Source organism: Muscardinus avellanarius, assembly GCF_963383645.1.
Source record: "Muscardinus avellanarius genome assembly, chromosome: 9".
NCBI classification, from domain to species: Eukaryota; Metazoa; Chordata; class Mammalia; order Rodentia; family Gliridae; genus Muscardinus; species Muscardinus avellanarius.
Window position 1 is genome coordinate 28,354,147 of NC_137795.1, and position 144,179 is coordinate 28,498,325.

The 144,179-nt window shown below is 40.2% G+C and overlaps 2 protein-coding genes and 1 pseudogene across 4 annotated transcripts; 2 read left to right on the plus strand and 1 right to left on the minus strand.

Moving 5' to 3' along the window:
* Positions 1–638: 638 nt before the first annotated feature.
* On the plus strand, positions 639–60,621 carry HYCC1 (hyccin PI4KA lipid kinase complex subunit 1; the record flags this gene model as incomplete). 2 transcript variants are annotated; one of them, XM_080701540.1, is made up of 10 exons in its annotated part: positions 639–689; positions 10,437–10,538; positions 15,383–15,562; positions 16,791–16,871; positions 20,497–20,612; positions 21,243–21,338; positions 30,979–31,095; positions 41,861–41,948; positions 42,468–42,627; positions 60,047–60,621. In XM_080701540.1, 10 exons carry the CDS (start codon positions 639–641, stop codon positions 60,619–60,621), a joined length of 1,566 nt encoding a protein of 521 aa, XP_080557666.1. The 2 variants fall into 2 exon arrangements, with proteins under 2 accessions (XP_080557666.1, XP_080557667.1); XM_080701541.1 differs by lacking the exon at positions 60,047–60,621 and adding an exon at positions 59,003–59,271.
* Positions 60,622–68,551: 7,930 nt separating this feature from the next.
* LOC308267202 (pre-mRNA-splicing regulator WTAP-like) lies at positions 68,552–69,059 on the minus strand (annotated as a pseudogene). Its single transcript has one exon. The product of its transcript is annotated as a pre-mRNA-splicing regulator WTAP-like (transcript).
* Positions 69,060–111,248: 42,189 nt separating this feature from the next.
* LOC308266760 (ferroportin-like) lies at positions 111,249–131,050 on the plus strand (the record flags this gene model as incomplete). The annotated part of the gene is made up of 8 exons (XM_080701173.1): positions 111,249–111,372; positions 113,749–113,816; positions 117,293–117,452; positions 118,499–118,614; positions 118,965–119,091; positions 121,475–121,729; positions 124,354–125,046; positions 130,761–131,050. The coding sequence occupies 8 exons, from the start codon at positions 111,249–111,251 to the stop codon at positions 131,048–131,050; spliced, it is 1,833 nt and encodes a 610-aa protein (XP_080557299.1).
* Positions 131,051–144,179: the final 13,129 nt, after the last annotated feature.

Consider the following 144,179-nt stretch of genomic DNA (forward strand, 5'->3'; position numbering starts at 1 on the left):
TGTACCTTAACAAAAATTTTGCTAGTGATAAAAAATGTTTTACATTTTCTTTTGTATGCTTTTTTCTTATTTATACTTAAGCCCAATTTTTTGAATAACCTATTTTGAATAGGGTCATTATCTTGGATATAGTCGCTTCTACTTAAAATGGATATTAAGGTACCAAGAAACTGAGTGGCTTGCCTAGAGAGTTACTCTTGTAAACTACAACTGAAAAATAACCAAATTAAATTATTTTAATATTTTATAAGGTTAATCTTGGGTACATCTCTTTTTATATTTTTTCAGTTTAGATGTATTTTCTGTAATTTTAAGATAAAAGATTTTTTAAATTATTTTACTGAAATTATAGAAGAATTTTCAGTATGTTTTACAGCTGGCATTCCTGAAAGCTGAATGAAAATTGTATAGCCAATTTCATCATGTTATGATATTTATACTTTTGTCAAATGCTTGAATTTTAAGGCTTCTTTACTCACATTGGTGTTGAATGTGGTAATTTATATTTGAAAAAGGCTTTGATTTCACAAATTAACTTTATAGAATATCTTTGTGCCTCTGTAAAGAAAATTTATTCAACTTTTTAATATTTTTCTATGTTAACTTTCAGGTTGAAGATTTGAAACAGATGTGGAAAGATGTTCACTTCAGAGAAAGGGGTTGTGGAGGAATGGTTGTCAGAGTTTAAGGTAATACTTAAGTTTTAAAATATTAATTATATCCCAAAGAAAATTTGTCTGGACTTAAATTCCAGTGACCTTTTAAATATTATTTTACTGAAAAACTAAATAGGTGTTAAAGAAATATGTTCTAACATATCCTAATAGGGAACTATTTATACATAGTAACCTTTTGTTTAAAAAAATTAATTCATTTTTCTCCCAAGTGATGCAGTTTATCCATTTGTTTGCTTACTTTCTCCATTTCATGACAACACTGCCAAGAATGATTATGAATGTTGATGTCACTCTCCAGTGACCACCAGTGATTCACTGTCAGAATGTTTCTCTCCATTGTAAGGGAGGGCAATGAAGAGAGGATAGGAAGATATTTGCCCAACTTTTTACTAGTGGATTTTTCTCTAGTTGGCTAACCCAGTGGCTATCTAAGGAGTGACTTACTTTTAATTAGCTGATGAAGAAAATAAAACGTGTTTTCATGTCTCATGAACTCTTGTGTATGATAGCTAAAATTGTGTCCCTTAAATAGCTAAATCCTTTCTCCTGTCCTTATGTGACACACAATTATATGAGTTTCATGACTATAAACTGTAGAAGTGAAAGATTTTTTTTTTTTTCCGGTACTGAGAATGGAAACCAGGGACATTCTACCCTTAAGATGTAACCCAGCCCTATTTTTTATTCTTTATTTTGAAATAGGGTCTCACTGAGTTGCAAAGGGCTTCACTAAGTAGTAGCGGAGGCTGTCCGCAAACTGCAATCCTCCTGTCTCAGCCCCTCAAATGCTGGGATTGCAAGCGTGCACCCCCATGCCTTGCCTTAGAAGTGAAAGATTCGAGCTGAAACTGTTGCTTTGAATTTTCAGCCTAATCAGCTTAAGACCTTAGGGAGAAACTTGTAATCTGACAGTGTCAGTCTTATTTGTTTGTTGCAGTGAGGAAGACTGCACAACAGGTGCAATGGAGGCATCTCACCAAGCAGAGGGAACATAAAATTAGTATGGCGTTTGGAGGAAGGGTAGAATTTCGGTGAAATTTAAATGAAGTAGTATTTTGATAGATTCCAAACAAAGCAGGACTGTGTAATGGGGTTAACATCTGATCTGGACTTCAGAGTGGACCAAGAATCCTCTTGTTTTGAAAACTACAAAGTTAACATGGATCTGGAATGGTTGTTTTCAGAAACCTTTTATCTGATGCTCTGCACCTGTGCTGAAAATTAAGGCTACTTCTCTAGGTCAAAATGGTGTGGGTCCTCCAGGCAAGAATGAGATATTTCATTCTTACTGATATATATTCAAAAAATAATATATACAAAATTTTGATAATTTATAATTTTAAGACAAGGTTTCTCAGTGAGTAAGGATATAGTAATCATTTCTAAAAGAAGGTTATGATACTATTCAGTTGCGGTGTGACTTTGAGAGAACCACTCTTGCCTGTTAATTTTACAGCGGGCCTTATCTGTTTTTGTTATCTGATCCCAATGTATAACTGAGTAGGTTTTTACTTCCATAACTTTTATATTCATGAACCAAGCATCCTTCTGTGAAGTCCCTAAATCATCACGAAGTAGTATAGAATGTTATAAAAATGCATGGTATGTACTACTTCCTACATATTTTAACAGTTTGATTTAATTTTGTATGTGCTTTTCTCCTTGCATGTGTTATCTTTGTAAACGAGGCATTTTAAAATACTTTTTCTGCTTCAAAAGTATTGATTGTGGCCAGGCACAGTGGTGCATGCCTGTAATCCCAGTAGTTAGGAGGCAGACGCAGGAAGATCACAGGTTCAGGGACAGCTTCAGCAACTTGGTGAGACTTTCAGCAACCTAGCAAGACCCTGTTTCAAAACAAAAATGAAAAATGCTGTGGATATAGCTCAAAAGTGGACTGTCCTTGTGTTCAATATCTAGTACCATAAAACAAAACAAAAAAGTGTTGATTATGATTTGTTATGGTATATATTTTTTGTTGGAGGGGAAAGGTTAGTGGAAATTGTCAAGTTTAACAGTTGAATATGATGTCTTCTAGGACATTCTTATGTTAAATGGTGAAATCAAGCTTATAAAAACTTAATGTAGAGCTGGACATGGTGGCGCATACTTGTAATCCCACCATTTTGGAGGCTGATACAGGAGGATGATGGTTCAGGGACAGCCTCAACTACTTAGTGAGGCCCTTTACAACTCAGTGAGACCTTGTTTCAAAATAATGAATAAAAAATAGGGCTGGGGTGTATAGCTCGGAGGTAGAATGACCCTGGGTTTCATCTCCAGTACTGGAAAAAAAAAAAAAACTTAATGTAGCCTGTTATCCATTTTTTATTATGGCTGTAGGAATTGGACCCAGGAGTGTTCTATCTCTGAGCTATATTCCCAGTTCTTTTTTATTTTGAAACAAGGTCTCACTAAATTGCTGAGGGCTTCAGTAAATTGCTGAGGAATGCCTTGAACCTGCAGTCCTCCTGCTTCAGCCTCTCAAATGCTTGGATTATAGGTATGTGCCACCACATGCTGACAGTTACTCATTCTTTAAGATGGTAGTTGTGTAAAATTGACATGTTAGAGGGTGGGTCATAGGGAAGTATTAACTATTAAAGCAAATAAGGAAAATTATGACTGCTTCCCTTCCTCGCCTGTTTCGTTCAGCATTCTCACTGCTATGACTCAAAATACATGATGACAACTTAGAGGGAGGAAGATTTTTTTTTTGCTCATAGTTCTGGAGATTTCAGACGTTTAGTCCATGTTAGGCTGGATAAAGTTTGTGGAGCTTAGGGTATGGCATGGGAAGGAGAGAGAGAGAGAGAGAGAGAGAGAGAGAGAGAGAGAGAAGAGAAGAGAAGAGAAGAGAAGGGAAGGGAAGGGAAGGGAAGGGAAGGGAAGGGAAGGGAAGGGAAGGGAAGGGAAGGGAAGGGAAGAGAGACAAGAGGGAGCATGTGCGCAAAGGGAGGAGGGACCATATATAGTGCCCAAGGCCACACACCCAAAAAAACCTTCCCAGCAACTAAGCCTCACCTCTGACATGACTGTCTATGTGAAGTGTGAAGTTTGGACATTCTAAATTCAAACCATAACACTCTACCCCTGGCTCCCAAGACCTCATAGCCATCTCACAATGCAAAATGCACTTAGTTTATCTTCAAGAGTTCCCAAAGTATTAATAGTTTCCAGCATTGCTCAAAAGTCCAGTCTTCTCTGAGAAAGGTATTAGCTATGAGCTCCACTGTAAAAAAAAATAATAAATAAAATAAATTAAAAGCAAGCTACATGCACCTAATGTATAATGGTAAACATTTGACTTCCAAAAGGGAGGAATAAATATGTGGAGAGAAGGAATGGGATTAAAAGTGTATTGAAATCCAGGGCATGCATTTAATCCTGCCAGTGATTTCTAGCATCCAGGACACAGGGTGGTGAGGTGTGATCTCCAAGGGGCTTTGGCAGCCCTGCCTCTATGGCCTAGTTGGCTGCCATTGGTGGCATATTTACTGTCCTAGACTGGCTCCATGGCTTCCAGTTTGCAGCCTTTGCCAGTTGTCATTCTGCATGTCTGGCATTTCTTAATTTGGGGGCTTTCATGGCAATCTTGGATTCACCCTCATGGCTTCACAAATTGCCCTGCAACACATTGCTTGGCCTCCTGGGCTTTACTTTGAAATCTGGGGGTGGGGGTCCATAACTCCTTACTCCAACAAAGCCAGCATTATGTAGGTGCCACAATCAACTGCCAGCAAGAAGGATAGTTATACCCTCTTTAATTATGGCCACTTAGCCCTTTTCAGTCATTCATGGCCACCAGGCCCTTTTCAATCATGGCAATCAGGCTCTCCTCAGTCCTGGTCACTGGGCCCTCCTTCGTGATGACTGCTGCACCCTTGAATCTGTTACCATGGTTATACACTTAGGTTTGAATTTCCCCAACCACATTTTTTTCTTAATTCCTATGCAAAACATTTGATCACCATTCAGCCATCTTACTTTCTTTCACTCTATCATCTCTCTGGGCCCCAACTTTACATATGCCTTTTGGGCCAAACTGCAAATCTGTAAAGTCTCTTTGCTTTCCTTTTTACTCCCAATATTCACAGCTGTTTGTACACAGACATTAATATCTGTAATGCGAGAGCTGGGGTGTAGCTCAGTGGTAGAACAATTTCCTTGCATGTGCAAATCCTTGGTTTCATCCCCAGCAGAGAAAAACAAACAAATAAACAAACAAACAACAAAATCTATAATGTGGTCTGGATACTCTTTTGTTTTGAGATTTCTTCTGCTAGCTTAATCAGTTCCATCATCTATAAAGTCAGCCTCACACAAAGTTTCAGGACATGGGCAAATGCCATTAAGTACTTTGCCAGCATGAAACACATGCTGCCTCTACTTCATTTTGCTATGAAGTCCTTTTTGTCCTTCGAAATCTCCTGAGCACAGTCTCTAACATCCACCTTTCTATCAGGATTCTGGCCCTTCCAACATCCTCTCACAAACCAGATCCAAAGACTCAAAACACACGATCATGTTTAGATATAGCAGTGACCCCACTAGCCTTATACAGTTTTAATTTCAGTCAGCTTTCTCACTGCTGCAACCTAAAGACTACAACTTAGAGGGAGACTGATTTGCACATAGTTCTTAGAGATTTCAGGGGTTCAGTGCATGTTAGGCTGAAGGGGTCTCAGGATTGAGGAGCTCAGTGCTTAGAGTGGGAAGCAGAGAAAGAAGAGTGCAAGAGCTCTCCTCTCATATCACAGAGACTGGGAACAGAGTTCATGAAAGGGGTTCATGGGCATACTCTAGTCCCCAAGGCTATATGTGACCCATTCCCTCCAGTCACACTCTGCCTGCCTAGGTTACCACCCAATAAAATCCATTACAATGGCTCCATTGACTGATGAGTTTTATATATAACTGATGACTCAGTTATATCACCTTGAACATCAATACCTGAGCTCTTCAGTGGATTTTCTGTATCCAAACTTAATCTGCTTGTTTTATTTTTCCCCTCTCTGGCATGGTATGTAGACTGAGGAAGGACAGTAGGAGGACTAAGGGGCAGGGCAACAGTATGAGCAGTGGTGGTTGAGGTGAAGTGTGCCATGTACAAGAGCCAGTCAGAGAGGTTACATTGAATATTTGAAGCACATCACAAATGTTTTAAATTATCTTCATGTCTGTGTTTTTACAACTGGTTAAGAGAAGGTATTTCATATTCCTCAGTTAATTTGGTAGGCATTCCTGGAAATTATTTTGAGTGTTATTCTGAATTTTGTTAATATATGTTGAATTTAGTTCTGTGTTTGTTAACACAAAAGAGATTATGAGGCTAAACTAGCACATACCAGAAGTAAAAGAAGGTAGAAAGGTGTTTGGGAATAAACCTGTTAAGTACTTTTTTTTTTGGCAGCACTGGAGATGAAACCCAGGGGCATTCTACCCCTGAGCTACACCCCTCCAGCCCTATTTTTTATTTTGAAACAAGGTCTCACTGAGTTGCAAAGGGCCTAAGTAGCTGAGGCTGTTTGTGAACCACGATCCTCCTGTCTCAGCCTCCCAAGTACTGGAATTACAAGCGTGCACCACTACACCTAGTTTGTGTTAAGTACTTTTAAGACTGGCATAACTTGCCTTTTGAAGTGATTGGTGATATTAAATTACATGTTCTATTTAAGGTACTTAAGATTTCAGGTTTTGGGGTACACACTTAGGTTTTGAAAAGCCTTTGGTTGTTTAATAATAACCATGGTGCTAATAAGGCCAAAGTCACTATGACTAATTGGACTGAGAGTCATACACCCTTTGATTTATTTATTTATTTATTTATTTATTTATTTATTTATTTATTTATTTATTTATTTTTAGGTGGTACTGGGGTTCCTGGAAACCCTTCTACCTCCACGCTACCCTCACAGACCTATTGTATATTTTCATTTGGAAACAGGGTCTCTTAAGCCAGCGCGGCTGGCTTCTAACCTGCGCGATCCCCCTGTCTCTGCCTCTCAAGCACCGGGATTACAAGCGTGTGCCACCACGCCCAGCTTAATTTTAATTCTTCTAGATTGTTTTATGATATTGGGCAAACCATACAATCTCTCCAGGTCAGTGTCTTCAGAAAAATTGAAGAAAGTGGTCTGTGAAGATGATTTTAGCTCTACACTTTTCCATGGTCACAGTGTGATTCTTTACTTTATAACCTGACTCAACAGTTACTCAAATTGAGAGACAACACGGTTTACATTATGCAAATATTTTATTTAAGAATTTAAAAATTAAATAATATTTTTGCCTTTGGAAAAGTTATTCAGTCTTTGCTCTAGCTATGGTTTCTCATTAGTGTTTTCTTAAAATTATGAATCCAGGATTTTTATTTTAAAATTTCATGAATGGTTTAATCTTTTCAAAGATTTATTTGTACAGTATTATCTTTTAGTTTGTCTTGTGTTTTTCTCAATACTGTGTGTAGACTTTTTCAACTCCTGATTTTTTTCAATTTCCTATAGTCACCAAATCCCAATATATGACTCAGAATGCCATTTTAAGTATAATGTTGTTGAACAGAGTTTTCTATTTATTAGTTCTTTACCCATCTGTCCATCTTCACTAATTCTCTTCCACCCAACCCATATCACCTCCTTACATTTTGAAAGACCATCTGTCAAGTGATACTTTACTCTGAAGCATCTGTCGTCTTCAAATTTTGCCAAGAATAATTTTAACATAATTTCCCATTATTACTTTTTGTCTCTATTTCTTTCTCCTGAAACATGAGAAACCTTAGCTGGTATTTAATCTTTTTTTGTGTGTATGTGGTCCTGGGTATGGAACCCAGGGGCCTCTACCTCTGGGCTACACCCCTGACCTATTTTATATTTTGAAACAGGGCCTCACTAAATTGCTGAGAACCTCACTAAGTAGCTGAGGCTGGCTTCAAACCTGTGCGATCCTCCTGTCTCAGCCTCCCAAGTGCGGGGATTACAAGTGTGCGCCACCATGCCCAGCTCTTAGCTGGTATTTAAGAAAAGGCCAGTACCTTTCAACTAGTACACTGTAAGAACGTTTAAATGTTTTCTGTATCAGTACTTAAACTCATCTGGTCCTTCAGTTTTTCAAAGCATCATTCATAAACACAGCAGTTATATTATTCCCTGCTTCTACATTTCCCCATACTCATAACATAAAATAATGACAGAATTATGAATGAGGTGTAATTGTTACTGAACTATTTTCAAAATACTCTTCCTCTTATTTAGTAGTACTAGCCCCAGTTCAAGGTATATACAGAGCTTGGCTTTTCAGAAAAGAGTTGTCCTTTTCTGCTTTTGGCTGTTTCGCAGAAAATATTTTACTTTATGAAGCTTAATTGATACATACGCTGAGAATTACCACTTATGTTTTTAGTGAATATTCTATTTTTATAACCTGGACTCAACAGTCTAGATGGTATAGACACTTATGATAATAATCTTCATATTTACTATAAAATTTTAAAAGATTTATATTTAACTCACTTATTCTTAAATTTTAGATAGATGTAAACCTATATAATAACATATTTGTAGCTAGATATAAACATATATAATAACATTTAGAGCTAGATATACATAAACCTGAACCTATATAATACTAAACCTATATAATAATAACATTGTTACATATATATATATACTAGGCATTTGTATAATTTTATATAGACTATATATAGTATATTTTGTACATATAATTTATGCTTATTTCTGTTTAAAGGATTAGAAATCTGTTATTTGTTGGACTATTATTCCCTTTTATATAAATTTTCCCAGTATTAGGTTACTCTTGATCAAATGACGGAAATGGAATGTTGCCTAGAGATCTTTTGTTACTTGCTTTTGAAATATTGAAGAATGCCCTAATCTCTTCTTTATGTGAGCAGTGCAATGAAACTTCTTTTTTTCTCTGAAGAATGATAGAAAGTTCCCAAACAGTTCATGTTTACTTACCATTCTGGTAAATAAAACTCTGTTATTAAAAATCTATTCACTTATATTCCCTCTGGTGAAAAATGACCTGTTTCTAAAGAATTCTCTGAAGTATAAACAGGGACAGTTTTTATTTCTTCTTCTTCTGTCTTTTGTAATGCATTCCCTCAGCAAAAATTTGAGTATGCGGCTTAATGCTGAGTGATGTGTATGAAAAGATGATAAGACAGTTCTTTCCCTTAAGGATTTTGCATTAAGGAAAAAAATGAATCACGTATTCTTATTATAAAAATGTATGTAGTTTAATTTTCTATACCTCTTCATTCACACATATATCTGTATATACAAACCACAGCCCACATTTAATTATGAAATGCTAGGTTATGAGATATGTAATAAATAGTGTATACCTTGGAATGACTGTTAGGAATACCTTGAGACATGGCATCTACTGCAGGATTAGCACTGATTAAGTGATTGATTGAAGAAAATAATTAACTTGGATAGGAAAGAATAATCTTGGGTGAGAAATATTGCTACAGTAGGAGCAGGCCCTAGAAGGAAAGGATTTTACTCTCATTCTAATGAGCTTCCCCCCTAGTGTCTCCTACCCCCATAGCTATATGACTTTCCACGTGAGTTTTCTTTCTTCCATTCTTCCTTGGTCATGGTGTCCTGTTTGGATGGTGGTGCTGGCGAGCTGATTAGTTGTCCACATTTTCTTTTCCTTTCTTTTTTTTTTTTTTCAGTACTGGGGATTTTTTTTTCAGTACTGGGAGGGGCACTGTACCTCCGAGCTACACTCCCAGCCCTATGTTTTTAGTCTTTTTATTTTTTTTTGAAACAGGGTCTCACTGAGGTGCGAAGGGCCTTGCTAAGAAGCTAAGGCTGTCCGTGAACCATGATCCTCCGGTCTCCGCATCCTGAATGCTGGGATTACAAGCGTGTGCTATTTGTTGGAGTGTAGATATCTTTTGCTGCAGTTCTGAGAAGTCTAAGTTTTCACCCAATCTCTACAGCAGAGCAGCCTTACCAAACTCAACAGTCACAACATATAACCCAGGAGTTATTTAGATCAGGTACTTTCCTATGGCTTTTAGGTTAGAAAGGTTATCAAATCCTTATATAACATAAAACATGATTAATATAGCTAATGAGACTATACAATGCTATAAGAATATCTCTAGCTTTATACATGGTTTGTGTTCTCATTTCTAACCCCAAAATGTTATTAAAAATATAAAGCTTTTGTGCCCGGCGTGGTGGTACACGCTTGTAATCCCTGCGTTTGGAAGGCGGAGACAGGAGGATCGCGCAGGTTCAAAGCCAGCCTCGCTGGCTTAAGAGACCCTGTTTCCAAATAAAAATATAAAAAATAGGTGTCTGGGAGTGTAGCCCAGAGGTAGAAGGGTTTCCAGGAACCCCAGTACCACCTAAAACATAAAAAATAAAGCTTTTTGTTAACTTATGTCACTATTAATATGAAAATAAAATATATTTTTGTTTGATTTTGAATGTTTTTTTGTTGAGATATAATTCACATCACATAAAATTTGCTATTTTAAGATGAAAATACAGTGATTTTTAGTATATTCACCATGTTACAACCAATACCAGCATCTAATTCCAGGACATCTCCGTACCCCCCAAAGAAACTTCATGCCTGTTTGTTACTCCCAATCACACCTACCCAGCCCATCTAGTCTCTGGTAACAACTAATCTATTTTTTGTCTGTATAGATTTGCTTATTTCATAATTTTAGAGAAATAAAATATATTTTTTAAAAAATTTGTTTAGACACTGCCAGAAACGTCTTTACCAAATTATGCCACAAATTTGAAAGACAAGAGTTCTTTAGTTTCATCTCTCTACAAAGTTATACAGGAGCCACAAAGTGAGGTAAGTACTCTTACAGTTTATTGTGTTAGTTGTACTCATTTGATTGAGTTATAATTGTTTTTACTTTGAAATATCACATTTACATAGAAGGGTAAGAAATGCATTTATTTAAAAGCAATAGTAAAGTGAACTTTAGTATATGATTCCCCCAGGCCAACAAATAGAATTATTGCTATATTACACAAGCCACGTCTATGGGTAGTTTTAAAAAAAATCTCTCTCTCCCTCTCCCCCCCTCCCCCTCTCCCTCTCCCTCCCTCTCTCTCCTGAAAACTCTCTCTCTTCATAGACTTGAAAACTACATTTACTTTTATCCATTCAACAAATATCTGTGTGCTCCTTATGAGCCATCTGCTATGCTGGGCAATAGGGAATCAAAACACATGATCTCCATCCTGAAAAAGGAAAGGGAGAGAAGTAAGCATATCGTTTCAAGGCGATACTTAATTGAGTCAGTGGATGCAATGGTTTGCATGTTTGTCCTCTCCAAAAATTATGTCAAAACTTAAAATAATGAGGCCATGAGGGTGCCGTCCTTTGGGTGGGATTGATGCCATAAAAGGGTAAGTCCAACCCCCTCTTGCCCTTTGTCTTCTGCTGTGGATGATATAACAAAGATTTTCTTGGTCTTAGACTTCCCAGCCTGCAGAACTATGAGGGAATAAATTTCTGTTGTTTTGCTTTGGTACTAGGGATTGAACCCAAAGGCATTCTGCCTCTGAGCTATACTCCCAGCCCTACTTTAATTATTTATTTTTGAAATAGGGCCTCACTAAGTTGCGGAGGGCCTCACTAAGTAGCTGAGGCTGGCCGAGAACCTGTGATCCTCTTGTCCCAGTCTACCAAGTACTGGGGTTACAAGTGTACACCAGCACACTCAGCTTTAAAATTCTGTTCTTTATAAATTTCCCAGTCTGGGATGTCCTGTGACAGCAGTAGCACAAAACAAATTAAGACCAAGGATAGCAAATGTTTTTCAGGTGTTAGGGTAAACATCTGAAGCAGTGAGGATTGTATAAAAAGACTGATAAAGTACAAAGTATTTAAGGAATGGCAAATAGTTTGGTCTGGCTGGTGCCTTTTCCCTCCTTTTCTCAGAATGCCAATTTATTTGAAGGTGAATAAGATTATGGTTCTTTTAAGTTCTACCATTCATAGATGAAATAGAAAAGGATTGGAAATAGCATGAAAAATAAAAATGCATGGCGTTTGGAGAAAGGCAAATAGGCTAATGCAGTAGTTAACTGGTCAGAACTGAAGCTGGAAAGCTAGGTTTAGGGCCTAACCACACTTAAGTAGTATAGACTAGAGATGGCCTGATCTGATTATTGTTTTAGGAAGGTAGCTTGTGAAGGATAGGTTAAAAAATGGAAAAGGTAAAAACAAGGGGACTAGGAGGCCATCTGTGCCAATAGCCTGGCAGGAAGGTATTGAGAAGCTGGGTGTGGGTTGGTGGGAATGGAGAAAGGTGAGCTAGAGGGGGAAATGGGAGGTACATGCTTCCTTTCCTACTTGAGTTAGGTGGATAAAGTAATAGGCTCTAATACCAGTAATCCCATTATTCAGTGGTAAAGTAACACCCCAAATTCAGATCTTACATAGGGCCACGTACCATTGGAATGGAACTACCCAAACCAGCATCTTTTTTTACTTGCATAATTAATCTCATGGCTGTGGTGTAGAATAGCCACACTTCTACTTATTATACTATAAAGTGCATTATAAATGTTAAATGCTGAAGGGATTAGGAATTATATTTGCAAGGCAAAACACTTTAATTCATTGGAATAACTGAATTTAATAATCATATTTAGTTTTTCTCATCCCCTTCCCAGTGTGTGTATGTGTGTGTGTGTGTGTGTGTGTGTGTGTGTGTGTTACTGGAGATTGAATCTAGGAGCATTTTACCTCCATACTACACCCCCAGCTCTTTCCAACTTTTTTGTATGCTTTTTCTACCATGTTCATCAGTAACTATTTTTTTTTTTTGTGGGTCTGGGGATGGAACCCAGGGGCATTTGACCTCCAAGCTACACCCCCTACCCTAGTTTTTATTCTTTATTTTGAAACTGGGTCTCACTGAGTTGCAGAGGGCTTCACTGAGTATCTGAGGCTGTCCGCGAACCGTGATCCTCCAGGTCTCAGCCTCCCGAATGCTGGGATTACAAGCGTGCGCCACCACGCCCGGCTCATCAGTAACTATTTAATATAAAAAGAATTGATAACTCTTTGCTTGCTTATTTAAGATAATTTTCCCTGATTAGTGATTAAAGAACATTTTTTTTTTTTGCATCATGTTTCTACCACTAGAAATCTCTCTTAGGTTACAGGCTTCTTACCCATGAATGGATTGTTGTAAAAGTTCATTTGTAACTTAGTTGTTTTAAAACTCAGGATGCATGCTAAAATGGAGAGACAAGAAATGATGGGTGGTTAGGTTCTCATTAGACTTATAACCCCCCTTTTTAACATATGAAAATACATTTGAGGTACAGTTCTTTCTTAAAATTACTGTAAAAACCCAATCACCATTTATGATACTTTTTTCTCATTGGAAAATACATTAACAATTTTTTTTTTACCCAAGCCAGATGTGGTGGCACATGCTTGTAATCTCAGTATTTGGGAAGCTGAGACAGGAGGATTATAAATTCACAGCCAGCCTCAGCAACTTATTGAGACTTTGTTTTAAAATAAAAAGTAAACTAGGACTGGGGGTGTAGCTTAGAGGTAGAATGCCCCTGGGATAAATCCTCAGTACCACTACCACCACACACACACACACACACACACACACACACACACACACACACACAAACGTTAACCCAGAAACTAGGACCACAGTGTGTTCTCGTGCTCTACTGCATGCCTCAAATATGTTCTGGTTAGATATATCTAACACTGATTACATTTCCTTCAGTGTATATTATTTTATTCTTCTCTGGCATTTTTCAGGTATGTTTGTAAAGGAGTCAAAAGACTGACTCCTCTCTGACCCTTGTGAGCCATGTGATATTGGTCGTGGTGGATAGATAACCTCTATCTATCAATTTCCTTGTGTGGAAAGTGTAGATAATGATATTCTACCTCTAGTGTTGTGGGAAATGAACAGGTTTATATATGCACAGCTCTTCACAAGCTGTAAAACATTGAGCAGATGTTGGTATTTATCTGCATTGGTTTTAAATATGTAATTTCATTTAATTTTTTGCAACATAATTTGTATCTCCTTTTATTTGGTTCTGCCTTCATCCAGCAAATCCTCTTTATATTATGATTTGAAATGTGTTGTAAAACCTTTGAGTATATTTTGATTAAAATTGATTAGGTGCTCATGAAGACTGTCTTGAATAAATTTCTAATAAGAATTCATAATTTGCAAATACGTACTATACTTATCAAGTTCCATGAATTGATTCAATCAAAGCTTGCTTAGGGATTTAAAGGCAAAGGATATTATACCACAATACAAGATTATTGAAGCTAGGCCACAAAGAAATTTTTTTAAACTCTATTTCAAAGCTAGACATCCCTCTACCAGTCTTTTTTCCTGCCACCTTTAATCTTAATCCAATTCCTGTCCTAAAACATTTCATTGCCATCTGTGAATGGAGTTACTTTGCCTCCTGTCCTATAATTTTCCTTTTATCTTTCTGTGGTCACAGTGGATACCTGTTGCCCCCTAAAGATCTTTTCCCCCCCACTGTACTGGGGATTGAACCCAGGGCATTTTACCTCAAAGCTACACCCCCAGCCCTATTTTTTATTCTTTATTTTTGAAACAGGGTCTCACTAAGTTGCAGAGGGTCTCACTAGGTAGCTGAGGTAGGCCTCAAACCTGCAATCCTCCTGTCCCAGCCTCCCAAATACTGGGATTACAAGTACGCCACCATGCCCAGCTTCCTAAATACCATTTTGAGATTGAGTAAGTAGTCCTTATGGAAGAATAACTGTCAGAAGTTAGATAATTTTTCAGTGAGACACACTAGTTTGATTTAGTTAATGTTTATTGAAGAGTAACTTTAATTAAACTTTGTATAAATAATATTGACTTACTCCGTTTACATATTTAACTTATTTGAAATAAATTATTCACTTTAAATTGGTTTCTACTCATTCCAGTTATTAGAATTAGAAAATCTGTCTAGTAAGTTGACTTAAATCTGTTGCCTGTTAGTGAAGTATAGTTAATTGAAAACATAATAGCCAGCCAGGCGTGGTGGTGCATGCTTAAGCCCGTATGGTGGTACATACTCGTAATCACAGTACTTGGGAGGCTGAGACAGGAGGATCGAAGGTTCATAGCCAGCTTCAGCTACTTAGTGAGGCCTTCTACAACTCAGTGAGACCCTGTTTCAAAATAAAGAATAAAAAATAGGGCTGGGGGTGTAGCTCAGAAGTAGAATGCCCTGGATTCCATCCCCCATACTGAAGGAAAAAAATGAAACAAATAAAACATAATAGCCTAGTAGTTTCCTTGAAAAATCAGTAATTTTTTTACTTTCCTGATATATTGGCATATAATTTACCAGGAAGAAAAGACATTGAGAAAGAAACTCCCTGTAACTTAACTGTTTTAAGAAGTTAACATGGTTTTAGTAACAATACCTTAGAGTTATAGAGTATTTTAAAGCTTGTATGTGCTTCCATGTAATACTTTTTTACAATTTGATTTGTAAGATTTCAAAAGGTTATTAATTGCTTATCAGCTAATGGTTCTGCTTAAAAAAAACTCCATTTATGTATTTCAGTAGTTACTAATCTGAAAAAACTTTGATATTTCATATAACAGTGTCATTTAAATATTGTCCAGGTCTTGAACTAAAATACCATCTTTCTTCCAGTTGCTAGAACCTGTCTGTCACCAGCTCTTTGAATTCTATCGCAGTGGGGAGGAGCAGTTGCTTCGATTTACGTTGCAGTTTCTCCCTGAACTGATTTGGTGCTACCTTGCCATCTCAGCCAGCAGAAATGTGCACAGTAGTGGATGCATTGAAGCTCTTCTTCTAGGGGTTTACAATTTGGTTTGTATTTAATGTATTAACAAAATGCTTTTTTGGTAAAATCAAATGTGTAATTTTGCAGCTGCTTCTCATTTAGTTTGCTTTTTAATATATTCTCCACAAAATAACTTTATGGGTTGGGGGCCATACAGGTACACATATAATTATTTAAATTTTGAATTGATTAAAGTCTTAAAATTAGACCACTTAAAATCTTTTATAGAGGTTTCTGAAAAAATAACAGTTTTGTATTTTAAACTTAATATTAACTTAAACTAACCTCTAAGTTATCTGTTTCTAAATTTCAAAAAAGATTTAGGAGCCGGGCGTGGTAGCGCACGCTTGTAATACCCACGCTTGGGAGGCAGAGACAGGAGGATCGCGCAGGTTTGAAGCCAGCCGTGCGCTGGCTTAGGAGACCCTGTTTCCAAATAAAAATGTAAAAATAGGTCTGGGAGTGTAGCCCGGAGGTATAAGGGCTTCCAGGAACCCCAGTACCACCAAAAAAAAAAAAAAAAAAAAAAAAAAAAAAAAAAAAAAAAAGATTTAGGAGAAAAGATCTGGTCTAATATTTAAGTCAGAGTTTTAGAAGATCTGCACCATCTCCAGAATTTATGCCATTGTTTAACTTAGTTTGCATCACTAATAGTTTGTATACTGATCATGTTGATATTCTAGATACTTAAACTTTCTAATTTTTATAATGGAAAGAGGGCTGGGGGTGTAGCTCAGTGGTAAAATGTTTACCTAGCATGTGTGAGGCCATGGATTCAACTCCCACAACTACAAAAAAGGTCCTTTCTTGGACATATATTATGTTTAAATCATTAATTGCCTTAGAAATATAGTTTGTTACAAGAATATCAATTGTTATTAAGATATAAAATCTTAAAATCTGTATCCCAGCCATCCTGAAAACTATGTTACTTTTATTTTGGCCCTTTTTTTTTTTTTTTTTTTTTTTTTTGCAGTGCTGGGAATTGAAGACTTTGCTTGTGAGGCAAGCAAGCATCTACCACTGAGATACACCCCAGCTCTACTTTTATTTGAAAAATAGGAGAATGTACATTTTAACTATTTGTGTTTATGAATAATAAATAATGAATTATCATTGTTTGAATTTTAATTGACTTTAAAATTCTTTTCTATTCATGTCTTTTCAAAACAATTTGGCCTAACAATTTAAGTTTAGTGTAAAAAAGCAACTCTTTTAAACTACTTTTTTTTTTTTTTTTTTTTACTTTTGTAGGAAATAGTTGACAAACAGGGACACAGCAAAGTATTGAGTTTTACGATTCCATCTTTATCTAAACCATCTGTGTATCATGAAGTAAGTGTTATTTTAACTAAGTTCATTGGGTCTTAAGCTTTGATATTGCCAGAAACTAGAGTGTAATTACCTAGTCAAAAATATTAATAAATGTATTAGTATCTAAAAATAAAAAGAATTAAGGCACCATGCAAAGTGGTTACTATTTCCTAAACCTAAGTGGGACATCAAAATCATTAAGTTTGATCTATGACTTCTGGGAAGATGGCAACCGAGAAAAGCAGCATTTACGAGTCCTGCTAAAACTCGATCTCTATTGTCACAAAATCAGTGCTTTTCATAGCCAGAAAACACCATCAGCAGAGAAATAAAAAATGTAAACACAAGGGACAGAGAAAAAAAGACCAGAGACCAGAAATCAAGCCCGCAATGCGGCAGCGGAGCTGCGCCAGCACCATCTTCCCTCACAGCACCAGGCTCCAGAGAGGAAAGGTAAACAAGGAACTGAAGTGAGCAGCTGCAGATCATTCAGGTGTAATTCAGCAGTTCTTTCAGCGCAAAGAATGTCTAAAACTCCCAGTGGCCAAGCTCATTACCCCTTCCAGGGACTTAGAACAGAGCTCAAAACCAGAAAAGAAATACGCCAGCCTCATGGCTGAGGGGATGACAGCGGCGCCATATCGCCAGCAGCGACAGTGAGTTCACCGCACCCTGCAACAGCTCCTGATCAGCATGCACAATAACCGTGAGTGAAATTGCGGCCCCTAAAGGAGAAATTCCAGTACTGCACTCCCAGGGACTTGCGTAGCTTTGATAATCTCCCTGGGTCTGAGATTTTGCAGTCCAACCCAGTGAAGGAGTAGCAGTGGCAGAGATACCACACCTTAGTCACAGCTCCTTGTAGGAATACATCAAGCCTGGCACCCCCATGGTCTTGCGCAGCCTTGATTAACTTCCTGGGTCTAAGACTTTGCGATACAACCCAGTAAAGGAATAGTGGCGGCTGAGATTACCACAGACTTGAGATACAGAGCACCCTAAGTGAAGTCATAGTGACCCAGGGAAGGCACAGACTTCTGAAATCATGGGAAAGAGGAACAGCAATAGAGCAATGAATGCCCACAACCCCATATTATTAGAACCTGATAACAACAGAAATTCAGAGATCTCCAGAAAATCAAATCAGGAATATAACTGTAGAAATAATACAGGATCTTCGAAAAGAATTTAGAGAGAGTCTAAAAGAAATAAAGGCAATCATTGAAGTAAAGTCCTCAATTCAAAGTATAAACAATCGATTAGAACACATGGAAAATAGAATCACAGTCCTAGAAGTTGATCACTCCAAAAACGAATGCATAATTTATAACTTAGAAAAATAATTCAGACAGCAGGAATCTGACATTGAAGAATTATAGGCCCATTTTAAGAGAGCTAACCTAAGAATAATCGGAATAGAGGAGAGAAAAGAAGGTAAAACTAAAGGAATAAATAATCTCTTCAAAGAAATGATAGCAGAAAATTTTCCAAACATAGAGCAAGAGGTTGATACATAGGTCCAGGAAACTTATAGAACTCCCTTTAGACAGGATCAGAGAAGAGGTTCCCCACACCACATAATTGTCCAAATGACCAATGTGGAAGCCAAGCAGAGAATTTTTTTTTTTTTTTTTTTTTTGGTGGTACTGGGGTTCCTGGAAGCCCTTCTACCTCCGGGCTACACTCCCAGACCTATTTTTTACATTTTCATTTTGGAAACAGGGTCTCCTAAACCAGCGCGCGCGGCTGGCTTCGAACCTGCACGATCCTCCTGTCTCTGCCTCCCAAGCGCGGGGATTACAAGTGTGCGCCACCACCCCCGGCCCAAGCAGAGACTTTTAAAGGCAACAAAAACAAAAGGCCAAGTGACATTCAGAGGCAAACCGATTAGAATCACTCCAGACTTCCCAAATCAAGTCATGAAAGCCAGAAGGGCTTGAAGTAACATATTACAAACTCTGAAAGAAAACAACTTCCAGCCAAAAATTTCCTAACCAGCAAAACTATCTATCAAATTAGATGGGGAAATAAGAAGCTTCCATGACAAACAGAAACTGAAGGAATTTATGTCTTCAAAACCAGCACTAGAGAAAATACTCAAAGAGATTAACTACAAAAAAGAAATAGGTAACACACACCAGAGCCAGAGAAATAAGATTTTCCATTCACTTAGGTCTTTTATCTATTTTGAGTTAATATTTGTATGTGGTGTTAAGTAAGGGTACAATTTTATTCTTTTTCATGTAATTATTATTTTTCAACAATATTTAGTGAAAAGATTATTATTTCCTTCACCAAATGTTCTTGGAAACCTTTTCAAAAATAACTGGACCATATATGGAAGAATTTATTTCTAGGTTTTTTATTTTACTCCACTGGTTTATATATCTGCCTTTATAGCAGTACTACACTGTTTCAATTATTGTAGCTTTATAAGGTTTGAAATCAGAAAATGTTCTTTTTCGAGATTGTTTTGGGTATTTAGAGTCCATATTTCATGTTAGGATAGATTTTTTTCTGAAAAAAAAATGTATGATTGTTTCACCTTAAAAAAAAAAGAAAAAAAATCATCTGGTAAGAAAGAAAGCAAAAGGAAATATTGAAATGTTATCTCTAAGTAATCAAAAGTTTTATATCAGACAAATGAATCTATTATGTGAGATTATCATTGTTAATTTTGGATAAATTGCTATAATATTAGATGTCAACCACTAAGCCAAGCATTGGAAGGAGGGATGGGAAGGAAATGGTATGGGGATTGGGCAGGGGCTAACTGGGCGATGTGTGCATGTATGTCTACACAAGTTTTTTTTTTTTTATCCCATTATGATGTATGAATACAGTGCACCAATAAAAAAATAAAAATAATAAAAAGTTTGATCTAAAGTCTAATATTAAGAGAGATCTATAGAAAGTTTTTTTTTTTTTTTTTTTTTTTGGTGGTACTGGGGTTCCTGGAAACCCTTCTACCTCTGGGCTACACTCCCAGACCTATTTTTATACTTTTTTATTTGGAAACAGTGTCTCTTTAGCCAGAGCATCTGGCTTCGAACCTGCGTGATCCTCCTGTCTCCGCCTCCTAAGCACGGGGATTGCAAGTGTGCACCACCATGCCCAGCAGAAAGTATTTTTTGAACTATTATGTTCTCTTTCTGACAAATAAGACACGTGTGTGTGTGTGTGTGTGTGTGTGTGTGTGTGTGTGTGAATTGTATATTTTCCTTGGTAGAATTTTTCGGACTTAAACTATGTTTTATTTTTAGCATTTTTGTTTTTGTTTTTGCAGTAGCAAGGATGGAACGCAGGGGCATTCTACCTCTGAGCTACACCCCCAGTCCTGTTTTTTTATTCTTTTTTTTTTTTTAAACAGGGTCTCACTGAGCTTTGAAAGGCCTTGCTAAGTAGCTGAGGCTGTCCACTAACCGCCAGTCTCTGCCTCCCAAATGCTGGGATTACAAGCATGCACCACCCACCTTGTAGTTTGATTTTTAATGTTATTAAATCTTTGAGCAGTATATAGTCTGAATATTGTTAAGATATATGCTGTTCCTGGTAGCAATTCTTAGTGTGGTAAATAGTCTAAATACTACATTTTCAACAGAAGAGTTGTTTTTTCTTTGTTCAAATGTCTTTTTCTTTTTTTTAGCCTTCCAGCATCGGGTCCATGGCTCTGACAGAGAGTGCGCTATCCCAGCATGGTTTGTCAAAAGTTGTGTACAGTGGACCTCATCCTCAAAGAGAGATGCTGACAGCACAGAACAGGTACATTGTGAAGATTAAACTTCTTAGTCTACTATACTGATTCAAAAAATGAAAAGATTCAGAAGATTTATAAATGTTTAGTGAGTTATATGTAACAACTTATTTGAATATTGAGTCATTTTATGGAAGAGACAAACACATCTAGATTTGTCATTGAATTTGCTTCAGATGTTATCTGGAACATTGAGGGGTTTTTTTTTTGTTTCCATTTTTATTTTTACATATGGGTTTTTTTTTTGTTTTTTTTTTTTTGGTACTGGTGATTGAATCCAGAACAGTTCTATCTCATAATTACACCCCAGTCCTTTTAATTTTTTATTTTGAAACAGAGTCATACTAAGTCACTGAGGCTGGCCTTGAACCTGCAATCCTCCTGTCTTGGCCTCCCAAGTACTGGGATTACAGGCATGTGCCACCACACTCAGGTAACATTGAGATTTTAAGATGTTTTGTATGACTGTTACTTCTTGGAAAGTCTTTTTTTTTTCCTTTCAGTTTGTTTTGTTATTGATAAGCTTATATTGTACAAGTCTGTTTAACATAGTATTTCTCCTAAAACTGCCCTCTCCCATTTTATGGTTGGCTTCCTAGAATTCTAAGGATTTATTAATTCCTTTGGTTTGTGTTTAGGTTTGAAGTGTTGACATTCCTTATGTTGTGTTATAATGCTGCATTAACTTATATGCCCGGTGTTTCTCTTCAATCATTGTGTCAAATTTGTTCAAGGTAAGTTAAAGTTGAAATTTCTTTAATATTGAAATATATGAGTCTAAGATTGTTAATTTGTTACCTACCTCAGTTATCTTTTGGTGTGTAATGGTTTGTTTAAAACATTAAAGAGATAATATAAAAACTAGCCTACCCAACATATAGAAAGTTCCTTATATATGATAGCCACAAAGAAACATGAAGAATGACAATCTGAATGTATTTAACCAGAAAATGATTAGAGTCCATTTCCAAAAGAATAGAATGATGTGACCTTTCAACTTTTAGAATGTGGTTGACATTTGTTGCTGTTTGAGTGTATTTATTTATATATTTCTGTGGAAGGTATATATTTGAATTTCCACAAATGTTCTAATAAAACATCGTCATAAGAATCACTGTTGATGTTTCCCTGAAACCACTGAAGGAAAGTCAATAAATAACTAGTTTCCGTCCGCATAACTCTAATGCACTGCTTTTTAATATAATTACTTTTACATTATGGGTAGAAAACCCCTAATACACCAGTTTTACCAAACCAGGGATCCTAGTAATCCTTCAATAAAAAAAGTAAGTAAAAGCTGTTTTCAAAAAACAAAGAGAAACATAGATTATTTAAAAATTAGCCATAGGAATTTGACTAAGGAAGATTTTAGTAGAAATGTATTCGATTAATTCATGCTACAAGTAAATTGATTTTGTATGAATGTTTACCAGCTAGCTGTTAGGACTTGTGGGTGGGGAGAGAGATTTGAGCAATTCAAAAAACTTAAGCGGATTAAGTCAGGTTTACCTTACCATTATTTAAAAGAATCCCATCAAATTGTCATTCCTGTCCTATTTAATTGTTTAGGTTTTTAGTTTTTACTTTAGATTCCCTACCGATTTGTTCTCAAGGTACAATCCAGTTACTTATTCCTCTTAACTCTTAGCTCCCTTGATAATGTATCAAACATTCTAATTAGGAGGTTTCATTCCTTTTAAAGATGAATCAGGAAGAATTAGAAAACACTGTACCTAATCCCATATTTGTGGAAGGAGAGTTGAGGGCAGACTGTAGTGCCCAGTAAGTTATAAGTGATTTACAGAAGTTACATAAGCTTCCTGATGGTGATGGTAATAAGCATAGCATTCCTGAAGATGAAGAGAGCATATGGCTTGATGGCTAATCTAGTCCTCTGGCCATGTGATGCTTTAGATTTCTCAGTCTAAAGGGAGAGTATTTTAATATCAAAAAAGGAGAAAGGCGGAATTTGGTTGTTAATGATTATACCAAGTGATTTACTGGGTCCTCTAGAAGGAAGGATACATAAATAAGAAAAAATTCATATAATATCCAAAATAAATTCTTAACAAATGTGTTCCATTTTTTTATTAATCTTCTAATTGTAGTGAATTATGGTAATAATTCAAATAGTCTTGGACACTTCAAACCCTCCACTCATATATATACAAATCCATGCCATTGAGCAAATATCTGCTCAGCTTTTGTGAGCTTTGCCTTCTTGGCTTAAGCTGATGGCTAATGTGATAGCCATGTTTCTTCCTGTGCACTGTACACGGCCCACTGAAAGAGAGATCTGAAAGTGGGCAAGAACTAGACTGAATAAGTTATAGCCAACAAGTTTTTGATTTTCTGTTAGTATTAAATGTTATATATGGCACTACTAAAATGTATACTTATTAATATTACAAATAAGTTTTGCTAGTATATGCCAGAGTCCTCTAAGTTTGGGAAAATACTTTTACTGTCAAAACTTTTTTTTTTTTTTTTCAGTACTGGGGATTGAACCCAGAGGCATTCTACCTCTGAGTTACACCCCCAGCCCTATTTTTATTCTTTATTTTAAAACAGCACCTCACTAAGTTGTTGAGGCTGGCCACAAACCTGCAATCCTCCTGTCTCAGTCTCCTAAGTACTGGGATTATAGGCGTGCACCACCACGCCCAGATCCAGATTACTGTCAGATATTTTTATTAATACAAGGCTATTTAACAGATGTCTTGCTTTTCAGTGTGGCATGAGTATTTAATGAAACTTACTTAGCTATTAAGTTTAGTTCTCTCCCATTATCTAAGGGAATCCCCTGATTTCGTTCAGCTGCTGAGTTATCTACTTGACTGACTTGGATATGAACTGCTATGAATTCCTGGTCAGTGTGTTTATTCCTGTATACCTAGAAACCTGCTCCCCTCCTCACTTTTTGGTCAATCTTCTTGATGACCTGACCAATTTCTGATTGTTTTATGTCTATTAAGGTCACCTTTTGTCAAGTAACCCATTTTGTGGATTGATTTCCCTGACTAATAAAATTTGATGTACACATATATTACACGTGTATCTTAACACAGTCAGCACTTTGTGGTCATTCAGTCAATGGCAGCTCTCACGTCACGTGCTCCAGTGATGCGAACACACGTTGACTACGGCTGTATGGTATTGCTTCCTTTTTTTCTCATTTGTTTGTCATGACCACACATTCAGCTTTAGAACATATCCAATATTAGGTTGTTCCTTGTGGAAAGAACCCATGGCTAGTTTTTCAATGCTTATTATTTTATTTGGAAACTTGTTAACCTATTTAAATCTTGTTGATCCTTCACAATCCAATTAAAATATTCTTTCCTCCAACAACTTGAGCACGATTTTAATGTGTGGCCTTTATTTGAGGAAAGTGATAGAAGATGTAGTCTTTATTCAACTCTTTGTTACTATTTAGTTATATCACTCAGCTGCTCTTTATTAACACAGGATTGTTATGTTTTAGATTTGTACAGGGAAATCAGAGAACTTCAGGATAGAGCTCTGATGAACAGGCATTCTAGGAGCAGATAGCTTTATTATTTTTGCTTTGTTTTGCATTTTATTTAAATACAGTGAAGGGTATATGAGGGAAAAAAAGTCCTTGAATAGAAAGGTCAGATTTTGAAAAGTAAATCAGAGAACTCAAGAAAGCAGATAAAAAGCAGCTAGATGGGACAGACTGTTTTGGGTCTCAGCTTAAATGTTGCTTCCTTGGAAAGTCATGGAAGGACATTTTTTTTCTAATGTACTACCATTCCCAACCAAGAGTGATTATTTAAAAAAAAAAATCAGGCAGGAATAAGTAGTGGTCCATGTCTGTAATACCAGCTTCTTTGGAGGTTGAGGGAAGAGTGTTCAAGGCCAGCCTAGGCAATTTAATAAAACCCTGTCTCAAAATAAAAATTTAAAAAGGACTGTGCATGCTTGCCTAGCATAGATGAGCCTCTGAGCTCAATATCTAGCACCGCAAACAACAAAATAAAAAATCTCTGATTGTATTATCTCCTTGCTTAATACCAAAACCCTCTAGTCGCTCCCATTTTCTATGTAATAAAAGCAGTTTATTATAAGACGTTCCATGATCTGACCCTTGGTAGCTAGTTTCTGTCATCTCTTAATGTCCTACTAAAATTTCCGCAGATTCCCCAATGTCCTGCTTTCTCATCCCTCCTCTGCCTTTGCCTTTTCCTGTTTTCCCGATGAAAAAAACCTCTTTTTCCTCAAGGCTCAGTTCAAAGAACCTTTTTCTGAAGCCCTCTCCAACCCATTTCTTTTACTTGAGTTCTATTCTCTCTTTTTGCCACCTCTAGAACTTTTTGTTTGCAAATATTTGCTTGCTGTACTCTCTCCATGATTAGATTGTGAATCCCTGTGGGAACTACATCTTTTATCTAAATCTCTAGTATCTGACATAATACCAGTCTCTTTTAGCATTTACTGAATAAATAAGTTAATTAGAAAATCCTGTCTCTTCATACACTGGTGCACTAATATTTACTACCATTCCGATCATAAAGTAAGAACATAAAATTCCCTAAGTTTACTTCTTTTAGATAACAACACTAATATTCTAGTTTGGTTGTTTATTTATTTATTTTGTAAATTCAGACGGTTTGAGTTGGTTTTATTTCACCTGCAGCTAATTTTCCTGCATACTTTTTGTTCTTGATTCTAAAAAGCTCTGAGATCTTCTTAATATCAAATAAATTTGTATTTATTATTTGAAGTTGCTTTGAATTTATGACATTCCCAGGAAGATGTTTTTGAAATGGTATGTGATACTTGGACATTTTAAGGAAAGATTAGATTTATTAAGAAGAAGGGTAAATAATAAGTTCCAGGTAGCAAATGAAAAGCTGAGTGGATAACTAGTCAGTCTGTTGGCTTAGTACTATATTAAGTGAAGGCTGTATTATGTCAGCTACACATGTTATAGGAAAGCTAACTATTTTCTAGGAAATTTATTAAAAAAAAAAAAAGAAATGTATTGTTTACTTTTGTGTGTGTGGTACTGGGGGTAGAACCCAAGTGCTTTTCTGCCCCCGGGATATATTCCCATGATGGGGTCCTGCCCGTCAGTGGCGCGGGGCTGAGCAGGAAGGTTGAGTGCCTATGACTCGAACACACATGTGCACACGCGCGCGCACACACACACACACACACACACACACACACACACAAGCCGGGAGTCAAGTCAAGCAAGATCTCATTTATTCCTCTTCAAGCAATCATATATATAGCACAAAACCATGAGGGGAATTCCCATGGGAAATAGCCTAGCCTATCGGGATAAAGATCACTAGCACGATCCCACAGCCAATCCCAGGCCAGTACATGAGCCATTCATGTGTGCGGAAGCTCCTTTAAAGGTAAAAAGAGAAAAACTGCTCAGTCTCCCCACCCATAATGAATGGGGAAACCACGCCTTCATAGCTTCCTCCAGGTGCCATCTTAGCCCCTTTTCTGCTGAATCATTTTACTGTGGAAGTTCTTAAATTTTACCTAAAGCTTTGCCTTAGCTTGCAGGCCGCTCAGGCCGAAGGAGGCTGCATCTCTTTAGGTGCTGTATGGACACACCCCATCACTCCCAGACCTATTTTATACTTTATTTGGAAACAGGGTCTCACTAAGTTGCTGAGAGCCTCACTAAGTAGCTGAGGCTGGCTTCGAACCTGTGTGATCCTCCTGTCTCAGCCTCCCAAGCGCTGGGATTACAAGTGTGCGCCACACACCCATCTGTATTGTTTACTTTAAAAAAAAAAAAGTATGAGGTGTGGTGGAGAATCACAGTTCACGCACAGCCTCAGCTGCTTAGGCCCTTCACAACTCAGTGAGACCCTGTTTCAGAATAAAGAATAAAAAATAAAGCTGGGGGTGTAGCTCAGAGGTACAGTGCCTCTGGGTTCTATTCCTAGTACAACAAAAAATAAAAATAAAAGAAGTATTAGCCGGGCGTGGTGGCACATGCTTGTAATCCCCGCGCTTGGGAGGCTGAGACAGGAGGATCGCACGGGTTCGAAGATAGCCTCAGCTACTTAGTGAGGCTCTCAGCAACTTAGTGAAACCCTGTTTCCAAATAAAATATATAAAAAAATAAGAGTCTGGGAGTATAGCCCGGAAGTAGAAAGCCTCTGGGTTCCACCCCCAGTACCACCAAAAAGAAGTATGTGTTGGGGGCCAGGCTGGAACATGATGTACGGGAGTGGCCTAGAGGCCAGACTGCGACTGGTATCTGAAGGTGGACTCGGACCCACGGGGTAGAGCCATCACTGGTACAATGGCACCCAAGCCAATCCTGGGCTCGACCCTGGAGCCAGCTCTTAGTCTTCTTTTTGATGCTAAAAGTATTGGCTAGAGAAATACTGATGAACCAGGACTGAGCAAAGCTGAATTTGTTGAAAACGTTCATCAGAGTAACCAGTCCTGTCATGATGGAGATTTCCACACAGCTGTTGTTCTGTACAATGAAGCCCTGGCAGTTGACCCCCAGAACTGCAGATCTCCGACCTACATGAAAATCCAGCAGTGTGACAAGGCTCTGATGAGGCAATCAAAGCCCAACTCCTCAGTCCCAAGTGGACAAAGGAACAAGACAAGGATGCCCACTATCACCACTCTTATTCAATATAATACTTGAAATTTTAGCCAGAGCAATTAGGCAAGAGAAAGAAATTAAAAGGATTTAAGCAGGGAAAGAAGTGAAATTATACTTGTCTGCAGATGATATGATCCTGTATTTAGTAAAACTCCCCCCCTCCAAAAAAAAAATTCAGTCAACCAGAAGACTTCTAGAGCTGATAAATTCAACAGAGTAGCTGGTTACAAATTCAGCTTGCAAAAATTAATAGCTTTTCTTTTCTTTTTTACTTTTTGTGGTACTGGGGATGGAACCCATGGGCATTCTACCTCTGACCTACACCCCCAGGCCTATTTTTTATTCTTTATTTTGATACAGGGTCTCACTCAGTTGCAAAGGGCCTCGCTAAGTAGCTGAGGCTGGCTGTGAACCCGGATCCTCCTGTCTCAGCTTCCCAAATCCTGGGATTACAAGCGTGTGCCAACACGCTCAGTTATCAGTAGCTTTTCTATACACCAGCCATGAATCCACTGAAAAAGAAATCTGGAAAACAATTCCATTTAAAATAGCCCAAAGAAAAGCAAAACAAAAAGACAAAAATAAACAACAACAACAACAACCAACTAAATAGATAAAAACCTCAGCAATAAATCTGACTACGGAGGTAAAAGACCTCTACAATGAAAATTAGAGGACGCTGAAGAAAGAAACTGAAGAATTGAAGACGACCTTGGAATATGCAAAGACCTTTCATCTTTTTAGATATGTAGAATAAATATTGTCAGAATCGCCATGCTGCCTAGAGTGAGTCAGTGCAATCCCAATCAAAATACCAATGTCGTGCTTCAGGGAGCTAAATGAAAGGGTCCTAACATTCATATGGAGTAATAAAAGAATCAGAGTAGTCAACACAATTCCGAGTAATAAAAAAACATGCTGGAGGCATCACAGTACCTGATTTCACATTATACTACAGAGCCATAATAACAAAACAGCATGGTATTGGCATAAAAATAGACACATAGACCAGTGCAATAGAATAAAAGGCACGGAGACGAATCTTAACATTTCTAACCTGTTGATTTTGACAAATGTGCTAAAAACATTCACTGGAGAAAATATAGCCTTTTTTAAACGAGTTGGGAAAACTGGATAGACATGTATAAGACTGAAATTAGACCCCCATCTCTTACTCTGCACAAAAGTCAACTCAAGATGGATCAAAGACCTAGAAATTAGACCAGAAACATTTCATTTACTAGAAGAAAACATAAGACAAACTTTCCAATATGTAGGCACTGGTGGAGACTTCTCAATAAGGCTCCTCAATAAGACTTCCTCAATACGAGTTCAGGGCTGGTAGAGACTTCCTCAATTAAGACTCCTCAATAAAGCTTCCTCAATAAGAGCTCAGGACTGGTAGAGACTTCCTCCATACGACCTTTCAATAAGACTTCCTCAATAAGACTTCCTCAATAAAAGCTCAGCTAATAAAGCTAAAAATTGACAAATGGGGTGATAGCAAATTAAAAGGCTTCTCTGCAGCAAAGGAAACATTCAAGAGTGTGAAGAGAAAGCCTATAGAATGAGAGAAAATTTTATCAGCTACTCATCTGATAGAATACAAGTATCTTGAATATATAAAGAGCTAAAAAAAAAAAAAACCCTTAAAACTAAAACTCAAGTAACCCAAAGCCGATCGTAGTGGTACATGCTTGTAATCCTAGTATTTGGGAGGCTGAAACAGGAAGATTGCGGTTTAAGGACAGCCTTAGCTATTTAGTGAGGCCCTTTGCAACTCAGTGAGACCTGTTTCAAAATAAAGAATAAAAAACAGTGATAGGGGTGTAGCTCAGAGGAAGAATGCTCCTGGGTTCCATCTCCAGTAAACTTCCCCCAAAAAATCCAAGTAACCCAATTAAAAATGGTCAGTTGAATTTGCTGAGTGTGGTGGCACACACTTGTAATCCCACCATTCAGAAGGCTGAGACCAGAGCGTTGGGGTGCGTGGACAGCCTCAGCTACTTACTGAGGCCCTCTGCAACTTAGTGAGACCTTGTTTCAAAATAAAGAATAAAAATAGCCAGGCGTGGTGGCACACACTTGTAATCCCCGCACTTGGGAGGCTGAGACAGGAGGATCACGCAGGTTTTAAGCCAGCCTTGCTGGCTTAAGAGACCCTGTTTCCAAATAAAATATAAAATAGGTCTGGAGTGTACCCTGGAAGTAGAAGGGTTCCATCTCCAGTACCACCAAAAAAAATAAAAATAAAAATAAAAAATAGGGCAGAGGGTGTAACTCAGAGGTCACATGCCCCGGGGTTCCATTCCCAGACCCGCAAAAAAAAAAAAAAAAAAAAAAAAAAAAGAATTGGATACTTCTCAAAAGAAGAAATACTAACGGCCACAAAATATATGAAAAAATGTTCAACATTATTACTAATCATGGAAATGCTAGAAAGAAATGATTAGAAAGCTAGAAAAGAGACTTCAGATAAATGTGGAGAGAAACCAGTAGAATAGTGGTCTCTTATATTTTTTAATCCTTTGTTATTTTGTGGTACTAGGGATTGAACCCAGAGGGATTCTACCTTCGAGCTACACTTCCAGCCTTATTTTTTATTCTTTATTTTGAAACACCCAGGTCTCACTAAGTTGCAGAGAGAGGTGGGGGGGGTGAGGCTGGAGGGAGGGAAAAGTTTAAATAATGTATGTTCATGAAGGTATCACTACCAAGCTCACTAACATGTATGTGGAGGGAGGAGGGGATGCAGAGGGAAACGCACCAAGTGCTGAGTGCTGGTCTGAATGTGTTACTTTGAATCTCATTGTGATGTGTAATTGCATTGCACCAATAGATGTTTAACAACTAAAATAAGTACATCTATATTGTTGAAAATTTAGGAAATGAATATAAACATGAAGAAAATAAGTCTGTAACCCCACAGATCAGATATGACTATGACCTTGTGTATGTTTCTTTTGGGACATATGATATGCTTATTTGTCTGTTACAAAGAGGGATTATGCTGTATGTGTTGTTTTGTAAAGCTTTTTACCTTCTGTCATCATGTAGACTTTTCAAAACATCATGTTTAATTGCATCATAGTGTACTCTGAGTGATTTATAATATCATAAAATAAATGCTCCCTAACATTTGTACCCCTTAACTATTTCACACTGTATATATATTTAATATTTTTATTTTGTTTATGGTGATTTATTTGAAAAAATTAGTAAAATATTTTTATCTTAAAGTTCTACCTTTGGTGTCATGTTAGGCAGGATATAAAGAGTATACAACAATTTGCTTTGATTTTATTTCTTTTATGGTTTTTTAATGTTAAAAGTTTAACCTATCTAAGCTTTATTGTGATGCATTGAGTAACATTTGTATTGATTCTAATATATAGTAGTTTTTGGATCCTGCTGTTTGTTTTAAGAATTTTGTCAGGAATTGAATATCATATCACAGATTTATCTGTGACAAGTTCAATAGAATAGGTTTTACAGTGGCCAAAAATGAGTGAACTAGCCAACAAATGAATTTGGCTAACTAACTCTATGTCAACCTCTAGCTTTGTAAACTTTTTCCAGTCTAACTTATTTAGGAAAGTGTTAACAATGAAATAGTCTGTTTGGAATGATTTTTTTTATTTGAAAGATACTAGGTTTGTTTTGATTATATACCTACTATATTGTTATAATATAACTGTTAAAAATAAATTACCTGTTTTTAAACATTTTTACAAATATATTTATTTTGGTCTTTCTAGAATATGTGTTTGTGGATATCCTCGACAACATGTAAGGAAATACAAAGGTGTAAGCAGCAGGATACCAGTTTCTTCAGGATTCATGGTGCAAATGTTAACGGGAATTTATTTTGCCTTGTAAGTTTATCTCATGTACAAACCAAACCTTTGCTTTCTTTGGAAAAAAATTAGTTTGTTAATATATTTTTATTGTATTATAATCTCAATAGATAAATAATCAACATTTTTTAAAGAATAGGAATCAAAATAAGAATAGTTATATTTTTATACTTGCATTGGTTCATTATAGTCTTATACTCTTACATATCTTCTTTTTTATTTTTTAATTGGTGCATTGTATACATCATAATGGGGTAAAATCTTTCATGGACATACATGTACACATCGTTCATCTAGCTCCTACCGAATTCCCACCCCATTCCCTCCCCATCCTTCCTTCCCATGCTTGGCTTAGTGATTGACTTCGATATGTTTAAGTACATTGTGTGCTTTAGAGAATTTCCTTCTTCCCCCCTCCAATCCCCTCATTTAGGTTGTTTGCTCCTCTATAGGATTTCCTTTTTCATATAGAGTTCCTCCTATGACCCATTTTTCCTTAGCTTTCACATATTAGGGAAAGCATCTGATTTCTTTTTGTGTGTGTGTGTGTGTGTGTGTGTGGTATTGGGGATGGAACCCAGGGGCCTTCTACCTCAGGGCTACACTCCCAGACCTATTTTATATTTTATTTGGAAACAGGGTGGCTTACCAGCTAAGGCTGGCTTCGAACCTGTGTGATCCTCCTGTCTAAGTCTCCCAAGCCCAGGGATTACAAGCATGCGCCACCACGCCCAGCTTGATTTCTTATTATTTTTGACTGACTAATATTGCTTAGCATAATGTCCTCCAGTTCCATTCATTTTCCCTGATGTAATTTTTTTTTTCATGGCTGAGTAAAATTCCATTGTGTACATATCCCACAGTTTTGTAATCCATTCATCTGTTGATGGACATCTTGGCTGGTTCCATAGTTTGGCTATGGTGAATTGTGCAGCTATGAACATAGATACACATGCATTAGTTTGGTAGTTTCATTTCCTTTCTTATGGGTAGATACTCAGAAGAGGTATTGCTCGATCAAATGGTAGATTTGTTCGCATTCTTCTGAGGATTCTCCATACTGTTTTCCAAATTGGTTGCACTAATTTGCAATCCCACCAACAATGTTTTAGAGTTCCCACTTCTCTGTACCCTCGCCAGCATTTGTTGTTGTTTGTGTTTTGAATGATTGCCATTCTAGTTGGAGTTAGGTGAAATCTCAGGGTAGTTTTGATTTGCATCTCTCTGATTGCCAATGAGGTTGAGAATTTTTTCATGCATTTATTGGCCACTTGAATTTCTTCTTTTGTGAAGTGTCTATTTAGTTTGTTTACCCATTTTTTGATTGAATTATTTGTTTTTTAAATGTTGAGTATCTTGAGTTCTCTGTATATTCTAGATATTAGTCCTCTATCAGAGGAGTAGGGGGCAAAAATCTTCTCCCATTCAGTTGGCTCTTGATTGAGGTTCTTGACAGTTTCCTTTGCTGAACAAAAGTTCTTCAGTTTCATGAAATCCCACGTATTGATTCACTTTTTCCTTTGTTGTGCCTTTGGGGTCTTATTGAGAAAGTTTTTTATCTATGCCTATGTGTTGCATTGTTGGACCTATGCCCTCTTCAAGGAGCCTCAAGGTCTCTGGTCTAATTTACAGGTCTTTGATCCATCTTGAATTGACTCTTGTGCATGGTGAGAAAGTAGATTAATTTCCAATTTTCTGCATATTGTTAACCAGTTTTGCCAATACCATTTGTTGAACAGGCTATCTTTTCTCCAGTGTATGTTTTTGGCCCCTTTGTCAAAAATAAATTGGCTGAAAGTGTGTAGACTTTTCTCTGGGTCTTCTCTTCTGCTCCATTTTCTATGTATCTGTTTCTGTACCAGTACCATGCTGTTTTTATTACAATGGCTTTGTAGTATAGTTTAAAGTCAGGTATGGTGATTCCTCCTGCATGGTTTTTGTTGCTGAGAACTACTTTGGCTATTCTGGGTTTTTGTTGTTCCAAATGAATTTAAGGACTGATTTTTCTGTGTCTGAGAGGAATAATCTTGGTAATTTAATGGGCATTGCATTAAATCTATACATCACTTTTGGAAGTATGGCCATTTTAATGATATTTATTCTGCCTATCCATGAACTTGGAAGATCTTTCCACCTTCTAAGATCTTTTTTGATTTCTTTTTTTTAATGTTTTATAATTTTCTTTGTAGAGGTCTTTTACCTCTTTGGTTAAGTTTATTCTTGAGTATTTTATTTTTTTGTGGGAAATTCTGAGTGGAAGTGCTTTCTGAATTTGTTTTTCAGTGGATTTATGGTTGGTGTACAGAAAAGCTTCTGATTTTTTTTAGATTGATTTTTGTATCCAGACACTGATAAATTTGTTGATCAGTTCTGTAAGACTTTTGGTTGAGTTTGTTGGATTTTCTAAATACAGTATCATGTCATCTGCAAATAGTGAAAGTTTGAGTTCTTCTTTTCCTATTTGTATTCCTTTGATTTCCTTTCCTTGCCTTATTGCTCTGGCTAGAGTCTCCAGTACTATATTGAAGAGAAGTGGTGATGATGGACATCCTTGTCTTGTTCTTGTTTTTAGGGGGAATTCTCAAAGTTTTTCCCCATTTAATATGATGTTGGCTGTGGACTTATTGTAGATTGCCTTTATGATGTTGAGATATGTTCTTTCTGTTCTAATTCTCTGCAATGTTTTTATCATGAATCGATGTTGGATTTTATCAAATGCTTTTTCAGCGTTATTGAGATGATAATGTGATTTTTGTCTTTGGTTCTGTTTATATGATAAATTACATGGATTGATTTTCGTATGTTGAGCCAGCCCAGCCTTGCATCCCTGGGATGAACCCTACCTGGTCATGGTGTATGATTTTATTCATGTGGTTTTGGATGCATGTTGCTAGTATTTTGTTTAGTAGTTTTGCATCCAAGTTCATCAGAGATATAGGCCTGTAGTTTTCCTTCCTTGAACTGTCTTTATTCGGTTTTGGTATTAGTGTGAAGTTGGCTTCATAGAATGTATTTGGGAAAGTCTTGCTTTTTTCTATTTCACAAAATAGTTTGGGGAGTATTGGGGTTAGCTCTTCTATAAAGGTTTTATAATATTCACTTGGATAACCATCTGGTCCTGAGATTTTCTTTGATGGTAGGCTCTTTATTGCTGTTTCAACCTCTATGATTGCTATTGGTTGGTTTAAATTTATTTATCTTCTTGACTCATTTTAGAAAGGTTGTATTTATTTAGAAAGTTATCAATTTCCTCCAGATTTTCCATTTTGTTGGAGTACAGTTTTTTCAAAGTAGTTTCTGATAATCCTCTGGATTTCTACATTGTCAGTAGTAATATCTCCTTTTTCATCTCTTATCTTCATAATTTGTGTTGATCCTCTCTTTTATTTAGTTAGGTTGGCTAGTGGTTTGTCTATCTTGTTAGTTTTTTCAGAAACCAGCTTTTGGTTTTGTTGATTTTCCGTATTTTTTTTTTTTATTCTCTACTTTGTTAAATTCTGTTCTGATTTTAGTAATTTTCTCTCTTCTACTGGCTTTGAGGTTGGATTGTTCCTGTTTTACAAGGGCTTTGAAAAGTGTGTCATTAGGTTATTTATTTGAAGATTTTCTGTTTTTCTTATATGAGCACTTAGTGCTATAAATTTTCCTCTTAATACTGCCTTCAAAGTGTACCTGAGGTTTTGATATGTTGTATCTCATTTTTCATTTGTTTCTAGAAATTTCTTGATTTCGCCTTTTATGTCTTCTATGACTCATTCTTCATTCAGAAATGTGGTGTTCAGTCTCCACATGTTTATGTTGTTTCTCTGGGTCTTCCTATAGTTGATTTCTAATTTCATTTCATTATGGTCTGAAACGACGCAGGGAAGTATGTAACATTTTTTGATTTTGCTAGTGCTCACTTTGTGGCCCAGGATGTGATCTATTTTGGAGAAGGTTCCATGTGCAGCTGAGAAAAATGTAAACTCTGCTGTAGTTGGGTAAAATATTCTATATGTGTCCAACAGGTCCATTTGATTAATGGTCTTCTTCTTTAGGTCTGAGGCATCTTTACTGACCTTGTCTGGAAGATCAGTCTAATGGTGTGAGAGGTGTGTTGAAGTCTCCCAGTATTATTGTATTGGGATTTATGTGTGACTTCATGTCACAAAGAGTTTCTTTCATGAAAGTAGCTACACCTATGTTTAGGGCATATATGTTGATTATTGTTAATTATTCTTGCTGGATTTTTCCTTTTACCAGTAAAAAATGACCTTCTTTGTCTTTTTTTATAAGTTTGTGCTTGAAGTTTAACTTGTCTGATATCATAGTTGCTACTCCTGCTTGCCTTCGAGTTCTGTTAGCATGGTTTACCTTGCTCCAGCCCTTTACCTTAAGTTTGTTATACCTTTACTTGTAAGGTATGTTTCTTACAAGCTGAAGATAGATGGATTCTGGTTTTTATTCCATCTTGCTACTTTATGTCTTTTTATTGGGGAGTTGAGGCCATTTACATTCAGTGTGATTATTGAGAGATGATTTTTAATTTCTAACTTGTTAAGATTTTATTTCTGTTTGAAATACTTTTTATTTTTCTTTGCTTAGGTTTGTTGGATGGAAATTCTTGTTTCTCTGGTTCTGGAGTATATTAGCTATTTGTTCCTGGTAGTTAATCTCTGATTATTTTCTCTAGCGCTGGTTTTGAAGACATAAATTCCTTCAGTTTCTCTTTGTCTTGGAAGCTTCTTATTTCCCCATCTAATTTGATAGATAGTGTTGCTGGGTAGGAAATTTTTGGCTGGAAGTTGTTTTCTTTCAGAATTTGGAATATGTTACTCCAGGCCCTTTGGGCTTTCATGACTTGGTTTGGGAAGTGATTCTAATTGGTTTGCCTCTGAATGTCACTTGGCCCTTTGTTTTTGTTGCCTTTAAGATTTTCTCCTTGGCTTCTACATTGGTCATTTTGACTATTATGTGGCATGGGGAACCTTTTCTCCGATCTTGTATAAAGGGAGTTCTGTACGTTTTTTGAACCTGTGTATCTACCTCTTGCTCTATGTTCGGAAAATTTTTTGCTATTACTTCTTTGAAGAGATTATTGATCCCTTTGGTTTCACCTTCTTTTCCCTCTTCTATTCAGATTACTCTTAGGTTAGCTCTCTTAAAATGGGCCCATATTTCTTCAATGTCCAATTCCTGCTGTTGAATTGTTTTTTACTAAGTTATAAACTATTTATTTGTTTTTGGAGTGATCATCTTTTAGGAGCAAGATTCTATTCTCCAAGTGGTCTAATCAAGTGTTTATGGTTTGAATTGATGCCTTTACCTCAATGATTGCATCCTTTATTTTTTTCAGACTGACTCTAAATTCTTTTCGAAAGTCCTGTATTATTTCTACAGTTACATTTCTGATTTGATATTCTAGAGATCTCTGCATTTCTGTGTTATCAGGTTCTGATGTTGTGGGGTTGTGGGTGCTCATTGCTCCATGTTTTTCCTCCTTCCCTTGATGTTTGAAGTTTGTGCCTTCTCTGGGTCACCACGACTTCACTTATGATGTTCTGGATCTCTGGGGTTTGTGTAATGTCAGCTGCCACTACTTCTTTACTGGGTTGTATTACAATATCTCAGATCCATGGAGTTAGTCAAGGCTGCGCGTGACTCTGGAAGCTCCAGGCTGTGCATTTTCCCATGGGGAGCTGCAACTGGGGTGTGGCATCTCTGCCACCACTACTCATTCAGTGGGTTGAACTGCAGTATCTTAGACCCAGGGAGTTTATCAACGCTGTGTCAGTCCCTGGGGGTGCACCACTGGGATTTCCCCTTTCGGGGCTGCAATTTCACTTACATTTTTGGTGTGTGCTGGTCTGGAGCTCTTCAGGCATGGTGAACTCACTGCCACTGCTGGCAATATGGCACCGCCGCCACACCCTCAGCTGTGAGGCTAGAGTATTTCTTTTCTGGTTTTGAGCTCCGCTCTAAATCCCTGGAGGGCATAATGAGCTTGGCCGCTGGAAGTTTTGGACGGTCTTTGTGCTGAGTTTCAACCAACTCATCCGCAGCTGCTCACTTCAGCTCCTTGTTTACCTTTTCCTCTCTGGAACCTGGTGCTTTGAGGCAAAATGGCGCCAGTGTAGTGCCTGCCACTGCAAAGCGGGCCAGTTTCTTTTCTGCTCTCTCGTTGTTCTTCTAGTTTTCTTTTTCTCTGTCCCTTATATTTATAATTTTTATTTCTCTACTGATAGTGTTTTCTGGCTATGTAAAGCACTGATTTTGTGACAGTAGAGATCAAGTATTAGCAGGACTCATCAACACTGCTTTTCTTGGTCACCATTTTCCTGGAAGTCCTTAATTATAATTCTCCTTTAAACTTCTGAAGAATTTGAAATTAAATAAAACACTTTATCCTTTTTTTTTCCTCTTTTGAGATGAGGTTTGCTAAGTTGCTCAGGCTGGCCTCAAACTTGAGATCCTTTTGTCTCAGCCTCCCAAATCACTAGGATTACAAACACATAATTTCTCTTTAATTCAAAGATAGGATTAAAATGAATAACACTTGCCGGGCGTGGTGGTGCACGCTTGTAATCCTCGCTCTTGGGAGGCGGAGACAGGAGGATCGCGCAGGTTTGAAGCCAGCCGCGCTGGCGTAAGAGACCCTGTTTCAAAAATATAAAATAGGTCTGGGAGTGTAGCCCAGAGATAGAAGGGCTTCCAAGAACCCCAGTACCACCAAAAAAAAAAAAAAAAAAGAATAACACTTAAATATACTCATGATCCCTTTCTCCAGTACTCTTTTTTACTGTAAATTTTAAATAGTTTTTGTTCTCTCTAATCTAAGGTTCTTTAAAAGTATTTAGAGTCAGGTGTGAAGCCAGTGTCACTAATTTAGCAAGGCCGTCAGCAACTTAGTGAGACCCTTTTTCAGAATGAAAAATAAAATAGGGCTGGGCGTGGTGGCGCACACTTGTAATCCCAACATTCGGGAGGCTGAGACCTGGAGGAACGCGGTTCACGGACAGCCTCAGCTACTTAGTGAGGCCCTCTGCAACTCAGTGAGACCCGGTTTCAAAATAAAGAATAAAAGCCGGGCGTGGTGGCACACGCTTGTAATCCCTGTGCTTGGGAGGCAGAGACAGGAGGATTGCGCGGGTTCGAAGCCAGCTGCGCACGCTGGCTTAGGAGACCATGTTTCCAAATAAAAATGTAAAAATAGGTCTGGGAGTGTAGCCTGGAGGTAGAAGGGCTTCCAGGAACCCCAGTACCACCAAAAGAAAGAAAGAAAGAAAGGGAGAAAGAAAGAAAGAAAGAAAGGAAGGAAGGAAGGAAGGAAAGAAGAATAAAAAATAGGGCAGGGGGTGTAGCTCGGAGGTCGAATGCCCCTGGGTTCCATCCCCAGACCCGCAAAAAATAAATAAATAAATAAAAATAAAATAGGGCTGGGTGTTTGTGGGTGCAGTTTGGAGGTATAATGCCTCTGGATTCATCCTCTAGTAAAAACAAAAATAAAAATAAAAGAAAAGAGATTGGGGATTTGGGAGTATAGCTCAGAAGTAAAATGAATTCACCTGGTTTAATCTCTAGTACCAAAAAAAAAAAAAAAGGCATTTTAGAGCCTTTTGAAATGCTGAAATACTTTATTAATTTACCATCAATTAAGTCCTAATATTAGTGATTAGTCTTACCTAATTATTTAGGTACTAGTATATTTCTTTGAAGTGTGTGTGTGTGTGTGTGTGTGTGTAGGGTACTGGGTATTGAACCCAGGGGCATTCTACCTCTGAGCTAAACCCCCAGCCTTATTTTTTAATCCTTTGTTATTTTGTGGTACTGGGGATTGAACCCAGAGGGATTCTACCTTTGAGTTACAATTCCATCTTTATTTTTTATTCTTTATTTTAAAACACCCAGGTCTCACTAAGTAAGTAGCCGAGGCTGGGCACAAACCTGTGATCCTCCCATCTCAGCCTCCCATGTACTACAAGTGTGCACCACCATGCCCAACTTCTTTGAACTATTAACTTTCATTTTGTAATTCTATTATTACACATATTATACTATTTTTGGACATTATATTAACTTGGGACTTTAATTTTTTCTGATACAGATTGTAAGTTTCTTGACTGAAAGCAGAATTAAAGGTTGATGGGCCAAATCTGGCCTGCCTCTTGATTTTTTACACTGCCACTAAAACCAGCCATGTTTATTTGTTTACATATTGCTTGGGGGTGGCAGAGTTGGATAGTTGTGATGGGAGCTGCTTGACCCACAAGCCTAAAATAGTTATTGTTTGGTCCTTTAAGAAAAAGTTTTCCGACCTCTGTTAGACCATTCATATTGTCCCACGGTTCTTTGGTGCTTTTATCTATTTTCTCTTTTTTCTTTCTTTCTGATTTGTTTTGAGTAATTGCTGTTGACCTATTTTTGGGTTTACTTATTCTTTTCTTGAATGAGACTTGACATAGTCTACCATGAAGCCACAGAAGGCATTCTTCATCTTTGAAACTGTGTTTTGTTTCTAGCCTTTTCATTTGACTCCTTATAGTTCCTATCTCTGCCAATATCTCCATCTATTTGAGAGAGAGAGAGAGAGAGAGAGAGAGAGAGAGAGAGAGAGTGTGTGTGTGTGTGTGTGTGTGTGTGTGTGTGTGTGTGGCATTGGGGGTGGAACCCAGGAGCTTTCTACCTCCGGGCTACACCCCAGACCTGTTTTATAATTTATTTGGAAACAGGGTCTCACTAAGTTGCTGAGAGCCACACTAAGTGGCTTAGAACCTGTGCGATCCTCCTCTCTCGGCCTTCCAAGCACTGGAATTATAAGCATGCACCACCACACCCAGCTATGTGAGCATGTTAATTTTTCTTGATAACTTCAACATCTGGGTCATCTCTGTATTTGGTTTTATTGCTTTATCTATTGGCAAGTTTATTTTTTCTCTTTGTGTATGCCTTGTAAATTTTTATTGTTTGTGACTGTGTTTGGAGGTAGGTCATGAAGACTGAGGTAAATATTATTTATGCCTGAAAATGGGCATGACTTTTTTTCTTCTAGGCTGCTAGTGGAGTTATTATAGGCAGGAGTGAGCAGGGATTGGGTTTGTTGTTGCTATGGTTACCTTCAGGCTAGCACTTCAAATCTCTCTAGTGCTACCTGGTATTTAGGGTGGGGGAAGGTTTTCCGCAGTACTCTTGCTCCATCCTCAGCTGTTAGCTTTCCCATATGCCTACCCCTCCGCGTGCTGCTGTGAGCTCTAGGTGTACAGTAGCCTTCGGGCTGTGTGATGGGGTCGATGGGAGTGGGAATGGCAGCAAGTGGTGTTGCCTGTTGTCCTGATCAGCCCTGGTTCTAGGCAGACCTCTGTGCCTGCACCTCAGGGGTGGAAGCTCCTCAGTGACCCTATTCCTCCAGTGGTAAGCGACCTCTAGAACTCTCAGCATAGAATGAGGCTTTAAAATTTCTTGTTCTGTCCCTCAGAACCACTGCTAGTCATTACCTATGCTCTGGGGATTAAAGGGCTTGTTGTTCTTTTCCAAAAGCTTTAAAACTTTGTTCCACTTGAGAAAAGGGTCAGGCTGTATCTTCCTGCTTTTCCCACGAGAGTGGCCACTCTGCTTCTTTAGCTCTGTGCCACCTTGTCCTGTGTCCAGTTTTTCTTATGAGTGTCTATAAGAGGTTTGTGGAGAAGAGCCCAGGAAGGGTTTGAGATTACCTTGTATGTGCTCTCAGAGAGCGCTACCCACCTGCTAGCCCATGAGATTGTAGCTATTGGGCTTTTAAGAATTAAAGAGATTAGCCGGGCGCACGCTTGTAATTCCCGCGCTTGGGAGGCAGAGACAGGAAAATCGCACAGGTTTGAAGCCAGCCGCGCTGGCTTAGGAGACCCTGTTTCCAAATAAAAATGTAAAAATAGGTCTGGGAGTGTAGCCCGGAGGTAGAAGGGCTTCCAGGAACCCCAGTACCACAAAAAAAAAAAAAAAAAGAAGAAGAAGAATTAAAGAGATTAGCTGAATGTATACCCACTTGCATTAGGGCCAATATCTTCTTAGGATCCAGGCTGCTTGGTTGCCTGTGACCTCAGCTCTTTGATGGATTCATGAAAAGTTATGATTCTGAAGATTACCTGGACCTGTCTTTGGTTTTTAAATGGAAGTAATGCTCTTCCGTGCTCTTGGACCTCACTTGTGCTGCCAGGACCTCATATCTCTGTCTAGTTTTGTCATTTAGCTGGTTATTAAGAAGAGTTTGGCATCTCTTTGAAAATTATGCTTATGTATCTCTCTCACACACACATGCACACGCACACTCACATACTTTCCCCTCATATCTTCCTCATATTTGCAGTAAACTCCATGTACACTTCCAAATGACCATTACAATGTGAAGAAATATCTACTTAGGATACTGAGTGGTAGTAGATTTTCATTAAAAACCATGGGATTTACAGAGTAATTTGACCATAAAGTATTCTGAACATTATTCTAAGGTATATAATTTATTATGCTATTACTTGCTTTGAAAGTGTAAAGTGCTTTGAAATTGTTGAAGCTTTTTTATTTCTGGTCTATAAATATAAGTCATATTCTTTAGAGAAGAAATGTACATCTATAAAACTTTCTTTTCTATGAATAGGCTTTCAGGTATAATTGAAAGGAACTCAGAGGTTTAGAAATACATTTTTAAGGGGAGTTGAATGTTAAGCAACATGCTAATGTGATGTGTTTCTTTCCTCAGCAAATAGTTTCTTATTGTATTTTGTTCAATTATATAAAATTAATTTAAAAATACTTTCTTCATTTAATTTTATAGATATAATGGAGAATGGGATCTAGCTCAAAAAGCTTTGGATGATATTATATACAGAGCCCAACTAGAATTATATCCAGAGCCATTACTGGTAGGTGCTTCATTTATTTAAAACTTTCAGTTTATGATTTTTCAATTTAAAACTAATAATTGGGAAGTATTCATTTATAGTACATTCAGATGTCATTAATACGACAGTGATTCATGTTCTTTTTATATACATGAAATTTTATATACTTGAAAAGGTATATTTCAAACTTGAAAATTTTATTTGATAAATTTCTGACATACTTGATAGTCTCTGTTTACAAGTAGGAATGTTTTCCTTAACATACTTTAGATTCATTTAGATTCATTTATGCTAATTAGCATAATCATTGGGAAACCTAATTTAATATTTTCGAGTTTTTAACTTCAACACACACATACATGTTCTTCCCTCTGAGCCCTTTATTCCTTATTCTGGAGGATTTATGTATCATATTATGAAATACCTTGGAGAGAGTAACCTTTTTATAAACCTGTTAATAGTTAGACTCGTGTTTTTTTATCTAAAGGACAAATAATGAATCTGTTAATGCCAATCTTAAGCCATATTTTTCCTTCTTAGGTTGCTAATGCAATAAAAGCTTCTTTGCCTCGTGGTGCCATGAAATCTAGTAAGGAAGGTACAAGGTGTATTCAAGTTGAAATCACACCAACATCTTCTAGAATATCAAGAAATGCAGTAACGAGCATGTCAATAAGAGGACATAGGTGGAAAAGACATGGTAAGAAATGTACAATTCTTCAAATCAGAGCATCAGTGGCTCTTTCACATTTCCTCTATATTTAAGGCACTAGGACTTAGGACATCAGTAACTAGTGCTAGAGTTTCCTGGATAAAGGGCTGCCGGGTCACCTTAACACCTGACTTACCATCTAGGAGTGATAGACGGTAAGGAAAATGGAGCCCTTGGGCTACATGTATGAATGAAAATTTATTTTAAAATTGTATTGGCTTCTAAGTTTTATTTCAGTAGAATAGGAGAGTAAGAAAAATGTATTTTAAAATTATTCATGCCTTTTGGGTTTATATTCTTATTTATTGATGTTCCTTTACTGAATTTTTCTTATTTCTCAGTGAACTCTTTTCTTATTTCTCAATGAACTCTTTAGCAGGTAAACTTGTATATTGGAGTAAAGAATTAATAGGAACTTTAAACATTTTGTCTGGACTTCCTGGTAAAGAACTAGGCATTTCTATTTTTAAAGTTAATTTTGTTTCAAGAATGTTTTATGTTAATATTTTGTCTCATCTGCTTCATTTTATTATTTTAAAATTTTATTGGAAACTAATTTCATTCATTGTGGCTTTCTTAGTATTCTCTATTTTCTTCCTTTCTCTTCAGAAAGTGACCTTTGTATGGGAAGCAAAGGGGCACTTTTCCCCCAAGCAAACGTGTATTATGGGTAAAACAAAGTCTAATCTGTTTTCTTTTTCCTGGAGACTGGAATGAAAATGGTAGCTCCTTTTTGTACTGTGTTTCTATGATCTCTAAATATAAAATAGGGAAGAGGCTAGGAATGTAGCTCCGAGATTAACCCCTAGCATCATATTTTGTGTGTGTGTGTTTGTGTGTGTGAAATCATCCAGTTTAACCAATGATAATTTTGATCCTTTTTCATTTCTTTTAAGTTAGTGCGACAATTCCTGAAAGCCCAATAAGGGAGGTATAAAAGAGGTGGTGATGTTTGCCAGTAGCAAGGCAAATAATACAACTGTTTAAAACATATAGCTGGGCCGGAAGTGGTGGCGCACGCTTGTAATCCCCGCGCTTGGGAGGCAGAGACAGGAGGATCACGCAGGTTTGAAGCCAGCCGCGCTGGCTTAGGAGACCCTGTTTCCAAATAAAAGAAAAGTATAAAATAGGTCTGGGAGTGTAGCCCAGAGGTAGAAGGGCTTCCAGGAACCCCAGTACCACAATAAATAAATGAATAAATAAATAAATAAATAAATAAATAAATAAATAAATAAATAAATAAATAAATAAAACAAAACATATAGCTGGGCATAGTGGTGCTCAGCAATTTAGAAAGACCCTCAGCAACTTAGTGAGACCCTGTTAAATGTAGTAGTAGTAGTAGTATAATGGCTGGAATGTAACTCAGAAAAAGAATGCCCCTGAGTTTAATCCCAAGGGAGAAAAAAAAAAAATATATATATATATATATATATATATATACACACACACACACACTAAGGCTCAACATACTTCAGTTTTAGATATGAGTATGTTTTTTTTTTATTTTTTATTTTTTTGGTTCCTGGAAGCCCTTCTACCTCCGGGCTACACTCCCAGACCTATTTTTATATTTTTATTTAGAAACAGGGTCTCCTAAGCCAGCGCGCGCGGCTGGCTTCGAACCTGCGCGATCCTCCTGTCTCCGCCTCCCAAGCGCGGGGATTACAAGCGTGCGCCACCACGCCCGGCTAGATATGAGTATGTTTTAAAGATCAGCTTTTGTGTTTGGGCATTATGTGTGAAAATAGGCATAGATACCACATACCAAATCATACTGAACATTGTCATAATTGTCATAAAGGACCTGGTCATAATTGCTTCCAAACTACTGCTACAGGAAGTGTAAGAATGAATTTTAATCTTTTAAATTTATCTTCTTGCTGTTTAGATGGACCTATTGAGAATAGGGGGGGAAATGTAGGTCCTACAATTAAAATTGGAAAATATAAAAAGCTCTCGTATCTGCATGCATGTGCGCATATGCACACACACTTGTCCAAGTATGCATTAACAGAAGGATATAGATACCCTGCAATTAAATGGAAGCTATTTTCCAGAAATATTTTGTAGAAAAAATTATCAAAATAAGAGAAAATACAGTGTATTTATTAGGTTGTTACATATCTTCTTGGTTCCATTTTGGCTGCCACTTGCGGGGCTATACTCTGTCTTAAGGCTATAGCCTCATTAAAGAGCCTTCTTATTGCCTGTTCCCCCACATTTAATGAGCCCTTACATCTCTACATGTGAGCCACTCCTGTTTATGAGAGCGAAAAATTTATAGATGAAGGTACAGAAGAGAATGAACTATCAAAACACAAGTTATGTGTATGGGCAGATACAGAGTCCACAGGCTAGCTTTGTTTGCAACCTTCATAGTGCGAATTCTCTTTATCTGGTGGACTGTAAAATATTTCTGATCTAAGGTTCATCATATTTGTCTCTACAGGTGACTTACATTCTCCCTTTTTTGAGTAGTCTTGGCTTTCCGTCTATATTAGTCTGTTTTCTGTTTCTATAACAAAATACCTGAAGCCCCCCACTTCATAAAGAAATGTGGTTAGGTCACAGTAATAGAGGTTGCCTTTTGATGAAGGCCCCCTTTCCCAGGCTACAGCATGGTAAGGAAGAGGAAAGGGAAACATCTTGTGCAGAAGGGGCCAGCCCATGGGTGGCCTTGCTTTATAGCAACCCACTCTCAAGAATCAACCAGGGTTCCACATCACTTACTTCCAAGGGCAACACCCCAATAACCTAAATATGTCCCATTAAGCCCCACCTCTGGAAGGTCCCACCACTTCTCACATAATCACACTGGACCACCCTTCCAGCGCATGAACCCTTGGGAGACACATTCAAACCATAGCTCCTTCCTAGAGCAGTATTTTTTCTCTTAAGTTACCATGTTTTGCTGAATTAAAACTTCTGTTTTCTATCCTTATGGTCCTATTTCCTACTTGAATATTCTATTGTTCTGGATTCTGTGGCCAGTGTGGACTTCTTGTGGGGAAAATAAGTACCTTTGATATAGCTCTTTTTTTCTTGGTGCATTGTAATCATACATCATGATGAATTCCAGAGCAGTAGAGACATACATGCACACAGAACTTGCTGAGCCTCTCCCAGCTCACACCCCACTCCATCCCTTTCCCCGTGCATATTGAGATTAGCATTGATAGTTTTTTGTTTGTTTGTTTGTTTGTTTGTTTTGCGGCACTGGGATTGGAACCCAGAGGCATTCTACCTCTGAGATACACTCCCAGCCCTATTTTTTTATTCTTTATTTTGAAACAGGGTCTCACTGAGTTGCAAGGGGCTTCACTAAGTAGTAGCTGAGAATGGCTGTGAACTGTGATACTCCTGTCTCAGCCTCCCAAATGCTGGGATTACAAGCGTGCACCACTACACCTGGCTGATAGTTCTTAAATATATAGACATTTCTCAAATTATAAACAGATTTTTAAAATTAATTATAGTTATATGTGAAATTGTATTTATTATATTTATATCTAAATTACAATAAAATTTAATTAATACCATCTTGTAGAAATCATGTTTAAAGGAGTTACAGATTAAAGGGTGACTCACAAGGCCCTTTTTATCTCATAATATTTCTGAAGCATAACCTTAGAGGATAAATTTAGTTTATGACCACGTGGAAATATACTTAGAGTTCTTATAGTTAATGATATCCTAAATGTGTTTCCCCTGTCCACTCATATCCCCACCATCCCCTCCCCCAGCAAACCTCACAAGAATAGAGGTTTCTTCCCCAACCCCTGCCTGTGTCATACAGAAGGAACAAGGACTCTGCAGCCCCAAGCCCATGGTAATGCAGGCTGAGGAAGGAGGTGGGGCAAGAAACCTGAACTGTTAAGGAATTCTCCCCCACCTCCACCTCTTTCTTAGACTTTTTTTTTTCTAGTTCCGGGAAAGGTGAAAGCAATTCTGTTTTCTGTTGAGTCTCTTCTCTTTTTTATTATACTTATTTGTGTTTACTTTATTGTCTTCTTTTTCTCCTCTTCCCATCTCTATTTGGGCAAAGGAGGGACAGGTAAGTGAGGTTCTCTCAGTGAAGCAGCCAAACTGAACTTTCTTTTTTCACTTTCTTTTTTTTCTGTCTCCCTTTATCATTAAGGAATATATATAATTAAGCCATTTTCTCTCAAAACCATAACATAAACATACTGTTGTGTTGGCATATCTGAGTCACTGAAAATTATTACATAGCAAGCAGATACATTAAACAGCAGCAATTAATCACATTTATTCTTTTCTCTTATTAGTAACAGAAGAATCTTTTAATTATTCTTACAGCTAAAACACTGGTGTTTTTTTTTTTTAAATGAATTTGGGACACCTTAACTTTTTTTTTTAGCTATTATAGAATATATTTCAGAATTATCCAAAGCTTCCTGGATCTGCCATTCCTTTCTTAAGGTTAAGATTGTCCATAGCTTATAAATATATATGTGTGTGTGAAATTATATTTATTATATTATATATATGTATATGTATATATATTTTTAAAAGCAGTAAATAGAGTAAGAGAACGAATAGAATATTATGGATAGAACAAGAGTCCAAAGGAAAATTTCAGTAAGCTAAAATTGCAAGGCATGGTGGTGGCACATGCCCATAATCCCAGTGTTTGGGAGGCTGAGACAGAAAGATCGCAGATTTAAGGCTGGCCTAGGGGATGTAGGAGACCTCTCTTCAAAATAAAAGTTTAAAAAGGGTTTGGGGTATATATTGGAGATAGAATACCCCCCTGAGTTCAATTCTCAGTACCCCCTCCAAAAAAGCTAAATTTTGATGAAGTAATATACTACATAACAGCTAATAGGAGATAAGTCTTTATCATTAGACTTGAATTCTGCAGTCATTCTTTTTTTTTTAAGTAGCAGGTGATGGATTCCAGGGGCATTATTGTACCTCCAAGCTACACCCCACCCCTATTTTTTTAGTTTATTAATTAATTAATTTGTTTATTTATTGCTGTATTAGGGATGGAACCTAGGGGCATTCTACCTCCGAGCTACACGCCCAGTCCTATCTTCTATTCTTTATTTTGAGACAGGGTCTCACCGAGTTGCAAAGGGCCTCACTAAGTAGCTGAGGCTTTCCCCGAACTACAATTTTCTGATCTCAGCCTCCCTAATGCTGGGATTACAAGCATGCGCCACCACACCTGGCAGTCTTTTTATTTTTGAAACAGAGTCTCCCTGAGTTGCCAAGGGCCTTGCTAAGTAGCTGAGGCTGTCCATGAACCTCCATCCTCCAGTCTCCGCCTCCCGTCTACCGAATGCTGGGAGTACAAGTGTGCACCACCACTCCCGGCTTGCAGTCATTCTTAAATGCTGCTTCTAAAGCCGTCTTTCCTATCTTCTCCCAGCTGTGAGAGCCCCTTTCTTGAACCCTTAAATAGCTCTCCAGAACACTATGATTCTAGGACATGCACAGTATGAGCTTATTTCTTTGTGCTTCCAATTACTGCTTTTTTTCCAGAGAGAATTTGTTGATTTTTGTCTGTTCCCCCAACTACCACCACCATTATGACTCATTCTTCTTCCACTTAAAAAAAAAAAAAAAAAAAGTCTAGGAACACATAAGCAATTACTTTTCTTTCTTTTAAAATAGCTACTGAAATAACACTCCTGCTTTCTATAAAAGTCCCCTAATTGAGTTAAGGTTGCAAATAATGAGTGCTTATAATTTTTGCCAACTGATATCCAGTGAAAAGGCTCATCCAGTGAAATGGCAGTGCTTTATCACTGCCTGCCATTCTTCCCACTTGTGTGCTTGTGATATCAGGAGACAAGTAAGTAAGCGGAAAATATTTGGTATATTGTAAAGCACCACATAAAAGGCTCAGTATTAAGAAATATTTAATTTGTTTTATTAGCTACATGATAACTTTATCCTTGGTAAGTTTTTATTGGCTACCTTGCTATTCAAGTAGTCCTGAGATTTATTAGTTCTTTCATAAAACTTAAAATTCAAATTTTCTCAATTTGAAATCAGCTTATTTCATTTTAGTTAAAAAGTACACACATGTTATGTAGTAGTAACAATTTAAGGATTTGTGTTGTAATTTTTGTAGCCCTGAAGTATAGTACTTTAGCTTTATTATCTTGATACTTATTTCACTATTGCAGTCAGCATTTTAAAAATGCTGTATTAATACCTTTTGTCTAATTTAATCTCAAGTTAATGTAAAAATAAAAATAAAATTAGCTTGGGTTTTTATTTATACAGTTACAAATGTTCACAACATGTATCAAAAGTAAAAATAAATATTTATAAACTAGACAGTTTGCTGGATATGGTGGCACATGCTTGTATCCAAGTACTTGTGAGTCTGAGACAGGAGGATCTCAGGTTCAAGGCCAGCCTCAGCAACTTGTGTGGTCCTCCACAACTTAGTGAGTTTCAAAATAAAGAATAAAAATAGAGCTGGTGGGTGTAGTACAGAGGTAGAATGTTCCTGGGTTCCATCCCTAGTACCACATACACACACAACAAAACCCAACTAGATACTTTGAATTTAAATTTTCCCTACTTTTGATTCCCAACATATATTAAGTGATTTATTTTAATAATATTTCATCTAATTATTTTGACTCAGGAGATCCAAGAGAACAAAATTTTAAGTAGTGAAAAAGAATTGAAAATAAGAACTACATTTTGAAAAGTCTTCTAACTTAATGATATAATTACCCTGAGAATTTTAGGATATATAATTCTATGGAGTATTGAAGTGAAAACTCAAACCAAATTTGTTTTATATTTGTTAAATCCAAAAAAGTACATTTTTATGACTACAATAGTTTTATTACATTTTTGTTTATAAAATTGTTTTCTATTTAATGAATATTATGGTATTTAAAGCTTAATGACTATAACAAAGTTTTAAGAGTAGTGATTATACTATTAAAAAAAAAAAAAAGGTGATCTTTGTGATATTTGGTCAGCCAGTGATTTAGTACTAATTAGATAAAGGGGAAAAAAGGAACAATAAAGATTTATGTTTGAAAATTATTTAAAATGGTCATTGATTTAGAAAATGTTTATAAATTTCTATCATAGAGCCAGGTGTGCTGGCACATGCCTGTAATCCTAGTACTTGAGAGGCTGAGACAGATTGCGGGTTCGAGGACAGCCTCAGCAAGTAGTGAGACTCTCACCAACCTAGGGAGACCCTGCTTCCAAATAAGAAATAGAATTTATCAGGTTGGGTGTATAGCTCAAAGGTAGAATGCCAATGGGTTCAATCCCCAGTACCACACACACAAAAATTCTATCATACGGATAACATATTGATGGAGCAGTAAATTACTTTCTTACTATTGAACAGATGTAAAATATTATAAGCATATTTCAGTCTATTTAAAAAATAATAATTTATTAATATTTCAAAACATTTAATATTCTTTTGATAACGCAGAAAGTAGAATACAGAAAGAATCTTGAGATAGAATATTTATTGTGGATCAAATTTTATTTTATTTATTTTTGGTGTGTGGAGGTCTGGGGATGGAACGCAGGGGCATTTGACCTATGAGCCACACCCCCTGCCCTGTTTTTATTCTTTATTTTGAAACAGGGTCTCCCTAAGTTGTGGAGGGCCTCACTAAGTAGCTGAGGCCTCAGCCTCCCGAATGCTGGGATCACAAGTGTGCGCCACCACGTCCGGCCTTTATCAAAATGTATGATTATGAGAAAAGTCTTAAGTTGAGAGGAAATAAAGTTGCAAAGAGTTATAGAAGCGTTTTGAAAAAAAGGAAATAGTAATTTTAAACTCAAAAGTAGCAAACTCTAAGAATTAGATACAAGGATTACTTCAGCATCTCCAATTATCAATTTATAATAATAAATTAATTTTTATTTTAGGAGTTGTTTATATTTATTCAGATTATTTGTGTGTGTGTGGTACTGGGGATAGAACCCAGGTGCATTCTACCTCCGAGCTCCACCCCACCCCAGCCCTATTTTTTATTCTTTATTTTTTGAAACAGGGTTTCACTGAGTTGCAAAGGGCCTCACTAAGTAGGAGCTAAGGCTGTCCTCGAACCGCAGTCCTCCTGTCTTAGCCTCCGAAATGCTGGGATTATAAGTGTGCACCACCACGCCCGGCTCAGGACTTTTTTGTACTAGGGATTGAACCCAGGGACATTTTACCTACAAGCTACACCCCCAGCCCTATTTTATTTTACTCATTTATTTATTTTGAAGCAGGGTCTCCCTATGTTGGTGAAAGTCTTACTACTTGCTGAGGCTATCCTTGAACCTGTAATCCTCCTGTCTCAGCCTCCCAAGTACTAGGATTACAAGCGCGTGCAACCATACCTAGTAAGAAATTTTAAAAAATAAAAATTATCTGGCAGCTTTATAAAAATAAAAAATTTTAGTATCATTTTGAGAAACTCCATTTCTTTCAGATTCTGAGGTGCTATTTGTGGAATAAATTTTTCTTTCCCAAAATAGTTGATAAAACATTTGGACCAAAAATAAGCATTTCCTTCTGACCTAGAATTGCATGAATTTTAACTGGCAGTTTTGATATCTTGATATATAACTTTTTATTCATAGACAGCAAAATAAAATATTAGGCAATATTAGATGTCTTAAGCAAAAGAGCTTTTTAGCCAAAGAGGTAAAGACAGGAAAGACTATATATACAGAATCCTGACTTACCCAGTTTTTGAAGAAAATGAAAAAATCTTATTTCCAGATATAATCAAGCAAAACAAATTTTCACATAGAGAAGCAAGATAGTTCAGATTTAGTGGCAAAAATATAAGTTACCATTTTCTACATTTTTACTAAGGAAACCTTCCATACTTCTTGTAGTTAAATAAATTATTACTTATTATTGAGCACCCCCTGTACTTCTTTGTGAGCATTTTCTGCAAACTATACTAAGGAACAAATAAACTTTTACAGATCGTGGGGTATTGGGCATTCTTCATCTGTGTTTCTCTGGACACAGGTTCTCTAATAATCATAAGGAATTCATTCACCTCATTAGGAGCATACACATGCTGAAAATTCCTGATGTTTTTTTTTTTAATTTAAGACTTAATACAGATGACAAAATAAATTACTGAGGATGTCTGACTCTACCTTAATAAGGAAAATTCTTTTTTTTTTTTTACTACATATATAACAAAAACAAATGACTTGACTGTTCTTTACTTTAGAAAACTTTTAAATAATTTCTTCTGATCCAGACTGTTGTTCTGTGTGCCCCAGAGCACTCTTTAAAGCCTTACCTAGAGGGCGAGACCCAGATGGCTGCATCTTGTCCTTACTCAGAACGCAGTACACCGACTTCCTGGTCTTTATGCTGTGCTTCTGTGGCAGCTTTGATTTCCTCTGATCAGCTTTGCAAGTTACTGGCTGGGGTCGAGTGCTACCTTTTCTAACTTGGGATACACTTTATGTTCAGTATTTTGTGTTACACAATGTGACTTCTATTGATTTAAAATGTGCAAAGAGCATATCTGTGTACTTGTCGATGTCTGCCCATTGTAATCAGGATGAAATGCAGCCTACATGCTGTGGCATGTTGACCTGCTTTGACCCCACATCAAGACCACTTTCACCCCGGTTCACTAGGTTTATTTTCATATATCCCCTTAACATTCTAAGTCATTTCTACTTTATGGGCCTGCCTTAGGTATTTGAAATATCTGAGCTGACATATGAATTATGAAAACACGCAAGTTTGAGCTCTCCTCCATATTATTGTGTAGCCAGCACTTTTTCATAATTAAAATCTCAGCTCAAATATTCCTTCTGTCCACAAAGTGGTTTTCCTAGTCCATCCATCTGAAGTATCCTTTCTTCTCTACCACCCTACTTAATTCTCTCCATTATTTGTATTTTCCACATTGCATTTTCTGCTGTTTGAATTCTGTTTACTTAGTTCTTATATTGCATCAAGGGCAAAGTCCATGTTGGTCACTGTATCTGCAGCACCCAAAGCAATGCCTGACACTTTATGGATGCTCAGTAAATTATAGTTGAATGCATGGCTGAGTGAATGGACAATAAAAAATTTAAAACATAAGGTGAGCAATGTATTCCTTCTTTTCTTGTTCTATCAGAATACAGTATAACGACATGATAGTAAACTGGGTAAGAAGATAATTACTTATCATTCCAAGACTTAGAGTTTTAATTTATTTTTTCCATATATATTTATATTACTCATAATTGTACTCTCTTTAAGTTTTTAAAAATATTTTGCTTTAGCTTAATATTGTCAAATATTTTCCCCAGTTCTCCTAGGAAGTCCAGTTATTTTAATGGCTACATGAATATCACATTGAGTTGATAGTCATTTACTTAACCATGACCCTAATATATTAAGTAATTTGTTTCTAATTTTTTGCTATTAAAAATAATATTGCAAAGGAAGCCTAATTAATGTAGTTGATGTTTTTCTTCCATTGGATAAATAAATCAATCATAAAATGACTGTATTAAAGAGTATGAATTTGTTCAGATATCTTATACCATTTAAAATATTTATATTAGCTTGTAATCCCAGCATTCGGGAGGCTGAGACAGGAGGATCGGAGGTTCACAGCTAGCCTCAGCTACTTAGTGAGGCCCTCCGCAACTTAGTGAGACCTTGTTTCAAAATAAAGAATTAAAAATAGGGCTGGAGGTGTAGCTTGGAGGTAAAATGCCCCTGGGTTCTATCCCCAGTACTGCAAAAAAAAAAAAAAAAAAAAAAAAAAGTAGTGGTTCCATTCCCAGTCTCTGAAAAACCTCTACACTGATAGTAGCTGCAGTAGTTTGCACCCCCCCAACAATGTGTAAGAGTTCTTATTTCCCCACATCATTGGCAGCATTTATTACTATTTGTATTCTTGATATCAATCATTCTAACTGGAATTAAATGGAAGCTCAATGTAGTATTTTTGGGTTTTTTTGTTGTTTTTTTGTGGTAATTGGAATTGAGCCCAAAGGCATTCTACCTCTGATCTTCACCTGTAGCTCTATTTATTTATGAAACAGAATCTCACTCCATTGAGGGCCTCCCTAAGTTTCTGAGGATGACCTTGAACCTCTGATCCTCCTGTCTCAGCCTCCCAAACACTGTGCCACCAGGCCCAACTGCTTCTCTTTTTTCCCCCAAAGCCAGAAGAAAAATTGGGGGAGAAATCAATAGTACCATTGAGAACCAGTTTCAAAATGTCTACTAAAAAGTATTCTTTAAGTTTCTTCATCTCCACATATGGAGAAAGGTTTACCTATTTACACACATAAAGGCTATATAAATAAAATATTTTTGTTTGTTTTTTGTAGTACTGAGGGATGAACCCAGGGGCATTCTGCCTCTGAGCTCTACCCCCAGCACTACTTCATTTTTTCATTTTAGAACAGGGTCTCACTAAGTTGCAGAGAGCATTGCTAAATTACTAAAGCTGGCTGCAAACCTGGGATCATCCTATCTCAGCCTCCCAAGTACCAGGATTATTGGCATGTACCACCATGCCCAGAGATGAATAAAATATTTTCTGAGAAATTTCTCTTTGGATCTTTTTTGAGCTTTTCAAATTATTAAAAGTCAAGTATAAGTTTTGTCTTTTTATAGATATAAATTAATAATGACTATTTTCATATAGATTTTTAAATTTGAGAAAAACATATTTTTATGCACTTATAGTCTTTTAAAATACCATATATAATAATCTATATAATAATTTTTTAAAGAGGATTAATTATCTCTCTTTATATGTACATATGTTTTTAGCTATGTATGTATTTTTTGGATACATTTTTAAACTACACATTTTTTAAAGCCTTTTTGATGTCACTAAGCATTTTACTAAACCTGTGTTTAGAGATGGCTAGTTCACTTTGGCAAAACAATGAGCCTTTATTTTTCTTTGCCATTTACAAATTCTTAATAGTATAAGCTGTGTATCACTTAACTGGATAAAAGAGGGAAGAAAATGACATGATCCTAGCTTACCTTTCTCATGTCTTCTGCATGTTTTTCACCTTTATTTACTCCAATAATTATTTAATCTCATAACAGGAGACTCATGTATTCATTAAATACTCACCAAATATTTATTGGGTGCCTACTATCTACAAGCTACTTTTTTGGGTATTAGGTGTGCAGCAGTAACCAGATGAAAACTTACACCTAGTAAGTAACCAGATGGAACTTACACCTAGTAGCCAAGTAAAATAATAGTAAGGTAGAGAGTGATTAAGTGCTCAGAAAAAACAAAACAGGGAAAAGGGCATTTGAAATGCAGAGACTTTTGAAACTTTTGATGGGTTAACCATGAAAGCTCCACTGAGAAAACTTCTCAGAAAAGACCTGAAGGAGGGAAGAAGGAAGGAAGGAAGGACAGAAGGACGCCAGCCCTTTGTCTCCCTGGGGGACAGAATTCCAGGCCTGGAGCACAGCCAGGAGCCCACAGGAAGCAAGTAGAGGAGACTGGATCACAGAGGTATATAGAGGAATAAATCAAAGAGATACTAAGAAGCAAGATCATGCCACAAATGGGTTAATGTTTGGGTTAAATAATATTTTATCTTAGTCTGTAATTTTCCTGAGAATGTGTTTCTGTCCTTTTTTGCTCTGAATAGAATTAGATTCTTTTATTTTTAGAAATATAACATGCAGCTTTAAAAAACCTGTCACAATTTTTGAGGGATAGCATATATCAATTAATTAGTCAAATATTTGTTCTTTTTGAAAAATACCTGATCTCATTTTTCTACATACCAGTTATTTCATGATTTTATAAAGATTTTTGCCATTATCCTAATAAATGTGGTTAGCAATTTAATTGCCTAGTAATGCCTTATTCACCTGGTTTTATTGTTTTTCTTGCAAATTTCTACCATTCAATGGTGTTTAAAAAAAATAGAACCAGCCAGGCATGGTGGCGCACACTTGTGTCCCAGCATTTGGGAGACTGAAACAGGAGGAACGCAGTTCGTGAACAGCCTCAGCTCCTTAGTGAGGCCCTTTGCAACTCAGTGGGACTCTGTTTCAAAATAAAGAATAAAAAATAGGGCTGGGAGTGTAGCACGGAGGTAGAATGCCCCTGGGTTCCACCGAAAGAAAGAAAGAAAAGAAAGAAAGAAAGAAAGAAAGAAAGAGAGAGAGAGAGAGAGAGAGAGAGAGAGAGAGAGAGAGAGAGAGAGAGAGAAGAAGAGAAGGAAGGAAGGAAGGAAGGAAGGAAGGAAGGAAGGAAGGAAGGAAGGAAAAGAGAAACTGAACTATAAAAATAAAGAGCAGCCTAACTTGGAGATATGATTTTCTTGGTTCTTTTTCCAAAACTTATTTGCTTTGGCTTTGTGTTCAGCCAAACCACATTATTTGCTTCTGTGAAATGACCAGGTATCTAAGCAAATATATTAAATCTATTTGGAGCTGGGCATGGTGGTGCACGCTTGTAATCCCAGCACTTGGGAGGCTGAGACAGGAGGATCGCACAAGTTCAAAGCCAGCCTCAGCTGCTTAGTGAGGCTCTCAGCAACTTAGTGAGACCCTGTTTCCAAAATAAATTATAAAATAGGACTGGGGCTAGCCCAGAGGTAGAAAGCCCCTGGGTTCTACCCCCCAGTACCACACACATAAAAATAAACTAATTAAACCTAATTGGGAGATCTCAAACAATATTTAACTCAAGTAACTCCAATGAACTGAGCAGTTAGAACTCCTAGTACATTAGAATAGACACTTCAAGTCCAAAGATTTTACTGTTTAGCTTCCCCACTGAACAGCTGTGTGGTTCTTTCTGAACTTCAGTTTCCTTTTCTGTAAATGGAAATAAAATGGCCTCAGAGGCTCACTAAAATACCATTTGGAGAATATAAGGGAATAATATGTCAGTGCTCTTTAAAAATGCTATTTAGTGTCATTCAGTACTCTATTGTATTAGGCTTCCTATGTACCTTTAATTTTGTTATATTTTAATATTTATTGATTTTTATGTCTGGATAATTTCCAACATTTATGATTTTCTTTTGGACTGAATGTCCTCTTAATGTGGCTCCTGTGAAAGGCTCCTACAATGTATACAGACAGGTGTTAGCTGTCACCCATCAGCCCATGTGATTTTACTCCTCATTACAGTGGCCTCTGGCATGTAACTCAGCAAGAATGTATGTGCCCTCACTCTGAAGACAGCTGTTAGCAGTCAGGAAATAGACTTGTTGGGGACTTTTAGTCTCATTAAACCTTTACTAGAGAGCACTCAGCAGCAGTGTGCTACTGCCCCACTGACATTCCTTGTCCTAGCTAGGAACTACAAGTTTCATTTAGAGAAACTTTAGTCAAAAGTGAGTGAGGCAGCTGGGTGTGATGGTGATGCGCACCTGTAATCCAGTTCTTGGGAAGCTGAGACGAGAGGCCAACCTCAGAAACTTAGCAAGACCTTCCACAACTTACTGAGACTTTGTTTCAGAAAAAAAAAATAGGGCTGGGGGTATAACTTAAATATAGAATACCCTTGGGTTCAGTCCTCAGTACCCCTCCCAACCCCAAATGCATGAAGCAGTAAATTTCACCAGCATTATTGGCTCACCAACTTAGGGTAGCATGGGCTTAGAGGGAAAGACCTCTTGAAGTGTGTGCTGCTGCTAGGTGTGGAGGGTTCAGGGCAACCAAATCAACTATGTTTTAAGTTTTCTGAATTATTTATTTATTTATTTATTTATTTATTGCGGTACTGGGGATGGAAGTCAGGAGCATTCTACCTCCAAGCTACATCCCCAGCCCTATTTTTTATCCTTTATTTGGAAACAGCATCTCACTAAGTTGCATAAGGCCTCACTAAGTAGCTGAGGCTGTCCTGGAACCTGCAATCCTCCTGTCTCAGACTCCCAAGTACTGGGATTACAATTGTGTGCCACCACTCCCAGCTAAGTTTTTATAGTTTGAAAGAATCAGAATGGAGCATCAGTTACCAAACTCTGCTGCATAATAGTTACCAGGGATCTCTTAAAGCTCCTAATTCCCAGGCTGTGCACACTAATGTTGAATAGAATCTCCACAGGTGTCAGCTGGGCATCAGTAGTTTTTAAAATTGGGCAGTGACAGGGATATATGACTCTGTCCCCCATCCTTTATTACCTGGTACTGTTGCTCAGCCTTTAGCACTACTAGTGAGAGTTTCACAATCTGCCACTAAAAATGTTTGGAAATAGCAGGTAATATCCCTCAAGCAGATTTGTGGTCTACATTTTTTAAAGAATACATAGTCTTGTGTTGTTTTAAATTTTTAAGTTTCACTCCTGCCCAATCTAGATATGTTTTTATTATTTATCCCATTTACTAGATACTTGACAGCTTTAAATCAAACCATGCCTTTGTGATTTGAAAAACAGAGTAAAATCATATCTTTAGGCATTAACTGAAGTATTATTAGTTGCATTATTAGTTGGGGGCTTGGTTCCTGTATCTCAGTTACAATGAATGTTTTTAGAATAAAGGACTGACAGCCAATTTGTTTTTTCAAATCCATTTTTATTTTTTCTCCAGTTTAGTAATAAACTGTATCAAGCTATTCAAAATTTATGGAATCAGTACCACTTGGGCTGGTGGTACACGCTTGTAATCTCAGTACTTGGGAGGCTGAGGCAGGAGGATTGCAGGTTCGCAGATAGCCTCAGCTACTTAGTGAGGCTGTTTGCAACTTAGTGAGACCCTGTATTCACATAAAGAATAAAAAATAGGGCTGGGGGTGTAGCTTGGAGTTGCTTAATTCTATTACATTAAGTTAGTATTTACTGTGATGTAAGATGCTGGGTATGTGAAACAGAAACTATCTTGTTGGCATTGCTAACCATGGTGTCATGAGTGAATAAGCATTTCTTCAGATACCGTGGCTTATTAAGTCAGTCTCAATGTAATTTAATAAAATAGAGAATTTTAAGTGTACAAAGGAGATTTCTAAGTGGCTTCATTCCTTATGTCAGCAAGAGCTAGAGTTTTATCTCTATATTCTTGAAATTTGCCTACGGCTTGACATTAAGTTCAGCTGGTTTTAATATCTTAAACACAATAGAAATTCTATCTTGATTTATAAAAAAAATTGTTTCATCTTCTAGGTGAAATGTGTGTGAAAAAATGTAAAACACGAATTGATGCTCTGTGAAGTTTTTCTTTATCGTTTAAAATTAAGGAACATGACCCTGTTGTCTCCAGTGCTGTCAGAGTGTCGTAAATTATCACACTTCTACGATGTAAATATTTGGCTTAATTCATAACATTCAGTTGTCCAATCTTTGTTTTGAGTCTTTTGTTTTTCTTGTTTTGCATTTTTGTTTTGTTTTGTTTTCAGTCATTATTTTGTCTTATCATCTTCAATTCTAGAGCAACCTGACAACAATAATGATACAACTGAATTGGGCATCCTTGTCATTCCTGAGATTAGTGTCACAAATGTGTCCGGAGAGAGAACCGGGAATGGGGAAAAAGGCAGAGCACTAGGAGAAATTGATGCTCAGCATATGCAGGGTGTGCAGGAAACAGCCACAGATCCTAGAACTGAGAGCAAAGGCTTGCCAGAGATCAGGAGGCAAAAATCTGTAAGAAAAATGATGGAGGATGGAATAAACTCACCTGGCAGAGTGCAGTTTTAGCAGAGCACTTTATAGCTGCACCCCAAGGTATCTCAAGGCAAAGGGCCACAGATGCATGTTCAGCAGCAGTTGCACAGTCACAGAAATGTTGCATGTTCTCTAATCAAAGTGCATGAATTACGCATCACAATTTCTCAATGACTCCTAATTCTCTCTGGAATGGTCATACCTATGTTGTCTCTGAGTTGTGGTGTCTAAAATTAGCTTTTTTGTTTTTGTATTTCATTATCTTTGATGTAAAAGATAATGTATATAGAATTTAATAAGTTTTGAGCTTGTCATTTTATAGTCTAGATTTTTTAATTTAGTAAAATGATCTGGAGTAGAGAATGCAGCCTTCTGTAAAAGCACTTTAAAATGTTCTAATAGTTTTTTTTTTTAAAGATCTTTAGCAAGAACTTTTACTTTACACTGTTTTGCTATTGGGGAGAGTTTACCCCTAGTTTTAGTGTGTGGTAATTTTTCTAATTGTTTCTGATCTTTTGCATGCATACTAGGAGCACTCTTTCTAAAACAGTCGGGTGTAGTTCATGGCATGCTTTTTGTTTAATACACTCTAAATTACTGTCATTTAATTACACTGAACTATATTTTGATGTTTTATAAAATAAATGTTTTAATTTATCCTTTGATTTTACTCTGTAATCTGTTGCTTTGTGAAATTATGCTAAAGTATAAATGATTGAAATAAAAGCAATTGATTTGGTATTAATCTTTTAAAAAGAATCACTTAAGATACTTAATGTTGATTAATCTTTGTCATTTCTTTGTTTAGGAAATACAGAATTAACAGGTCAAGAAGAACTGATGGAGATATCTGAAGTTGACGAGGGATTTTATTCCAGGGCTGCGTCTAGTACCAGCCAGTCGGGTTTATCAAACAGTAGTCACAATTGTAGTAACAAGACAAGTGTAGGAAAAAACCAGAGACGGTCAGGAGGAAGCAAAACTGGAGGAAAAGAGAAAGAAACTACAGGGGAATCTTGCAAAGATCACTTTGCTCGAAAACAAACCCAGAGAGCCCAGAGTGAGAACCTTGAGCTTCTCTCTTTGAAGAGACTTACCCTGACCACCAGCCAGTCCCTGCCTAAGCCTACTAGCCACGGTTTGGCTAAGACTGCGGCGACTGTATTTAGTAAATCGTTTGAGCAAGTCAGTGGGGTCACAGTCCCGCATAACCCAACCTCTGCAGTTGGTTGTGGGACTGGGACAGATGCCAATAGGTTTTCTGCTTGTAGTCTACAAGAGGAAAAGCTCGCTTATGTTTCAGAAAGGACTGACCTTCCAATGAAATATCAAGCTGGTCCACAGAGGCCTCCTAGTATCAGCATTACCCTCTCCACAGATTAATCTGTTAACACATTTTTCTCCAGTCACCAGTGAATCTGGAAATATGACTTTGCTTCTTTATGAAAGTGCCCTGGGTCTTTCATTCCTCTTCCTGAGGGGAGCTCTGTGTCTTAAATCCTGAAAGCTCCCTTGACTTTATGAAGGGAATAATGTCTAGGTTGCAGTATGTTGATAAAGGGTTTTGTTATTTCTTAGTAGATGTTTCCCAACAATGCCCCCTTGGTTTGAGTCCTTGTTTTCTTCTTTCTTCTTTGTCACTGCAGAAGACTGTCAGTGAGACTGTAAATGTTGGTAGGTTGTCTGATTAAGTTGGTTCCAGATCATGTTGTAAGTTTGTTTTAATGCCTCCTGTTTTGGTAGCTGTGCATTTGCCCTTCATAGTCAAAGGCATCTCCACATAGGGGATGAAAGAGGACGGGACAGAGAGGCAGGTCCAAGAATTTCACAGCTGGCCCTTCAGTGAGCCGTGCTGGAAACAGGCATGTGAGAAAACTAAAGACATGAGTATGAGTAGTCCCTGATGGAAATGTGTATAACCACATTGTTCAGATCAGAACAGTTTGTTCAGAGCATTAGAAAATGCCTGACAACTCACACCTGTGTGATTCGTAGGGGCATTTCTGTTGATATCTTTGGAAGACTTGTATGTCAAAAATCAGATCGCTGGTTGTTTCAATGTGTTTGATCTGGAAGGCATAATGTAGGCTATGAAGCTGATTGACCTTACTGCTGGACTTTCGAAATCATAGTTAGTTGGATATCTTTGGAGTACACATCACTGAAGACTTCCTGGAAATCATTTAAAATATCTTGCAACACAGCTTTCAAGATACCAATACCAAATGTATACTATTGAATTGTTTGTCTGCAAATGAAGGAAATTATACAAATTTTTCATCTATTAAATGTTATAAAAGAAAATAAAGTTAGTGAAATATGGTCAAAGGTTATTTATGTTAATTTAGATTTGTTTATATTTGTGCTTTTAAATTTAAGGCATGAAAAAAGTGAAATGTGTTTGTTTGTGAACAGGCCTATTTTAAATGTTCTTGCTATGATATAGAAAGAATGGTCAATTCAGTTACCCCAATCAAAAAATAAAAATAAGAAAGGTAATAAAGCAAAAGCTAAACAAACATGTTTGTATAAAGGACTGCATTACCTCTAGATGGGCCTAAGCATTTGGTGTTTGCTAGTGGTGGTCATTTCAGCTATAGTTGAGTTTCTCTGTAAAGCAAGTGTATGTAACTACTCTTTGGAGTGAGAGAGAGAAAGCAAGGCTGGGAATGAGAGTGAGTTGCCAAGGAGGAGGTTGAGCTCTTTCACTTTTAGTCTGGTGGTTTTCTTTCCTAACTATGGTCATAAAGAAAACATGCTGATTTTTCTCTTGCACCTGCTTATGTATAGCTCAGATATTTGAAAAACTTACATGTATTCAACAGTGCTGAAACATTTATACTCTAAATACAGTTTTGACTATTACTTCTTTCCTTTCCAGTTTAAAACCAATTCTTCAAAAGTCATGGACTAGTTTTCATTCATTAGACCTAAATACAATGTGGTTTTTAATATAATGAATTTGATCATTTTTGTTCCAGAAATAGACCAGACTAAGATCTACTTGCATAAAGTAGTCAAGAACTGTTTGGCAAGCAGACAGTGAAAGTTGATATTATATTAATTTAATAGTAATCCTGTGTACACCTTTAACTATTTGTAAAATGTCACTGTGAATTTCCTGTTGTCTTTTTGTAATTTTTGACAAAAATAATTCACATAAGCATAGTTACTAACAGTATTGATAATATTAAGAACTAGTTTAAATGATTAGCATTTTAATCAAGTTAAGGTGCTTGGAAAACATAGAGTAAGTTTAAGAAACATTAGCTGGCACAAATGTGAGATCAGATTTTAATGTTCTCCACTGTAATGAAGCCTCATTTGGGTATCATTCTAAACCTTTACTATTCATGTGGTCTGAAGACCAGGAAGTCAGATTGGTGTCATCTGGCATCTTGTTAAAAATTTGGAACCAGACCTAATGAATCAAAAATCTTTTAACAAGATCCTCATGTGATTTTTGCATGCATTAATATTTAAGAAAGGGAGTGTCAGAGTTCAAACAAATTACTTGTCTAATATGTAGGATTCTCAATGGTTTTACAACCCTAGGTCAATTATATTACATACTAGATCATTAGAATCCTGATTTTTTTTGACAGCTAATTGACTCATAACATTAATATAGTAATAGTTAAATATATATTAATGTGCTCAAGGCTTTTAGATTTCTAATGATCCTCATTTATTTTTGCTATAAAAATGTAACATTTTATATTTTTCTGGTTAACCATAATGTCAGAGTTACAGATATCTCCAAGTTTAATTACTAAAGGTTATCCTTTTGTAAACTTTTAAACAATGAACAACAAATTTACATCTGCACATTATTTTATTTTATTATTATTATTTATGTGTGTATAGTATTGGGGATTGGTGCCAGGGGTGTTCTACCTCTGAGCTCTACTCCTACCCTATTTTATTTTTTATTTTGAAACCGGGTCTAAGTTGCTGAGGCTGGCCCCAAACCTACAAGCCTTCTGTCTCATTTTCCCAAGTGTTGGGGTTATGGGTGTGTGTCAGCATGCTCAGCTACATGTGTATATTCTTAAAAAACAAAAAACAAAAACAAAACTCTGCAGGCTCAGTGGGGTGATTCTGAATTTTTACTCCAAGTGATTTGTACCAATTGATTTTCTGGTGTGTGGAGTTATAGTAACAATAAAATTATTTCAAATAAGGATTACACACAAAGTTTTTATAGCAATCATGAAAATTGCACATTATACTACTGTAGTAACGATGGTTATTATCTCAACTACTCTTTCTCCACTCCTCAAATTTGAAAGGTGGGTGACTTTGGTATCACTTCCCTAAATTGAGGCTAATACTGATCACAGGCCTCCTATTTATTTAGAATAACACCTTTATCAAGAGAAGAATTCTACACAGACCTGGGGTCTTTCTTCCATTGGTTCAGAGAACGTAATCAGAAATTTCAGCCCTGTTCCACATTTTAAAAGTCTTGAAATCACCCCCTCTCACTCTTGAAACCTGTCTGGCCTAAGTATTCTGGGGAAGCTGGATCTAGCACTAGCCTCTTGGAATCCAAGCAGGGAGAGAAACAAAGCAGACTACTTTTTAAGGAAGTATCCCAGCGTTCCCAGGGCAAAAGTCTTCCTTTTTCTCACTGAAGCCACAGGAAAGCACTCTGAGTTCCTTGTCCACCACTGTGGAACTTTTTAAGGCAAGCTCTGTAAACTTGAAGAGTAGAAATTCTTAGCATTTCAATGATGACTAAAGTTATTTTTTGGGGAAAAAAAAAAAAGCTGGGTGTGGTGGCTCATGCTTGTAATCCCAGCTTTCAGGAGTCTGAGACCAGAGGATCGCGGTTCACGGACAGCCACAGCTACTTAGTGAGGCCCTCCGCAACTTAGTGAGACCCTGTTTCAAAATAAAGAATAACAAATAGGGAAGGGGGTATAGCTCGGAGGTCAGATACCTCTGGGTTCTGTCTCCAGACCTGCCAAAAAAAAAAAAAAAAGAAAAGAAAAAGAAAAAGAAAAAGAAAAAAACATTAGTTCATTGCTCTTTTCAGTTGTGAAACAACTGCTAAGCAAACATTATGGTGTTTTTTAAGAAGTTGAAATAAAGGGAGATCTATTTTTAAACTAAAGTAGCTAAAAATAATTCCAGTTTTAAGTAGCTTCTGCTTATTTTGGAAGAATAAAATTAAAATGTTTAAATGGTCAAATTATAGAGGAAAATAAACTCTAAGACATTGTTTTAAACAAATCCTCAAATTAAGGTAGTGTAATGTGTGAGTCTATCAGCACAATAAGTCTGTATTAAAGGAAAGCACATAAAAAATTCATGTTAAATAATGTAATTGAAAAATATTTTTTAAAAAAAACCACTTGAAAAGACAAATGATTTGATGGGTACTTAAATTAAGCATTGTAGATAGAAATTATTGTATAATAGTGTTTCCCAATCTTTGAATGAAAAATTTAAACCCTCTAATCCTATAATTAGCATGAGCTTATACTCTTAGGTTTGTCAATCAGTAAATTATACTCAGTACTTTGGAGTTATTCAGATTTACATTTTATATTGTTAAATGAGCATAAATGTGTTTGTCTTCTGTACTTTATAACTTGTATCTGAAGAGACTAGCAGTGAACACTTTTGAAGATATTTTTGTGTTTTTATATAGTGTTCTATGTCTTAATATGAAGTTTTTACTAGAAAACTTTTAAGATCCTGTTTCTCATGCTATTGTTTTCTCTCATATGGAGCTTACTTGTGCACTTCTTGTCTTTACTTCTTAATCACATAGTGGTACTAATCTTTTCCTAGTAAATATACTTGTTTCTAATTGTATTCCTAGAGTTTACATTCCTAAAGAATAAACTTAACTTTGGAAGTTTTATGTGTTTCCTACCTTTTAAGGCTATGGAAATAAACTGGAGTTTAGTTTTTTTTTTTTTGAAGTTTTGTATATTTGTGTAAATGTTCTCCATATGCAGTACTTTATACAGCAAGTGTTGCCTCTTGTTTTATTGAAATAAAACCTGAAAAAATATTTTTCCAGATCATTTTATTCATTAAAAATTCGTTATAAAAATTTGCAAATGTCATGATGTGGAGGAAGAAAGTAAAGGAAGAAGACTTAGGTGAGTGGAGCTGCTGAGAGCTGTTGGGGGTAAGCCCTAGGACAATGGCATCTTGTTCCTGGCTTTGTGCTACGTGGCCCAGGGGTAAGAGGCACATGGAGTCTGTTAGTATTGTCCAAAGAAGAGAAGCTCCACAGGCTACTGGGCAGTGGCTGATCGTTTATTATACCAGAAGCACAGGCAAATTTAGGTACTATTTTGCCTTTTCACTTTAACACAAGTTTAGCTCTTGAGTACAGAGTTTACATGCATAGGACTTTGGGTAAAATAGATATTTAGACATTAATGAATGAATGAATTGGGTTGATGCTAGCTTTGGAAAAGACTAGGTTTCTGGGAAATCTCAGTGTTGTTATATCAATTGCATTATTGTGGATACTTAAATACAAGACCCTCTTAGAACTTGAAAAAGTCTGGTATGTAATTTAAGAAATATATTTTTAACTACTCCTAGAAGACGTAGATTTCATAGATTGTGGTCATCCCTGAGAAATGTGCACTTTTCTAGTGACTTCAGCAGTCCTGATAGGGACTTGACTCACCTGGTAGAATCCTACTTTTTCATATCAACATATTTATTTTATAATTATAAACAAAGATAACCAATAATTTCAGTTACTTGCTAATTTTCCTAGCATTGTTATTGTAGTGGTAGTAATAGCTAATAAATATTTGTAATGAAAATTATTATTTGATACTCAAGACAGTTTTACAAAATGAGTAGGATCCCCATTTCACAAAAGAGGAAACTGAAGCTCTTAAGAGGGTAGGTGACTTGCCCAGGGACACTGAGATGCTGGGCGGCAAGGCCAGACCTTGAACATAGGCCTTTTATATTACTTGGTAAAAGAAGACACTAAGTAAGTACTACCTAATGGTCATATATTGAAATTTATTAATCTTTCTTATAGGGTTAAGTTTCAAACTAAAGTAAAATAAAAATTGCCTAAAACTAAATAATGATATATTTTGCAGAGTTTGAGATAATTAAGTATATTTTGGTGGTAAACTGAATACTTGTTATTCTGATATTAAAAGTATGGTAAAGCTGGGCGTGGTGGCACATTCCCATAATCCCATTTCTTGAGTGGTTGCAACAGAAAGATAGCAGGTTCAAAGCCAACCTCAGTAACTTAGTGAGACTCTCGGCAACTTAGCAAGACCTTTTTTCCAAAGGGAAATGCTACTCTTCCATATTCTCATATTCTACATAAAAATTACCCAAATATATAAACATAAGCATGGAATCATTCATTGTACCATTGTTTGTAATAGCAAAAAAAAAAAAGATATAGCAATCTGTGCCTATTAATAAAGGAATTGATATACAAATAGTGGAATATGATGTACCATTAAAATGAATGCAAATCTTTTTTTTCAAGTCACATATAATAACAAGAGTGTAATGCAAAAGACCCAAATATAATAAAGGAACACATTCTTCCATTAACACCAATGACAATGCTCTGGGATGGGGGTTTCATGAAGTTCACTACTGAAGGAAAAGCAATCTCATCAAAGCCAATATCCTTGTACAATCTAGTGTGATATGAATGTTTATAATGCTTCAACAGTTTATTCTTTATTTATTTTTTACTATTTTTATTTTTGTGGTACTGGGGATGGGACCCAGAGGCATTCTACCTTTGAACTATACCCCCAGCACTATATTTTTATTCTCTATTTTGAAACAGGGTCTCACTGACTTGCAAAGAGCCTCACTAAGTAGCTGAGGTTGTCCTCGAACTGTGATCCTCCTGTTTCAGCCTCCCAAATGCTGGGATTACAAGTGTGCACCACTGCACCCAGCTATAATGCTTCAACAGTTTAAACCTGAAGCTTGATACCACACCTTCATGTTTGTACAGTCCTGTTATGATTACAATTTTTGCAAACATTCAAACAACAAACCATTTATTAAAACCACGTCGATTTAAGGCTCCATCAAATAAAACAGAACCCTAAGCTAAATGGTTAAATATATATACTACTTGTGCTGACATCTATTATTTGATCTTTTTTCATGATTAATAAAAATTGGTGTTACAGTGGTTACAGTACAGCAAAACTGTACTGGTGTGAAATGTAGCCCTGGGTTCTTGTTCTGAGGTACGTTAGAAAAAGAATAGCTTGAACTCTTTTGCTGTAAACTTAAGTAATTTTATTATTACAGAGACAAAAGGAACAGATTAATGCACTACACCAGAGGGGGTATAGTGGAGTAACTTGAAAATAAGTTACTGAAGTTTTCAGATACAGAGCAGTTTTTATAAAGATACATTATCCTTCATCTTGCTCAACCAGTAATATTTTGACCTATGTGTGAGCCTGCCCATTAACTCCCTGCAGGCCCTTTTTTTATGATTATGGGCATTTTTTGCTCAGCCCAAAAGCCCTCCTGCCTCTATGCAGGTGTAGGCCTAGGTCTTTGTTAGGACCAGAATGATTAAGAAAGTCAGGGGTCACGTGGTATCTGCTCCCTCTTGACAGAGGCCTGTACCCTCTTACCACATTCTTGGGGGATTCTAGCCTATCTGCGATGATAAGTTATTTATTATGTAAACCTGTTTTTACAATATGGAGGTCCTAGGTCCCAACTCTTTTGTGTACTTGCTAATTACTTTCAGTGAGGAAACTGCATTATAACAGCTGCCTGAGTGCCTGGCAGTAACCAGGCCCTGACTGCTTTTTACATTTTGAAACTAATTTTCAATACATTAATACTAAATTCATTTTCCAATACATTAATACCAAAGTCATTTTCCAATACCGGCACATTAATTCCAAAGCTATTTCCAAATACATTTTTAAGCCATTTCCCAATACCGGCACATTGATACCAAAGCTATTTTCAAATATATTTTGAAGCCATTTCCCAGTATCGGTACAGTTGGTTTTTTAGCAAATAAATCCTTTTAAGGTAAAATTCACCTCATTTGAGTTTTGACCCAGAAGTTCAACAACAATCATGAAGTCCACAGTTTTATTGGCAAAACTGATATACAGTGTCTCTAAGTCATTATGCTCACGGTTTTTACATTTTACTGGAATTTTACATGCTCAATTCATAATTTTTAAATCTCTAGGTTTCATTCCTCCAAACTGTCTGAAGACACAGTGTGCCACAGACTAAAGAATTCTGTTTCTCCCTCTATTTTCTTCAAACAGAAACATTTCTCAAGTATCTACATGTTCTAGAAGGGGAATTGTTCAGAGGTGGCCTCTTCTTCCGAGTAGTCCAACAACATCAGGCCTCTATTAGGCGTAAACTTCCAGGCACTCAGTTCATTTTGAGCTTGTTCCAGTTTGTCTTTAGTCTGTTCCAGTTCACCTTTCATTTTTAGAAAACACAAGTTGATCCCTGGGTCCACCATTGTTGATCTCAGTTGGGAGACACTGGCCGCTGCACTTGCTGGAGATCCTGGATTTGATGGATCTCTTGCATCTCTTGTTCCTTGGTTGCTAGTCTTATTTCTAGGATGCTTTCTCTGTGGGCAGACTCCTGCTGCTGTTGCTTAAGTTTGTCTTCAGACTGTCTTAAGCCAGTGACATCGTTTGAGTTACGGTCTGTGTACTTGCCCTCCAAAGCTTGAACATATGCTTCATGTTGCTTCCATCTTAAAATCAGTTCATCTCGTGCCATAACTTTGGAGTCTGTTTCACTAAGTCCAACTTTTTTGGGAGAGGTTCTTTGTTGGTCATCTCGGATCCACCACAGGCCACCGAGGGGAGGCAGCCACCTTGATCAGGGCTCCAGGGGAGGCAGCAGCTGCAGCCCACAAAGTGCCATGGAAGCAAATCTTATGTAATGATCTAGACAGATTATATAATGTTCCCTGAAAAACATACCATAGGAAAATAATATGTATTTCACATTAATATTATATCTAGTATGATATTACTTTCATTATAAGTATGTTAGTTATATATAGTTAATATGGATGTGTATATATGCATAATATACACATTCATTTGCTGCTATGAGAGGAAAGCCTAGGAAAGTGTAGTGTGGACAGCCTACTCTAGGACAAAATGGATGCTTTTATGTGTGTGTGAGTTCCTGGGGATTGAACTCAGGGGTATTCTATATTCAAACTATGTCCCAAACCCTAATTTTCATTTGGAAACAGGGTCTTGCTGAGTTGCTGAGTCTCATTAAGTTGCTAAGGCTAGTCTTGAACCTGTGATCCTCCTGTCTCAGCCTCCCAAGTACTGAGATTAGAGGTACCACACTTGACGTGGGTGTTTTTTTAAATGGATATTTCTGGAGCCAGGCATGGTGGCATATGTTTGTAATTCCAATACTTACGCTGAGACAGGAGAATCACAGACCACCTCAGCAACTTAAAGCAAGGACTTCTGTGACCTAGTAAGACTCTTTCAAAAAAGAAAAATAGGGCTGGAGGTAGAAGGCCCCTAGGTTCAATTCCCCACTCTCCCTCTCCCTCCTCCTCCCTCCCCCCCCCCCCGTCTCTCTGTCTCTCTCACTCATGCACGCACACACGCACACAATTTCTAAACCTTTGTACCAATTCCCCTGAATCAATCACTGTGGGTAAGGCTCAGAAACCTATATTTCTAACAGGTTCCTTGGTTTGATACTTATAAAATTCAAAGTTTGGTCTAATAGCGGAGAGTAATGAATGGGTTATCTGGTAGTAGATTGTAGTTAGGACTCCTTGACGAACTCTTAGATTTAAAATGGGGCCTCTCAAAGATAAAGCCAGTCAACACTGATTAACATCATCAACATAGACCTGTTAGTGAAAGATGAATTGGCCTAGCATAGAAAAATTATTCTACCAACCAAAGTACATACAGTTACATAAGCAATTGCATGTTATTGTTGAACTTCCCAAAACTTATCCGATGACCTGTTAGTAAAAGCAAAATTAAATAATACTTACTGCAATGAGAGAGCATACCACCTTGTAATGTTTAGCTGGGTTTCAGAACTGGGAAGTAAGATATTTGTAGGGATCTGTGTTCATATGGTTTATAGCATATCTGTCAAAGAAGGAAACTGACTGGACTTTGCAAAGTCAATATTTTAGGACTCATGATCACAGCGAGCAAGATTCTTAGAGTCTTGATAAGTCAAGTGTTTTGAGAAGCAAGCTGTTTGACCAGAGAAGCAGATCATTGTTTCCAACTGTTAGACTCCTTGTGCAGACAAGAAAATTAGAGACTGTTCTTTCTCTATATATTTTGTTTTATTTACAACCTTATCGTTCTTGGGCACAAATTTCCTGGAATAAACAACTAAATCACAATGAACCATGTTGACACTGGTGGATTCAGGTTCTCTTTTTTTTTTAATTTTTTTTTAATTTTTAATTGGTGCACTGTATTCATACATCATAGTGAGATACATACTTTTGTAGACATACATGCACACATTACCCAGTCAGCCCCCACCCGATCCCCACCCCATTCTCTCCCTATCCCTCCCTCCCATGCTTGGCTTAGTGATTGACATCTAGTATTATGGCAATTTATCAAAAATTTAAAATGATAATCTCACATAACAGTTTCATTTGTCTGATACCAAGCTTTTGATGACTTAAAGATAACATTTCAATATTTCTTTTTGCTTTCTTTCTTACCAGAGAATCTATTTTTTCTATTTTTTAGGTGAAACTATCATATATTTATATATTTATTTTTCAGAAAAAAAAAATCTGTCTTAATATGGAATATGGACTCTAGGTACCCACAACGATCTTGAAAAAGAACAAAGCTAGAAGATGTATATTTTCTGATTTCAAACCATATAAAGCTACAATAATTGAAACAGTGTAGTACTATTCTAAAGGCAGATATATAAACCATTGGAGTTAAATAAAAGCCTAGAGCTAAATTCTTCCCTATATTGTCAAGTTATTTTTGACAAGGTTTCCACGAACATTTGGTGGTGGGAATAATAATCTTTTAACTAAATATTGTTGAAAAATAATAATTTCATGGAAAAGAATAAAATTGGACCCTTACCTAATCCCATATACAAATATTAACTCAAAATAGATAAAAGACCTAGATATAAATCTTAAAACTATAAACTTTTAGGAGAAAATCTGGGTCATAAAACCTCACAACATTGAAATTGGCAGTGATTTCTTGGTTATGATTTCAATGGCACAGGCAACAGAAGAGTATACAAACTCCCTAAAAATAAAAAAACATATTGTATATCCAAAGACAATGTAAACAGAGTTAACAGTTACTAATAGAATGGGATAAAATATTTCCAAATGCTATGTCTGAAGGTATATTAATATTCCAACTAGAAATGCTAAAAATTAACAACAATAAAGGCAAACAATACCCTTTAGAGATAGGTAAAAGACTAACATAAATAATGAATCTCCACAGATAACCAATCTTAGTTGTCTGTTGGATGGAAAATCTTGTTTCTCTAGTTCTGATGTGTGTTACCTATTTCTTCTTTGTAGTTAATCTCTTTGAGTATTTTCTCTAGTGCTGGTTTTGAAGACAAAAATTCCTTCAGTTTCTGTTTGTCATGGAAGCTTCTTATTTCTCCATCTAATTTGATAGAAAGTTTTGCTGGGTAGGAAATTTTTGGCTGGAAGTTGTTTTCTTTTAGAGTTTGGAATATGTTACTCCAAGCCCTTCTGGCTCTCATGACTTGGTTTGGGAAGTCTGGAGTGATTCTAATTGGTTTGCCTCTGAATGTCACTTAGCCCTTTGCTTTTGCTGCCTTTAAGATTCTCTGCTTGGCTTCCACATTGGTCATTTTGACAATTATGTGGCATGGGGATCCTCTTCTCCGATCCTGTCTAAAGGGAGTTCTATAAGTTTCCTGGACCTGCGTATCGACCTCTTGCTCTATGTCTGGAAAATTTTCTGCTATTACTTCCTTGAAGAGATTGTTGATCCCTTTGGTTTCACTTTCTTTTCCCTCCTCTATTCCAATTATTCTTAGATTAGCTCTCTTAAAATGGGCCCATATTTCTTCAATATCAGATTCCTGCTGTCGGATATTTTTTTCTAGATTAGAAACTATGCATTCATTTTTGGAATGATCATCTTCTAAGAGCGAGATTCTGTTCTCCATGTGTTCTAATTGGTTGTTTGTGCTTTGAATTGAGGCCTTTACTTCATTAATTGCATCCTTTATCTCTTTTTGGCTCTCTCTGAGTTCTTTTCGAAGCACCTCTATTATTTCTACAGTTATTTTCCTGATTTGATCTTCTAGAAATCTCTGATTTTCTGTTTTATCGGGTTCTGATGTTGTGGGGTTGTGAGCATTCATTGCTCCAGTATTATTCCTCTTTCCCATGATTTCGGAAGTTTGTGCCTTCTCTGGGTTCTTCCCTTGGGTCACTATGACTTCACTTAAGGTGCTCTGGATCTCGAGTCAGTAGTATCTCAGACCCCACTACTCCTTTACTGGGTTGTATCACAGAGTCTCCGACCCAGAGAGTCAATAGAGGCTGCTTTAGACTGTGGGGGGTGCCAGGTTGCACGTTCTCCTATGGTGTGATATCACTGCCACCGCCCCTCTCCCACTGGGTCAAGTCCCAGTGAGTACAGTACTGGGATTTCTCCGCTGTGGCCCGCAATTTGACTCACTGTTCTTGAGTACGCAGATGTAGCTGTACTGAATTCGGTGAATTCGGTGCTGTTGCCGCCGGTGGCAATATGGCGCCACTGCTACACCCTCGGCTATGGGGCTGGCGTTTTTTTTTTTTCTTGGTTTTGATTTCCACTCTGAATCCCTGCAGCGTGTGCTGAGCTCAGCCACTGGGAGCTTTAGATGCCCTCTGCGCCGAGAAATCCTGCCTGGCTGTTCCGCAGTGGCTCACCTCGGCTTGCTGTGGCCGTCCCGTGAATTCGCCGGTGCCGCCGGCAGTATGGCACTGCTGCCGCGTCCTCGGGCATGAAGCCGCGTCCTCGGGCGTGAGGATCTCCTCTGTGGCTCTGTTCTCAGTCCGCTTTCTCTCTGGAGCCTGGTGATTTTTTTTGTTTCTCTGGTGATGTTGTTTTCTGGCTTTGAAAGGCGCTGGTTTTGTGGTAATGGAGATTTGTTAGCGGGGCTCTTAATCCCCGCTTTTCTCGGTCGCCATCTTCCCCCAGGTTCTCTTTTTTTTAATCTCTCCCTGTTCAAAGACTGTAAGTCAGTAATATATATACAGCATATTGATATATCATTAGTGACTTCTGAGGATGATATTGAAGATCTCAAACTTTCAGAAGCTTCTTGAGCCCAGTAGCAGTTGGTTCCCACTTGTTAAGTGCTCTAATGTACTCCTTCTCACTAATTACCCGTCTGCCTCCCTGAGTGGGCATCACTCTGTGGGAGTTTAGTATAATACCTGCAGGTGACAGTGAACGAAGGCTTGCTGTATTCAACAGACTATGGTTCTAATCCAGGAAAGTAGTGGCAGCAGACAGGAATTACAGGCATGTGCTGCCTAGCCCAGCTACTACTTTGGTTCTTTTAAGTGTACCTGCAGAAATTTTTTGAGAAGCAAATTGTGATCAATCATGTTTCTTTTTACTTTGCATCATAATAGAATGAAGTTTTTCTGGGTTAGTGTTTGACATTTACTTTCTCTTACCTCCTACCATATTGTCTCCTGTGTATCTGTGATGTAAATGGATGATTTATTAGACAATAGAACAGGCAAGACCTAACTTCCACACACGGCAGTTCTTATTTCTTGCCTCCTTTGCTTCCTTTTGTAGAAACTACAGGTATATTCAACTGTTGTCTTCCAGGCCCACTACTACCTAATTCAGGTCTATGGTACACTTACCTTAAAGCTTAGCCAATGTATTTCTACTTTTGTTTTGCCTACTGTATTTAACAATTTTCTAATATTTTCTTCTCTCTTATTTCTCTTGAAATGAAAACCCTACTGGAACTCCACTTAAGGGGACAAGCAGTGTTTTTTTATTGCTTCAGGAGGTGAGGGGGACAAAAAGTGGACACCCATGCCTGCCAAGTCAAGGAGAAAGCTAGGCTTTGGGTTATGACCTTAAAGAGCTCTACCATAGAAGTAAAGTGAACTCAAAATACAACTCTTACACAGACACACAAGGGGTACAAGGGATTTATTTAGCATAGCCTTAAATCATCCCAATTCCTAAGATTATATTAAAGTAATCCTCTAGATCCCTGAAATACACAAATACTTCATGGAGGGGGAAAAATATCCCATCATTTTAAAGATCCCATTCCACAAATTTTCAAATATAGTGTTCAACAGAGAATAAAAAATAGCCCAACACAACAATGTTCCATAAGAATGATTAGAAACATCAGAAAAAAGTACCCAGAATCTGTTTGAAGCCATTGAAGAACTTCCAGCCAAACAGAAGTCTAGAAGCCAAGTTCTCAGAAAGAAAATGTGTTTAAAAAAAAATAGTTAATCTGATAGGCAGAGATTATAAGTACTTATAAGTACTTAGCTGTATTTATAAGGTTGGCCTTTGGCCTGGATCTTGAAATCTGGATTCTAGGCAGGTTCCCACCATCCCCTGAGGGGGTTTGCTCTGAGTGAACTGTTTACCAAATGTGGGCTACGCTGTGGTTTCCTTTTGAGAGTCTGGTGGTATGATATGTCCTGGGCAGAGGGTGCCTTTAGGATGAGTTCCCAGTATAAACTTTGGGCAGTAAGTCTCTACTGAGCAGACAAAATTTACACATGTCGCAATTCAATACTGGAGGAGTTGGCTCATCCTATGTGATTACACAGGGAAAGGGTTATTGGAAGCTTGGTAGTTTCCTCCATGTTCCCCTCTCCCCAGCACTCCCCCTTGCTCATTCTGATTTCTGATATTGTTTTTGTGAAGTCATCGCCATGAATACAATTGTATGCTGAGTTGTGAGCCTCCTGCTGGAAGGCTGGCCTTGGGTGGTGCTGTGGACCTGGGCCTCCCAGTGCAGAAGGAAAAGAGATGAATGAGTTGGTGTTTCACAGCTACTTCTTCTTTATGGAATCTGCCCTTTTTGATACAAACTGGGACAAGAGGCCCAGGAAGGGAGTTACTGCTAAGAATCAGAGACGCAAACAAATTATGGCAACCACACACAGTAATTGAGAAATAGTTAAAGGTCACCAAACCAGCTAGCTCCAGGAGACAGGAATCCCAGTCGGGTTGAAGGTTTGGAGGAGTGAGCTTGGTACTCTGCTGATTTCCCCCTTGAGTATTTGCTGAATTCTTGGCTTGCTCAGGACAGAAAAATTAAAAGGGGAGGAGAAGAGGAAAAACAAAATAAAAACCAGCTAAAAGCCAGAGCAAAGGTTTTTTGTTTGGGTATTTTCATTGCACCATGATAGTGATCAGGCAAAATTGTATTTGAGGAGGCTCTCCAGAAGGAGAGACCCTCCTACACATCCCAGGATCTCATTTATAAACTCTGGAGAGGGGCTTGGGTGTAGCTCGGCAAAGGAGCACTTACCTAGCATGCACAATGCCCTGGATCTCTAGTGTCCCAAGAAATGAAAACGGAACCCGGAACTCTGCAGAACTATTCCCTAGAAACAGAAGAGAATTCAAGTAAATTAAGTCAACTTAGTAAATTAAAATTAAGTTAAATTAAAATTAAATTAAGTCAATTAAGTCAATTAAGTAAATGGCAACCTGGGCTGGGCATGGTAGTGCACGCTTGTAATCCCAGCATTCGGGAGGCAGAGACCAGAGGATAGTAGTTCGTGAGCAGCCTCAGCTACTTAAATAGGACCCTTCATAATTCAGTGAGACCCTGTTTCAAAAATTAAAAAAGGCTTAAAAAATAGGGCTGGGGGGTGTAGCTCGGAGGTACAATGCCCCTGGGTTCCATTTCGTGTACCCCCCCCACACACACACACAAAGGTAACCTGGTTCAAGTCATCAAAATAATTTATTGGATTAATATGACCTTCCTGCCATCCACCCTTATCTTTCCAGTAAGAAATGGGGGTGACTCCCTTTGTAGGAAGATAGCATTCAGAGACTACATGGTATCATATGCATTTTCTATGATTGCCAAAATAAATACTGAGAATGTTAAAATTCATGAAGAAAATGGCAAACTTCCATTTAGGTCTACTTTACTTTAACCAAAGAAATAAAATTGGGCTAGAGATGTACCTTGGAGGGAGACTGCCTCTAGGCTCAATCCCCAGTATAAAAAAAAAACAAAATTGGACAATTCAATATATTGTTGTTACTATCTATGGATACTGATTTCTTTTCCCCTATTTTTGTTATTTTCTTTTTGGTTTTTAATAGGTCATCTTATCACTTCTGGCCTTCATTGTTTCTACTGGGAAGTAATGTCTTAATTTTATTGGGGATCCCTTGCTAATATTTCCTCATTGATTCATTCATTCATTCATTCATTCATTCATTCATTCTCTCTCTCCCATCATGTACGTGTTGGTGCACTTGACAGTGTCCTGTATTTCTATGAGACTTCATTATTTTTCTATTTTTCTAATCACATAATCTTTAGGTTTGCTGATTCTTCCTTTTGCCACTTCAAATCTAAGCCCCTTTAATGAATTTTCATTTCAGTTATTCTACTTTTTATCTCTGGAATTTCCATTTGTTTTACGGTGGGGGAACTGGTACAGTGCTGGAACTGTTCCGGGGACCCTGTTGGGCTCCTGAAACTGTTCCAGTTATGGTGAGAGAGAGAGATGTAGCTGCGGGTTCTTGTTCTGAACTAGATATAGAAAGCTCTAGTCCAAACTCTGCAAGCTTAAGCCACTTTATTATTACAAAGATGGAAAGATAGAATATAGATTAATAAAGCCCTATACCAGAAATAGTATAGGGAGATGACTTGAAAAGAAGTCACCAAAGTCTAGGATATCAAGTATTTTTATACCAGTCTTCTGACCCTCCTAGATCCACCCTTTCTCATGTCTTTTGATGTGGAGATTCCTCCCTGTAGATCTGCCCTGTCTCCAGTACACGTTTTGTTACACTCCAAAATGTGTTAGTTGGTATCAGAGTCTGGGATCTCTTGGAGGCTCAGGGCATTCCCCCACATCCTGGAGGAAGTTCACTTCTCTTAGAAATGTAAAAGACCCAAAGTTTTTGGGCTTCCTCTATTCTCTTGCTAATCACCCTGGGCTCTGGGTCCTCTGCAGCCCTTTCCTTTTAGGCTCCTGGCTTTCTAATACCAAAGTTTTTTTCACATACATTTTGAAAATATTTCCCAATACTGGTACATCCAATATTTCCCAATACTGGCACATTCATACATTTTGAAGCTCTTTCCCAATACTGACACAATTTGGTTTGTTTGTTTGTTTGTTTGTTTGTTTACTTTTTTGGTACTGGAGATGGAACCCAGAGGCATTCTACCTCAAGCTACACCCCCAGCCCTATTTTTTAGTCTTTATTTTGAAACAGGGTCTCACTGAATTGCAAAGGGCCTCACTAAGTAGCTGAGGCTGGCTGTGAACCTGCTATCCTCCTGTCTCAGCCTCTTCAAATTGCAATCCTCCTGTGCCTCCCAAATGCTGGGATGACAAACAAGTGCCACCACACCCAGCTCAGTTCATTTTTATAATCCCCCTCTTTTTATATTGATATTCTCTATTTGATAGGACACTGTCAGCACAACTTCCTTTGCTGCTTTATGCATTATTTCCTTGCGTTCTTTTACATATAGATAATGGGTACTTTAAGTTTTTGTTAAATCTGCCATCTGGTCCCCTCACATGCAGTTTCTTTTGTTCCCATGTATGGCTCATGCTTCCTGTTTCTTTGCATTTCTTATAATTTTTGTTGAAAATTGGACAATATACTATTACTATCTGTGGGTACTGATTTCCTTTCCCTGGGTCTTGTTGGTATTTTCTTGTTGTTTCTTACACTATGTTAATAAAGGCTGTTTTCTCCCACTATAGTGGCACAGTCCTTGGAGGACACCACCTTGGACTACTTTTCCCTCCTCTCTCTATTAGACCCTGTGCCTCCTTTGCTTTCACGCCCTACTGCTAAGCCCCTCCATGTTTTCAACAGCGCCCCCGGGCGTGAATCTCTCTGCAGTCAGATCCCAGGAGATTCTGGCAGGGATAGTTTTGAGGCCAGTCTTGAGGTTTGTTCTGATTCCAGGAGGGCACTTCTTAGCTGTCACCTTCCCTGGTTTTCTTTGGTGGACTGCCTGGCCTCTGGTTTAGCTGTGGCTCTTAATTAGGAGAAGCTGCTGTTTTCTACAGCATCCTTAGGCCTGAACTTTCCCACAGATTGTTTCGCATAAAGTCAGTTACTTTGGAGAAAGTTTAGAACTTTCTTGTCTTCTTTTTGTTAAATACTTTATTGGCTCATCATAACTATACCTCATAGTGAGAGTCAAAGTGACACATTCATCATGCGCGCATCCCTTGGCGTGTGTCCCTCCGTATCCCATCCTGCTCCCACATTAACATTGGTGAGATTGGTGGTGACACCTTCACATATGGACACACATTATTGGAACTGTTTCCTTCATCTCTTTTCTGGTGAACTACTGCTACTCCTGGGAAAATCTGTGAAGCACTATTCTGGGAGGGGCAGTAGCTTCTGCTCTTTGAGTAAGCTGAAGCCAGGGTGATTGGGGCCCCATTTGCATCAGCATAGAGCCGCCATCCTCTTGAGCGAGTGCTGGGTGGAGGAAGGGGGCACCCAGCCTCTTGGTTGCACACTTCAGGAAGTTTTTCTCGTGACTGGAGTTGGAGGGGATGGAAAATGTAGAGGGGAGAGGACTCCCTATCTGCCTGGCTAGATCCAAAGAGGAGCTCTGTCAAGCCAACTTGCCGTATGCTTGGTTAGGAGCAATTTCTATAGACTTATATGTGTTCTTTTTTTTTTTTTTTTTTTGATAGTTTTCAGGAGCTGTGCTTGTATGCTGGGAGGTGGGTCCTCAGAACACCTCATGTTGCCATCTCAGAAGTGGAAACTTAAGTTTAAAAGACAAACTGCCACCAACTTTGACCTTGACCATGTTCTGTGGCCTCCTATGAAGCCAGTGAATATGCTGTTAGCCAATCTTCAAACACAATGGTCTCTTCTGTCTCACTGATTGATTGATTGTAGTATCAGGGACTGAACCCAGTGGCATTCTACCTTGAAGCTACACTTCTAGTCCTATTTTTTAACAATGTCCACTAAGTTGTGGGGAGGGCCTCACTAAGTAGCTGAGGATGGCCAAGGACCTGTGGTCCTATCTCAGCCTCCTGAGTGACTGGGTTTACAAGCATGCACCACCATGCAAGGTTTGCACTGATTTTTTTTTTTTAAAGGAGAGAAATGTTACTTTCCTAAATTGAGACTGCATAACCAGAAAGATTTAGTTAGAATACAATTTACTGGTAGGGAACTGGGATTAGAAACATTTAAAGGAAGTTTAACTTTAATGTAGCTACAAGGACAATAAATGATTGGTCTCTCAGACTATTATGGGGTGCATTATCTTTCTGCCAGAGACATTGCTAAAGTTTATTTATAAAATATAAGCTGGGCATGGTGGCGCACACTTGTAATCCCAGCACTGGGGAGGCTGAGACCAGGGGATCGTGGTTCGCGGACAGCCTCAGCTTACTTAGTGAGGCCCTCCGCAACTTAGTGAGACCCTGTTTCAAAATAAAGAATAAAAAATAGGGCAGGGGGTGTAGGCCCCTGGGTTCCATCCCCAGACCCGCAAAAAAATAAATAAAATAAAGTTTTAGCTTGGTGCGGTGGTGTGGTGGTATATACTTACAATCCTAGCTACTCAAAAAGCTGAAGCTGGAAGATCACCAGCCTCAAAAAACTTAGTAAAATACTGTCTCAAAAACAGACAAAACAAAAAAGAGATTGATTATCAGCCAGTCATGATGGTGCACACCTATAATTCCATTACTTGGGAGGCTAAGACAGGAGGATTGTAGGTTCAAGACCAATCTCAGCAACTTAGCAAGACCCTGTTTCAAAATAAAAAGGAGTATGGGTGTAGCTCAGAGAGTTCAACCTCTACCAATAAATAAATAAATAAATAAATAAATAAATAAATTATCAAAAATTGCCTGGTGTAAAAACAAGACAAAAATCTAGAACCAGGACAATTTTTTGTGATTAACTTAAAAGAGCCAAAAAATACCAGTATACACACTGCCGCTCATTTACAAAGCCCCAGTTTCCTAACCCTTCTAGGGCCAAGGACCTCTGAGCAGCCACCAAAATAATGGCAATCGTTGGCATCGAGTTTCAGTAATTGTTTCCAAATGCTGTCATACAAGCAAAAGTTCATGAAAGCCCTCCTCTCTGCTCCTGAAACCAAAACTCTTGCAGTCTACACGATTTTTACTTTAGCCTGGTGTGAAATGTTATCAGCTGTAGAATGCATTTAGACCAAAACCTAAGTACTCAAAATGTGGGCCTCCAAAAAGATATGTCCTAATCATATAGGTACTTTAACACAATAAAGCAAACATTAAAATAAAATAATGAGAGCAACATAACTGCTGTGGACTTCTGCAAGTTCTTTTTTTCTTGAGTTAGCCTACATCAGAAAGAGTAAGGATATTCTTGAAAAAAATTTTCTTTTTCATTTTGCAGTACTGGAGATTGAACCCAGGAGCATTCCACCTCCGTGCTACACCCCCATTCCTATTTGAGGCTGGCTGCGAGCCTGCGATCCTCCTGTCTCAGCCTCCCAAGTACTGGGATTACAAGCATGCACTGCCACCCCTAGCTGAAATATTTTCTTATAGTAACTCACTAAAAGTTAACTAAATTAGTTGGCCAGAAAGAAAAGAAAAAAAAAAGTAATGATAAAGTTTATTTCCAAAAGTAATTTGATTGCTAAGATAAATCTGCTTATGAGTTAAGGTATGAAAATTTACCCATTTTTAACAACATTTTACACATCATATTTTACCATTCCTAACCTTGCAATTATACATGTATTTCTTTGGTAAATTATTTTTATTGTAGCTGTCTACCCTCATTTTTACATTAAGAGAAAAATGGCCTTTTCAGGTTAAAAAAGATAATTAACATTAACATCACTTGGCATTTCTTGCTAATGCTTATTAGTAGTCTCACATATTTGTCACTGGATTGCACTTCATTGTGCATATATTCTTGTCTGGTTTCCTTGCTTTCTTTCAAATACTTGTGTTCATAAGTAATTCCATACATATGTAGTAAGGACCTGCTCTGCAGGAAGCCCTCTGCTGGGTACCGAGGATGCAAAGATGAGAGGGCCATGATTATTTGTGCTAAATGTCCTGTTAGGTCTATGGACACATGATGGGAGGGGGCGGGCTAATATTGAGAGATGTAATGAGAATTCCCAAAAGAGGTGCTCTTAAATCATGCTAGGAATGTGCATTTTCAAGGGACGTAGCTGAGAGAAGGGTCATGGGGAAACCTAAATGAATGAACGACCTTGATGTGTTCAGAGGATTATAGGCGTGCAAAGTTCAGTGGTCCCCAGGACCACTTTCAGTTTCGGTCTTTCCTAGAAAGATTCATAGAAGCTGGGCATGGTATAGCACATACCTGCAGTCCCAGTACATGGGAGGCCAAGATGGGAGGATCAAGGTTCAAGGTCAGTCTCAGCAATTTGGTGAGGCCCTCAATATCTTAGTGAGACTCAATTTAAAAAAAAAAAAAAAAAAAGGTTTGGGAGTGTGATCAGAGGTAGAATGTCCCTGGGTTCAATCCCCAGTACCATTAAAACAAAATCACAAAACTCACTAGCATCTGTTACACTCATGGTTGTGGTTTATTACAGCAAAAGGATACAGATTCAGGTCACCTGGAGAAAGAGCTAGACAGATGGGGCAGGGTCCATGGGTGAAGTCTTCACTTGTCCTCTCCAATAATGAAGTAAGACAAGATGCATGGAGCACTGTCCACCAGGAAAACTCACCTGAGCCTTAGTGGTAGATTTTTTAGTCTCTAGCTTCTGTGGAAGTTAAGCTGATATTGCATGGGCCAAAGTACCTACCCTAAATCATATTAAAAGGCAAGACATCTCAAAGGCTTAGACACCCTCCAGGAGCTGACAGCAAAGGCCATACTTCTCTTTGGATATGATTAATTCTTTACCATACAAGGCATAAAGAGGTCATTGGAGTGCATTGGAGTTATAGACTTGAAAGGTGATCAGGGCCAGATGGGCAATCATTCATTGATGGGGTGACAAATGGAGCAGGAGTGAATGCCATCAGGAGAAGGCATAATACTGGATGTGGTGGCTCACGATTGTAGTCCCAGTACTTGAGAGGCTGAGACAGGAGGACAGCAGGTTCGCAGTCAGCCTCAGCTATTTTGTGAGGCCCTTTGCAACTCAGTGAGACCCTGTTTCAAAATAAAGAATAAAAATGGGGCTGGGGGTGTAGCTAGGAGGTAGAACGCCCCTCAGTTCCATCCCTAGTTCCGCAAAATAAATAAATAAAAGACATAGCCAGGTGCATTGGTGCACTCCTGTCTTCTCAGTACTTGGAAGGCTGAGACAGGAGCATCAGAGATTTGAGGCCAGCTCAGCAACTTAGAACCTGTTTCACAATAAAATATAAAAAGGATTAGCGGTATTGCTCAGAGGTAGAATCCCAGTACCAAAACAACAACAAAAGAAAAAAGAAAACAAACAATAAAAACAGCAACAACAATAAACATAAACTAGAAGACACAGATGAAAGACATGCATGGAATTAACAGGTGTGTTCGGGGAAAGTCGTTTTCTTCATTACCTAGTCTAGGCAACTTAGTGAGACTCTGCTTCAAAATAAAAAATAAAAAGATTTGGCCATGTATCTCAGTGGTAGAATGCCCTGGGTTCCCTCCTCAGCAGGGGGTGGGGGATAGCCCGCAGACTGCCTCAGAACCTTCTAGAAAGATGGGTTCAATAAAGGCTCTCAATAAAAGTTTTTCCAATAGTCATTGAGTCTCCTTTAAGAGCTCCTAGATTCAAGGGACCACATGGAGGGGCTGAGGGATTCTGCGCTGAGGTCACCTGGAGAGAAAAAGACTCTTCCAGACTTAAGCCAGCCCCTGGCTAGATCTCACCAGGTGCCAGTACTTTGCTTTATTTCTACCTTTGGTTTTTGTTTGTTTGACTTTTCTTTTGTTGTTGTTGTTATTTTAAAAATTCAAGCATACCGTACCTGCACTAAGTAAGGAGAAAAGAAAAGATTCCATACCTTTCCTAGATGCCCCTGCCCATCGATGGGATCCTGGACTATCCAGACCAGGTGTTGACTTGCGTGAGAGCCATTGCTTCAGCCCAGCCTGCCACATGTAGTTGAAACAACAAAACCAAGAACAGTTAATACTTTGTACGTACTGGTTCAAATGACTATTTATACAGTCTCCTAAATGGAATTATCAAGTTAAAGAACATTCTTATGTGTTTCATTACTAGAAAACATTTTTCATGATAAATTTGTACTACTGTAAACCCGTATCTGTTACTCTCCCACCTTCCAACTCGCACTTCCATTGAGTGCCTCTAATCTTGAGCTTAATTCATTTTCAACTCTTACCTTAATAGATGTGTAATTGTGCCCTAGGTTGTCCATTTAAAAAAAAAACCCAGCAGGGTTGTATATTTTTTATTTTGGCAATTCGATGTCTGTCAGTCTACACATGTAAAGGATTTGCCCACATTGACTATAAATTACATAGAACCAGGTACTAACCTTATATATCTGAAACTTTTCTTTATCAATAATTTGTTATGTATTTCTATCCCTTTGTTTGCTTTCTTTAATATTTTGTACTTGTACAAAAGTCTATATTTTACTTAGATCTAAAAATGGTCCCATTTTATCATACATTCCTCCTCCTCCTCCTCTTCTTCTTCTTCTTCTTCTTCTTCTTCTTCTTCTTCTTCTTCTTCTTCTTCTTCTTCTTCTTCTTCTTTTTGGTAGTACTGGGGTTCCTGGAAGCCCTTCTACCTCCGGGCTGCACTCCCACACCTATTTTTTATTTTTGGAAACAGGGTCTCTTACGCCAGCGCGGCTGGCTTCGAACCTGCGTGATCCTCCTGTCTCCACCTCCCAAGCGCGGGGATTACAAGCGTGTGCCACCACGCCCGGCTATCATACGTTATTCTTGCATAGCTGAGATATATATGTACCAATCCATTTTCACTAGTTTCTAACATTTAATGCTCCTATTTGGAATTACTACCAGATTTAACCCATCAGATTTTATCCATTTTTAATGTCTTTATTGCTGCACTGTAATTATACATCATACTGAGGTAATGGGCATAGCATGCAGAAAACACTTAGCATTTTTCTCTCTGTATCCCACCCCTCTCTTCCCTTCCCCATATATATTATTAAGATTGGTATTGATAGTTTCATATAAGTACACAGCACTATCTAAACTGTAACCTTCGGTACATCTCTGTTCCCACACCTGCCTCTCTTAAGCCTCCCTTTCCCTGCATTACTCCATTGGAGTCTACTTCTTTATCTGAGGTCTCTTTTGTTTACCAGTTTCTCTCTAGCTTCAACATGAGAGAGAATGGATTTTAATATGTTAAACTATCTCCCATTCCTCCTCTTGAGTTATTCTTGCCTCACACTGCTTCTTTGTTTATACTGTTATGTGAATTTTCCTCTTCTTGAATAAGAAGTCAGTGGAGATGAAACATTAATTGATGTGAGACGGTGGATAACAAGGCCATGGGGGGAGGCATTAAGATGATGATATTACTGTTCCTTCATCATCGTCATCATCACTGATGCACCGCATGACAATCTCACTTACTGATCTTTTCTCATATGTTTTACACTATGAATTTACCAAGAGAGTAGACTGGCTGGGCATGGTGGTACAGGCCTGCAATCCCAGTACTTGGGAGGCTGAGACAGGAGGATTGTCTCAGCAACTTAGTGAGACCCTGTTTCAAAATAAAAAATAAAAAATAGGGTATAGGTCAGAAGTAGAATCCCCTTGGGATCAATCCCTACTTCCAAGAAAGAAGAGCGAGTCCTGGAGACTGGTGTTTAAGGTAGATCTAATGGCAAATTTGTTACTATTGGTCTTAGTTTTCTCCTACAGGAACAGGGCATATGTCCTCAGGAGTTCATATTTCCCCTTTACTATTAGAGTGTTGTATTCTACTATAAATAAATACCTTCTGTTAAATTGTGAAATTATTGAGAAATCCCCTAGAGATAATATATTTCACTTCTACTGAACAACATATGTAAGCATGAAACATTTAATATACTTATTGACAAATGAGAATGCATGATGCCATGCAAAAATATGTCAGCATCAGAGAAAAGAGTGAAAATAATTATGTTCAAATAAAAGTCTTATGTGAATATAGTACCTTTCTCTTTTCTGGAAAAATTTATTATATTATTAAATTCTTAAGAAATTAAGTAAAGATGGGTTAAGAAGATATTTTAACATGTCACTTATACCCCTTTCCTCTTCAAAACATAATAAATCATGCTCTTTTTTACTTTCATTTCCAAGAATAAACACTCTGGAGCCCCAAAGACAATTTATTTAAAGGTTTTTTTTATTACTAAGTTTTTATAGGAGTTAATAACTTTTATATATTCTGTATTATTACTTTTATTAATATCGATTTTCTTTTGTTTTAGCAGGTTTGATATTATATTTTACTATATATCTGTATATTTGTAGGTAGAAATAAAATTTGTTAGAATGTAAAAAATTATAATCCCTTGATTTCCCTTTTAGTATTTTATGATATAAATTTTCAAACATTATAGAAATCTTGATTCCTAATACTTTTGTCAAATATCCCCTGAGGAGCAAAATCAGGAAACATCCTTCATGGGGATAGTGATATGTGCTGTCCTTTTTCTGTAAGTTTTGATATTAGAGTCATGGTAGTCTTATAACCATGAATTGTCAGTGTTTCCTTCTGTTTTGTTTTCTGAAAAAATTTTTGTGAGATCAATGTTATTTCTTCCTTACTTGTTTGAGAAAGTGCACCAGTAAAACCAAGTAGCCTGGAGTTTACTTTGTGAGAAGACTGTGGATAACAAATTCAATTCCTTTAACAGAAAAATATCCTCATCGATTTTGTTTCTTCTTGTGTCAATTTTAGTAAGTTGTGCTTTTCTAGGAATTGGTTCATTTCACCTAAGTTATCCAATTTTTTTTTCTTTTTCTTTTTTTTTCTTTTAAATAAGTTATCCAATTTGTTGGCATAAAGTTTTTCAATATTCCCTTAACATCCTTTTAGTTCTGTTGTGTTTGTAGTTGTAATCCCTGTTCCATTTTACTTTCAACATGAGTTATTTGGGTTCTTCCACTTTTGTCTTGATCACTATAGCAGGAGTTCATTGATTTTGAGCTGTTTTCATTAGGGGCAGTTAAAGAGAAGGCTGCTGTGCACATTTGTGAACAAGTTTGTATATGTATATATGCTTTTGTTTATCTTCAGTATATATATGCCTAGGGGACTTGTGGGCTATATGGTAACTGGTTTAACCTTTCGAGGAGCCACTGACAGTTTTCCTCAGTGGCTGCACCTCTTATGGGGCTGAGGGGTCACAGTCTTCCACCTGCTTGCTAATGCTCATCAACACTGTCTTCTACGCCAGCTCTCCTAGCATGTTTGAAATGATATCTCATTGTGTTTTGATTTGCATTTCCCTATTGACTCCTGATATTGACTCCTTATTATATGCTTTTTGGCCATTTGTATATTTTTTGGCTATTGAAATCTGATTTAGCATTTTAGCATTTTTTCCATTATAATCTGTTTTTACCATTCTAATCTAAGAAATTTTATTTATTCCAAGATCACAAAGAATTTTTTCTATGTTCAAGAATTTTTATAGTTTTAGGTTCACCTGGCATACAGTTTTTTTTTTTTTTTTGTATGTGTGTGTGTGGTACTAGGGTTTGGACCCAGAGGAATTCTACCTCCAAGCTAGAACCCCAGCCTTATTTTATTGTTTATTTGGAAACAGACTCACTAGGTTGATGAGAGTTTCGCTACTTGCTGAGGCTGTCCTTGAACCTGCGATCCTGCTGTCTCAACCTCCCAAGTACTAGAATTAAAGGAGTGTACCATCATGCCCAGCCTGGCATATAGTTTGATTTAATTTTTGTGTATGATTTAAAGAAAAAGTCAGTGTTCATTTTCCCCCAAGGCAAGCCTTGTGTGTTTACATTTATATTTGATGTAATTATTGATAAACTGAGAATTGAGTCTTTTATTTTTATTTTCTGTTAGTTCCCTATTTTTATTCATTTGATTTTGTGACTTCCCTTAAGGTTGCTTAAGCATTTAAAAAAATGGTATATCTTTTTTATTCCATATGCTTTAAAACCTACTTCTGTCGTGTGTGTGTGTGTGTGTGTGTGTGTGTGTGTGTGTGGTACTAAAGGTGGAACCCAGGACCATTCAACCCCCAGCCCAGTTTTATTTCGTATTTGGAAATAGGGTTTTGCTAGGTTGAAGAGAGTCTCACTACTTGCTCAGGCTGTCCTTGAACCTACATCCTCCTCTCAGCCTGGGATTATAGATGTAGGCCACCACACCTAGCTTGCTTGTGTCTTTTTAAAGTACATCTTTTATAGAGAGTATATAATTGGATCTTGTTTTCTAATCCACTCTGGTAAAGGTAAGATAATCTTTATTATTTATTTACTTATTTATAGTATGGGGGATTGAACCCAAGGGCATTCTACCTCTGAGCTACACCCACAGCCCTGTTATTTATTTATTTATTTATTTATTTATTTATTTATTTATTATTTATTTATTTTTATAGTACTGGAATGGAATCCAGGGGTGTTCTGCCTCTGGGCTAGACTCCCAGACCTATTTTATATTTTTATTTGGAAACAGGGTCTCACTAAGTTGCTGAGAGCCTAAGTAGCAGCTGGCTTTGAACCTGTGCGATCCTCCTGTCTCAGCCTCCCACACTAGACCCAATTTTAAAAAATATTTTTATTAGTACATTGCAGTCATACATCTTAATGGAGTAGAAGATGGTAGAGACATATGTGCACACATCACTCATTTAGCCCTTACCCAGTTCCCAGCCCATTCTCTTGCCCCTCCTCCGACCCTATTTTTTATTCTTTATTTTTGAGACGGAATCTCACTAAGTTGCAGAGGGCCTCACCTGAGTACCTGAGGCTGGCAGGGAGAACCTGCAGTCCTCCTGTCTCAGCCTCCCAAGTATTGGGATTACAAGCATGTGCCACCATGCCTGGCAATCTACCTTTTTTATTTTTATTTATTTTTTTTTTAGTAAGAAATGAATGTTATTTTATTCACCCCATTTTCCCAAAGCTTAACAAAAATCATAGTAGGCAAGATTAAATATCACTTGGCTAAGTGAATAGCAGGTGGATGGACATAAATGGTACTTTGTAAACTGTAAAGTACTGTGTTTTGAGACTGTTCCTTTACACGAGTCTGTTCATTTGCAGAAAAACTCCCAACATGGAGATAAGCACAATCCATTAGTTTTCTACTACTGATGTAACAAATTATACTGAATTTCGTAGCTTGGTAACAACACAAAGTTATTATAATACAGTTCTGTGTGTTAAAGTTTAAGGTGGTCTCTCTAGGCTGAAGTCAAGGTTTTAGCTCAGGGATACATTCCTTTATGAGACTCCAGGACAGAACTGTCTCCCATCCTTTTTCTTGCTCTAGAAACCACCCCCATTTCTTGTGCAAAAGATTCAATATAAGACTTCAATATACATTTCTCCAAAGACAATATACAAATGAAAAATAAGAATATGAAAACATGCTCAACCTCACTAATCATCAGGGAACACCAATGTTTTTATAATAGGTATAGAATTTAAGTTTTACAAATGAGAAAATTACAGAGATCTGTGAATAACAATATGCATACATGCACAAAGCATATAGTTAACAGTACTGTACTATATACTTAAAATTATTAAGATAGTAAGTGTTAAATGTTTTTCTTCAGTATTTTTGAGGGCTTCAAAATTAATTATTTTCATTTATATTTTGTTACTGTTTCCAATTTTATTTTTTGTTGTTGTTAAATAAAATTTTATTGGTGGATTATAGCCATACATCTTAATGAGATAAAAATCTTGTGGAGATATACATGCACACATCACTCATTCAGCCCCTACCCAGTCCCTAACCCTTCCCTCCCCCTCCCCCCTCCCCATGCTTGGTTTCCTGAAAAACTTTGATGTTTGTTATTTTTTTCTTTTGTATATGGTCAAGTTATTTTGACAAGGTTTCCAAGAACATTTGGTGAAGGAAATAATCTTTTTACTAAATATTGTTGAAAAATAATAACTACATGAAAAATAATAAAATTGGACCCTTACCTAACACCATATACAAATATTAACTCAAAATAGATAAAAGACATAAATATAAATCTTAAGACTATAAACTTTTAGAAGAAAACCAGGGTCATAAAACTTCACAACACTGAAATCAGCAGTGATTTCTTGGATATGATTCCAAAAGCACAAGCAACAAAAGAATAAACAAACTTCATAAAAAATAGAAAATATTGTACATCCAAAGACAGTGTAAACAGAATTAAAAGTTACTGATAGAATGGGATAATATATTTCCAAATGCTATATCTGAAGGTATATTAATATTCCAAATATAAATCTTAAAAATTAGCAACAATAAAAGCAAACAATACAATTTAGAAATAGGTAAAAGACTAAAATAGAAAATGAATCTCCAAAGATTTCTATATGACCAATAAACACATGAATATCACTCATCATTCTCATGATATAACTAGTCATTAAGGAAATAAAAAAAACTATAGTGAAATACTACTTTACATTTGTTAGGATGGCTACTTAACATGAATTACCTTGCTCCAGCCCTTAATCTTGAGTTTGTTACTATCTTTACTTGTAAAGTGTGTTTCTTGTAAGCAGCAGATGGATTCTCATTTTTAATCCATTTTGCCACTTTATGTCATTTTATTGGGGAATAAGGCTATTTATATTCAGTGTGATTATTGAGAGATAACTTTTAATTCCTAATATGTTGAGATTTTATTTCTGTTTGAGATACTGTTTTTCTTCTTTGCTTAGTTGTCTTCTGGATGGAAAATCTTGTTTCTCTGGTTCTGGTGTGTGTTACCTATTTCTTCTTTGTAGTTAATCTCTTTGAATATTTTCTTTAGCGCTGGTTTTGAAGACATAAGTTCCTTCAGTTTCTGTTTGTCATGGAAGCTTCTTATTTCCCCATCTAATTTGATAGATATTTTTGCTGGTTAGGAAATTTTTGGCTGGAAGTTGTTTTCTTTCAGAGTTTGGAATATGTTACTCCAAGCCCTTCTGGCTCTCATGACTTGGTTTGGGAAGTCTGGAGTGATTCTAATGGGTTTGCCTCTGAATGTCACTTGGCCCTTTGCTTTTGTTGCCTTTAAGATTCTCTGCTTGGCTTCCACATTGGTCATTTTGACAATTATGTGGCGTGGGGATCCTCTTCTCCGATCCTGTCTAAAGGGAGTTCTATACGTCTCCTGGACCTGCGTATCGACCTCTTGCTCTATGTCTGGAAAATTTTCTGCTATTACTTCCTTGAAGAGATTGTTGATCCCTTTGGTTTCACTTTCTTTTCCCTCCTCTATTCCAATTATTCTTAGGTTAGCTCTCTTAAAATGGGCCCATATTTCTTCAATATCAGATTCCTGCTGTCAGATATTTTTTTCTAGATTAGAAACTATGTGTTCATTTTTGGAATGATCATCTTCTAAGAGCGAGATTCTGTTCTCCATGTGTTCTAATCGGTTGTTTGTGCTTTGAATTGATGCCTTTACTTCAATAATTGCATCCTTTATTTCTTTTAGACTCTATAAATTCTTTTCGAAGATCCTGTATTATTTCTACAGTTACATTCCTGATTTGATCTTCTGGAGATCTCTGAATTCCTGTATTATCAGGTTCTGAGATAATGGGGTTGTGGGCATTTATTGCTCTATTGTTGTTTCTCTTTCCCATGATTTCAGAAGTTTGTGCCTTCTCTGGGTTCTTCCCCAGGTCACCACGACTTCACTTAGGGTGCTCTGGATTTCAAGTTTGTTGTAATCTCAGCCGCCACTATTCCTTTACTGGGTTGTATCGTAAAGTCTCAGACCCAGGGAGTTAATTGAGGCTGCGCAAGATCATGGGGGGTGCTGGGCTGGGTGTTTTCCCATGGGGAGCTGTGACTAGGGTGTGGTATCTTTGCCACCACTACTCCTTCACTGGGTTGGACTGCAAAATCTCAGACCCAGGGAGATTATCAAAGCTGCACAAGTCCCCAGGGGTGCAATGCTGGGGTTTCTCCTGTAGGGGCCGCTATTTCATTTACAGTTATTGTGCGCGCTGATCTGGAGATGTCGCGGGCGTAGTGAACTCGCGGCTGCTGGCAATATGGCACCACTGCCACACCCTTGGCCGTGAGGCAGGCGTATTTCTTTTCTGGTTTTGAGCTCCATTCTTAGTCCCTAAAAGGTGTGATGAGCTTGGCAATTGGGAGTTTTAGATGTTCTTTGCACTGAAAGAACTGCTGAATTACACCCGAATGATCTGCAGCTGTTCACTTTAGCTCCTTGTTTACCTTTCCTCTCTGGAACCTAGTGCTGTGAGGCATGATGGTGCCGGTGTGGTTCCACAATGCGGGCTGGTATATTTTCTGGTCTCTGGTTGTTCTTCTAGTCTTCTTTTTCTCCATCCCTTGTGTTTACATCTTTTATTTCTCTGCTGATAGTGTTTTCTGGCTATGAAAAGCGCTGATTTTGTGGTAATAGAGATAGAGTGTTAGTAGGACTCGTAAACGCTGCTTTTCTCGGTCACCATCTTCCCAGATGTCCGGCAATCTACCTTTTAAATAATGTGTTTAGATAACTAACATTTAATGTAATTAATGATATGGCTTGATTTAGGTCTACCATTTCATCATCTCTATGATATATTTTTTGTTCTTCTATTCCCACTTTATTGCTTGTTAAATATTTGCTTAGTATTTCATTTAAAATCTCTCCTGGCTTTTTATCTATACCTGTAATAATAATAATAATAATAATAATAATAATAATAATAATAATTGCTTTAATAATAATAATGATAGTAAAATAGTAATTGCTTTTGTAATTACAGTATATATCTCTAGCCAGAGCTTGCCTTTTGAATACAGTGAATAAAAAGCTGTCTTGGAGGCCTACAGGGCAGATGTCTATTTGTGCCTAATTGACTAAAATTGGGTCTCCTCACTACCTTTAGACCAATCATTGTCTGTAGGTAGTGGCTGCATTAGGAAAACTAAAATCTTTATTCTGTTATCGGAAAAGAAATTAAACTACACCAAAATAGAAGGGTTTCTTTCTGCTACCTGAACAAATTGTTCATAGGAAAGGAGAGTAAATTCAGGATAAGTTACAGTCAGTGTCCACTGCAGTAATTAATCTTATCTAATATACTTAATTTGTCAGATTTTTAACCTCAGTACATTTTAGCATAATTCTTTTTTGTTATTTTGCTTGAATAATTTATTTTACTTGTAAAGGAACACTGTCTACTTCAAAGAGTCATACAAAGTCCAGCTTTCAATGTTTGTTGCTCCTGTGCTTCCCACTTCTATTTTGTTGTTTATTTGGGCAAAGGCATGTCTCTCTCGATGAGGTTTTTTTGCTATAAAGGAGACAATCACAATCTAAAAAAAAAAAAAGCAAAACAAACAAAGATTAATTGTGTTGTGTGATTGTTTACTTTACCCCTTTCAAAAGACAGTAGGTATCATAAACAATGTTACTTCTAATTCTGTTTTCAAAAGCCTAGATAAGAGCTAGAAGTGGTGGCCCACGCTTGTCATCTCAGCATTTGGGAGGTTTAGACAGAAGGATCGTGGTTTGCAGACAGCCTCAGCTACTTGGTCAGGCCCTTTGCAACTCAATGAGACCCTGTTTTAAAATAAAGAATAAAAAATAGGGCTGAGAATGTAGCTCGGAGGTATAATGCTCCTGGGTTCCATCCCTAGTACCACACACATAAAAAAAAAAAAAAAAAAAAAGCCTAGATAGTATTTTTAGTATCTTTAATTTATTTTGATTCAATATGGATATGCTTGGGAAAATATCTTTCATGGAGGAAAAAGATTTGGCATTTGCAAAGTTTAATTAAATATAAGATCCTTTGTTTGTGAAAAACAGGCCTATAATTCTGAAAGCACATTTCCTTTTTTCTTCTCTGATAGGAACTTGTAGGTTTTTAATTACTGATGATTAAATTATGAATTCACTCAGGCAGATGCTGCATTTTCCATTTCATTATCAATGTGTATGTGCAGCTTTCTATGTTTATTCTTAGATAATTTACAATTTTATAAATACACAGGTACATGTTGTCTTACAGAATTTTCTTAACTTTTCAAAGATATAGTGAGGGAAAATGTTCCCATTTTAGCATAAGGAAGCTAAGACTTAGCAATAACAAATAAAGATATTTCAATTCTTGTACTTGTTGGGGGGGAGGCTAAGACCTGGCCCTCCACTTGGTCCTCAGGTACCCCAGGCTGCATGACTTCCACACCTGCATGGAGATTTTCCTGGCACCTCAGTGTCTCCCAGAAGGATGGCATGGGACATTTAGGTAGGAAGATCACCTGTAGAGGGCATCTCATTTAGTACCCTCAGCTCTCAAGTACTAAGTCCAGCACTGCTCCCCATCACTGTGACATGCAGAAATGGCAGGACATTGTCAGTCATCCCTGGAAGCTGCACTGTTTCAGAATTTGCCACCACACTGGCTCCCTAGTCACAGATGGTAGGATTGACAACCACAATGAATAAAAAGTCTTAACATAGAATTTCAAGCATTTTTAACTAAACACATAAGCTTTCAGTGTGCAGGGCTGCTTTGGGACTGTGGAGGAAATGTTTGGAGGGAAGCAAAGGGTATTTGGAATCCCTTTAGCAACAGGAGTGCCAAAACTTAGGAAATGAGGTACAGGTGAATCACCTAAAAATAATAACCAGGAAAGTAACAATAGTAACGCCACATCGAATCCTGCCCCGTTGTTGGTGCTGTGTTAAGCCACTTACACATATTTACCTCAATAACTCTCACGACAGCACCACACAAGGATTGCTCTCCATCACCTGCATGGATCAGTCATGGCACCCCTTGCCACAGCCCTTCCAAGAACACGGAAGCAGAAGGACCAGAAAAGAGCACTGATCTTTTTGTTTCCGTGCATTACTACCCTGTGTCGTTTATTCTCCACAAAATCAACCTCAGCCAGTTTTATAAAGGGTAATCAGAGCACATCACTCCTTTGCTAAGATTGCCCAGTTGCTTCCTGTCACTGAGTAAACTTTGAAGCCCACAGCAGCCCACTGGGCACATGTGTCCTATTTTTTGTTTGTTTGGTTGCTTTTGTTTAGTTCACACATTAATAAAGACAATTGTACAAAAGGTGAAACTACTCTGGAGTCTGTAGGTAAATTAGATCCAAAGTCCACTTCTCGATCTGGGCTTTGCAGCCGCCAGACAGCTCGGTGCTTTAATTTTGCTTCCCAATTGTCATATGAAAGGACTTCATGCAACTCAGCATGCCCTGCGCTCTGAAAAGAGCTGCAGTGGTCATTTTGAACCAATTTACTCACGGTCAGTTGGAAACAGCTAACACTGCCGAGTGTGCTGGCGCACGCACTTGTAATCCCAGTACAGGGGAGGCTGAGACAGGAGGATCACAGGTTCATGGCCAGCCTCAGCTACTTAGTAATCTCTCCGCAATTTAGTAAGACCATTTTTCATAATAAAGAAAAATAGGGCTGAAGGTAGAGCTCGAAGGTAAAATCCCTCTGAGTTCAATCCCCGATCCCCAGTGCTGAAAAAATACACACGCACACACACACAAAAACCCCCAACACATCCAGAGTAATAAAATCACAGTTCAGTTGAGATTTGCTTTGTTCTCTCGCTATGGAACTGTAATGTTTTCTTTTTCTTCTGCTATTCTTGGCATCCTATTCTTTGTCCCTTTCTTTTTGTATATTATGACTCCTAAGGAGCCTAGTTAGCTGTATGTTGAATACTTAAGAAAATTAAAGTATCTTCCAATTTTTTAAAAAATGGCTTATCTTTTTGGCTAGGGGGAAGCCGACAGAATAGATCCTCAAATGATATGGACACAGTTTCTTGCTGGAATTTGCAAAGCCGATTTAAACACGATCTTAGTTTTCAGAAGATTGCTTTTAAAATATAGAAATTCAAGAAGACAGCCTTTGAGAACACAAATTTTGAAGAAGTTGGAATCTTTTCATTTCAAATATATTAACCACAGAACTCGTCTAGCTGGATATCGCAGTGTATACAACATAAGGAAGCCATCATAATAAAAACAGCTTCCCCGCCTGGCCGGTGTTCGTGCTCTTTGCTCTACAGCAGCGTTTTGTATGTTATTGGTTAGAAAAATAGCAGTGTATGCAAGAGATTCAAAGGGCAGAAAACTATGACTACTAGGTAAGAAACAGTAAGTGAATTTCAGCTAATGAGAGGCGCTGACTTGCAGTATAAAAAATGAAGCTTTCAAAGATGTTTCAAGGTTGTTCATCTCACTCTTGGGGCAAAATAAGGTTTATGTAACGAAGACAAAATCTCAGAGCATCTCACAGGCAAAGGGATCAGAATGGATTTTAGTGGGAGGTAGCCTACACGCCCATGGAGTTCAGGGTTCTGGGCCCCAGAGAGCTTTCGTCACTGCTGGGTCTTTCCCCTTGACTGAGTGTACAGCCTTCACATTTCTGTCATTTTTGCTATTGTCTTTGCAGATCTTTCTGTGGGACAGCAATACATATAAGTACTTCAAATTAAACTATTTTTTTGTACTAGGGATTGAACCCAGGGGCATTCTACATCCAAGCTTAGCTCTCAGCCCTATTTTATTTTGAAACAAGGTCTTGCTAATTAAGGCTGGCCTTGAACCTGTGATCTTCCTGCCTCGGGGATTACAGGCAGGCATGGTGCCACAGAAAGTTATATCTGTTCTTGAACTCTGCTTACTCAACTTTCTACCATTCTTATATTGGGCTTAGTCACAGTGAAAACAAATTGTATTTCTTTTTTTTTCAATTTTTAATTTTTTGGTGGTACTGGGGGTAGAACCCAGGGGCTTTCTGCCTCTGAACTTTTTTTTTTTTAATCTGGAAACAAGGTCTCACTACATTACTGAGAGCCTCACTAAGTAGCTAAGGCTGGCTTCCAGCCTGTGTGATCCTCCTGTCTCAGCCTCCCAAGTGCAGGGATTACAAGCGTGCCCCACCACGCCCAGCAACAAATTGTTGTATTTCTAATGAAGTTTCTCTATTAAATACAATCTGGTCTGTGTGTACACATGCATGCACACTCACACTGTATATAGGGGTATTCTACTTCTGAGCTACACCTTCAGCCCTATTTTTTATTATTCTTTATTTTATTTTTATTTATTTATTTATTTATTTGTTTTTATTAATTTATTTTTTGGTGGTACTGGGGTTCCTGGAAGCCCTTCTACTTCCGGGCTACACTCCAGACCTATTTTATACTTTTTATTTGGAAACAGGGTCTCTTAAAGCCAGCACAGCTGGCTTCGAACCTGTGCAATCCTCCTGTCTCCGCCTCCCAAGCGTGGGGATTACAAGCGTGCGCCACCACGCCCGGCATATTATTCTTTATTTTAAAACAGGGTCTCACTAAGCCTCACGAAGTAGCTGAGGCTGGCCGAGAACCTGTGGTCCTCTTGTCTCAGCCTCCCAAGTACTGGGATTACAAGTGTGCTCCCCCACTGCCAGGTACACATGCATTTTAAACTTTTGTGTGTGTGTGTGGTACTGGGGATGGAACCCAGGGGCATTCAACCTCCGAGCTACATCCTAACCCCATTTTTTAAATTCTTTATTTTGAAACAGGGTCTCACTGAGTTGCAACGGGCCTCACTAAGTAGCTGCGGCTGTCCAAGAACTGCAATCCTCCTGTTTTAGCCTCCCAAATGCTGGAATTACAAGAGTGCACCACCATGCCGGGCTTACATTTTAAACTTTTGATCCTAAATGAGGTTTATTCTTTACTATTTTCACTTAAATAGGATATTTTAAGATTAGGCCAAAGTTATTTCTTTCTTTCTTTTTTTTTTTTTTTTTTTGTCAACTAGGAAACCCCATGGGGTTAGGAGGGTCTTTGCTCTCTATCTCTCACTCCAAAGACATAGCTCATCCTAAGAGTGAAGTAGAAGGAAGTTTGGAGCCAGCTATGGTGGCTCACGCCTGTAATCCCCAGTACTTGGAAAGCTGAGAATGGGGGATCACTAGTGGGAGGCCAGTTTCAGCAATTTAGTGAAACCCTCAGCAATTTACCAAGACTTTTTTTTAAATTTATTTTTATTGGTGCATTGTAATCATATATCACATTGGAATACAAGACTTGAGAGGATATACAAGCACACATCATCCAATTAGCCCTCATCCAGCCCCCATCCCATTCCCTCCCCCTCCCTCGATCCCATGCTTGTTTGGTGATTAACTTTGATACATATGTTTATGTACCTCCTGCTTTTTAAAGAGGCTCCATCCTCCCCTATTCCATACCCTCTGATTGGTCACCTTAATTGCTTCACTATAGGGCCCTTTCTATAGCTCAACCACTTCCTGTTGCCCCTTTCCTCCTAATTATTGCTGATTAGGGGAAGCATCTGGTTTTAATTTTCTGCGATATTTCTCTGTGCATGCCATGTTGCAAATACCAATCCCACTCTTGATGGCCCCAGTTGTGGCCTGGCTACCCAGTGGACTGATCCAGACCTCACTGGCTCAAGCAGTGGCCTTGCCTCATGGGAGGCCCCGATTCTGGCAAGACTCTGTTTAAAACAACAACAACAACAACAAACAACAACAACAACAACACTTTTTTTTAAAGGACTCAAAAGCAGAATGTCCCTGGGTTCAATCCCCAGTGTGTGCGTATGTGTCTTGAACTCTGGGACCACATGTATAGGTGGGAATAGGAAAATGGGTTGAGGTTGTGAACAAACCTAATAGAATCTAAGATGTGGGGCAGAGCAGTGAACTTAGCTCTCTGAGGCTCCGCACCATGGCTACGTCATGCTGGAGCTCCCAAGTCTTTTGACCCACTGCAGCTGAGAAGTTAAAGGGAAGGAGGGGGTCCGTGGGTGGTCTTTCCCTCTCCCAACACTGCAGCCCTCCTGTTCAACCCCCACCCGCCCCCACATTCAGTTCCCCACTTGTCCAGATTTCTGTTCACTAGTGAAAGAACATTTATCCTTTGGTATAGTAAAGAACATATATCCTTTGGTATATCCATTGGTTTTGGAACATTGTTCCAAAAACAATGATAAAAATAATAATGGTATTGTTAACCACTTCCTCCTCTACTGATTAAACATTAATAGTGAGATTCAGTTGGGAAATACACTGAAAACACGCTGACAAGCAGCTTTCCGAGGCTTTAGCAGATTCTCCAATAGCAAATAGATGAGGAACAAGAGAAGCAACACCATGATGCAGGTGCCGGGTGCGGAGGGCACGCCGTGGTGAGACGTTGGAAGCGCAAAGGCTAACAGTCTTGGCTTGTTATTGTCAGATCCCCACCATGGGATAAGGTAGGTAGATGCTCAATACAAGTTGAACAAACAACTAGACACACCCTTGCAGAGCACTCAGGGTTCTCCCTTTTAGCACTTCCCCGGGTCTGCCCTCTCACGCCCTACTTCTATTCCCAGTAAATGATTCCAGCTGCAGCGACTTTCAACCAGCCTCCTCAGAGATCATGAGCTGTGCCCAAGCACTCCAGCTCCTCATCCCGACATTTGGAAAAGAGAGCTTTTTATCTGTTTCAACACCCAAGGCACTAATTCCCACAGCTGGGTGGGGAATTTGGAAATCCCATAGTTCAATTCATTAAATAGACAAGGAAAGTAAATTCGCAGTGTTTTAATGATTAACTCAAGGTCTCAAGGTCTCACTTCTAGTTAGGATACCAGAACCAAAGAACAATAACCAGTATCACAGGCCAGGGATATTTCTCCCACAATGCAATGGCTTGTGGAATAGACAGAGGCAAGGGATGGATGCTCACCAGACCCATGAAGCAATCTTCATGTTTACTAGGAGTAGGCACAAATTAAAGACAATGAGTGAAGTAGGAATATTTACATATACTAACATGGAACTCTCTAGACACTATTTAAAGAAAAAAGCAGTTGTATTCAGACACTGATGGCGCATGCCTGTAATCTCAGTACTTGAAAGGCTGAGGCAACATCACAGGTTCGAGGCCAGCCTCAGCAACTTACTGAGGTCTTCAGAAACTTAGCAAGATCCTATGTCCAAAAATTCATATATATATATATATATATATGTTGCTGGGATGTGGCTTGGAGGCAGAATGTTCCTGGATTCAATCTCTAGCATTACACACACACACACACACACACACACACACACACACACACGGAAGAAAGAAAAAGAAAAGGAAGGGAAAAGGAAAAAAAATGCAAGATAGTGTATAGAGTAGGAGTCCATTTATTTGAATCAAAGTGAATAGTGTAAATTTTTCTGAGTATGACCTGAGAGGATGGATTCCATCCTAAAAAGAGCACAGGGCAGCAGGATCAGGATGATGGGCAAAAGAAAGTTTGCCCTTATTTGTGTTGTTTTAGTTTTATAAGGAGAATCCATATATTCATTGCTTAAGAAACAATTTTTCTTCTTTCTTTTTTCTTGGCAGGGGTATTGGGATTTAACCCAGGGGCATTCTACCTCTAAGCTACATGCCCAGACATTTTTATTTTTTATTTCAAAACAGGACCTTACTGAATTGCAGAGGCTGGCCACAAACCTGTGATCCTCTTGTCTCAGACTCCCAAGAACTAGGATTACAGGTGTGTGCCGAAACACTTGGATAAGCATCAATTTCAAATTGCAAAGTTTGTTTTTGTTGTGCTCCCTGTCATTCCAAAGCTTTTGCTATGGATTCTGTTCTGAGGGCTCAGCCTGCTGTCCTCTTCCAGCAGGTAATAATAATAATAATAATAATAATAATAATAATAATAAATAATAATAATAATTGAACATGTAAATACTCCTACTACTAAATGGCAATAGCTATGCTCTTTTGAAGCATCATCTACTCCACACAAGCTCTTAAGCATCTTCATACATTCTTGTTTAATCTTCACTGGCATATTGTCAGGTAAGTAGTTATTAGCCCCACTTAGAGATGAAAAACGGAGGCTCGAGGAAACCAAGGAGGCTGGCTGCGGCCTCGTGGCTGCTGAGTGAAACTGGGCTTGACCCCGGGCAGTGTGGCTGTAGAATCTGCACCTGGGCTCAGCGTTTTTCTTGAGGAAATCCTGGCCACCAGTGTCTGTAGGAGGAGTACACAGGCTAAAAAATAAGATTTGGTCCAAACCAGAAAGTGCAGGACCCCCGAGAAGCCTTCTGTCCAGTTGCTTCCCTGCTGCTTCCTCCCTGTTCTCTTTTGAGCCTTGGGTTTCAGTTGTCCCTGGGTGACTAAGTCGAGGGCGTAATTCGATCAGGCAATGTGTAGCGAGGGGAAAATAGTCTCCTTTGGAGAGTGAGAATCCATCTCTTGTCATGTACAAGCCTAGCAACGATTTCTCAGTTACCAGTTTATTTTATTTAGAACAACCACAGAAAATGAAAACAATGAGAAGCATCTTTTAAAGGAGATAAGCCTAGCCTGCCTGGGCCAGTGAATAATCCCTAAAATTTCTCTCCTAAAATTCACTTTGGATACTGGTTTTATTTCCTGAAGGGATGGAAAGCATAAAGGAATAAAGTCTGAAAATTTTTTGTGTGTGGTACTGTGGGTACCCAGGGGCATTCTACCACCGAACTACACCCCCAGCCCTATTTTTATTCTTTATTTTGAAACAGGGTCTCACTAAGTTGCAGAGGGCCTAAGTATCTGAGGCTGGCCTTGAACCTGCGATTCTCCTGTCTCAGCCTCCCAAATGCTGGGATTACAAGCATAAGCCACCATGCCCGGCTCTGAAATGTTTATAGCTTATTAAAGACAGGTACTTTCCAAAACATTGGGCATCTTATGCTAAATATTACTTTTTTCCCTGCCCCCACTTCTGTCAAGACTTAGGGGATTTATTTTTACTTTTCTGTTTACTCTGTTCATGTCCAAAGCATTGAAAGTTGGAGTTAGATCACAGGAATCATTAGTATGCATACATATACTTATATATTGATGTACATAAAACATATTTATTTATGTATACATATCTGTGATGTATCTACTGCTAAACAAATTCTGAGATATTCTAAACTTAATTACAACTCAGTGAGACCCCTTTTTTTGTTTTTGTGGTACCAGTGATGGAACCCAGGGGGCATTCTACCTCTGAGCTACACCCCCAGCCCTATTTTTTACTCTTTTTATTTTTGAAACAAGGTCTCACTGAGTTGCAAAGAACCTCACTAAGTAGCTGAGGCTGTGCCTGAACCGCGATCCTCCAGTCTCCTCCTCCCAAATGCTGGAATTACAAGCGTGCACCATCACTCATTGAGACCCTTTTTTAAAAAGAAAATAAGGAATTCAGTCACTAAGCCAAACATGAGAAGAAGGGAGGGGGATGAGAATAGGGGAAGGGCTAAATGAGTGATGTGTGCATGTATGCCTCTACCATCTTGTACTCCATTAAGATGTGACTACAATGCACCAATAATAATAATAATAAAAAGAAGTAAAATAAAAAGGGCTGGAAATGTAGCTGGGAGATAGAATGCCCCTGGGTTCAATCCCCAGTATATATATAAAAAAAAAGGCTCTTTGCCTGGCGTGGTGGTGCACGCTTGTAATCCCAGTATTTGGGAGGCTGAGACAGAAGGATCGTGGTTCGCGGCCAGCCTCAGCTACTTAATGAGGCCCTTTGCAACTCAGTGAGACCCTGTTTCAAAATAAAGAATAAAAAGTAGGGCTGGAGGTGTAGTTCGGAGGCAGAATGCTCCTGGGTTTCAGTCCCAGAACCGCAAAAAAAAAAAAAAAAAAAAGCCTCTTTGATCAGGCAGACGTACCACAACCACAACCCACAACCAAGCACTGCTACTGGGCATTGCGGAATTTGTTTTCTGGCTAAAATTTGTAACAGCTCAAAATACTTTTTTACTTCAGATATCCCTCAGTCTCAGGAGTTTTGTTTTAACACTATTATGTTTATATATACAAACATATTTATTTATTTATTTATTTACGGTACTGGAATTGGAACCCAGAGGCATACTACCTTTGAGCTGCACCCCTAGCCTATTTTTTTATTCTTTATTTTGAAACCGGGTCTCACTGACTTGCAAAGGATGTCACTAAGTAGCTGAGGCTGTCTGTGAACCGTGATCCTCCTGTCTCAGCCTCCCGAATGCTGGGATTACAAGTATGCACCACCACGCCCAGCTTACAAACATCTTTAATTAGAACCATTTTCATAACTCTAGCTTATGATAAAATACTCATATATACATGTACAGCAGAAGGCATGAGTATATATTATATATGTCGATATATGCCTATAGTCATGCATTGTTTAGCGATAGGAACACACTCTCAGATATGCATCGTGGAGTGACTTGTCATTGTGAGAACACCACAGAGCATTCTTATACAAGCTAAGGTGGCTTTGACATCACTAGGCACTAAGTGTTTTTCAACTCCAGTATAATCTTATGGTACCACCATAGTCTATGTGGTCCATTGTTGAACAAAATGTTCACTAAACATGTAGCTATGGTGTACATATGTAAATGTAAAAGTATTGCTTGGGTTTAAACTTATTTATTTTTTTTTACTGGAGATTGAATCAAAGAGTATTCTACCTCTCCAATCTACATCTTCAGCCCTTCTTATTTTTTATTTATTTATATTGTGTGTGTGTGTGTGTGTGTGTGTGTGTGTGTGTGTTACTGGGAATGAAACCCAGTGGATTTCTACTTCTGGGCTACACTCCCAGACCCATTTTTTTATGTTTTATTTGGAAGCAGGGTCTCACTAAGTTGCTGAGAGCCTCACTAAGTGGTTGAAGCTGTCTTCGAACCCGTGATCCTCCTGTCTCAGCCTCCCAAGTGCTAGGGTTACAAGCGTACGCCACCACACCCAGCTGTATCTTGCTTTTTAATTGAGAAAATTTGCACTACTTGAGAGCCATTTGATGAAGTACTTTCTTCTGTTCCCCCAGAGAGTCACATTTTTCTGTGCTAAACTGGCTTTTTTTTTTTTAACTCCTGCTGAATCCTGCCTAGAGAAACCACCAGTAGGTTTAAAGTTGCACTATCTCCATACGCTAGTGAATATTTTCCTTTTGGAAAGAATTTCCCCATCCTCTGCTCCCCATGCGGGGTAGCACATGTATGCATAAAAGGTGAGGCTGGAGGTGCCCAGTTTCTTCTTAGCTCCCCTAGTTCTACACTTGCAAGTACAGCGAATGGGTCTCCGTTCCCAAGTGCCTGCCCTGTGCTGGGCCCCAGATGGAAGGGTGAGTCTTGGCGCTTGGGCCACACCTGCCAGCTTGCAGCGCTCCGCTCTCTGAGCGCCCCATCACCAGGACTGCAGCACTTCCCAGCGGGTAAGGGGTTCTGACAAATGTGTGACACCATTTCTGCAAACAAAGCCATTTATTTTAGGCTGAAGGATTTGCAGCAAAGTTTAAATAATTTATCTAGAATGTATGAAGTTGAATGCTTTTATTAAATCATTTTGGGTTTCCTTGGCAGAATGTTTATAAACTGAGTGCCCTGTTATCTCCATTTCTCAACTAACTCTTTACCATTGACCAAACACAAGCTGTATAGACTAACGGTGTAGCCTGCCTGAGAGAGACCAGCACGGAAGCGACTCAGACTCCAGTGTCCTTGACTCAAGACTAAGCACCTGGGTCAGAAAAGAGACTTGCGTTGGGCCATAGACCCCACTAAATTGTGTCCACGGTGTTACGAACCAGAGACCTGGTGTGATAGTTGGATATAAACTATTCCCTAAAGAGCTCATTTATTAATATTCAGGGTTGATATAATTGGTTATAACCCCAAGAGTGGATAGATCCACTGAATGGGATTTACCTGGATGGTACCTGGTAGGCTGATAAGGTGCGGCTGGAGGTGGGTCCCTGGGGTGCAGCTTGTGGGTCATAGGAAAGAGTCCCTCCTCCCTCTGCTCTCTCTTGCTTCCAGCCTTCCTGATGTGAGTCGTACAGCCCATTTACTCTCCCTCTGCCTCCTGTGGCCATGCCCTGAGATTTGCAGTATCCAACCCCACATAGACTGAGCCCCAAACCATAAGAAAATTCATCTTATTTCCTCTAAGTTATGTGGTCAGATATTTAGACTGTGCCTGCAAGTATGCTGATGGATATACCTGAAGATAATCCCAGCCCCACTCTCCTCCCCAAACACTGTGTTTCATGCAAAGGCTGGCTCCTCAAAGTCCCCTTACCAATGGCATCCTCCCGATTGCCTCTAGAAGGAAGGCTGACCCAGGAGGACAGCCTGAAGCTTGGGCTTGCATTAATTTTTCTGATGAGGCCTCTGTTCAGGGTCCAGCCTGAACTCTTGGCCTAGGGATGAGATGCTATGCTTGACATTTGGAGCCTCAGAGTGAGGGGGGAGAGAGAGATTGGCCAGAGCCCGCTCTGGGAAAGCTTCGGCCCTTGGGACCAGCCTCCTAGCAGGGCGGAGCTCCAAAGACCAGCTGTCCATGTAACTGCAGAGGATCAGCTCTTATTTGCACCTAAATAATTCCTGACATATTTCAAAGTATAAATAGAACTTTTTTCTTTTAAGAATTTTTTTTTCTTTTCAGGACTAGAGATTGAACCCAAGGGCATTCTACTTCTGAGTTACACCCTCAGCCCTTTTTATTTTTTATTTGGAAACAGGATCTCACTAGGTTGCTGAGGCTGACCCTAAACCTGCAATCTTCCTGTCTCGGCCTCCAAGTACTGGGACCATTGGCATGCACCACCATGCCCAGCTTTTTTTTAAAGATTTTTGAATGAATCTTTCTGCATGCATCCAGGTTTTTATGACAAGGACATTTTGACACACCTTGTTCTTGTCCAGGCCCCCAGGACTGGCTGCAGTCTATGTCCCCTTCTCCCAGCGCAGTGACCTACTGGCCCAGAAGGGCCCCTGCCAGAGAGTATTGTGCTGGGCGGTCACGGGTGGCAGAAACTGCTGGCCTCTCTTTGGACAACCCACAGGGCACATTTGCACCTCCAGCACTTTCTGCAAAGCTGCACGCGGCGGCGGCGCCCCGAGCGCGCGGTCCCGAAGCCCAGAGCCGGTCTGCTTTGTGATTCCCATCCTCTTTGGCCTCTGTGAGCCCTGGGAGCGATCCAGACCCTCCTGCTGTCTATGTTCGGTGAGCAAACTAATCATTTGGGGAATTCCTCGTTTTCTGTCTACTTAGTAGTAAAATGGTCATTAACAGAAACGAACATTTGTTTCTTGAGGATATATATTAGTAAAAAAAAATGCAAGGCAGCTTATATTGTAACTTGCATTAGTTATAAACTATCAGATTTAATAAACTTATTCTCTTTAAAAATCAAAACTGGAAAAACAGCATATTAGCAAAGGGCAAAGCACTTAGACCTTTGTTCCTGGGCTGAATGGCAACACAGATAATTTAGTCAAGACGTATCTGAACCGTTTGTGAGTGTGTGTGTGTGTGTGTGTGTGTGTATGTGTGAGTGTGTGTGTATGAGTGTGTGTGTGATTTATCTGTTGAGTCCCTGATTATAGGTGGCTATTTCCCCCCAAAGAATTGGTTCTGAGCATTAATAATAGGCCTTTATTTGTCCGTGACAATTGCTATGACTTTATTCATGTGCAATAAAGCCCTTGTAATGAATTACACAATTAACTTTTTTGCAGTTGAAATAAGAACAATATAAATGGGCCTAGAAGACGCCAATTGGATTAAGTCAATTAAGTGAATTGACTTCTAGTTTATGCCCATACCTATGGTCACGGTTTGAATGCATTTTTCACTATTTGAAACCTTTTTTCTCCTAGCATGTAGTAATGGTGGGTGAACTGAATGATATTGAAAATTCTGGAAATGAGGAGAAACAGACTAAAACTGTAAGTGCCAGGTGCACCAAGGGAGAGGCGAGTTCTTTAGGTAAGTCTCTGATTAGATGAACTTTGGTAAGATCTCTTGGTGAGATAGGGGATGTAGCTTCTGTGGAGACAGTTCTGCTTGCATTCACAGAACTCTAAAATGACACGGCCCTAGTGAGCACAGTGGCCTTCATTAAGTAAAATGAAAAATAAGCAAAGACAATCAAATGACTTTTTTTTTAAAGCGGGTCTGGGGACGGAACCCAGAGGCGTTTGACCTCCGAGCTACACCCCCTGCCCTGATTTTTATTCTTTATTTTGAAACAGGGTGTCACTAAGTTGCAGAGGGCCTCACTAAGTAGCTGAGGCTGTCTGCGAACTGCGATCCTCTGGTCTCAGCCTCCGGAATGCTGGGATTACAACCGTGCACCACCACGCCCGGCTTGACATTTATTTTTTTTAATGTAGCAAGGTCCTAGAAAAATCTCAATTGATATTGCTAATTTAAATGCCACAAGGCAATTAGCTTTGTTTTCCCATCTCACTTCCAGAGTTTGGGTGCATCCTAATTTGTTGGAATTATATTTACAAAAATGTTGACTATTACACGTAAACAATTAGTATTATAATTACTAGAATGATGGGTAAAAATGTCACCTCCTATTTGTTTTCTCACAACCTTTCTTGTAAACTCGGGAACATGATGTATGTGTTCATTTGGAATGGAGGGAGCAAGTTAGGATCCTAAACCAAGAAGCCTGCCTCCCGGAGTGGGTGCCTAACTCCACATTAAACATTCATGGGCTTTTTGCCTCCTGGTCTAATGGAGAAGAGCATTAGTACACACACTCCATCCCGAATAAGTTTCCAAGTGGGAATTTTTACAGCACTCTTGGAAGGTGTGTGGATGATGAGCTTGGGTGATTTGTTACAGTCTTAACTCCAAAGCTTTATTCAGATCTTCCCAGGGATTCTACTATGCTCAGAAGCCACAAAGAGCTAGTGAGTAAAGCTGTTGTCTCAGAAGGAGGGGGTGGTGAATCTTCCATTTTGATTAAAAGAAGAAGAAACTAAAAAATACTTCAAGTCCCACCTGTGCAATTAAATGGCAAGTCTGTTCAACCACAATAACACATTTTGGGGGGTAGTAGAGGAAACCGAATATGGACCAGCTCTCAAATGGCATTGGGGAGTTACTAAGATTTGGGGAGAGATAATGGCATTGTAGTTATGAAGGAAAAATTTTAGGAAATTTATGCAGAAAGAGTGAAGTATCATGATGTCTACAATTATTTTCCACATACACTGAAATTAGAAATGTACACAGAGCCGGGCGTGGTGGCGCACGCTTGTAATCCCCGCGCTTGGGAGTCTGAGACAGGAGGATCGCATGGGTTCGAAGCCAGCCTCAACTACTTAGTGAGGCTCTCAGCAACTTAGTGAGACCCTGTTTCAAAATAAGATATAAAAAAAAAGGTCTGGGAGTATAGCCTGGAGGTAGAAAGCCTCTGGGTTCCACCCCCAGTACCACCAAAAAAAACCCAAAAAACAAAAAAACAAAAAAACAAGAAATGTACACAGAGACAAAGCAAATGTGGTAGTATTAGAAATAATTAAACTTAAGCTGGGTGTGATGGCACACACTTGTAATCCCAGCATTCCGGAGGCTGAGACCAGAGGATCCTGGTTAGTGAGGCCCTCTGCAACTCAGTGAGACACGGTTTCAAAATAAAGAATTAAAAAATAGCTCGGAGTTCGAATGCCCCTGGGTTCCATCCCCAGACCCTCAAAAAAAAATTTTTTTTTTAAATTTAGGCACACGCTTGTAATCCCAGCATTTGGGAGGCTGAGAATGGAGGATCGTGTTTCACAGCCAGCCTCAGCTACTTAGTGAGGCCCTTTGCAACTCAGTGAGACCCTGTTTCAAATTAAAGAATAAAAAGCTGGGTATGGTGGTGCATGCTTGTAATCCCAGCACTAGGGAGGTCGAGACAGGAGGATTGTGCAAGTTCGAAGCCAGCCTCAGCTACTTAGTGAGGCTCTCAGCAACTTAGTGAGAGCCTGTTTCCAAATAAAATATAAAATAGGTCTGGGAGTATAGCCCTGGGGTAGAAAACCCCTGGGTTCCACCCCCAGTACCACACCACACACACACACACACACACACACACACACACACACACACAAACAAATAATAGGGCCGGGGGTATAGCTTGGAAGTCGAATGCCCCTGGGTTACACCCCAGACCCGCCCCCCCAAAAAAAATTAAACTTAGATACCAAATATATAAGCAGTCATTCAACCAGATATGAAATATATATATGTGTCCATTGGAAATGCTTCTGGATACAAATAAAACTCAGCTGACCAGGTTTAAACTTCAAGAACATTTGTTCTTGGCTGAACAGGATTTCAGGGTCGGTGGCCATGGGGAACGCTGTCCAGCCCCAACCCTTCTAGGGTTCTCAGTGTATTGACCTCGGCGCTGCCGGGTCCCTGCTGCAGGGCGGCTGCCAAGCAGCAGGCTTCGCAGGACATTCAGAGGCAGGGTGTGGTGGGAAAGAGCAAAGCAAGCTCCCTCTGTACTGTCCTCTTCATCAGAAAGCAAAACCCTTCCCAGAAGCCCCCAGGAAACATCTTCCCAGCCCTCAGTGGCTGGAACAGTCCTGTGGCCAGTTCTCGCTACAGGGAGTCTGAGAACAGAACCACCCCACATCCCCTGAGGTTATCCCCTGGGGCCCTGGTGCACTGTGGCCCTGCACACAGGGGCAGGTGGCGGCTACTTGTCATTTGCCAAACAGATGCCCTTGTTCTCTAGAAAGGAAATTGTTCCCTTTCAGTAGATAACAGAAATGATGTTAAATGAAACTAAAGCTAAAACACATTCTGCACTATATCCTGTTGAGATTTAACAGAAGATAAGTAGCGTCCAAAAGAACATTTCAGGTGTTTCTTTTCTTTGTGTACATTATCTCTTTAGCCTAATGAGATGGAAACTTTGTACCATTCATAAAAAGTATCCTTGGCTTCTCTTTCGATTTTAGTAATACATTTAAATATACAGTTTGCTTTTTTTGTTGTTGTTGTTGTTGTACTGGGTATGGAATCCTTCTACCTCTGGGCTACATCCCTAGACCTATTATATATTTTTATTTGGAAACAGGGTCTCTTAAGCCAGCAAGGCTGGCTTTGAACCAGTGCAATCTTCCTGTCTCCGCCTCCCAAGCGCGGGGATTACAAGCGTGCACCACCACACCCGGCAGAGTTTGCTTTTCAGTGTTGGTACTGTGATAACCATGATGCAGCAGGATGGACTAGATGGTAGCAGCTGAGAGCAGCTGAAGAGCAAGCGGAAAGGAGGGTTGGTGCAGAGGCCCGAGCAGACGGCCCTTGGCTTCTGCCCGTGCCCCTGGGCTGTCCACTGTCTCCAGTGAGCTTAATTGAGAAAAAACTGAGCAGAGCCAGGCCAGTGCCAGAGTCTCTGACGAGCCCACATCCAGAGGCCACAGAGAGCCCGGCTGAGGTGAGGAGACGAGTCCACCCCTGCGGAGCCAAAAGGGTCTCAGTGAGTGACAGGCCACCGTAAAGGCCAGGACCACGAACATCCAGGCGAGAGGTGAGAAGGGCCAGCAAATCGATGGGAGCGGCCTGGGCCGAAGCATCTCTGCTCATTCACTTAGCTAGTACTTCCGGTGGGCTGGGAACTGCTCTAGGTGCTAGGAGTAGGCAGTGAACAATACCAAGACTTTGCCCCTCGTGGACCTTCCCTTCCAGCAGAAGAGCAAATTATCAACAAAGTGTAGACACAGATCACAGCTAAGCCAGGTGCAGTGGCGCACGCCTCTAATCCCAGTACCAGGGAGGCTAGGATGGGGGATCATAGGATCCAGGCCAGCATCAGCAACTTACCAAGACCATTTCAAAATAAAAAATAAAAAAGGGGTGGGGGTGTAGTTTGCAGGCAGAATGCTTCTGGGTTCAATCCCCAATACCACACACACCACACACACACACACACACACACACACACACACACACACACACAATTGTGTAGTATATATATAATATATAGCGAAATTATATTGTATGTTAGTGACTAATAGTATAGAAAAAATCAGCAAAAAGAGATAAAGGTGTGTGTGCTTTACTTGTAACACAATAGCTACCAGCCTTGTGGGGTTATTGAAAGGTCTGAGCCGCTGCCCCGCGGGGGGGGGGGGCGGGGGGGGCGGGGGGGCGGAAGCTAGGAGGCAGAGCTCCGTGATTCCCACAGAGGAGACCACTCCCCTCGATTTAAGGTAGCCACGGCTACCTCAGACACAGGGGACACACAGAGAGACTGACACGCACTCGCTCTTGCTTGCCCGTTCCTACTGGCCTGCAGGAGCGGCGGGGAAGGAGCTGCCCGCGATGGCGGGCGGCCGACTCTGAACGAATAAGGGCATCCATATCACCTATACTGGACTCCCGCGTATATCTGTGTACCCCAGAGAAATGTGCCACATCTTTATTTATTAATCAGTTATATGTAAATTAGTTAAAATTAAAAATTCAGTTCCCAGCCAGGTGTGGTGGCGCATGCTTGTGATCCACCCGCTTGGGAGGTGGAGATAGGAGGATCGCGCTGGTTCGAAGCCAGCTGTGCTGGCTTAAGAGACCCTGTTTCCGAAAATAAAAAAGTATAAAATAGGTCTGGGAGTGTAGCCCAGAGGTAGTAGGGCTTCTAGGAACCCCAGTACCACCACCAAAAAAAAAAATCAGTTCCCCATTCACACCAGCCACATTCGCGGTCCTTGATAGCCACGCAGTGGTTCACACCAGCCACATTCGCGGTCCCTGATAGCCATGCAGTGGTTCACACCAGCCACATTCGCGGTCCTTGATAGCCACGCAGTGGTGTTTCCATTAGGCTGCGAGGCTGTAGGCTCATTACTGCGGAAACTTCCACCGGATAGAGTTGGTCTAAAGCGTATGCAATTTTTATTTGTATTTATTTATTTTAATTGAAATAGGGGTCTGTTTCCCACACTGGCCTGAACTCCAGGGCTCAAGCAATCCTCCTGCCTCAGCCTCCAAAGTTGCTGGGATTACAGATGTGCACCCAGCTCCAGAACTTGATTTTGATTTTGTGTTTGTTTGTGTTTTTAGTGGTACTGGGGGTAGAACCCAGGAGCTTTCTACCTCTGGGCTATACTCCCAGATCTTTATACATACATACATACATACGTATATATGTATATGTGTTTATATGTATATATGTATACATACATATATATGTATACTTTATTTAGAAACAGGGTCTCAGTTGCTGAGAGCCTCCTCACTAAGTAGCTGAGGCTGGCTTCGAACCTGTGCGATCCTCCTGTCTCAGCCTCCCAAGCGCTGGGATTACAGGTGTGGGCCACCAGCCCAGCAGAACTTGATTTTTCGATTATGTAGTTGAGAAGATCCCGGTGACAAGCTACCTTGATTGATGGGTGTGTTGTGTGCACGCCTGCGGGAAGAGTGTTCAAGGTGGCTGGAGCATGGCGGCAGGGAGAACAGGGGAAGGGGCAGAGGAACGAGGGGAGGGGAGTGATCCCCGGCTTCCGGAGCCAAGTGGTAAGGACTTGGAATTTGCTCCGAGTGAGATGGCACGGTTGGAGGTTTGAGCAGAGGAGCTACATAACCTGATTTAGGTTGTGTGGCTGCTAAGATGAAGATAGGCTAAAGTGAGACAACGCAGAGGGGAAGGTAGGTTAAAGGACAGCTGCAAGCCGGGCGTGGTGGCGCACGCTCGTCATCCCCGCGCTTGGGAGGCGGAGACAGGAGGATCGCGCAGGTTCGGAGCCAGCCGCGCGCGCTGGCTTAGGAGACCCTGTTTCCAAATAAAAATGTAAAAAGAGGTCTGGGAGTGTAGCCCGGAGGTAGAAGGGCTTCCAGGAACCCCAGTACCACCAAAAATAAATAAACGAATAAATAAATAAATAAATAAAGGACATTTACAATTACCCAGTGAGAGCTGGTGACATGGAGGTAGTGGACTTGATCAGTGGGCAGTGTGTGTGTGTGTGTGTGTGTGTGTGTGTGTGTGTGTGTGTGTGTGTTATTGGGAATTGAGCCTGGAAGTATTCTACTTCCGAGCTACACCCCCTGCTAATTTTTTTTAATTTTTAAATTAAAAAAAAATTTTTTTGCAGGTCTGGGGATGGAACCCAAGGGTATTCAACCTCCAAGCTACACAGCCCCTGCCCCATTTTTTATTCTTTATTTTGAAATAGGGTCTCACTAAGTTGCTAAGGGCCTCACTAAATAGCTGAGGCTGTCCGTGAACTGCGATCCTCCTGTCTCAGCTTCCCGAATGCTGGGATTACGAGCGTGTGCCACCACGCCCGGCCTTTATTTTTATTTTGAAACCGGGTCTTGCTAGGTTGATGAGAACCTCACTACTCGCTGAGGCTGTCCCTGAACCTGCGACCCTCCACTCTTAGCCTCCAAGTACTGAGATTACAGGCATGCGTCACCAAGCCCAACTTGACTTGAGTCGTTTTGTTCTGTTTTTAAGATTCAGGCCACATGATGACTGATTAGGGTGTGGGGTATAGATTTACCTGCCTTTCCTGCTCCTTGGGAATAGAGAAGCATCTCTCTGCAGACGTACTTCCTCCCTTTACCCTGGAACCGCCAGGCTCAAACCTCTAAGTTGCTGAGGCTAGCCTTGTACCTGCGATCCTTCTGCCTCAGCCTCCCAAGTACTGGGATTTCCAGCATGTGCCATGGCGCCCGGCCCACTCTGTGCTCTTCAAAACTGTGACCCATGAGGTGGCAGCGTGCTTACTTCTCTATCTCTACACTTGAGAAAGGGATATGCTTAAATATTTCCCCAGCGGTCACTCAGTGACAAGGAGGGACAGTTGCTTTAAGTCAAAGAAAAACAAAACAGGCCGGGCGTGGTGGCGCACGCTTGTAATCCCCGCTCTTGGGAGGCTGAGACAGGAGGATCACATGGGTTCAAAGCCAGCCTCAGCTACTTAGTGAGGCTCTCAGCAACTTAGTGAGACCCTGTTTCCAAATAAAATAGAAAATAGGTCTGGGAGTATAGCCCGGAGGTAGGAGGCCTCTGGGTTCCACCCCAGTACCACCAAAAAAAAAAAAAAAAAAAAAAAAAGAAAAAGAAAAACAAAACAAAAATGCTGCCAGTTCGCTCATCTGTTGCCAGTGTGTTTAGCATCAGGGTACTTCCTAAAGGCAAATTCATGCTAAGCATGAATTCCCTGAGTTACTGACAGAGTCTGCTTTAAGTAAATACATAGATATGTCTTATACTGCTTAATAATATTTGTGACTTGGATTATGTGTGTTTTAGGAGCAACTTTGGTCTACCTCATGAGCCCAAGATTTTTGATTTATGTAAGCTGTGCCTTATCAATATGGGTAAGATGAATCAAATTGAAGTTCATGTTTTTTAATGTTAAGGATATTAGAATGTCTTGAAATATTGGATGCAAAATGTGGGCATATTTCTGTTTAATGATGTTATAAATTACCAAACACCCAAGTAGGGAAAAATACATTAAATGTGTATAAAGGATGATTCCAGTGAGTACTCAGAAAGTGGATAGCATGAACCGATCCCAGTGCAAAGCTACAATGTGGCTCGCACCGAGACCTTCCTCCTGGGACCCTCCTCATCACACCTGCCTCCTCACCCAGGAGAAGTAGCCACCAGTCTCATTTTTATGGCCTTTGAGTCCTTGCTTTTCTTGGGGCTTTACTGCTGCTGTAGACATCCCTAATTATAGAGCTTAGTTTCCTCTTTGAGCTTCATATAAATCAAATACCATCACACATATTCTGAGCTACACCCCTGGCCCTATTTTACTTTATTATTTATTGAAACAGGCTCTTGCTAAGTTGCTGAGGCTGCCTTCTACTTGCGATTCTCCTGTCTCAGTCTCGCAAGTACCTGAATTACAGGTGTGTCTAACTACACATATTCTGTCTGGTTTCTTTTGTTCAACATTATGTTTATAATACCTCTAAGCAGCGCTGGCTTGGTACTTTCCATTGCTGTACAGCATTTTACTGGACACTATACCACAGTTTATTTTGTTATTCCTTCCAAAGATTTTTGGTTTTATTGAGCCTTTTTGCTGTCTTCATTTTTCTATTTCATTAATTTCTGTTCTCACCTTTGTTATTGCCTTTCTTCTTTGGGTTTTATTTGCTGTACCTTTGATGCCTTTTCTAACTTCTTTTATTTAGCTCAGTAAATTCAGACTTTCTTTTCTAATATATGTATATAAGACTACAAATGTCTCTTACCATGTGACAAGTTTTGATATGTGTTCTTAAAAATATCCCGTAATGTCCGTTGTGATTGCTGACTTGACTTATGGATCATTTAGAAATATATTCCTTAACTTACAAAAAACATAAGAAGCGTCTGATTTTGGTTTTGTTGATTTGTGGCTTTACTGTCTTGAGGTCAGAGAAGATCTTTTGGATGGTTTCAATACACTGAAATTAAGAATTTTCTCTATGATTTACTATATGGCCAATTTCTACAAATATTTCATGTGCTTAAAACTATGTATATTATAAAGTTGTCAGGTATAGTATTTTTGTTGTTACATAGAGGTTGAATGAACATACGTATGGAACATACATGCATTTCATATATATATATATATACAGAATGCTGGGATTGCAAGTGTGAGCCACTACGCCTGGCTTATTTCTCATTTTCAATCTGATCATTTTTGTGTCGAATATTTGAACCCTTTTTATTACATATAGCAAGGTACATATAAAGTTGGAGTACTTATATTTTTCTAATAAATTACACTTTTATCACTCTAAAGGGATTCTCTCTCTCTCTCTCTCTCTTTTTTTTTTTTTTTTGGCGGAGGGGACTGGGAATGAAGCCCAGAGGCATTCAACCTCCGAGCTACATCCCCTGCCCTATTTTTTATTCTTTATTTTGAAACAGGGTCTCACTGAGTTGCAGAGGGCCTCACTAAGTAGCTGAGGCTGGCTGCGAACCGCCATCCTCCAGTCTCAGCCTCCCGAATGCTGGGATTACAAGTGTGCGCCACCACGCCTGGCTGGGATTCTCTTTATTGTAAAGTTTTTGCCTTAAAGTACTTTGGTATTAATTTAGTGACATGGATTCCTCTTGATTGGCATTAGCATGTCACATTGTTTCTCCTGTTACTCCTGCTCTTTCTTATTGTTTGTTTTAATATTTCTTTTTAAATAGCATGTAATTATATTTTAAATCCAATTTATCAACCTTATCCTTTAACTGAAACAGTTCATTTATATGTAGTGATAAATAATGATATATTTCATCTAAATCTATCATGTTATTTCGCGTTTTCTATCTAGCCTTTTATGTTTCTTTTTCTCCTTTCGTCTTCTCTTTATTTTGTCTTTGTGTGTTTTATTGCACGTTGTTTCTTCGGACATCTAAAATTAATTGATTTTTTTCTTTAGTTATGTCTATTATGCTATTAAATCTACCAACTGAATTTTTTTCTTTTTTTTTTTTTGTGGTGCTAGGGATTGAACCCAGATGCATTCTACCTCTGAGCTACACCCCCAGCTTGATTTTTATTCTTTTTTTTCTTTTTTGGTGGTACTGGGGTTCCTGGAAGCCCTTCTACCTCCGGGCTATACTTCCAGACCTATTTTATATATATTTTTAAATTTGGAAACAGGGTCTCTTAAGCCAGTGTGGCTGGCTTCGAACCTGCGCGATCCTCCTGTCTCCGCCTCCCAAGTGTGGGGATTACAAGCGTGCACCAGCACGCCCAGCTTGATTTTTATTCTTTATTTTGAAACAGGGTCTCACTAAGTTGTGGAGGGCCTCACTAAGTAGCTAAGGCTGGCCGTAAACCCGGATCCTCTTGTCTTAGCCTCCCAAGTCCTGGTATAACAAGCTGTGTATCGGCACGCCCAACTTACCAACTGAATTTTTAATGTTCATTTCTATTGTTATATTTTCAGCCCTAGAATTTTTATTTAGTTTATTTTTCCAAATGGGCCATGCCACTCTTTTTAGTTTCCAATTCCCTGCACAAATAATTGGACTGGCATTTATTTCTTTAGATATAGTAGCCTTATTGTTTACAGCCTAGTGGAGTGATTCAAACATGTGAAGCCTTAGCGGGTCCATCTCAGTGACATGTGTAGATTTTACCCATACTGCCTTGTTTCTTGAAGGTTCTCATTTACTGTGCCGGGCATTGGCACGCACTGCGGGATGCTCGGAGCCCCAGCATGATGGTGTCTTCCTCCAGGGAGGATGTTAGGTAGAGCAGACTGAGCATTAGTCATTTGCCTCTGGCTTAAGTCTGCAGCCGCTGATGGAAATGATACTGCTGGTTAGCACCGGGATTTAACCCAAGTATAAGACATGGGATTTCCCAGTCACATGAATGATGTGAAGCTGGACCACAAGCTTGTTTATCCTACTTACCCCGCGGCTGTAGTTATGTGGGGTCTCGGCTTAAAGCAGGGACTAGTTGATCTTGGTCCCCACCTTTGGGAGAGCGGACCTCCTTCATCTCGCTTTCTGCGTTTCTGCTTAGCAGCTGTTGCTCAGGTGCACAGGGTTTACATCTTAGTTGTATCATCTTCTCCCAAGTATATGTTTGCTATTTTCTCATTAGTGTTTTGGCTCTTTATGCCTTAAAGATTTTTAAAAATTATTCTGCCCAGCTTTTAAAAATTGTAATTATGTTTCATAAAGTTATAATTGTACTGCATAAATGTATAATTTTGACATTCTGTTCTTAAAGTTTGCATACTGTATGTCCTTTGGGAATAATGCATCTTCCTGGATTTTAACTGACTCCATTTTTTCAGTCAATGATTAAAGCACACTCTGCCTCTACTGCCTGCAGGGAGACCGAATGTGGCACTTTGCCATGTCTGTGTTCCTGATAGAATTATATGGACATAATCTTCTTCTAACAGCGGTGTTCGGCTTAGTGGTAGCTGGCTCTGTATTAATATTTGGAGTCTTAATTGGTGACTGGATTGACAGGAAGCCAAGAAACAAAGGTAATGATGCTCTTACGATGCATATAATTGTGTGATACAGTATGCCCTCACTATAATTTTTTGGCTTATTTAGGGAAATAAAATGATAGATCTATAGGGCTTTAAGTTTTAGCATAACTTCAAAACTCTAGAAAAGAGTTATACAACTTTGTGTCATAGTCTTTGGGACTATATTTAAAATATTTTAATGTAGTTTTTATTTATTTTGTATGTGTGTGGTTCTGGGGACCGAACCCAGAGCCTCGTGCATACTAGGCAAGCTCTCTACCACTGAGACCCCCCAGCCTTGTTTTGTTTTGTTTATTTTTGGGTGCTGAGGATTGAACCCAGGGGCATTCTACCTCTGACCTTTGCCCCAGTCCTTTTTTATTTTTTATTTTGAAACAGGATCTCACTAAAGTTGCCGAGGGCCTCTCTAAGTTGCTGAGGACACGCCTGTCCTGCCCTGTCCTTTTGATCACTAGTCAATATGATTGCCTTCATCAGGAGTCTCAGAAACTAATTTGCTAAAGCCATACCAATTTACTTAAACCCAATTTATTTACATTTTTAGACTCAACTAATAACCTTAGTCTCAAATTAAACCCAGGAAAGTCCAACGGAGCAGAAAATTTCAAATTCCTTCATTCAGCTGGAATCCGTCTTTCCAAAAGTGTTTTCATTTACTTCAAAGTTCAGCTCTCTTAAGCTGGGCGCGGTGGCGCACGCTTGTAATCCCCATGCTTGGGAGGCAGAGACAGGAGGATCGCGCAGGTTCGAAGCCAGCCGGGCTGGCTTAAGAGACCCTGTTTCACAAAAAGAAAAAAAGGAAAAATAGGTCTGGGAGTGTAGCCCGGAGGTAGAAGGGCTTCCAGGAACCCCAGTACCACCAAAAAAAAAAAAAAAAAAAAAAAAGTTCAGCTCTCTTTACAAGAATTTGGGTTGCAAAGGCTTTGCAGGTCCTGAGCACTGTGCTCTGCCTCGTCCCCAAGCCTTCACGAGGGCTGGCATAGCTGTGACCTGCCTCGTAAGGCCAAGAGTAACTGCAGGGGCCTTTCCATCCACAGTGGCTCACGCCTCGCTCTTCATTCAGAACACCACAGTCACCGCCTGCTGCGTGCTGCTGATGCTGGTCTTCTCCTACAGGAGGGAGATGGAGCACATCTGGCGCGGCTGGTTCATGGTGCGTGCCTCCGCTCCTGCTCCGGGCCTTGGGAGCAGGATGCCAGGGTCTGTCAGGGAGTCATCTGGCTGATCTTTCCCCAGAGCCCCTCTCATTTATGCAGGCCAGCCCTAACCCCACGGATGGGAAGAGCCTGTCTGCCAAGTACAAATGAGCATCGATCTGGTGCTAATGGAGGGGTGGAGGAGGTAAGGGTTGGAAGCAAATACTTAGCCTCAGCACATTTGGCTCCAACTCACCGTGGGCTCATTTCTCCCCAAGTTCTTGGTATTCCTACAGGTGTGCCTCGGACTATCAGGTAAACACCTGTGCACTGCTGCGGGCTGGAAAGCCTGTTCTTCCTTCCCCAGGTGGTCTGTTATGCTGCGGTGATCACCCTGGCGGCCGTGGCTAACCTGGCTGGCACGGCGCTCACCATCACCATTCAGAGGGACTGGATCGTGAGCCTCACGGGTGATAACAGAGGCCAGCTGGCTGGTGAGCAGTACCGCCCCGGGCTCACTGCACTGCCAGTCTGCTGAGATGTAGAGAGATGGTGAGCCAATCAGGGCCCAGGACAGGCCATGTAACAGCCTGTAAGAGAGTGGTATTTGGAGCTAGTCAGAGCTGGGTTTGAATCCAGCCCAAATCAGGTATGCCTCTTACCAGCCACGTTTCCTGAGCAACTTCTCCAGACTTGATGTTCCTCATCCGTAGAATAAGGGAAATAACCATCTACATATTTGCATCCGGCTCACACACCCAGGGAGAATTCCAGACAAAGGATTTGTAAAGCGCTTCGTGTTATCTGCCCATAGCAGGTGCCTACGAAACGGTTGATATCATCATTATCGAAAGCATATAATAGACCGTGCTTACAGGAGAGCAGGAGAGAAGCCTTTCATTTGCAGAAGTGCCTTGACAATTTTAGACCTGGAGAATAAGCAATTGAAAAGATAACTAGTGATAAACTTCAAAGACAAAAATTATCCCCGAATGTGATTGTCAATTATCACCGAGAGTGGAGGCAGAGAGCCTTTTTCTCCAATAGAGGCAATGCAGCAGAATAGTCTGATATCGTCTTTGCTTTTTCTCTTATTTACGAAACTCGGGTCCTTCGCCTTGCAGTATATTCCAATGGCCAACGTGAAGCTAAAGGTCTTGTCCTACCCTGGTTTGCTGCCGTTGGTACTCTGCTAGAAAATGTGACTGAGCGTTGGGGGCCGAGATAAAGGAAGCTATTTAGGGGGAGTCTATTGAAATGCAAGCCTTCCAGAGAGCAGAAGCCCCTTATAATCATGTTTTCTTTTAAATTACACTTATTTGGATGTACTGTGGCTTAAATAACACAACCCAAAATAAAACAACCATGTGAGTAAAAGCCGGGTGATGTAGTGTTTCAAGTGTCCTCTGCCTTTGGGCTAAAAAAAATCTTCCTATTGTCTGTTAACTAATTTGAAGAAATCAAATATAAAGCACAGATTCCGATTCTAGTGCATTATAATTTTTAAAATGCACATGTAAATGTATTCTTCAGTGAGGGCAGAATAGTTAGGAGAGTAACTCCGGAGCCAGGCTGCCTGCCCTCAGAAACACCCTTTCCCATCTCTGCAAGGGTCAGGGTAATACCCTGACCCTTGAGTGAGGGTAGTCACTGCAGTGTGCCTCTGTTTTCTAATTTGTAAAAGAAAAATAGTGCTGACTCCTCAGAGTTCTTGGGAGGCTTCAGGGAGATGAATATAGAGAGATGGTTTAGACCCGTTTGCCTGGCACAGAGTGCATACTGGACTCATTCTTTCATCCATCCTTCCTTTATTACCTCCTGCCCCTTCACCGTGTTAGTTATAATAGTGACGACTAGTGCTATTGTTGTTCCTGTTATGATAGTGGAGTGGGTTGGGGGAAGGAGGAGGGACGTATTGGCCAGATTATGTATGTGCACACAAAAATATGAAACAGCAAATCCTGCTGTTATATATAATCATTATATGCCAATTTGAGAAAGAGAGATAGAGATAGAGATAGAGATAGATAGATAGAGAGATAGATAGATAGATAGATAGATAGATAGAGAAAGTATGGTGGCATAGGCCTATAATCCCAGCACTTGGGAGGCTGAGACAGGAGGCTTGCAGGTTCAAGGCCAGCCTCAGCAACTCAGTGGGACCCACAGCAACTCAAAAGCAAGACATAAAAGGTCTAGGGAGTAGCTCAGAGGTAGAATGCCCCTGGGTTCAATCGCCAGTACTAAAGATAGGTGTATGTATGGGAGAGAAGAGAGCAGGATGATGAGGTAGGAAGATCAGAAGTTCAAGGCCAGCCTGGGCAATTTAAGCAAGATCTTGCCTCAAAATAAAAAGGGAATAAAAGGCTGAAGATGTGGCTTAGTGGTAGAGTGCCCCTGGGTTTGGGTTCAATCCCCAGTACTACAGAGAGACAGAGAGACAGAGAGAGAGAGAGAGAGAGAGAGAGAGAGAGAGAGAGAGAGAGAGGAAGAAGAAGAAGGAGGAGGAGGAGGAGGAGGAAAGAAGAGGAGGAGAGAGAGAGAGGAGGAGGAGGAGGAGGAGGAGGAGGAGGGAGAAAAAAGAGAGAGAGATGTGATGGGAAGCGGTCTGGGATAGGAGTTGGGATGACGAGTGACTTAGTCTCTCTGTTCCTCAGTTTACTAAGGACTAGTTTGCTTTGGCTTTGGCAGGACTAACACTGAAGGTGCTTTCAGGTTGAGCATCCTGTTGCTCGCCCATAGCCACACCCAAAGGGATCTTCCCTGTGGTCCCTGCCACAGCGGCACATGGCTGGCAACTCCAGCAGATGCGGGATGGTAAGGCCACCAGGAGGGAGCACCCGCCCCTGAGTCGCAGTTTCCTTCCTCTGCTTGCAGGGATGAACGCGGCAGTGCGGCGGCTGGACCAGATCATCAACATCTTCGCTCCCCTGTCCGTGGGCCAGGTGATGGCGTGGGCCTCTCATGTGATCGGTTGTGGTTTCATTCTTGGATGGAACTTGGTTTCACTTCTTGTAGAGTTTCTATTTCTGTCCAGGGTTTATCAACTAGTTCCCCAATTGGCTGTAAAACCCCAGCAACACACAGGGGGGCACTTCCTAGAAAGGCAACAGGAGGCTGTGGACGCTCCAGGTAATGCAAGCTCAGAGAGAGCTCGGGCTCTTGTTTTCTCCTGTATGTTAGTGCTTCGTTTCCTCTTTGACCGTAATATTTTGTCTGCAAGTGTGCCTAGAGACTGATAAATGAGAAGCCCCGGCTGTGCCACTGGTCGTGTAGTTCATATGGCTGATTTTAGAGTCACACAGGCTGTGCACTACCTAACCCCAGGCCCTCCATTCAGAGAGTGCCCGTGTAACAGCACCCCCAAAGGACCGCGCAGGACGCAACTGCTCAACCTGTCCCGCGGTCCCGGGGGCAAGCTACTTCTCTGTATTTCATTCGTGAACACCTCCCTCGAAGATGCTAGGTTAACAGAGGAGAGTATGCCAGAGTAGGGGTTGCTCTTTGGTTTGGATGCTATGATGCATTGGCTGTTCCTGCTCTCGACAGTGGTTTTTGTTTTTTCAAGTTAGAAATTTCCCAACAGTGTGATGTGGATGAGAGGAAGGGGGGGCTTCCAGCAGATATGTCCTCATCCTCCCAAAGGAAGACATGCCCGGTGCTCCACAGTTCAGGATCTGCTTCTGCACTTACTTCTTTCTGGACTTATATGTAATTCTCTTTTCTGTCCAGTAGTTTTGTAAGTAAGCCCACCAGATTCCATCAATAAATAAGATGTATACATTTTTAGAGACAGGTAAATAGATGCACATACATTTTTAGATGATGACGGAATACACAGACACATATGAGTCAGTAGAATGGGTTGATACATAATGAACAGGTAAAACGATATCCTTCTAATCTGCCAGGCATTATCAGTGTGACCTTGTAAGGATACTGTGTTAATATTCTTGGCCTCACGACCTGCAAAGCAAGGCAACAATGACATTAATTTCATGAGAATGATGTGACAGTTAAATACATGCCTCACTGCATTTCTGGGCATATAGTGAAATTTAGTTTTTTTTGTTGTTATTTTATCTTATCTTTTATTTTTATTCATTTGTATTTTTTCCGGTACAGGGGATTGAACCGAGGGGCATTCTATCACCAAGCTACACCCCCAGCCCTTAAAAAAATTTTTTTTTTTTTTTTGTGTGTGTGGGTCTGGGGATGGAACCCAGAGGCATTTGACCTCCGAGCTACACCCCCTGCCCAATTTTTTATTCTTTATTTTGAAACTTGGTCTCACTGAGTTGCAGAGGGCCTCACTAAGTAGCCGAGGCTGTCTGCGAACCCTGATCCTCAGGTCTCAGCCTCCCGAATGCTGGGATTACAAGCGTGAGCCACCACTCCCGGCTACTTTTAAATTTTTTATTTGGAAATGGGGTCTCACTAGGTTGCTGAGAGTCTCACTAAATTGCTGGGGCTGTGAACCTGTGATCCTCCTGTCTAGTCTCCCAAGTCCTGGAATTATCTCTCTGACCCGCAGAGCCCTCTTGGGCTCCTCTGGTCCTTAGCAGAACTTGTCATAATTTGTGCTGAATACCTTGCACAAATGGATACATATCTTTTAATGTTTATAATCATTGTCTGATACATCCTGGGAGACAGAATGGTATTTCCCACTCGTAAGAATTGGTTTCTTCAGAAAAATAATCAAAAAAGTATTTATCACCAGCCCCAGAGCTCACTACCGAGCTTCTATCCTGTGACATTCCATCTCCCGCCGAGACCCACCCTCCTGCCGCGCGGCTTCCCACTGAGGCTGCGTCGCTCTGGGTTTTCTCTAGAGGGCGCCCTCGAGACAAAGATTTGGGGTTAAAAGTCTGCTGGTAGAGTGACCCCAGGAAGTGTGCTGAGCGGGTGGGAAGGGAGGGGGGCTGTGCGGGCGCCTGCGGAGGGAACTGGGCTCAGCCCCCTGGGGACCTCTGAGGGACGTGCAGGACTACCTTGCAGCTGCCCCAGAAAGGACCAGGAACCCCGGTGTTTACCCCCAAGAGCCGGTCCCAGGCACTAAAGGCCTGCCGCTTCTGTCCCAGTTGCTGAAAGGAATCGATGGTCAGACAGAGACACAGGTGCTGGAGAACAGGGAGCCGTCAGTGTGCGCTAGAACTGTTCAACAAAAAAGCGGCTGCAAGCCGCACGTGGTGGCTCACGCTTGTCATCCCAGCATTTGGGAGGCTGAGACAGGAGGATCGCGGTTTGTGGACAGCCTCAACTACGTAGTGAGGCCCTTTGCAACTCAGTGAGACCCTGTTTCAAAATAAAGAATAATAATAAAAAGAAAATAGGGCTGGGGGTGTAGCTTGGTGGTAGAATGCCCCTGGGTTCCATCCTCAGTACTGAAGAAGAAAAGAAAAAAGAAAAAAAAAAAAAAAAAAAAAAAAAAAAGGCAGCTGCAGCCCCGCTTTGTGGTGCACGCCTGCAATCCAAGTATTCAGGAGGCCGAGCCAGGAGGAAGCAGGTTCTAGGCCAGCCTCAGCAATTTGGCAAAATCCTCAGCAGCTTAGTGAGACTCTGTTTCAAAATAAAACATAAAAAGGGCTGGGGGATGTAGCTCGGCGGTGGATGCCCCGGGTTGTTCAATCCCCAGTAACACACACACACACACACACACACACACACACACACACACACACACACACACTTGGGATGGGCTGAGGGGACACGGGCAGGGTACTGCCTTTAAACATATCTGGGTTTAGTTTTAGGTGAAATGAACTCTTCGGAAACACCTGGTGGGGTCGACACACCCAGAACTTTAGGAAAAGCGAGGAAGGAGCCGGGGTCCGAGGTGCAGAGCCGCCAGGTCTGCCCCGGCCCGGGCCGCGCGCGGAGGCTCCTGCGCACCTGCCGCGGGGGCTGGGAGACCTACTGCCGGCAGACCGTGTTCCTGGCCGGCCTGGGCCTGGCCTTCCTCTACATGACGGTCCTGGGCTTCGACTGCATCACGGCGGGCTACGCCTACACCCAGGGCATCGGAGGGTCGCTGCTCAGCGTCCTCACCGCCCTCTCGGCGCTGTCGGGCCTGCTGGGCACGCTGCTCTTCACGCGCCTGCGGGGGCACTACGGCCTGGTCACCACGGGGATCATCTCCAGCTGGCTCCACACCGGCTGCCTGACGCTCTGCGTGTTTTCTGTCTTTGCCCCGGGAAGTCCTTTTGATACCACGGTTTTCTCACTTCCCTCAAGCAAGAATTCTTCCAGCCGTGACCTGCTAAAAGAGGACCAAATACGGGTTTACCCCTTTGAAAGGAGCCTGAACCAGCCCATCCTCCCGGACCGCTCTTCCATCCACTGGACCAACAGCACCGTCCTGTTTGACGGGCAGCAGGATCCCGCGCGGCCCGACTCTTACGTCTCCATCATTCTGCTCTTCTCCGGGGTGATCCTGGCCAGAATCGGTGAGCCGGGCTCACGTGTGCGTGGGGTTCTGCGGCCTGTGGTTCTGCTGAGTCGTTGCAGAGGCACTTGTCTCCCCACGGTGCCACGGTGATTCTCCATGGTCGTTCATTGAGAACTCATCATGGGACAAGAATTGTAGGAATAAGAGTGGTGTAATAGATGAGGTTTTAGTCCATGGCGCTTCCAACCTGGGTGGGAGACCAATAAATAAGTAGCTAATGGCGAGGTGGTGCACACTGTCATCCCAGTACTGGGGAGGACGAACCAGGAGCCTCACAGGTTGAAACCAGCCTCAGCAACTTGGCAGGATTCTGTCTCAAAATTTAAAAAATATATAAGAGAGAAGGGCTGGGGGTGTAGGTTGGAGAAATGCCTCTGGGTTCAATCCCCAATACCACAGCCAACAAAATGGCCGAGAGGGTGTAGGTTAGACAGGCAGATTTTGAACGCACAGGAGCACACCAGGTCTGGTCTTGAGGGCTGGGGAAGCCTTCCTGCAGGGAGGATGGCTGATCCAGGCAGGAGGACAGCGGGGAGGACCACGCTGCAGGGAAAGCGTGGAGATCTGAGGAGTGGAAGCACACGTGGTGACTTCCTGGGTGTCCCTGTGATGGAACATTTTGACCTGGATCCTTTCCTTGTGAACTGGGGTGAGGAAGGACACAGACGGCATCTTCCTAGGGAGGGGCTGTCCTTAGCTGCCAGTGGACAGCAGTGAAATCCTCTCCCAAAGGTGAGGAGAAGGCTTACAAGCCTGTCTGCCCCAAGTCCTTGGTCTCTGAAGTTTACCGTCAACCAGGTCATTCATGCCTAGAAATGAGAACATGCCTGCTTTGGTGAGGGTGTTTGCTTATTTATTTTTATTTTGCAGTTCTAGGATTGAACCCAGGGATGTTCTCCTGTTAAGCTACATCTGAGCCCTTTTTACTTTACTTTGAGACCGTGTCTTGCTCAGCTGCCTTGAACCTGTGAATCCCAAGTTGCTGGGATTATAGGCATATGCCACAACACCCTCAGGTGTTTATTTAAACAAACAAACAAAAAAAAAAAACAACAACAACAACAGCCAAGCATGGTGGGTGGCATATGCCTGTAATCCCAGTACTTGGGAGGCTGAGACAGGAGGATTTCAGGTTTGAGGCCAGCCTGGGTAACTTAGTGAGATTCTCAGCAACTCAGCAAGATGCTGTTTCAAAATGAAAAATAAAAAGGGGTTGGGGCTGTAGTTCAGAGATAGAACGCCCCTGGGGTCAATCCCCAGTGCCACCCCAAAATAAAATAAAATAAAATTTTGGTCATCTGATGCCCCAGAACTCTGACAAGGACATGCTGGGAATGGGTGGTGATGTCAGCCATTTAACAGCACACTGGCTCTTGGGATCAGTCAGACCTGCCTTGCTCTTCAACATGAAATTTCCATAATCGTGTTTCTATTCAGACAGCATGACTTTTATTCCCCTGATCCTCACCCCACCCAAAGATGTCACCTTCTGAGTCCCTCCCTAGCACATAGCTTAGAGCCAGGGGATTCCACCTCAGGTCAGAATAGGGTGAGGGGAAAGAGTGGTGGTGGGTGTTGGGAGAGATGGATGGAAACCCAAGCACCTCTTCCCCACTCACTGCCCCTCCTGTACACCTCCTCTCTGCACCCCTCACACTCTAGGCGCTGAGCAGGAGCAAGGTCTCCGCCCTCCGGGGCCTCGAGCATCACCTTCTCATCTCTGAGCCACAGGGGGGTGGGCCAGGGGGTCGGCGATGTGTACCTGGCTTCTGCTATCAAGACCTAGAACCTTGGTCTATAGAAGCTTGGGAGAGAGGAAATGAGAGTTTTGAAGGCCCTTTTCAAGAGGTTGTAAAACCACGGGCTAGCCTTGGAACCTCATTTCTCTGATACAGTGTGCATGGAGGAAAACGACACTGCGTTCCTACTTCAACACAACTCGCTTGAAGCCCATTCTTTCATCTAGAGGTTACCTGACCTCTAAAATACCTTAAAGAATGTACCTGATAAGTGGGTTATCTTTTTTTTTAGTATATTTGACTTACACTTTGATCTACACTTTCATTTCAGGAATTTAAGATTTATGCAATTCATATTTTATTATCATTAAGTATTTAGGGAAACAATTTTTCCACCGGGGACTCCTGTTCACCAGGTTGCTGGCACAAAGGAAATGATCATGTTTGGAAAACAGAGATGCACATTAGCTGAACTTGCATTCTGGAAAAACAATCAGTGTGAAAACCTTGGCCTTTTCCCTATGGCAATTGCAAACCTCTTCTGCTCTATCTCAAATGAGAATTCCAGAAACACAGAACACAGCTCAGGACCATCTGATGATATCTGCCAGACACATAAGTTCCCAAGGTCACTGTTTCCTGATCTTCAGGATGGAGATAATGATTGATTTCCTCCTATGGGGGGGGGGACTGAAAAGACACTGAAATAATTCCCATAGGTAATGTGGTTAGCGTGAAATTTTCACAGCTTTGGAAGCCACCTGTTACACATGAATATAAGCTGGTGGTGTCCGCCTATGATTCTATATTTGGAATTGGAGACTGAGACAGGAGGATTTCAGGTTTGAGGCCAGCCTCAGCGCCTTATGAGAGCCTCAGCAATCTAGTGAGAACCTGTTTTAAAAGAAAAGAAAAAAGGCTGGGGGTGTCGCTAGAGGTCAAATGTCCCTGGGTTCAATCCCCAGTACCACCAAAAGCAAAACCAAAAACCCATCGGTACCAGTGTCCCACAGGATGTGTTGTGCCTTTGGCGGCATGGTTGTGCCGGTGGCTGTGATGGCCGGTCCCCTCTCTGGGAGGAATGGCCTGTGGTATGTTGCCCAACAGGTATCACTGAGCATAGGGTCATCCTAGGCCTCTGCTCGGTGGCTGCTGATGGGAACTAATTTATAGATCTGTGCCTGCAATAAGATTTGGCATATTGCTTAAAAGTCACTTTGCTTTTTATTTTCTTAATTAATTTTTTGTGGTACTAGGGGTGGAACCCAGGGGCTTTCTACTTCCGGGCTACACTCCCAGACCTATTTTTATTTTATTTGGAAACAGGGTCTCACTGAGTTGCTGAGAACCTCACTTAGTAGCTGAGGCTGGCTTCCAACCTGTGTGATCCTCCTGTCTCAGCCTCCCAAGCCCAGGGACTACAAGCGGGCGCCACCACGCCTGGCTCAAGTCACTTTGCTTTGTAAAAATCTAAAATTTTCTTTTAAAACAGGTCCTTACCAAATTGCTGAGGCTCTTGTTAAGTTGCGGAGGCTGGCCTCAAGTCTGAAATCCTCCTGTCTCAGTCTCCAATTCTAATTATGGAATTATAGGCGGACACCACCAGTTTATATTCATTTGTAACACGTGGCTTCCAAAGCTGTGAAAATTTCATGCCAATCACATTACCTATGGGAATTATTTCAGTGTCCCTTCAGCCCCACCCCAATAGGAGGAGACCCAAAGAACCGTAAGTCTTTCTGCCTTCAATTTAGAAGTAATTCTCAGTGCAGAATTAGCCTCTCTTCCTTGAGCACTTTGTATTGTGCCACTGCAGCATTTTATGAATAATTTCTAGCTTTGTACCTGCTGTTCGCAGGTGTAAGGGCCAGGTGCCAATAATTTGCAGGAGAGCTCTGGGGCAGAGCCCGGCGCAGGGTAAGGCTCCTGGCAGAGCCAGCCTGGGCAGACTTGGAGGCCATCGGGGGAAGTGAGGACAGCCCGGAGGATGGGGGACCTGTCGGGGTCTTCCAGAGTGGGCATGGTAGAGTCCAGGAGAATGAGGTTCTGTCAGTGCTCTGCAAAGGTAGACGCTAAACAGAGCACATTATTTTTAAATAATCCTTGAGTCCAGAGTTAGTCCAGAGATGGAGACAGATGCAATTGTGCAGCCTCTACAAAAACAGTGCCTGGTCATGAGGAGAGCCAAGAAGGCCAGCAGGCTGGGAACCCAGCCCTCCAGGCAGAAGCTGGGTGTGGGTCCTCTGGGAGACCGGCCCTAGGATCCCAGGGCAGATGCCGTCCCTCAACAGCAGCAATGTCCTCAGCACCGCTGGCTCTGCCCGTTTGGTGGCCGTGCAGCATGCCGGCCTGAGGATGTTCTTGAGGAGGATGGAAATGGGGGACAGACTGGAGCCCCGTTCTTCCTTTGCTAAGCCAGGAGCAAATGGGAAAATGCTGGAGCTGCAAGTAGATTTGAAGCCCAAGATGTGGCTCTGTCCTAAACATGTTTTGTAATGAAGAGAGGTCATAAGTCAATATACATCTAAAATAAAGTTGTAACGCCGGGCGTGGTGGCGCACGCTTGGCCTTGCGCTTGGGAGGTAGAGACAGGAGGATCGCGCTGGTTCGAAGCCAGCTGTGCTGGCTTAAGAGATCCTGTTTCAAAAATATAAAATAGGTCTAGAAGTGTAGCCCAGAGGTAGAAGGGCTTCCAGGAACCCCAGTACCACAATAAATAAATAAATAAATAAATAAATAAATAAATAAAATAAAGTTATAGCCGGGCACACACACCTATAATCTCAGTACTTGGGAGGCTGAAATAAGAATCACAGGTTCGAGGATAGCTTCAGCAAAGTACCAAGGCTCCCAGCAACCTAGCAAGTTTCTGTTTGTTTCCAAACAAAATAAAAAGAGGTACAGATATAGCCTGGAAGTAGAACGTCCCTGGGTTCAATATCCAGTACCTCTTCATACATACACAGCAATAATAATAGTAAAATGAAGTTACAGCGCATTCCATGATGACAGTAGTGATGGTGATTCAAAAAGATAACTATAACTCCAAGCCAGGAGCAGTGGCCTACACCTGTAATCCCAGAACTAGGAAGGCTGAAACAAGAATATTGCAGGTTCAAAACCTGCCTCAGCAACTTAGTGAGACCCTGTTTCAAAATAAAAAATAAAAAGGGAAGGATGTAGCTCAGAGGTAGAATGCCCCTGGGTTCAATTCCCAGTACCACACAGACAGACACACATACACACACACACACAAAAAAATTATAACTCCACAAATTTTTTTTTTTGGTGGTACTTAGGGTAGAGCCCAGGGGCTTTCTACCTCTGGGCTATACTCTCAGACATATTTTATACTTTATTTATTTATTTTTTTGGTGGTACAAGGAGTGGAATCCAGAGGCTTTCTACCTCTGGACTATACTCCCAGACCTTTTTTATATTTTATTTGGAAACAGGGTCTCACTAGGTTGCTGAGAGCCTCACTAAGTAGCTGAGGTGGGCTTCGAACCCGTGTGATCCTCCTGTCTCAGCCTCCCAAGCGCGGGGATTACAAGCGTGCGCCACCACGCCCGGCTTTTATACTTTATTTAGAAACAGGGTCTCACTAAGTTGCTGAGAGCCTCACTAAGTAGCTGGGGCTGGCTTCGAACCTGTGTGATCCTCCTGTCTCAGCCTCCCAAGTGCAGGGATTACAAGCGTGCGCCACCACGTCCGGCTTTAACTCCACAAATTGTAACAGTGAATACCATGAGCTGGTGGCCAGCACAGGACTGCCCATCTTGTAGCACTGGCTCACGGAAACCTCCAGGGTGCTGGTGCCTGAGGTATTCCTATTTCCCAGAGGAGGAAACCGAGCAGCAGAACGCTGCACTTACCAAGGCAATGCTGGGGGGCACCTGAGGCAGCATCGCCGCCGCCCTCTGCCCTCTGCCCTCTGCTCACGCTGTCCTCCCACTTCCCCGCTGTCCTGCAGGCCTCTGGTCTTTTGACCTCACCGTGACCCAGCTGCTCCAGGAGAACATTCCAGAAGCCGAGCGAGGGGCTGTGAACGGCGTGCAGTGCTCCCTGAACTATCTCATGGACCTCATCCACTTCATCCTGGTCATGCTGGCCCCGCGGCCGCAGCAGTTCGGCCTGCTCGTCTTCATTTCCATGCTGTTTGTAACCACGGGGCACATACTGTATTTTTATTATGCAAGAAAGTATAAGATTAAAAATGCCCATGTGGATGAGACAGTGAAGATGGGCACTGGACACCTGTAACCTGAGAGGTAGGCAGCACTTCTCAGCCCCTCGGGCGCCCTCTCCCACCACTCCGGGGTCGCGGGGTCTGCCGGTGCCCAGGCTGCTCTGGAGAGCGGCGCCTGTTTGGGCAGGTCTTTGCCCTGGTGGTACGCTTTAGTGTGAAAGGGGTCTGGCTCGAGGCTTGCCGTTAACAAAGTCAAGAGAATCCCCCAGAAAACCCAAAGGGACCCGTTTTAATTGTGCCACACAGCAACTCAATGTTTTCAGATCTTTATTGTTTTTCGAGTCTAAAATTAGTCAGGATATTCTGGTCAATGCTAAAGAGGTGGAGAATGGAAGATGAAGTTTGGTCTTCATCCTTTGGGTGTGGGTTTTTTAGTTCTCCTAGTTGGGGAATATTCTTCCTTTGAACTAAGCACCCCTAGAGAGGGCTGAAACTATTTGTTGGAGAAACAGACCACGGGGACAACTTTTGTATGGCTTCTTGACTTCATGGCCAGGCCAGAGATATGGGGCGGGGGGGGTGTCTTTGGCCAACCTAGGCAAGCCTCACGTCATTATTCAAGCTGTTGATGGAGCTGATTAAAAATATCTCTAGTCAGCCCGGCCTGGTGGTGCCCAACTATAATTGCATTACTTGGGAGTCTGACACAGGACGATCGTGGGTTAGTGGCCAGCCGGAGCAGTTTATAAAGACCCTCAGCAACTTAGTAAAGCCTTGTTTAAAAAAAAAAAATAGAGGCGGGAGGTGAAACTAAAACGTAGATTACCCCTGGGTTCAATCTCCAGTAACAAAACAAAACAAAAACAACAAAAGGAATACCACTAATTTGAGCTGAGCAGATGAAGACTTGCTGATTATTATTATTATTATTATTATTATTATTATTATGCAGTAGTGGGGATGAAACCCAGGGGCATTCTACCTCCAAGCTACACCCCCAGCTCTATTTTTTATTCTTTATTTTGAAACAGGGTCTCACTGAGTTGCAAAGGGCCTCACTAAGTAGCTGAGGCTGTCCACAAACCTCCATCCTCCTGTCTCAGCCTCCCAAATGCAAGGATTACAAACATGCGCCACCACGCCTGGCTAAAACTAGCTTTTTAAGGAAGCTACAAGGTCCATATTTCTCTTGGCTTAACATAATAATTGGTATTACAATACCACTTATAAATAAATGATATGTAAATTTCATTTGGAGCTGAAGACAATTGCTAGCAACAAAGCTCCCTTAGGTCCCACAGTCCAGATGAGGCTTTTGTGTGCGGGAAGATCACATCAGGGGAACACACTCAGGAGCACCTTAGCCAGTGGGCATTGATGGAGAGGATATTTTCTTACTCTTTCTCTCTTCTTTCTTTCTTTCTTTCTTTCTTTCTTTCTTTCTTTCTTTCTTTCTTTCTATTTTTTTTTTTATTCTTTATTTTGAAACAGGGCCTAACTGGGTTGCAGAGGTCCTCACCAAGTAGCTGAGGGGCGAACCATGATCCTCCTGTCTCAGGCTCCCAAATGCTGGGATTACAAGCGTGCGCCACCACACCCGGCCTTGGAGATGATATTTTCTGAGACAGCATTTCTCAACTTCTGCAATATTCAACATTTTGGATCGTCATCTTTTGTTGTAGGGGCTGGCCTGTGCACTGGAGGATTTTTTTTTTTTTTTTTTTTTTTTTTTTGGTGGTACTGGGGTTCCTGGAAGCCCGTCTACCCCCGGGCTACACTCCCAGACCTATTTTTACATTTTTTTATTTGGAAACAGGGTCTCTTAAGCCGGCGCGTGTGGCTGGCTTCGAACCTGCGTGATCCTCCTGTCTCTGCCTCCCAAGTGCGGGGATTACAAGTGTGCGCCACCACGACCGGCATACTGGAGGATATTTTTATAGTATCTCTGGGTCTCTACCCATTAGTTGCAACAATCAAATGTCCCCAGACAGCATGTGTGGACCTGGGGGTCGAGCCCTATAAAAACACAACACCACAAAAAGTCATGAATAGTAACAAGAAAACTACAAAAGGAAATTTACGCAGATCTGCTTCTGAGAGCAAACAGTTAAGTAAAAATGAGGGACAGAGAGAATTTTGTGGAACATTTTGTGTAACATAAGGTAGTTTCAAAAGAGTACTTTCTATACAAATTCTAGTGTTATTTATGGTGCCATCTCTCCCAATCTCTTTCTTTCCATAAAAATACTTGAAAGATGACATTACTACACACACACACACACACACACACATGCACGTGCACACACACACACACACACACACACATACACACACACACCAGACTAACTGAAGAATACATCAGCAGACCAGAGCTTTTTACATCTTGTCTCTTTGCTAAGGAAGTTGGACTTTGATGAGATTAGTTTACCGAATCATTCAGCCTTTGATTGCTCTAATGAATGCGTATAGTCATAAAGTGTTTAATAAGTACATCCTGAGCTGATAGTGCGATAGTGCACACTTGTAATCCCAATACTAGGGAGGCTAACACAGGAGGATCACAGGTTTGAGGCTAGCCTCAGCAACTTAGCAAGGCCCTTAAGCAATTTATGAGAACCTGTTTCAAAAAAATATATACAAATAAAAGAATTGGAAGGGTAGCTGGGGGTGTGTCTCAGTGGTAGAATGTATTTTAAAATATATTCTGAAGTCTTTTACTTAACATCGACATAAGTAACAAGGAGCAGGAGAGTAACTTTATGTCAAGTCTTCTAAGTAGCACTAGCTCTCTACCCCTGCAACTTCTGTTTTTGGGGAGAAAAAAAAAGCTGTTTCACTACTCTCCATTTTGCGTGCTATTTTTAACTCAATATAATATTTTTTACTATAATTGCTATTGCTATTATTATTATTACTCATTCTGTCATCTTGGATCAGGAAGGTAACCTCTGTGAGCCGGAGTTTCTTTACCTAGAAAACCAAGGTGGCGGCTCAGCATACTTGTTCAGCACATAAGGACCTGGGTTTGATTCCCCAGAACTGAAAACAAAATGGAAATGTGCTAATTTTTGTACTTTTTTCCCCAAGGTTCTAGATAGCATAGATTAGAAACCTATTGGCCATTTTGATTTGTGGTTTAGACTAGTGCTAAGCATAATGCAAACCGCATTATAACATGTAGAATATTGCCATTCAACCCAGTATATCCAACCAGCCTGCCTGCCTGCCTGCCTGCCTGCCTGCCTTCCTTCCTTCCTTCCTTCCTTCCTTCCTTCCTTCCTTCCTTCCTTCCTTCCTTCCTTCCTTCGCAGTACTGGAGATTGAACCCAGTGGCATTCTACCTCCAAGCTACATCCCCAGCCTATATTTTATTCTTTTTTTTTGGGGGGGGGTACTGGGGATGAAACCCAGGGGCATTCTACATCTGAGCTACACCTCCAACCCTATATTTCATTCATTAGTTTGAAACAAGGTCACGCCAAATTGCAAATTGCCTCACTAAGTAGCTGAGGCTGTCTGCAAACTGCGATCCTCCATCTCAGCCTTCCAAATGTTAGTATTACAAGTGTACACCACCACACTCTGCTGGCTTATTCTTTATTTTGAAACAGGGTTTCACTGAGTTGTAAAGGGCCTCACTAAGTAGCTGAGGCTGTCCCTGAACCGCGATCCTCCGGTCTCAGCCTCCCAAATGCTGGGATTACAAGCCACCACGCCCGGCTTTTTTCATTCTTCAGATCTGATTCCCCCCCCCCCACACACACACACATGTCAATTTGCACTAGTCATATGTCAACGTGGACTTGTCACATTTCAAGTATTCCACAGCCACACAGGTTGGTGGCTGTCACACTGGAGTGCACTTTTAGACTCTATGATGACTCCCTAGGTTGCACATGTTTCTTCACCATGGAAGGCTTATTTGTGATACAGAGGCTCTTTCCTGACTCAGAGACTACAGGTAACAGGGCAAGGCACGCGTTCCCTGTCAATGGTTTTGGGCCCCTTCCCACCAGCAACAACATTCTGCTGTTCTCAGAAACAAGCCAACATGACCTACATCAACTGGTTTGACTGAGTTTTGTCTCTTTTATCTCTGCAACAGGCTGCAAAGCTGCCCTGGAGATGCGGATGGCAACCCTGGAGGGATCTCAAGACAACTGGCCCCTTGCAATATAGAGGCTTCAAAGGGGCCTTCTAGTCAAGGTTGTGGAGTCCCAGATTGTGATAAACCACAATTTTATAAAATATTGGAATCAGAGTTTTTCCGTTAATAAATAGAAGGTACATTTTGGAAAGGCAAATCTTTGAGTACAGAATAAAAGCAAGGCCTTCAAACACATCTCTGACTCCTTATCTGTTCACATGACCCGAGTGTAGCTTTCCTGGAGTGGCCCTTGGCTTTGGCTTGACAACCAGCTGAGGGCCCAGGCTTCACGGGGCGCCCATCAGCTCGCCTCCCGCCTGCAGAGCTGCACCCAGCTCCACTTTTTCTAGATTCTAGTCACCTTGTCTTCAAATACTTGAGGTCATGAGGGAAAAGTTACCTTCTCACTTACATTCAGGAAGCCTCAGAAGCAAGTGACTCCTCCCTCCTCCATTTTGAAGTGATGTCCAATTGCCAAATTGCTAGTTTGCCAGTTGGCTCTACAACTCTTAGGAGTGTCAGAGCCAAACTAGCTGATGAAAGCATGTGGGCCAGTGGCTTGGTGTTGTATGCTGCTATCTTCTTGCTGGGATTGTATCTTTTCTTCTAATTATTATCTTGTTTGATATTTGTTCATAAATGGCTCCAAATCACTTATAAACAAATAATTTTGTAGGGGGGGGGGCTGGAAGCGAGGGGTATTCAACCTCCGAGCTACACTCCCTGCCCTATTTTCCTCTTTATTTTGAAACAGTGTCTCACTAAGTTGCAGAGGGCCTCACTAAGTAGCTGAGGCTGTCCATAAACCGGCGTCCTCCTTTCTCAGCCTCCCGAATGCTGGGATTACAAGCGTGCGCCACCACACCCGGCTAGAACAAATAATTTATAAACATGCCTCAGTTTGTACTAACAATTGACTTTTTCAGATTCTGACACAGGTACCAAATATAAGTATCCCTCCTAAAAGAAGTCAACCAAAACACATCCTAACCAGCTTCACCTTCCAGTGAAATGGATGTCACACTGTGACTCCATAAAGGGAATTGTCTCTACCATAGGACTTATCACACAGTAGGAGGCCAGCAGGCATCTGCCATACATCTCAAGGTTTTAAGGACTTCAAAAGATACATACTTTAGTCTGAATACTAATCTTAACTGCAAAATCTACTTGGACTCAAGGGACGCTGTGGAGTACTTGAGACAAAAGGGTAAGCCAAGCCTTGAAGACAAATGATGTGCCTCAGTGTGTACCTGGACTGGCATGTCCATGGCATTGACTGTGATGGTGGGTGAGCTGCATCACCTTATCTGGAGGTTAGTGACTGGAGTCCTAACATCTTAATGAACTCAGGCATTAGCAAAAAAAACTCCTCTAATCACATTTCTTTTAGTCATATTCTCTTCAGGCCCAAGTTTCACTTGGAATGAATAAGCCCTCCGAACACTTCAGATTTGCCTCTTTAGGGTACTGGTGCACAAGACAGTTTAAGCCACATGGGAACCTCCTTGTCACACGCCGCGTGCATGATGCACTGTATGGGGAGGGCAAGATCACTCTTGCTGAACCGTAGTAACTCCCATCATTGGTTATGCCAGGACTTTTTGCCTTGTGGTACTGCAGAGCAAACACAGGGGAGTTCTCCCTTGGAGACACACCCCCATCCCTTTCCATTTTGACTCTTCCTAAATTGCTGAAGCTGGCCTGAAAACCTGTAATGGTCTGTGCCACCAGGCCCCAGATGCTAATGAATGGGAGACAGACACCTGGAGCCTTAGGGGGAGCTCCCACCCTTGGTCAGGAGGGCAGGGCTCGACAGGCTCTGGGCTATGCCTAAAACACAAGGACTCACAACCAAGACTCCAACTCATTCTAAGGGAAAGCGTATTTTTCAAACTTTCAGATGAACCAAATGGTTTACATTTCATCAGGCTCTGTAACCAACACCTTGCTAATCAATAGTGGGCCTAGGCTAGTTACTTGGACTAGAAATCAGCCAATAGGAGGCTACAAGGAACCCATAGTAACATCAACAGGACACAGGGAAACAGAATTCCCATCCCCGTTTTCTGCTACCTTGTGGTGACTGCCAATCAATCTTCACACCGGGAAAAGCGCCACACCTCAGGTGTGATTCAAAGTGCTACTGCTAACAAAACAGAGCAATATGCGCTGCTGTCTTCATCACTCATAAACGTAAACTTTATATTGGGCGTGTGACTTATACCCTGAAAATGATCTTCATTTCAACACCACCTTCCCATAGATTTCTCTATAAATGTAAAGAGACCAGAAAGGATTTTTTAAAGTCATGTTTATTGAAGTAGGAATTTATATTTAGTTAAACCAACCCTCTTAAGTATGATATTTGACAAATACACAGTGATTACCACCCAAGTGAAGATGTAAAATAATTGTGGAAGTTAAAAAAAAAAATCCCTCCCGCCCCAGTAGTCAGCAGCCCTCCCTGACTCAGTGGATGTTTCTGCCAAAAGGGTCAAATCTCATCACAAAAGTGATGGAACAACTTGAAATTTATAATAAGCACTGCTATAAAAATGCTTGAACTATAAGAGCGCATGTCATCTGTACAATAGTCAAAAGAATAAAATTTTACAATGACTATAAATTAAAGCACTGTACAGACTTGTCTTAAATAGCTAGTTTAGTTAGAATTATTGTAAAACTTATCTTAAAGAACCTGCCTTGGTCATCTTTGTAAAGCGTGTGAACAGAGACTTCATTTGTGGTGTTAATACTATATCAAGTTTCAGAATAGGGACAGTTGATAGAATAAACTACTTAAAGAATGGGATTTGTTCATCTGTAATCCCAGTATTTAGGAGGCTGAGACGGGATGATTGCAGAGTTTCGACCAGTCTTAGCAACTTAGTAATGTCTTTCATAACTTAGAACCTGTTTCAAAATAAGGTTGGGGGTGTAGGTTGGTGGCAGAATGCCTCTGGTTTCAATCCCTAATCTTTCCCCCTACACAAAAGAATTCAATTCTATAAAAATCTTCTAGGGCCCAACCTAGCTACCTGGTAGAAAATTCTCATACTTTATCCCTGCTACCACCATATAAGGATCAGATGGAAACCTCTATTCTGTACACGTAGTCACATAACACCAGAAAAACTTCACGGATTCTTTCAAGCATCAGACCTATAAAGAAATATCACAGGCAATTAGGTCAATAATTACTAAATAACAAAACACAGCGGTCACTAGACTAGGCTGACAAAACCTGTCAGGTAAGAATTCCCCAGTGTACTACCCATTGTTGACTCAGCAATGTTTACATACAAAAAATTTTTTTCAACCCAATATTTTTATCTTTCTCATGGCTTATTTATTAACCATTTGCTAGAGGCTTCCCCCGCCTTTTGCCTAAAGCAGCATCTTCAAAGCAGTGGTGTGACTGTTTAGTAATCCCCTATCAAGTTGGCCTCAGGTAAATCCTTTAACCCATCACAGAAACATGTCCAATCAGGTTAAGAGTTCTCATCCTTGGCCAAGACTTCCATCCTACCATTAACTCAAGCCAAAGCTTTCCCACGTGGTGCGTACCTTGCATTCCTCAGAATCTTGAACTTTGCCAGGCCTGCTTTAAAAAACAAACAAAAAAGCAACTTTAAGAACACGAGGACAAGCCAGGCATGGTGGCGCACGTGTGTAATCCCAGCACTCGGGAGGCTGAGACAGGAGGATGGTGGTTCACAGACAGCTTCAGTTACTTAGTGAGGCCCTCTGCCACTCAGTGAGACCCAGTTTCAAAATAAATAGGTCTGGGGGTGTATCTTGGGGGTCACGCTACCCCTGCTCTACACTCCCAACCCTTTTCATTTTGGAGTAGGGTCCGTAGTTATTGAACGGGAGCCTCAGAACCTGCCCTGCGCTCCTTTAGTCTCTGCCTCAAAAGACTAGTTTGTAGTGTTCCTGGCTTCCGACTTTTGTTACCTTAGCAATGAATAGTATCAATAGTATAGTTTAGAGAAGAAACATCACTGGCAACAGGGAGAACTAAACCTTTCAAATTTAAAGATCTAAAGAGCAAGGTTGAGCATCGTGGCCCAATCCTACTACCACTTGGGAGGCTGAGACTGCAGGATTGCAGTCTTGAGGCCAGCTTCAGCACCCCGCTCCCAGCCCCTCTGCAATTTAATGAGACTGTTTGAAAATAAATAAAATAGGGGCTGGGGGTGTAGCTTAGAGGTAGAATGTCCCTGGGTTCCATCTTCAGCACTACAAAAGGAAAAAAAAAAAAAAAAAAAAAAAAAGTAATTCCTGTGAGGCTGAGCCCAGGGGCTGGAAAGTTCCCAGTTCTGGGCACTTGCTCAGTTTCCAGTCTTTAAATAGACACTGGCCCTGGCAACTTCCCGGCCTCCCTCTGTGTCACTCATGGGTCAAACCGAATAGTTAGAAGTCCCAAAGGCATCCCACAAGTACAGCAGTGGATCACAAAGCCCACCCATCCGTCCCTGTGCTGCTGGGCTCTTCGCCAGGGACTTGAGGACTCGGGGTGGACAAAAGCGTTTGTGAGCTCTGGGCCCAGATTTAAGACTGAGCGCACTTCCTTCCCCTTTAAAGCAGGGTTAAACCCATGTCCCGTTTAACTTGCCAAACACCAAAGGGGCAAACACGAGTCTCTTACAACTGAGCTCCACATGGCGATGGAGAACGACTCGAGGTGCTGAGGACAGCCGCACGAACCCCTCCACTGACAAGTCTAAACTTCACAAGGCAGTTTCACATGTTTCCTCATCTTGGTATAAGTTCGGTCCCTAACACTCTGTCCAAGTTCAGGAGTTTTTGTTCCTAAGGACAAAGCTAGACCTGACGCCAGTAGGAGCTGCGTGCGGAGAAGATCGTGGGCTCCTCCCCAGGCTTCAGCGCGGCCAGACCCTGCGCGCTGGCTCGGGACTCGCGCCCAAACCCGAGCGCTGAGCGAAGCGGCGCCCGAAAGGGCTCTGCCTGGGCGAGGTCACCGCGCTGTCGCGGACTCTGGACTTGCTGCTCCGCTCGGAGACAGCGAGCTGCAGGTCTCTAGTCCCAATCGCATCCCGTTAGGCTACGTTCGGGTCCCAACCACCCGGCGGGCGGGAGCCCGGGGCGCCGCCCCCACCCCGGCCCCGCACCGGCCACGTGGCGGCCGCCCACAGCCGGCAGGAGACACTTACCCTGCAGTGCACCGAGCCGAAAAGGGCGGACGCGGGCGCAGCCAACTTTAAAAGGGCCCTGGGCCGTCAGCACCCGGGCGGCAACCAACCAAAAAGATGCTAGGCGCCCCGCCCGCCCCGCCGGCCGCCAAGCCCGGGGCCTCGCGCGCCCCCTGCCGGCTCCCGGCCGCCCAGACCCAAGACGAGGAAGCCGGTCCCCAGTCCTGGTCCAGGTGCCAGGCCTCCCAGCCTCCCAGCCTGCCAGCCTGCCAGCCTCCCTTCATTTCAGCCTGCCAGCCTCCCAGACTCCCAGCCTCCCTTCCTCCCAGCCTGCCAGCCTCCCAGGCTCCCAGCCTGCCAGCCTCCCAGCCTCCCTTCCTTCCAGCCTGCCAGCCTCCAAACCTCCCAGCCTCCCAGCCTCTCAGCCTGCCAGCCTCCCAGCCTCCAAGCCTCCCAGCCTGCCAGCCTCCCTTCCTCCCAGCCTGCCAGCCTGCCAGCCTGCCAGCCTCCCTTCCTTCCAGCCTCCCAGACTCCCCGCCTGCCAGCCTCCCCGCCTGCCAGCCTCCAAGCCTTCCATCCTGCCAGCCTCCCAGCCTCCCCTTTCCTCTCCCTCCCCATGGGGGGTGAGCCAGTAGAGAAGCACCGCTGGACAGCACCTGCAGCTCCCAGCCCACTCTTATATTTGCTCTTTTCCCTTAACCTGGCCCTGGATTTTTAAGATTTGAGGCATTCTTAGAATTGCAGTACTTGAGATCATTTTGGTTAGAAGGATTGTTCACTGCAACACGTATTTACTGAGCATCTCTTTGGTGCCAGGTATTGTGACTGGTACTGAGGGTGTGAAGACTGGCGAGGAATGGCTCTTGCCCTAAAGTGAGGTTCACACAGCGAGGTTTACGTGCTGATAGAAACTCGAGCTCAGTTCCAAGAGCACGGCACAAGCCACACGTGGAGCACAACCTGCTAAGGATATAGGGAAGGCTTCCTGGGAAAGAAAGTCCCCTCATGGAGTCTAGCGCCACATGCAGGAAGCTGGTAGTACATCACATTTGAGAGAGCAAAAAACCAAAGCAGCTAGGAGAGTTAAAGAAATTGGGTAGTAGAATGAAAGGGACTTTAATCTCGCAGGATTTTCTCCGATGAAGTGGAACTGACCTTAGGGTATTCTCAAAAGCTGGGTTGCCAGGAGAGTAGAGGGTAAGCTCTGTGAGAACTCTCTGTCCTTCTCCACTGAATCCCAAAAAGGCAGCAGAGTGCGTGGGATATGTTTGGGTAAGGGGAAATGACTCCAGGGAATATTTGCCACTTATCCTCTGAAGCAGTTGAGTATTCCTACCTAAGACTCTTCAGGGTTCTGAATGGGGTAGTGGTTGGTGGGTCTCATCCCAGGCTGGAGCTCCCAGGGCCACCTTGAGTGTGAATTTGTTCCCATATTTCAAGATCTGGCCTAGGGCTTGGAACATGGTAAATGCTCAGTAAGTCCTGCTGCTGAATTTTCTTTTTCTGTTTCGCTCTTTCTAGCACTAGGGATTGAACCCCGGGCATTCTACCGCTGAGCATAGCGCTATCTGTACGGAAGGTTGGCCCAACCTACACCAAGAAAGAAATGCAGAGGTGGGGTGTGGTTCAGTGGTCCTAACATGACTAACTTGGCTAACATAAACTGCCTGCAGAGCAGGAATCCCAGGCTCTGGGATGTGTTTGGTTTTCTCTGGCTAGTTTTTCTGCTATTGGAGGTGCCTTTTCCCCAGCTTCATGTTGTGTGTGGAGGGACTTCTGCCAGCTAATACACTGGGCCTTTCCTCCTCCCCTTTCAGAGGAGGAAGGACGGATGGAATCCTGTGCTAACACGAATGTTGACAACTCCCCTGAGGCCCTCTAGCTGGCTTCCACCCTCTGCCTCTCTCAGCAGAAGCTGGCTGAGATTCCTTTCTGCCAGGGATGGGGGAAGCTGGAGGTAAGTGGCCCTCAAGAAGCCATTGGGGCCGGGCATGGTGGCGCAGGCATGTAATCCCAACGTTCAGGAGGCTGAGACAGGAGGATCGCTGTTTGCAGACAGCCTCGGGTACTTAGTGAGGCCCTTTGCAACGCAGTGAGACCTTGTTTCAAAATAAAGAATAATCTGGGCGTGGTGACACACGCTTGTAATCCCCGGGCTTGGGAGGCTGCAACAATAGGATCGCCAAGAGGATCGTGCTGGTTCAGAGCCAGCCTCACTGGTTTAAGTGACCCTGTTTCCAAATAAAAAAGTATAAAATAGGTCTAGGAGTGTATCCCGGAGGTAGAGGGCTTCCAGGAACCCCAGTACCACCAAAAAAAAAAAAAAAAATAGGGCTGGGGGTGTAGCTCAGAGGTAGAATGTCCCTGGGTGCCATCCCCTGTACCTAATAATAATAATAATAATAATTATAATAATTATAATAATTATAATAATAATAAAAAGGGCTGGTGATTTAGCTCAGAGATAAAATGCCCCTGGGTTCAACTCCTAATGCCAAAAACAAATAGAATAAAAAATAATTAAAAATAAAAATAGATGATAATAAAAATTTTTTAAATTAAAATAAATAAGAGTAATTTTAAAAAGGGATGAGTTATAGCTTGGGGTGATGGGAATGTGGCTTCAACCCCTAGTACCAAAAGAGAAAATAAATAAATAAAATCTATCTGAGCCAGGCGTGGTGGTGCATGCTTATAATCCCAGCATTTGGGAGGCTGAGACAGGAGGATCACGGTTCACAGACAGCCTCAGCTACTACTTAGTGAGGCCCTTTGCAACTCATGAGATTCTGTTTCCAAATAAAGAATAAAAAATAGGGCTGGGGGTGTAGCTCGGAGGTACAATGCCCCTGGGTTCCATCCCTAGTACTGCAAAAATAAATAAATAAATAAATAAATAAATAAATAAATAAATATCAAATCTAGCTGAAGGCTTTAAGCTGTGAGGATTCCTTCCCTCACTTCCCAGGGCCAAGGGAGGCAAGGGCTCCCAGAGTCCTCCCCGACAGCCTCCACCCTGAAGACACTGCCTGAGCACCAACAAAACTGACGCTTTAATTTCCACGCTGTGTTTTCTGAATTTGAAGGGAAGAAAGCGTGTTGTGCAGCCCCTTCCCGGACGTCCTACAGTTGCCCCCTTAGCTCCAGGTGCTCTCGGGAGACTGACCTCAGACACAGATCTGGGAATTCGCTCTCAGTAATGCGTTCGCTCCTTCATCTCCTCTCCTGTCTGCCTTCAGTGCACACTTGAGTGCGCTGCCGTGCGCGTCGGGATACAGAGCAACTGCAGGCGTTATCTGAGGCTTAGTGACCACCCCAGTGGGGGCAGCGTGCCCATTGGGGGTGCCGGCTGCACTGCGGCTGGCCTGTTCTGAGCAGCTGGAGGCTTGTTTTCCAGCCAAGAGAGAATCTCTGCCCTCCCCAAAGCACATTGTTTCACCTGCCCCGGTAAGACGGTACGGTTTGTTTCCACAGGTGGAGGGTGTACCTGTGAATGGCCTGGAGGCCCTGGGAGATGAGAGCTCTTGCTTTTGCTCCTCACATGGGTACCAAATAACCTGTCATTAAAAATCCCTTAGAAGCCAAGCATGGTGGCACATGCTTGTAATCTCAGCATTCGGGAGGCTGAGACAGAAGGATCACGGTTTGCGGATGGCCTCAGCTACTTAGTGAGGCCCTCCACAAACTTAGTGAGACCTTCCCTGCTTCAAAATAAAGAATAAAAACAGGGCATGGGGTGGGGGCAAATGCCCCTGGGTTCCATTCCCAGACCTGCAAAAAAAAAAAAAAAAGAAATCCCTTAGAGCCAGGAGTGATGGTGCAAGCACATAATCCCAGTACTCTGGAGGCGGAGACAGAAGAATTGCTAATTGGAGGCCAGCCTCAGCAACTTAGGAG